At 42.4% G+C, this 117,768-nt stretch overlaps 10 protein-coding genes across 13 annotated transcripts; 6 read left to right on the plus strand and 4 right to left on the minus strand.

The window, feature by feature from the left end:
* Positions 1-14,039: 14,039 nt before the first annotated feature.
* Positions 14,040-22,526, minus strand: slc2a3b (solute carrier family 2 member 3b). The gene is made up of 12 exons (XM_085365516.1): positions 22,464-22,526; positions 21,942-22,010; positions 21,688-21,803; positions 18,774-18,878; positions 18,089-18,249; positions 17,742-17,982; positions 17,148-17,310; positions 16,773-16,960; positions 14,925-15,029; positions 14,728-14,829; positions 14,430-14,633; positions 14,040-14,318 (listed from the first exon to the last, which is right to left on the minus strand). Exons 3-12 carry the CDS (start codon positions 21,709-21,711, stop codon positions 14,067-14,069), a joined length of 1,545 nt encoding a protein of 514 aa, XP_085221642.1. The 5' UTR covers positions 21,712-21,803; positions 21,942-22,010; positions 22,464-22,526; the 3' UTR covers positions 14,040-14,066.
* Positions 22,527-39,428: 16,902 nt separating this feature from the next.
* On the minus strand, positions 39,429-42,432 carry cox6b2 (cytochrome c oxidase subunit 6B2). Its single transcript, XM_085365517.1, has 4 exons — positions 42,368-42,432; positions 41,789-41,958; positions 40,150-40,250; positions 39,429-39,779 (listed from the first exon to the last, which is right to left on the minus strand). The coding sequence occupies exons 2-4, from the start codon at positions 41,892-41,894 to the stop codon at positions 39,726-39,728; spliced, it is 261 nt and encodes an 86-aa protein (XP_085221643.1). The 5' UTR covers positions 41,895-41,958; positions 42,368-42,432; the 3' UTR covers positions 39,429-39,725.
* Positions 42,433-44,788: 2,356 nt separating this feature from the next.
* rasip1 (Ras interacting protein 1) lies at positions 44,789-53,039 on the plus strand. Of its 2 annotated transcripts, XM_085365519.1 has the most exons (16): positions 44,789-45,046; positions 45,720-45,841; positions 46,087-46,538; positions 46,712-46,972; positions 47,082-47,323; positions 47,403-47,567; positions 48,097-48,301; positions 48,548-48,846; positions 48,952-49,113; positions 50,037-50,077; positions 50,356-50,510; positions 50,662-50,774; positions 51,572-51,866; positions 52,074-52,237; positions 52,325-52,466; positions 52,569-53,039. In XM_085365519.1, exons 2-16 carry the CDS (start codon positions 45,720-45,722, stop codon positions 52,745-52,747), a joined length of 2,997 nt encoding a protein of 998 aa, XP_085221645.1. In that variant the 5' UTR covers positions 44,789-45,046; the 3' UTR covers positions 52,748-53,039. The 2 variants fall into 2 exon arrangements, with proteins under 2 accessions (XP_085221645.1, XP_085221646.1); XM_085365520.1 differs by lacking the exon at positions 44,789-45,046 and having other exon boundaries at positions 45,654-45,841.
* A 12,264-nt stretch (positions 53,040-65,303) lies between these two features.
* On the plus strand, positions 65,304-69,500 carry il11a (interleukin 11a). Of its 2 annotated transcripts, none has more exons than XM_085365522.1 (5): positions 65,304-65,310; positions 66,059-66,216; positions 68,840-68,935; positions 69,061-69,222; positions 69,321-69,500. In XM_085365522.1, exons 1-5 carry the CDS (start codon positions 65,304-65,306, stop codon positions 69,498-69,500), a joined length of 603 nt encoding a protein of 200 aa, XP_085221648.1. The 2 variants fall into 2 exon arrangements, with proteins under 2 accessions (XP_085221648.1, XP_085221647.1); XM_085365521.1 differs by lacking the exon at positions 65,304-65,310 and adding an exon at positions 65,691-65,811.
* A 1,791-nt stretch (positions 69,501-71,291) lies between these two features.
* On the plus strand, positions 71,292-81,224 carry znf628 (zinc finger protein 628). The gene is made up of 9 exons (XM_085365523.1): positions 71,292-71,407; positions 71,860-72,424; positions 74,977-75,049; positions 75,137-76,075; positions 76,688-76,858; positions 77,818-78,151; positions 78,300-78,454; positions 78,846-79,088; positions 79,193-81,224. Exons 2-9 carry the CDS (start codon positions 72,039-72,041, stop codon positions 81,188-81,190), a joined length of 4,299 nt encoding a protein of 1,432 aa, XP_085221649.1. The 5' UTR covers positions 71,292-71,407; positions 71,860-72,038; the 3' UTR covers positions 81,191-81,224.
* A 3,054-nt stretch (positions 81,225-84,278) lies between these two features.
* Positions 84,279-85,861, plus strand: nat14 (N-acetyltransferase 14 (GCN5-related, putative)). Its single transcript, XM_085365524.1, has 4 exons — positions 84,279-84,317; positions 84,753-84,920; positions 85,029-85,334; positions 85,418-85,861. The coding sequence occupies exons 2-4, from the start codon at positions 84,840-84,842 to the stop codon at positions 85,859-85,861; spliced, it is 831 nt and encodes a 276-aa protein (XP_085221650.1). The 5' UTR covers positions 84,279-84,317; positions 84,753-84,839.
* Positions 85,862-89,167: 3,306 nt separating this feature from the next.
* Positions 89,168-90,843, plus strand: aicda (activation-induced cytidine deaminase). The gene is made up of 5 exons (XM_085365525.1): positions 89,168-89,229; positions 89,867-90,032; positions 90,143-90,425; positions 90,567-90,679; positions 90,793-90,843. Exons 1-5 carry the CDS (start codon positions 89,168-89,170, stop codon positions 90,841-90,843), a joined length of 675 nt encoding a protein of 224 aa, XP_085221651.1.
* A 736-nt stretch (positions 90,844-91,579) lies between these two features.
* On the plus strand, positions 91,580-98,795 carry LOC146622924 (adaptin ear-binding coat-associated protein 1-like). The gene is made up of 7 exons (XM_085365526.1): positions 91,580-91,680; positions 92,606-92,706; positions 95,401-95,505; positions 95,975-96,056; positions 96,180-96,288; positions 96,488-96,635; positions 98,683-98,795. Exons 1-7 carry the CDS (start codon positions 91,580-91,582, stop codon positions 98,793-98,795), a joined length of 759 nt encoding a protein of 252 aa, XP_085221652.1.
* A 1,570-nt stretch (positions 98,796-100,365) lies between these two features.
* mfap5 (microfibril associated protein 5) lies at positions 100,366-105,136 on the minus strand. Of its 2 annotated transcripts, none has more exons than XM_085365527.1 (7): positions 105,093-105,136; positions 102,711-102,785; positions 102,567-102,599; positions 102,446-102,472; positions 102,278-102,365; positions 101,393-101,466; positions 100,366-100,893 (listed from the first exon to the last, which is right to left on the minus strand). In XM_085365527.1, exons 1-7 carry the CDS (start codon positions 105,100-105,102, stop codon positions 100,781-100,783), a joined length of 420 nt encoding a protein of 139 aa, XP_085221653.1. In that variant the 5' UTR covers positions 105,103-105,136; the 3' UTR covers positions 100,366-100,780. The 2 variants fall into 2 exon arrangements, with proteins under 2 accessions (XP_085221653.1, XP_085221654.1); XM_085365528.1 differs by lacking the exon at positions 105,093-105,136 and adding an exon at positions 103,725-103,807.
* Positions 105,137-108,274: 3,138 nt separating this feature from the next.
* On the minus strand, positions 108,275-112,805 carry sbk3 (SH3 domain binding kinase family, member 3). The gene is made up of 4 exons (XM_085365529.1): positions 112,566-112,805; positions 110,748-110,895; positions 110,149-110,351; positions 108,275-109,230 (listed from the first exon to the last, which is right to left on the minus strand). Exons 1-4 carry the CDS (start codon positions 112,569-112,571, stop codon positions 108,445-108,447), a joined length of 1,143 nt encoding a protein of 380 aa, XP_085221655.1. The 5' UTR covers positions 112,572-112,805; the 3' UTR covers positions 108,275-108,444.
* Between the last annotated feature and the right edge of the window lie 4,963 nt (positions 112,806-117,768).

The raw sequence follows: 117,768 nt of genomic DNA on the forward strand, positions 1-117,768 counted from the left end.
GCTTCCCACACAAAAACTGAAGCCCTTGAATTTTCCATTAGCATTCCAAAACCGTGGTGGCTGCCGCTCCTTCAGTCTGGCACAGTCTGCGCTCGGTGCTGTTCAAGAGCCACCGACTGAACGCGGGCCAAAGTTTGTCGTGTACGCAGAGGTACCAAAAACATCAGACTTCAGATTTGGATGCTTGCACAGATGGAGGTAATGGAGGAAAACGCTCAGTGCCTGATTGCATCAAGCACAACGCTAATCAACTAAAGGGCTGTAGACAGGTATACACACGAGACATTGTGGGAGGCCGGCGGCATTCGCCTCCGTTTACAAATAAATAATTCTTCTCATTGTCGTTATACAATTTTTATGTTTTTGCTTCCATTGCGTGTCACACAATAATTCACCAGAGAAAAGGGGCCTCTCTTTTTTCCTGCCTCTCTCGCTGACAACCAGACAAAGGGTGGCGGAAAAATATTATCTACATAATCAGCACTCGCACACGGGCATTTGAAAAGGTTCCCCGGTCCACCAAAACACCAATAGATACATTGTGTCTCTCTCCTTCTGCCAGTCAAACACAGAAGTACCCAGTGGCACCGTGAGCACACTCAATCCTGCCGCATGCCCCAATAAATAAAACAAATAATAAGAAAACTATATTATTTGTGGCTCATGACATGAATCGACCCCACCCCTACTGTTCTCTGACTGCTCTGTAAACAGATTTTTTCGGATTATAGTCACAGATGGACACCCCGCAAATCTGTGCTTCAAGCCTTCCTTTCCCTCCTCTCTTTTTCCCCCCTTTCCAAACCCCTCAGCCTGTCTATCCGTTTTCACCCACTGGCTGGTCTTTATGTCACTCTTAGTAAATTCACACATTTTTCCATGGAAGTGCTCCAGGATTTGGAGTGATATGAATTGTATCAAGAAGAGAATACAAATAGACTGTGACAGCTAAGGATTATATGCAGCCACAGGCATCAGAATAAACAGTTTTTAGTGCCGCGCACGTCTGGGAAGCTTGGCTAGTGGAATTTTGGAGGCAATTGGGATAAAATCAGCTAAAGGAAGAAAGCTAAACTCACCAAGCCAGGGATGCTTAAACCTCCGAATTTTGACAGTATCCACCAGTGAGACACCTTTCATGCTTTGTTTGACTCTAGCTGGAAACGGTGTACAATTCCAGCTGTGCGTGATGGCATGCAAACTCATTATTGATTAGTTTCTTGGCCCTGTGAAAAATAATCTTCAGTTTGTCAGATTGACTAACATGTTATATGTGACCTCATTAAGCACCATTTGATTTATATCAGATAAGCAACAGACACAAATGCTGCAAAAGTGTCATTCCAAATTCAATTAACCTTCTGCTTCAGGGCACAGTCATGCATAAATAACACGGAGCAAACTATTTTGACATTAATATTTATGCCTCTACTATTTAGTTTCTTGTCGCTGGGCCTTGGGGACAGAGGTCCTTACATCGCCTCCGCTCTTTCTTCCCGGGATAAACCTGTACATGAAGATTACATGGAGGAGCGTTCAAAGTGCTTCATGCATGTCTCGTTGCGTGACATTAGCATGTTGAATAATTCACCATGACATCCTAAGATTAGCATTGAAGTGGTGTGTTATGCACACCTTTCAAAGATTAGTTGGAGCTTGGGCACCGTGGCTCTGGTGCGCGTCTGTTTGTGTGTGCGTGAGACAACCATGAACAAAAGAGAGGGACATTTACTGGCAGGTCCACTTGGCAGTAAAAGCCCCTTTATTTAACTCTCAGACAGCCCACTCCATGTGCGCAGAGCACTACAGCATCTCCGTTATTGGTCCATCCGATGGCTGAGATGCTCGAAGTTTGTCCCTGACAGTTTGACGAAGTGCTGAGTCTGCAATCTGAGCCTGAGTGCTGCGTTAATGCACGCTGGCCTCTTACGTCCTCCTGTTCCACTCTGATTTTTTTTTACTCGCTCTGCTCGATAACTCTACCTCCATTTTGTCCCTTGTCCCTTGTATCCTCCTCCTCTTTGCATGTGGATATTATTCCTCCAAAATGTGACAGTAGGGTCTGTCAGATAAAGAGAAACACTCTTCTCCGTTACTGATGGCAGCTCTGCTGTTTGTGTGGAAAGTGGTTTGATACTCAGAGAGAGAAAAGGGGGAGACAATATAGTAGACAAAGCATCATTATGGAAGGAGAGGCTGGCGGGATTGTGTTTGCGCATATGAATGTGTTTCTTTTGCTCTTTCCCCCTCTCTTTCTGTCCACGGTGTGGGTGTAAATGCTCTTCTGCCTTGTTATAGAGGTGACCTGCATTAGTTCATGAATGTCCCCTCCGCCACTGGAGTGCTCACTTCAGCTGAGTGACACTCTCTGCTCTCTCCATCCATTTCTCTGAGTCCAACACTTTTCCTCTCTGTGCAGCCATGCGTACACCGACACTCTCCAGTGCTAAGTGTAGTGCCGTTGTTCATGTCACGCCTCTTCGACAGCAGATGTATGCTACTTTAACGCCAAATTTTGCAAGGCAGTGGAGCCCCTCCTGACTCACTCTGAAAAGAAATTTGCTGTAAATATTAATGCCTACTAGAGGGATCCGAGTGTAAATTATGCCTTAACACCAAAGTGAATGCACCAGCAGAGAAGACATAGTCAGCGAGCTCACAGGTAACAACACGTTACAGAAACACACTCATGCACACACACACACAAAAAAATTCCCACAGTGCCTGCAAGCGTTTTGAGCAGCGGTCAGCTTGTGTTTTGTCTTTTGTCCACTCATCCACCCATCTCCACCCTTTCTTGATACACTCCAGATGCTCCCTCCCACAGACAGTCAGTCAAGGACAAGGCCCTTACCAAACCCTCATTACAAACAACCACAGTGAGAGAGTGATACGCCAAGTCAGAAAGCGAGCAGGAGGAGGTTGGACGAAAGGAAGGAAGGGGATTAACATGTCTCCAGAAATAAGCATGTACATGTCAAAGGGAGTTATCTCAAAAAAACTGAATGAAAGCGCAGCTGCACCAAAGAGCACAAACAACCAGGTTAGATGATCAATCCCTACGTGCAGGCAGCAACAGGCACAGGTAGGAGGACACATCAAAACAACTGACTCTCTGTCTTGATTACAGCATGTTTGCTAAAGTAAAACTGGCAGACATGAAGATTTTAAAATTATAGTTTGACTTCTTGAGAGAAACAGTTATTTGCTTTCTGTCAATCTTGTTGCAATAAAAACCTGTTTTAGTTGTTCAGGCAAGCTCGCAGGCAGATTGAAATAACAGGCATTAGTGGGATGGTGGCAAGCAGCAACCACTGCAGTTGAAAAAATGAAGCCAGCACAAAGTGCCAAAAAGTGCAGCTCAAATGGCTGACTCCAAACGTGACTGAATCCTCACAGACGCCATGTTAAAATGTCCAAATAAACATGTTACAGGCTGGTGCAAAACACAACAGCTGGATGGACTTTTTTTTTTTTTTTCAAATTTTCCAGTTTAAAATGTATTTGCTTTTATTTTCTAGCAGTTATGCAGCCAATGTGTCACCTCAGCTAACTAAATTGGACTTTTGTTGTGTTTGTGCTGTTTGGGCCTTTTACATGTTTTTAGAACAATTATCTGACAGTTAAGAAGAAGTCTGTGCTCCAGTTTTGATGAGTGAAATCCTAATGTTTTATTTATTTAGCTCGCACTAATCAGGTATCTTTAAGGTATCCATACAGTCTATGGATGCACATTGCTAAGCTAGCTAGCTAGCGGTACTTGATAACTTAGCACTCTAAATATAGTCAGTTCTAGCTCCAAAAACCAAGATGGTGACGTTAATGGGTCTCTCAACATTCCTGGAAGAGATTCATAGTGTTTCACTTTGTTCTTCACACTGAAAGTGCCACAAAGAGCTGTAACAAATGAAAAAAAGTAAGCTTGGGAAAGAAGTTCAAACCCAGCTTACTTTCACACTTCTTCATAGCTGGCCAATCACAGTGTGAAGTGGGTGAGAATATTGTATTGTCAGTTTCAGAAAGTCACAGAAATGGTCCGACAAAGGCCTCCAAATCTGAAGGTGGTAAGGAATATATGACTAAATAAATTGGAAGTGAACTAAATTTAAATGTGGAGACTGACTCTTATGTCTGGTGTTAAATAGGAGACACAAACTGCCACTTAGCTTAGCTTAGCAATGAAGGTGGAAGGTGGGTAAAATCTGCGTGCCAGTTCTCAAAACCTAATAACAAAGGATTTGTTATGATCTAGCCTTTATTTTTGGCTAGATCTTTCAGGATTGATATACTGTGGGTCTGGCATGTTGTATTTCAAGGCCAGGGTAGCAGTTTCCTGTGTGTCTGTGTGGCACTAAGGCAAGCATCTGCAGGTTCTGATTTAATGTCTGCAGTGCAGACATGAGGGTGGCATCAATTTTATAACCTCAGTATTGTGACAAGAGCAGATAAAGGTATAACCTACTAAGTTAAAAGTATTTACTCTTTCTTTATGTCTGTATCTAATAATTTTATATTTTTTGTGTTTAATCTACGTTCACATTCACACCTGAGGTTGCCCATGGTAACCCCATGCAGCTCTTTGTGTTGTGGAAGAAGCTGGGGAGAATGTGCAAACTCCACGCAGCAAGCCTCCAATCTTGATTCAAACCCAGAACCTTGTTGCTGTGAGCTGACAGTGCTAACCACCACACCGCCATGCCACCCTGCATCTCACCCTGTAACAGCAGGGAAAGGCTCCAGCAGCCCTGAATTAGGTAAGCAGAAGGAAATGAATGGATGGATCTGTGCCATAGATATGTCATAATTGCAAAAAGTATTTGACATGCAGAAATATGACTAAACGTCATCCTCAACCAGCACACGATTAAACATGTTGCCAACTCCACTACCGAGGTATAACTCAGGTGTAACTTTCTCCTCTTCTTTGATCAAAGGACTTGATTTTAAAGTCAGGAGCAGATCAGAGATATTTCACTTTTGTCTGAGAATTTCAACGTTTTGGAAAGACAAAAACAATCGTGATACAAGTTTTTACTCATCCACCAGGTCAAAAGTGACGAATGCTAGGGGTATAGTTAGAGTTGAGCTTTGTTAAATAGGCAAATGTCACCTTTCAAATAAAGTTTCATATAATTATTTTGGCATAACAGCTTCAATTTTAAATAGTTTTCACTTAATCCAAATAAGTAAAAGTACTATAAAAAGTGGGGGACATTAACCCAACCTAAACCCTACCCCTCACCCAAACGCTAAATGTTTTGCTAGTGGCATGTTGGTTGTTAAAAGGATAATAATTCACTCGAGTGGAGTAATGTGTACAAAGACAAAAGCGTAAAAGTTTCTTCTAAACAGGCTTGACTCCTCCATTAATAGATATCCAGTTACCACCAAAAACAGAAGCCGCAAACATCATCTTCTCCACCCTCAACCCTCAACCCTCACCGCTGCCAGATGAAGGAATGCAAGAGATCAGTTTAATTCAAACCCACTGTGTCATTTCTCATTAGTGAAGCCTTCAACAGCCTAACTCAGCTCTCTGTCCGTTCGGTTGGTGCCAGCACCCAAACTGCCAGGCAACTGCTTTAATGTGAAATTCAAAACTAAAAACTGCATTCCAGTGTTACAGCAGCCCATGCCACGTGTTCATCTTTTAGTATTTTTTTATTTTTTTTGGCTCTAACTCGTTGCCTGTCCACACAGGCGTATTATCTGTGACGCTATCTGCCACGACATTGCCTGGCTCAAAGTGGAGAGTCTTGGCTGAACCTCTTATATCACAAATGGCAGATGTGTCATTCATTTTAATAAAAGTGGCCTAATGTCATTACAAAGCTCTCAGCATGCTGGAACTAAAAATAAAGCTGGGTCACAGTTAAGTGTTGTAGTGTCAATGATGGGTTGAGTTGAGTCCTCCACTTCCCACCAGCATGTGATTTCTTGGTTACTGCAGCCCCGTGCACATGCAGGATGGAAGGACGGGCGCAAGAAGCTGCTGAGGGCTTTTCGCGGCATCCGTTCTGCAGCACTCCCACTGTGACAAGCATGCCATTTATTTTCTTATCACACTTTCTCTAGTTGATCATGTCCTGAAAGAGTGGCTTATTACGCCTGGGATAGGGAGGGCACTCTGCCTAATTAATACCCAGTTAAAACCAGAGACAGCAGGAACGATGGCCCAGATGACCTTAGAGTGAGAATGTCAACATGGCTTTAAATTTATGCAGTCTGGTGTTTCAAGAAGGATTCATGTCCTTTATTTAATTTAAAGCAGCAGTAAAGCAGTATGTATAGAGTGGCTAGCTAAAAGGATCTTACTTGCAGAAAAATGGCCTCTTACATCATTACATCCATAATACTGATGCATCAGTCTGTAAGCAGCATTGTAATGATGTAGCTGTCACAGTATTTGAAAGCAGGACCAAAATGCAGGACCCAGGCAGACACCAAATGACAAAAATGGACCTTTATTTAGCTGGCAGTCCAACTCCCAAAAAATAAAAGTCCAAAATGAAAACAAACCGATATCCAAAAGGCCATCATAGGGAGCCAGGCAAGATTGACAGATGCTATGACAATGCTTCACAGTGTAATAAGGGAAGTGGAAATCAGAAATAGGTGCAGAGAATAATGACAGTCACAGGAACGAGGCAAAAGTCAAAGTCAAACAAAGGTGACAACAACTTCCAAAGTTAAACAGGTAAAAGCAAAAGAACCCAACAAAGTAAAGAGAGGTAAGAAAGCAGAATAGCATAAAGAAATCAAAACAGTGGCTGCCGGTGGAAACTGCGCTACTGTTGGCTGAAGGTAGAGAGGGATGAGAAGATGAAGTCAGAGAGGCAAGCCTGCGATGGTTCGGACATGTGCAGAGGAAAGATAGTGGATATACTGGACAAAGACAGAAGGAAAAGGACGATGGCTGTAGTGAAAGAGGACATGCAGAGGGTTGGTGTGACAGAGGAGGATGCTAGGGATAGGGTGAGATGAAAGGAGATGATGCACTGTGCCAACCCCTAAAGGGAGCAGCCGAAGAAAGAAAAAGAAGAAGAAGAAGGATAGCTAACTCAAAACGTAACCAACAGGGAGACAGTAGGTTTTTATACTTTTATAGTGCTGGTGTAGGTTAGTGGTAGATTCACAGCACATTTGAAGGGCGATGAAACAAAGTCTTTCTGTACAAATTAGTTTTTTGACATTGAAATGTTTCAGATGTGATATTTAAATGGTGCTATTTGGTAAAGTGGTAACAGCTGGCTGCTTTTTTTGTAAAAAGTTATGCAAAAATTTAGGGAGATATTTTATAACATCATAAGGGGTTTTTTTGTAAAATCTTTATGTGAAGCCCTGCAATAGACTGACAACCCGTCCACTCACCCTATGATGGTTGGGATAGGCTCCGCCCATCCTCACTCCCAACCCTGAGCCTACTTCGGTTTCTGAGTTTTTCCTTCTCAGTGTTGGGAAGTGCTTGCTCATAGGGCGTAGTCTGATTGCTGGTGTTTTCTCTGTAATATCTTCCTCTACCTCTTTACCTTACAATACGTATTAGATTTGGAGCTATAGAAATAAAATGGAATTGAATGGAATTAAGTGTAGGGAGTTAAAATATATTGCATTTTTTTCAGAAATGTAATTAAGTAGAATTATAGAAGAAACGTTTTATTTTACGTTGAGAGAAATGCATGAATTCATTAATCAATGTTGTCGTTAAAATAAAAAATCGATACATTTTTTGAGCAGCCTGTTGCCATCTGGTGATATTCAGAAGAGATTACCTTTTCAAGGCATGAAACAAGTTTAACTAACAGTGCAAGGTTAATTCCTGGAACTGCATAGTTCAGTGAGCATCGCTGCAACTCCGCTCGTCTATGACAGAAAGGGCCGGAGGGGCATCAGGTGTGTCTCCCGTTCAGGCCCTTCCTTGGGTGTGAGGTGTTAATCCAAAGTGAACACGCAATCCTCAACACAGATTCGTAAGGTTCAGAGGCTCCACATCAACAATGCATGTGGGCGAATGGAGCAACACTTACACATGGCTGCATTTGAGAGATGCAAATCAGTTGTCGCTCACTTGTGATTTGTCTTCATGAGAAGCGGCAAAGATTTAGGTTTTTTTTAACCTAGAGGAAACTATTGAAAAAAATGACACTTCCTCATATCTTGTGACATAAAAATAGACAATAATTCGGATTTTTGATGCAGATATAGTGTACTTGAAAAGCAGATGGCTCACATTTCACAATAGAAAGAACGACTTTAAAAATAGTTAACGTGCAGCTATATCCAGCCGGTCCAGACGTCATTTGCTGCGACGAAAGCTGAGGCAGATGCCAAACCGTCCATTCACGATGTAACTGGATGTTTCACTTCATGTGGATTTATAGGGACGCCCATGCTACTGGGTTAATACTATATTATGTCGAGCTCTGTTTCAATTACACAGAGTCAGTATGGGCTCGTTACACTGCCCGGCCTCTCTCCTCGCAGTCATTCTGTCTCATCTTAGTCCAAGCCATCTGTTACAAGCGCGGCTCGAATCCACGGCGTGAGGCTGACATATAAGTTACCACTGTAACAGACTATTACTGACACACACCTCGCAGTAAACTAAAGCCAAAGAAGAAGATGAGCGCGAACAGGTGCAGCTCTTTGCAACATAGAGACATATCCTTTGAAAGTAATTGCGTGCTGACTGCTGACACCCTCTCTAGTGCTGGGGACAGGGTGTAGGAGCGGGAGCTATGTATAGGCCAAATCTAAAGGCATGTATGCACCTATAGCCAAACACATATGGAGACGCACACACACACACACACACACACACACACACACACACACACACACACACACACACACACACACACACACACACACACACACACATATATGTATATATACACATGTATGTATATACACTTATATGTATATATACATATATGTGTGTGTGTGTGTGTGTGTGTGTGTGTGTGTGTGTGTGTGTGTGTGTGTGTGTGTGTGTGTGTGTTTGGCTATATATATATATATATATATACACACACACAAAGCCAGTTTGAGTCATCATGTTTTTGCAGGTTTCTCAAGTCAGCCCACTCTGATCTGACAGAACACTTCATAGATGGAGTCTCACTTAATTATCCATCTTTTTAGACTGTCTGTCACTCGCTCTCTTTCTCTTTCTCTCTCTCTCACACACACAAACAGTCACTCAGTCTTGCACTTTTTAAGGCATACATTCTTTCCATTTATGTAAGCAAAGCATTAAAAGTTACCAGGAGAGAACTGGAGAAACAGGAGAAACAGTGCAGAAGAAATTAAAAAAAAAAGGGGGGGGGGGGGGGGGGGCAATGATAAGAAGAAGAGGGGGCCTGCGGCTGTCACATCCATGAGATCATGTGTGACACGGGAGGGGGGTGGTAGGTCACCGAGTGCATAGCAAAGAGAAGGGGTTATGCGGCTTAATATTCATTTGTCTTCTGCCTTATTTCCATATCCTTTTGTTGCCGGATCTGGCCCTTCCGTGCCAACAAACTACTATCTGATGTGCTTCTACAGTGGTGCACACAAGCATCTGCATGCATATTCACGTGCACTGTTGCTTTGAGACACAACACAGAGCCCAGAAAACTAAGGGCTGTCTAAGCAGGGGTAAAGCTGGTAATTATTCCGGGGGTCCCAAGGTGCAGGTGGAGGACTCATAATCCAGGGTGGCTTGACTCGTAGCGTGGCAGACTAATGTGCCACAGTTTCACACATTGTCAAAGTCCCATTAATTCCCACAGAAGCTTGTTCTTAGAGAGCTATAACAGTTGCATACTAAGTGCCCATCCTTCACTTGTGGACTTGTTTCAGGAACGTGATGAGAGCGCTGTACAAACACGCCATCAAGCTTTATGACCACACACACACACATACACACATACACGCGCGTGCAGTCACAGGTTTGACGTGAATAAATGCAATCAAAAGTTTGGTTCTTACCTTCCTCAGCTGAGTTAGGCTGGAAAAACAGACAGAGAGACAGAAAGACACTCCACATCTCCACTACAGAATGACACTGACAGGGAGAGAGGGAGGGAGAGAGTATGAAAGAGAAAGAGGGAGATAGAGTGAGTGTGTGTGACAGAGCAAGAGGTGGGGGGGGTGGAGTGGGGGTGGAGTCTGTTTGCTCCCTTTATCTAAGAAAAAGAGAGAGAGAGGATGGGGGGTGGATGGATGAATGGATGAGGGAAGCAGAAAAATATTTACAGAGCAGCAGATACAATAAGTACGCTGCCAAGTGAGGAAGTAAACAAAACACCGTTGTCACAGAGACAGGAGGAGAGAACGAGTGAGAGGAGGAAAGTGGGAGAGAGGGTTTATTTTCTTATATGGGAGAAACAAAGACAGAGAGGAGAGCCGACAAGAGAGTGACAGAGAGCGAAGGGAGAGAATTAATAAACAAGTTTTTCTGGTCTTTAAAAAAGCTGTCTAGACACGACTAACGGCGTCCATTGCAACGCTGGCTGGCAGGCTGTGGCATCCCTCTCATGTCTGGACACTGTGCTAACCCGCATTTTTTCAAGCTGTGGCATGTGAGAGTGACCAACTTTTTATTTTTTTGCTGTTTTTCTTGATCTCACTCAGCTCAGCCTTTATGGAAAATGAATATCATTTAGACATGTTTTTTGGGACGCTCGCCATCCTTCATGTGGCTTCATGCTCTAACACCCCTCCACCACAACCACCACCCTACTCTCTCAGACACACTCCTCGCCTCATAGGACAGCTCATCCAGACAGTATGCAGACTCACACTCAGGCACACACACACACATCTGAGCAGCCCTTCTGGTCTGTGCACGCCACTAGCTGGCCAGCCTGCAGTACTGCAGCTTGTTGATGGGCTTTCATGCTCCAGTTCACTGCTGTGAGTAACTGCTGTGGACTCTTGCAGGGAGATGTGCTGTGTGGGTTTGACACAGTTAGATGGCACCATTCCCAGCCAGCTGGGGGGCCCCTTACCAAAGGCTGTGTGCTTCTTTGATGGGCTGAGGTACACAAGGTAAAGCCAAACAGGAAATGGAAGATTATATTGTATAGCTAAAGCGACCAATCAGACTGAAGCTTATCTTGTCCATCGTCAGAAAATTTTTGATATAAGCAAAAAAGGGAAAAGGGTAATTTCAGCTTTCATTCAGAGCAGGTAGCTTTACATCTTGGATTTAGCAGATTTTTATGCCAGATGGCCCTCTGACACAACAGCCAAGGGATTTGTGTGTCCTCATGGAATCAAACTGGGCACCTTTGTGCTTGTCAGACAAATATGTAAACATCTACAATTGACTTGTGTGCCCCACTAGGGGAGAAATTTCAATCTCAGTCTGGTTGTCCACATATAGGTGCTTAGAAATGAGATCACCCTTTTGGAGCACAGGTATGGGGTTTAGTCTGCCACACAGACCCGATTCAGTGTGACTCCGATCATTGTGAATAAATGATTAATCTGCTTAGAAATCATGGAAAACTGGAGTCGCTAACAGCTTTTAATGAATTCAGTGTGATGCAGGCACGTAAACAAATAGTGGGATGTAAAATATCTGTAGCCCACAGGTACTCAGCAGATTCTTCATCTGTCAAAGCATTATGGAAATTTGAGCCATGATCGCAGCTTAAACTGAAGACGGATAATGTATTACAAGACTAATGACGAAAACCTTTAATATCAACTTTCGCCTCAGTTTTGTCTGCGAGCAAATTCTAAATGAAGCATCGTAATCAGTGTCTTTTTGCTATTCTGAAAAGCGAGTCCCTTTGGATGTGACCTCACAAACACGAGATCAGTGATTTAAAAACAGATCACAGGAAGTTCCCTCTGCGTCTTCTGATTTGATTTTTGAGCTCGTAACAAAAATATCAACACAACACCCAAATGTATTATTTAAACCCGATTCATCAACAGCGGCGCTCGTGGCTTGTGTTGTAATACCGCGCCTCACAGCTCACTGAGGTTTTTCCACAGCGAAACGAGAAGGAAACGCTGCAGTGGAGAAGTGGTTGCCCGATGGATTACCACGGAGCGACAGTTAACATTAAACATTCATGATAACTAACTGGCTTTGACTTGTGGCCTTATAAACTCACAAAACTTATCATGTTCACGCTCATTAGTCAGGTGGCGCTTTTCCCTTGAAACATGTAAAACGTTTTCTTCTTGGTTTCTCTAAGCCAAGTGTCTCGCACGAAATGCAGAGCAGCAAAGGTCATCTCTAACTCTGACACACGCTCAACTTGGCTAAGTGTTTCTGTTTATTTACACAAACAAAAAAAGAGATAACAAAAGAGCAAAATATACATATTAAAAATGTGAAAACTGCAAAGCAACACAACTGCATCTGATACAGTGACACTAGGAGTGCAGAGTGCAAGAAAAATCAAGGTGGAAGTAACAGGTTTCACAGGACAGGTGAAAACCGCACACCTCTCGAGCACGTGCGACACATTTACATGTAATGGGCGCAAACAGTATGCGCAATCATTATTCAGTAGTCTGACTGCCAAAGTGCTAACATAACCCTGTTAAGCTCATCAGTTTGTGCACACCCAGAAGAAGATGCTGCTCTGCAAACACCGACACATCATGTGCTGCAGCAGCTGATCAGTGTGCAGTAACTGGAGCCTTTACAATATATTCACATCATTTCAAACAGTTATAAACAAATGCAAACAACGACTCTTCGGTTCTAAAATAAATACAATTCACGTAGTGTTTTTTTAATTCAACATCGTCAAGCGTGTGTAATGACCTGTTTTGACTGAGATGTGTGTTTAGTTATCAGTAGACCACAATGTGCTTCTACACATCCCTCAAATGAGGTAACAGTTTCACACTAGCAAATACTTTAAAACACTGCTTTAAAACTGTATTTTATTTTACGACCTACTTTGCAATAGCTGCTTCTCTCAAATGCTCTACAGATGTGGAAAGAGTTTCAAGTGCAGTGGTGGATAAATATCCTTTCTGTGCTGTAACAGTTGGGAGCTATAAACATACACAGTTGGCCACCTGAGTTTCTAAAATCCAATCTGAGCTGTAAACGCCAGCATTTTTTTTTTTCTCGTTCTACTTTGTACCCTGCAGTGAAATCTGCAAACTAAAGAGGTAAGCTTTTGTTTTTTTGAGAAGCCTTAAAGAGGCTTTGTTCAGGCTTGGCGGTGCTGGACTACGTCTCTCTCATCCTCATACAAATATTACATTTGATGCAGACGGCTCCGGCTTACAGAACTCGCCTTGTTTTGTTTCTTTCTCGGCACAAAAGCTGTCGCATCCAAACAGCGGACAAGCAGAGACATCCTCTGCTGTCAGGGTATGTGGTGCTACTGCTGGATGAGAGGAAGTCTTTGTTTTCTACATACATAAATATATTTATTCAAAATCTATATGGACCTGAAGTGGAGAGGAACTGCTGCTAAACCCCCCTCAGTGCTTTTTTTCTGCCTCAAGGCAGGCAACAAGGCATTTCAGAGAGGACAGCAAGTCAATCTTTTCTTTTTGGGGGGTCAAACAACCGAACTCCAAATCCGTCTTTTCAAGCTTGACCTCAATACATAAACCCCCAAATCCTGCAACCTTTTAACACTGTTGGTAGCTGAAGACCTCACACAGAACATATGCTGATCCTCTTATAAGGTAAAAAAGGATGGGAGCTGGCACCGGAAATGTCAACAAACCTTAAATACTGGTAATTCATTTAAGTGTAGACCGTGTTTAAAGCAGGATTAAAGAGGAATTCAGTCCATTAATTAAGCATTTCTAGCTGGGAGTGATCTTTAAAAACACTCTTTCATTTTTTTAAAAAGGCACTTTAAAAGCACACATATAAAATACCAAAACTTTTTTTTTTTGCATTAGTACACTGAAATGGCTTCTTCCAAACACACACCTTTCATTATTTCTGACTTATGCAATATAACTTAATATGTAAATATAAAATAGTATATATAATAATAGAACTTTTACACTAGCTATGTGCAAGGCCCATGTTTGTCTGCTTTGTTTTGCACCAAATCTTCCTTCGTATCTTCTACAGTTTTTCATTTTGCTTCTGAAGGAAGATTCACCATGGGAACTTTTTCTGTGGGGGACATCGGTGCAGGCTCTTTGTTTTCAACCACAACTGCCTCAGGCACCGGGGAGTGGGAGGGTTTTTCCACCCTGGCGGCGAATCCCTGTGCAATGTCGTCAAAGGTCCTCCCTTTTGTCTCAGGGACTCGTAGGTAGGTGAAGATGAAGAACAGGATGAGGAGGACCATGAAGATGATGAAGACGTAAGGGCCACAAATTTCCTGGGAAAATCAGAGGGATGTTTGTTATGAGACAAACTGGAAGACGACTATTATTTGTACATGTGTGTGAATGTGAACATTTTCTGCAGGGATGATAAATGTGAAAAATACCTCCAGTCTAGGGAAACCCAGCCCCACCAGGAAGTTGGCAGTCCAGTTTGAGAAACCAGAGACGGCCATGGCTGCAGGTCGGGGCCCCTGGGAGAAGAGCTCAGCCACGATGAACCAGGGGATGGGACCTGGACCCATCTCAAAACTGGCAACAAAGCCAAACACAGCCACAATTGCCAGATAACTTAGAGATGGGGTGGTCTTCTGCTCAGAGAAAGAAACAGAGAGCATGAGGAAAAGATGTAATGCAGCAGCAATAGGCTGGCTTCTCATTTTTATTTTACAATGACGAACTCACCACTAAGGACAGGGAGATGGTCATGATCAGGGCGCAGATGGCCATTCCAGCCAGTCCAATCAGGTGCAACGTCCTGCGTCCCGCCCGTTCAACCAGGAAGAGCTGGAGTTCAAAGAAACACAATTATCAACTGACATTCAACGTAATATTTAACCTGTACTAAATTAACGAAACCACCTGCGCACTCAGACACTTACAGAGACAACAGTAAACACTGTGTTGACGACTCCAGCGCCGATGGTGGCGTAGATGGGCTCAGATACACCAGCGTTACTAAAGATGCCTGTGGAGTAGTAAAAGACCTGAAAGAGGAAATGAAGGAAAAGTCAGTTAATATTGATTCTGATTAATAAAAAGTGCTCAGAACATGATTTGATTGCACATGCATCAGTTTGTTTTAGATTTTTGGCAGATCAAAAAAAAAAAAAACAGTTGAAGTTGATGCTGCAGATTTGGAGCAAGACTTGCATTTGAGTCTAGCAACATGAAAAGAAGTGAAACAATGTGAACACTTAATTAATACTATCATATTTAGGGTATTTTTCTTTTCCATCACAACAAGACTAACAGAAAGTTTTGTCAGTTTTTTTTAATCATATTGTAAGTTTTTGTAATTATGTGTTTATTTCCGGGTCGGGGATGAGTTCCTGCCCCAAGTGGAGGAGTTCAAGTATCTCGGGGTCTTTTTCGCGAGTGATGGGAGAAGGGAGCCGGAGATCGACAGACGGATTGGGGCTGCAGCTGCAGTAATGCAGATGCTGCACCGGTCTGTCGTGGTGAAGAGGGAGCTGAGTGTAAAAGCGAAGCTCTCAATTTACCGGTCGATCTACGTCCCTACCCTCACCTATGGCCACGAGCTGTGGGTAGTGACCGAAAGAACGAGATCGCGGATACAAGCGGCAGAAATGAGCTTCCTCCGAAGGGTGGCTGGCCTCTCCCTTACAGATAGGGTGAGAAGTTCGGCCATCTGGGAGGGGCTCAGAGTAGAGCCGCTGCTGCTCCACATCGAAAGGAGCCAGCTGAGGTGGTTCGGGCATCTGACAAGGATGCCCCCTGGGCGCCTCCTGGGTGAGGTGTTCCAGGCATGTCCCACCGGGAGGAGGCCCCGGAGCACACCCAGGACACGCTGGAGAGATTATATCTCTCGGCTGGCCTGGGAACGCCTTGGTGTTCCCCCGGATAAGCTGGAGGAGGTGGCTGGGGAGAGGGAGGTCTGGGCCTCTTTGCTTAGGCTGCTGCCCCCACGACCCAGCCTCAGATAAAACGGATGAAGATGGATGGATGGATGGATGGATATGTTTATTTACTCATACATTTCTGTTTATTTTCTATTACACTCAGTTTTTTCCTCTCTCTCTCTCTCTCTTTTTTTGCCTCATCACTAACCCCTGATATATTATCTGATTCTCTTGTAACAAAATTCTCCTTTATGCTCAGCAGCTACAGTCGTCACACAGTGGCTTTAATAGTTTCTTTCCTCCTGCTGAGGCTGGAAACAAGGTTGCTGAGAGCAGTGAAAGTGCAAGGATGCAAGGCAGAGTTGAGTGGAAATTCTCCACGTGTAGTCATTTGACTATAAAAAATCTGATAAATATACGTTTTGGAACGGTTGCACAAAAAACAATACACGTAGCAGCGTGTGAAACTGCACCAGCGTCTTTCTGGTGAGTGATATGGGTTATGTTGCAGCCTTTAGCTCCAGGCTCCTTCACAGTGATTGTCAGGTCAGACACAGCAGCTGCTAATGAATTTAGTCAGCCCGGTTACATGACCTTATTAACAAAATAGCTATTAAATACCACTGTGCTTATCTTCTTCCAATCAGCCTCAAATTATTCAACTCAATCTAACATTGCCTGAAGCCAAGAAGCACATCTTCTTACGTGCTTGTCAAAAACATTTGTGCAATTTCAATGAATGCTCCTTTAAGCATTCGTGGCTAACGTTAAACATTGCTTTTCTCACATTACACTTTCTCCCAGTTTGACATGTGCTAAATATATCCCTATCACGTCGCTGTATTATAGGATGTGACGTCTACTCACAGCGTTGATGCCAGACAGCTGCTGGGAGAGCTGCAGGATAATAGCGATAATGATTGGCTGGCGATAGTTTGGCGAGCGGAACAGTTCTAAGATGGTCACTTTCTTTTCCATGGCCATCTTCATCCCTTCTTCCTTCATCTCTTGAATGTCATCATCCACGTCTTCAGTGCCACGTAGACGCACCAGAGCTACAAAAAGTAAAACAGATCAAAGAAATAGGAGGAGGAGGTAAGTATAAGTAAGAAAAAAGCAGCTCGGAGCGTTATATAACAAAGTAAAGTTTCCCACATATCATTAAAAATCAGTCAGAGTCGGTCTCACTAACCCGACGTTGCCAACTTGGTTTGTAAGTATGCAAACTGACTTAAGACTGACCTTTTCTAGCCTCCTCCTCTTGTTTGAGAACAATGAAGAGGTAGCGAGGGCTTTCAGGGCAAAAGGGCAGCATGATTGTCTGCAGTACGGCAGGCAGGATAGTCAGAGCGAGCAGGAGAGGCCACAGAGTGTCTGAGCCCAGCAAAAACTCCAGACCAAAGATCTGAGGAACACACAGCAAAAATAATGAGGGAACGAGGTGCATAAAATTGACCCATTTGAGCCAATTTACTCCTTGTATATGAAATTCTTCTCTTTCAGCTGTGAGTACACAGACACACACACACACACACACACACACACACACACACACACACACACACACACACACACACACACACACACACACACACAGGTACGTGCAGAAAAGTGTGAGCTCTCCAGTGTTTTTAGCTACACTGCCTTTTATCAGAGCAGTGTCTGTTTCCTCTTTCATTATACACACCGTTACACACGGCTTATAAAACAGGATGTGTTTCGTTTATTTATGCTCATCTAAATTTCGGTACCTGTTGAGAGTAAATGTGACCTTCTATAAAAAGGAAAAGATTATTATGTCAGTTTGCATGTTTAGTGTTGAGCGTGTTTGTGTACCTGTGCCACCAGGATGCCAATAACTACACCCAGCTGGTGCAGCGTGCCGAAGGCTCCGCGGACAGCGGTGGGAGAGATCTCGCCCACGTACATGGGCGTCAGACCCGTGCATAGACCGCAGAACACACCGATGATGAACCGGCCAATTATGACCATCTCAAAAGATTGACTCAGAGTCGCCAGTCCCATCATACCGCCACCCAGTAGAGCCAGGATGTTGTTCATCAGCATGGACTTTCGCCTGGTAGTAAGACACAAAAACAGAAGTGAAATCAGAGTCTGTATCGCACTCTCAGTAGTAGATCGTTTGGTCGCACCACCACAGTGTTTATCTTTGATTTTCTCACCTGCCAAATTTGTTAACCACTGCTCCAACAGAGAAGGACCCGATCATGCCTCCCACGCTAAAGATGGCCACAGCAAAACTCCAGACCAGAGTAATTGTCTGTGACTGAAAAGGCTCCCCGTATCGGCTCTGAGACACATTAGAGAAAAATGTCCGCAGTTTCTGAAAAAACAAACAAAAAAAGGTTGGAGTGTTAAGATTATTATTATTTCATGAAACATCAGTAAAGTCTACCAGATGTAGTGGCACTTAGGGGGTGTTTTTAACTCTTCCACATGGGGGCAGTATAACTTTTACCATCCTCATGAGAGCATACAAATGAGAGCAGACATGTAGGTCAGGGGCATCCAACTCCAGGCCTCAAGGGCCGGTGTCCTGCAGGTTTTAGATATCACCCTGGGTCGACACACCTTAATTAAATGATAATCGTGTAACTAACGATACGATAACTAATCGTAAGGCTGGTGCTCCAGTCTGCATGCCAAGGTATTCTTGGGCAATCCCTAGTTGCTCACAATTTTTAACAAGAGTGTGAAAGTAGAAAGCACTTAGAAAAAAAGTGCTTGTATGAATGTGTGTGAATGGATGAATGTGACATGTTACATAAGGCACTACATAAGAACCAGTCCAGTTATCATTTTTGAAAACGTAGGAAAAACTGTGCATGAACTCAATCAATCACACACCTGCTCGGGTGCATTGATGACGCCGGTGTTGTAGCCAAATTGTAGGGAGCCGATGACTGCTGTTGAAACGCAGTAGAGAAGGTAAGGCGTCAATTTCTTCTTGGGCTGTTGAAAGAGGAGAAAACACAGAGTTATTATCTATCGCCACAATAAATTGCAGATGAAGCCTCTCTCCAATCAGTCCCTCAGTTTGAATGTCCTCTTCTGGGCTCTACAAAGCTTTCGTTGTTTACAGTCACACTGGTAATTACAAACAATGAGCCTTTCTCCATCTGTTCTCGCTTCTTGTTTTCGCATCGCTGCATTAGTAACTGTAGGCCCGCTGCAATGCAACAAAGCACCATGATTTGTGGCTCTGAGGTATTTCCCTGATAAGTAGCTAAAGACACCCTGAGAGACTAAGTCTGAATCCTCTTGGGAGTGTTTGCTCCTGCTTGTTTCAGAATTAAAATGGGCTTAGCACATACTAACAAGCTAATACACCTCACATTAATCCCTTACACTGGCACGGTTTGCTTGAGGAGTGACATTTCCAATATGTAAAGTCATTCTGCTAAGGAGAACTGAGGTTTAAATGACGCCAAACTTCAGTCATGCTGCGTGTGGGCAGCATAAAGAGAAAATGTGACTCTCGATCCAAGTTTTGGTTTGACTTTAAAACTAACCTAACGATTACATCCTTACAGATTGTTACATAACAATCTCTAAGAACTGTTGCAAAAGCTTTCCTTCATGTCTCCGATCTAATGAGCAAATGCTAATGTCCAAACAGGCTCATTAATGAAAGGAAATCCATGTTAATCAAGTTTAATCCATCTAGTTTTGAAATCTGCTGCTTATGCAACATTAACTCGACTAAGCAGCATCCGTGAAACATTCATCAGATGGATTAGGAGCCTGTTTTGTACAGTTTGTCAAGTCAAAAACAGACACTTTTAGAAACAGTCCTGCCAAGATAAGCACACAGACTTGTCCATTTATCATACATGATATTACTGTCTGGACAGATTAAACATCTTGAAAGTTTTTGAGAACAGAGTGCCTCAATATTAGCAACATTGACTTCTAAACAGCTGCTCACAGACTGCCTCAAACAAGCTGCCCGTTTTTGCATGTGGTTAAGCCTTCTTTCAAATGCTACATTTTTACAGGAAACCAAATGCCTGTACTATCACCAAAACAGGAAAATGCTGGTGCAATGTAGTTATCTTAAACTGCCACATGACAGTACTTTATAGCACTCATATCCAGTGTGCTGTAGTTATCAAAAATATCGCATGGCTCAGAATGAAACATGCATGCAAGAGGAACTGATGAACCAAATAAAGACAGAGGGCTGATAAGTGACAATATTTCACTGAGACTGAGGCTGCACGCTGCTCTGCTTCTCACTGAGATATCACCGCTTAAAACAAGCTGAATGTACAAGTGTTAGGGAATTAGCTATTTGTGACATTCAATAATGTGTGGGGTCTGTGCGGTTGCAGTCAGTCCTGCTTTTAATGAGGACATACGTTGGTGAACTAAAGACAATTTCACAATTCATGTTAGTTCTAATTCAAACTGAGACTTTTAGATGCGAGGGAAGAAAAGGTAAAAATGTTGGAAGTGACCTCATTTTTGAGAATAACAGTGACATTAGCACTGCGTGATCTGAAGAGCAAATGTGTGTCCGATTGTGGAGGAGATGGAGGCTGAGTGTAGCGGGTGCTCCTGGGTGCATGTGTAAACGTGTGTGTTACCTAAGATGTGACTTTAAAATCACCCTTAAAAAAATCCCCTCTTACTGGGGCGTGTCCAGCTGAGCGCGGAGCATTACAAATCTTACAACCATAACGCATCTGACTCTAGGTTGTATCGACTTGTCCCGAGGCATGCGGTTGTACAGTCATGCATTCACATGTTTGTTTATGCATGTGCCATTTGTAGGTTACTAGTAACATCAGCAGCCAAGCCCACAGTGTTGCTCAATATCTATTTTTCTTTAATGACTTTGGAGTAGAATTTGCATACCAGTCCAACTTTGGTTTGCAACTAAGGATTCAGCTAAAAGAAAAAAAGAAAGCATCAGTCTGCAGCTGCTTGAACTTCGCCTTCTGAACTCGACTCTCTTAAATTCTTGTCTTGCTGCTGACTGATCTTTCCTCTCACATTAATCATTTAGTAATAAAATATTAATAAGTACATGCAGTTAGACTAGATTGAAGCCTGTCTTAAAATAATAATAAAAATCGGAAAGCAGAATTCAGCTTCCACATTCATACTATCTTGCAATTGTCTGCCCTGTCCAAGATTATGTAAAGAAAAAAGTTAGGAAATAACCATGAAAATGAAGTAACTGCAAGAAACGTCTTACAAAAGAGAAACCGCAGCTATGCTTTGCAAAATGCTATGTTCAGAGGTAGCAGGGAAGCAGGTGCATTAAGCTCATTTATATGAGCAATAACACTAACTCCTCTGTGCTGCACGTATCAAAACATTGTGCCATTGTTATAAGAAGGTTGCAGTCGAACTGCTATACCCTCATCCCACCTCTCTCCAAGTCAGGACGCAATAAAAACAAGGAACTATGACATGCTCAAGTTCAGACTTGCCAGCCAACAGTCTCGACTCCCAATCACACTCTCTTACTCATGTCCTGAAGTGCTCAACTCTCATCCACCACTCCCTAACCCAACATGGAAAAATACAGAAAACCAGCAGGTCTATTGTATAAGGCTCACTCTGACTTGCCTCACATAAACTCATCCTTTGGTGGTTTTTTGTAGTGAAACTCAGCATCCGTTCCAGCGTAACGCATGTGGCTCATTGTCAAAAAGGTTCAAATTGATTTCTGATAATGAAAATGAATGCCAATGAAAACAATACCAGCGACACTTATACGAGAGCATAAGCGAAAGACTATGATGTTCACCTTGTCATCATCCAGATGCTGCATCCTGATCTCTTCTGTTTGATGTTCGCAGAAAGGACAGCGGGAGTCTTAATTCTTTATGCGCACACCTGTGTGCAAGCAGTCAGCAGGAAAACCTAAAAAAACAATAAGCAAAGCAAACACACACATTAACATATTTTGATCAAAATCCAGAATCAGACAATCTTTATGGATCTTGAGGTTTACAAAGAAAAGAAGCCTCTTATATATATTAAGAGCTATAAAGTACATACCCCTAATGGATTCTGTTAAGGGAGAGTCTATGCGCAGGCAGTTGAGACACTTCTCGGCACTGTGTGAATCTGTCAGTTGTGATGGAGAATGTGTTAGAGCAATGACAGTAAGTCCCTCCCTCTATTTCACTCTGTTCACCCTCCACATGTTCGCTCCCCAGTTTTAAAGTTATAAAGAGTGAAAAAACTGATATAACCTCATCTTTCCCAATTAAATTACTGCCCTGCCTTATTTCTTATCCATATTTTTTTTCTTATCCATATAAAGCACAAAATAACGCATCAGTGACGTCTACAGAGAACATTATAATAACCCATGTGATGCGATGGAGCCGGAGATGATGCTGAACTGATGCCCGGATTAAAGTTAAAAATGTTTACACCCAACAGGCTATTTTAACACTTTTATACGAGCAGTATCACTAAAGAATATAACAATGAAGTCCAAGCAAAGTAAATCTCTTTACAGAACTAAATCACATAAATGAATCAGCAAAGCAAGTTTTAAAATTAAAGTTTTACCGCTTTGTTGGGTTTGTGCCAGCCTCTGTGTATCCAGTTTATAATAAACCTCGTGTCTACACCTCTTATGTATCTTCAAAATTAAGTCCGCCTTCCTATCGGGGTGTGTTTTAAAGAAACCTAGACGCGCTTGGCGGCACGTTGCCCTGTCTTACTCATTGTTGACGAAAGCACACGATGCGTAGTTTCCGATCTGGGCCGATCACTTGTTAGGAAATCGCACAGCCGAGCTTCCGCTCAGCTGCAGAGAGAGAGACAAAGGGGTGGATGGGGTCTATGTGCTCCTGACCGCGTGCGGAGCGGAGTGATGGGCGAGCAAACGGTGAAAAGAGGCTCTGTGCTGGTTCGGTCGGCCGCCCACCGAAAACAAAAGGCAGTGTGCCCAGAACTCAGATACAAAGCCCGGTCATGCAGAAATCATGAGACCGGCTCAGTGGGTGGTTAACAACCCCCCCAATCCACCCGTAATTCTTCATCAGCTTTAATCTTGACAGTCCATCAAATCTCAGTCTGGAATTTAGCAAATTTTCTAGAAAACGTGAGAGCGAAAACGCATCCTGGTTTCTTTTGTTTTGATAATTTAGATTTGGTGTGTCTTAATTACATCACCAAGTGCTTCCAGTGCCCCTGGTATTGATTGGTTGTTTAGGATCAAAATACTTTAATGTACCTAAATTAAAAGGAACTGAATGATCACATCTAACTATCTGATCTTAACTAATTACATTACTTTAATATTTTTTTCCCCCTGGAGTCTGTCACAAGGTAAACAGAGAGAGACAGACAATTACTCACTCTCACATTCACACCTATGATCAATTTAGAATCATCAGTTAATCAAACCCTGCTAACTGCATGTCTCTGGACTTTGGGAGGAAGCCAAAGCTAAACCTTACATTTGTTGGTGTCACTGTACAATAACAACATAGTTCAGTAAAAGTTATATAACAACGCTAGTCTACTGTAGTTGTAAGACTGACATTGAGATTGAGCACGTAGAAATAAAATAGCACTAGTTGTGGAAGAGACACCAGAGGAGGTCGGTGCCACCCTATACCCCAATTATGGATACGCCACTGGTCCCTTTCTTTCTTTCTTTCTTTCTTTCTTTCTTTCTTTCTTTCTTAAGAACAAAAATTTCAATATATTATTACAAACAGTCCAAATCAAAGTCACCTCAAAGGTCAGTTTGAGGTGATGAGGTAGTTTTAGTGAAAGGTAAAATTTTATTGTGTTAGCTACCACCTGCAGTGATTTCTGATAATTACCAAAACAAACAAACAATGAAGTAAGTTTTAAACAATGTCTTCAAAGCTTTCTGACAGTCAGTTTATTTTAAGATTATGAACTCATGCCTGTGGTTCTTATGAAGCCGCCATTACGCACTGTTTAGGAATTGAGGAAATCCTGCATTGCATGAGAACACTATTATTCACACAGGCCAAACCCAAAAAAGGACTTAAACATGAGTTATGTTTTAACATTTTTTTTTCATTTGGAAAATACCTTAAAGCCAATAAGTTTAATGGGCATCAGTGTTTTGGATATCCCGTCCTCCTCCCGTCCTCCAACACTAAGCTGTGATATAGTTTTCTCGACTTTGACTTGTGGCGTCACTTCAGTTGTGACAGTGACTAAATGTCAAGGTTTTTCTTTTTCACGTGGGTGGCTTCTTCCCTTTTAGCCTACTGAGGAATCACAACTATTGATCTCGAAATAAGTAAATGCTAAAACAGGAAGTTAAAATGGCAACGTGCAGATATTCAGGTTCAAGCCTTTCAGTGCCTTAAGGGCTTGTAAAAATACTGTTTGTGCTTCTAAAACCACACCTGCCAGCATCTCTTCTTCTGCTGGTTCAATTAGTAAGGAAAAGCTGCAGCATCTTCTCTAGTAATTTAGTCTGAGTGAGCAAATTATAAAATATCTGAGCAACCAGATGAGTGATAGTGAAGAAGGAAATAAAGTCTCGCTCAGCCTGACTTGCTATCACAGATTTGAGAAGAGATACCGTTCATAATGCTAACTTACAATAATTTCCTGGAAATTTGTCTAATCCATCTTAAATCAACCCTTCGCGCTAACACTTTGTAAATGACCTCATTAATATTTTGTAAAGTGTTTTGTAAACTTATGAGTGGCTATTATATTGTTGGAGCTTGGACCCAGTGGATGCTTTTATTTTGAAAGTCACAGAGCGACAAGGTGCCGTAAATCAAGTGGTGTAAACCATATAGCAGAAGCGCGAGTTTTAATGCACAGAGAGTAGTGATGGGATTTCCGGCTCTTTCGGCTCCGAACCGGCTCTTCAGGTTGTTTTGTTGCTTTAATTAATTTATTATTAACAATAATATAAAATTATGCACAAAAGGAATTACTAATGTAAAAAAAAGTGGTTTTATTTATATATGTTTATATAAAAATATATGTGGTGGCCCCTAGAAACAAAGCACGTACAAATTCCAAAGCACATTTCTTGTCAGGGTCCTGGGTCCCCTGACCCAGCGTTTTTAGTTCTTTGTGATTTTTGTAATATTGTACTTTACTTTGAAGGTCCGTGTCTTATGTGAATGTGTTCAGTTTACCCTTCCTTGTCTCGTCAGTTCTGATTTCCTCCAGCTGTGCTCTCCTTCTGTGTCTCATTCCCCTCGTTACTTCCCAGTGTATTTAAACCCTGTGTTTCTCTGAGTCAGTGTCGTGTCGTCCCTCATGCTGTGTGGATCTCCCTGTGTCTCACTGTGAGTTTTAGTTTGTTGTTTCCCAGTTTAGTTTGTATGTTTTTTTTTTTCCTGCCAGCAAATAGAGCTGTGATTTTTGAGTTCATCCCCTGAGTCTGAGTCCTGCACTTTGAGTCCTCATCTCCTGCCTGCCACACAGCGTTTCATGACATTTCTAGCATTAACTGAACTTCCAAAACAGAGCTACCTAGATCATTTAAATTACACAATTGAAAGCATATGTGTATGGTTTGTGTATTTATACACAAGCACACATACATATATTCAAATAATTTTAAAAAATGTTACCTGTTACTACCACACACCAAATCCAGTCGTTGGTACTTCCTGGCTTGTGTAGCCACTAGGTAACAAAAACTCTGCGCCCTAGCATCCTGAAGCATTTCTGTTGTGTTTTGTACGTGTTTTGGAGTTTTTACATGTATTGGAGTTTGTACGTGCTTTGTCTCTAGGGGCCATCGTAAATATACTTTTATTTATTCACTCCACATAAAATGTAATAAATCATATATTACAAAAATCAAGTATTCACAGTTCAGCTTTTAACTATTTACATTTTCAGCTTTTTCCTTTTAAACAAATTTAAAGTGAAACAACACAAAACACTGCAAACCACAACACAATTAAATATAAATTATAATATGAAAACAAAAAGAAGATGCACATTCTCTGTCATATGGACCTGCATGAATAAACTTTCTGAATCCTTTATCATCTGCAACTGAAAATAGTTGTGGATGATTACTATACCTTTCTAATGTGACGTTGTTGTCCCTGGCTCGTTCTCTCTCTCTCTCCCTCCCGCTCTGTTCCTGTGCTACTGCGAGCTTAACTACTGCCCCTCCCCCTCTTCCCAGCGCAAAGCACAAGACTCGCATGCGGAGTGAAGCGGAAAAATATGAGGTGCCGTAAGGGACATTATTACTGAAACGCTCTCACACACACAACTGAAATTTTAGCTCTCACACACTACTGAAACGCTCTCACACACACAACTGAAACGCTCTCACACACACCACTGAAATTTTAGCTCTCACACACACTACTGAAATTTTAGCTCTCACACACACAACTGAAACGCTCTCACACACACTACTGAAATTTTAGCTCTCACACACACTACTGAAATTTTAGCTCTCACACACACAACTGAAACGCTCTCACACACACTACTGAAATTTTAGCTCTCACACACACAACTGAAACGCTCTCACACACACAACTGAAATTTTAGCTCTCACACACACCACTGAAACGCTCTCACACACACAACTGAAACGCTCTCACACACACTACTGAAATTTTAGCTCTCACACACACTACTGAAACGCTCTCACACACACTACTGAAATTTTAGCTCTCACACACACTACTGAAACGCTCTCACACACACTACTGAAACGCTCTCACACACACTACTGAAATTTTAGCTCTCACACACACAACTGAAACACTCTCACACACACAACTGAAACGCTCTCACACACACTACTGAAATGCTCTCACACACACTACTGAAATTTTAGCTCTCACACACACTACTGAAACGCTCTCACACACACTACTGAAATTTTAGCTCTCACACACACAACTGAAACGCTCTCACACACACAACTGAAATGCTCTCACACACACTACTGAAATTTTAGCTCTCACACACACTACTGAAACGCTCTCACACACACTACTGAAATTTTAGCACACACACAACTGAAACGCTCTCACACACACAACTGAAACGCTCTCACACACACAACTGAAACGCTCTCACACACACTACTGAAACGCTCTCACACACACAACTGAAACGCTCTCACACACACTACTGAAATTTTAGCTCTCACACACACCACTGAAATTTTAGCTCTCACACACACAACTGAAACGCTCTCACACACACTACTGAAATTTTAGCTCTCACACACACTACTGAAATTTTAGCTCTCACACACACTACTGAAATTTTAGCTCTCACACACACTACTGAAACGCTCTCACACACACTACTGAAACGCTCTCACACACACTACTGAAATTTTAGCTCTCACACACACAACTGAAACGCTCTCACACACACAACTGAAACGCTCTCACACACACTACTGAAACGCTCTCACACACACTACTGAAATGCTCTCACACACACTACTGAAATTTTAGCTCTCACACACACAACTGAAACGCTCTCACACACACTACTGAAATTTTAGCTCTCACACACACTACTGAAACGCTCTCACACACACTACTGAAATTTTAGCTCTCACACACACTACTGAAACGCTCTCACACACACTACTGAAATTTTAGCACACACACAACTGAAACGCTCTCACACACACTACTGAAACGCTCTCACACACACTACTGAAATTTTAGCACACACACAACTGAAACGCTCTCTCACACACTACTGAAACGCTCTCACACACACTACTGAAATTTTAGCACACACACTACTGAAATTTTAGCTCTCACACACACTACTGAAACGCTCTCACACACACTACTGAAATTTTAGCTCTCTCACACACTACTGAAATTTTAGCTCTCACACACACAACTGAAAAACCAAGACATTTCAGTTAAACAGGAAGGCGTTTCAGTTAAACAGGAAGGCATTTCAGTTTGTAACCGAGGACAAGGGATGAGTAAACGGGGCAAAGAAATAAATTGATCGTTTATTTATTACATGAGTTAGACATAATAATTCCCAGTCAATTCCAGACAGGACTTACAACACATCCTGCTGATATCCCAGCTGCACATGAGACTTACCACACAAACTGTGCGAAAATAACAATACTGCAACCCGTCACACCCCGCTTAGCGACACTGCAATCGTGGCACACACTGCAAACAATTCGGGTCTCAGCGCAGCTGGGAATCAGTGCTATGTATGGTGTTAGTTAGGGGTGGGTTTTTATAATCGATTCATCGATTAAAATCGATTCTGGCTTGGATAACGTGAAATCGATTCATTAAAATCCTGAATCGATTTTTTTAATATAAATTTATTTTGCCCGAAATGCCAGAATCTCTGGTGAAACCTCACAAAATTTCAACAACCACCAAACAGCTAAGACAGTAAATGAGAGCAGGTACACAACACACAGCGCAACCCGCGGATCAGAATCAGTGAGATGTCGCCTTTCTCACCCGACAGCACGGACACGGTCGGGGCTGAAAGCCGACAGCTCGCTGACTCTGATCTGTCGGCAGGTCCGCGCTTTGTTTTCACGCCGTTTTTGCAGCAATTCTAAAGCTGTTAGTTTTATCTCTCTCCAAACAATATTGACTGAACCAGCAGCAAAAGAAGATCCAAACTGCGCTTCACATAAACATCGTCATGAATTCCCTCACTGTTTTGCTTCCACCACGATAAAATCGCATGTCATGCACAGCCCCCTCTCTCTCTTTCTCTCTCTCTGTACTTCAAGAACAGTTTCCCGTCTAAAAATCAGTTTTCTGTATTATTCGCTTGCTTGTTAGGCACAAGTCTACTGTTGTTTACAGCGCAGTCGGCTGCTGTTTTTTTTTTTCTTTTCTTCATTTTACATACTTCCGAAAAGAAAACCTAATTTCTGCCGTTGAATACTGAACAAATTTAAACTTTTTAAAATTATGCAAAATGCAAAACGTTAGCCGTGTCTCTAATAAAACCGCTGTAATGTCAGAGGTAACGTTCATATGTTGATTAATGGTTTTCTTTCGTTTTTGATGTACTGCAGAATATTATAAAATCCCAGGCCAGGAAAACCACCTTCATGTTTTTATGTGTTTTATCTTCAGCTACTTTGACACAAAGGCATCTGCTGTGATGCTCACACCTTTGATAAAGTCTTGCGTGTGTCAGCTTCCTTTTTTTTAAATACAAAAATATATGAAAATGTACTGATCTGAATTATAATATTTCTGACTGTCAAAATTCCCCATAATCAAATCGAATTGAATTGAATCGAATCGTGGAACAAATCGATTCTGGACCTTAGTGAGACAGCTGCATTACTTAACAATATATTAGCCTCAGCATAAGTCAAAATTTAGAATAGCGGGAGACGTGCATTATCCTGGTTATTTTTTTGGCATATGTGCTTTTTGTCTTTTTTAGCAAAGAAAAAGATATCTTAAAATCATCAATAAAACCAGGGAGAGAAGGCTTAGCGTTCCTCCATTTAGCACAATGGATATGATATTTACTCAAAAGTATGATGATGTTAATAATGTCTGAGACATCCAATGCTAGATGATCCATATAAAAAAAATTATGATGTAATTCAAACAGTGGCACATCATTAATATTTAGGGAAATCCAATTTTTTAAGTTGCACCAAATACATTGTGTGATAGGGCATAGGAAAAAAAAGATGTTCTAGGGTTTCATTTTCATCAGTACAAAAAGAACACTGATCCACCTCAAAGCCAAATCTCTTTTTTTAGAAATTCTGCCACAGTATTAGTTTTGTTTAAAGTGTGTTTCTTTAACTTTAGGTAGAATAGGCTATTTCATAAATTTTTAGTATGCTTTATCCAGTGTATATGAAATAACTAAATTAGAACCATGCCATGTAACCATTCTGTTGTAACTATGAAATATTTTGTCTTTGAAGAAACTAGTAACAATTTTCTTATTGCATTTTTATCAAACAGCTGACATTGCCCTAGCAATAAATTTGGGAGCACTGATGAGAAATTATTGTATATCATAAAAATTTTAATCAAATGAAGCAGAGGCAGTAGGACCAGTTCACAAAATTTGTTATATTCTCTTTGAGAACAGTTTAGACAATATTTTTCTGAAAAGTCTGTGTAACTTAGAATGACACCGTTATCATCCAACAAATCTGTTATGAATATAATATTTTTGTTCAAATCAGTCACTCTTGAAAATTGATTTTTGATTAAGTGTTATTACCCTATTATTCCATAAGGTTGAATTATGGGGAGAAGTTGTGGGTAAATCTCATTTTCCCAAAAATGCAACGTCTGTTTTGGAAAGTTTGATATCTTTATGGGGATTTTATTTGCCGCAAAATCACATTTCAAAATAAAGTCTAATCCTGTATATTATTTTATTAAACAAGAATCATGGGATGTGGAGCTAAGTAGAGTCTGGCTGTGACAGACAAGATTTTAACCATTTAATTCTAAGGGTGCCAACCATAAATTCTAATTCTGGAGTTTTGATACCACCTTTATTGTATCCCTTCACAGGCTGAGATCTTTCTATGTAATGGGTTTTATTCCTCCAGAAAAATTCGAAAACATTTCTATTCATGGTTTTCATGGTATTTATCTTTTTTTTTTTTTTTTTTATATCGTTTACGTGGCGCAAAAAAGGTTGGGGACTGCTGTACTAGCAGGTTGCTGAGTAGACATCCTTGTAGTGTTTTGAAATATACCACTTTTTCCATCAGTTTCCTTGTCAGGAAACAACTTCCTGCTCAGCGGAAATGCCTCTGGTTTCAGTTGTGTGTGTGAGAGCATTTCAGTAGTGTGTGTGAGAGCGTTTCAGTAGTGTGTGTGAAAGCTAAAATTTCAGTAGTGTGTGTGAGAGCGTTTCAGTTGTGTGTGTGAGAGCTAAAATTTCAGTAGTGTGTGTGAGAGCGTTTCAGTTGTGTGTGTGAGAGCTAAAATTTCAGTAGTGTGTGTGAGAGCGTTTCAGTAGTGTGTGTGAGAGCGTTTCAGTAGTGTGTGTGAGAGCGTTTCAGTAATAATGTCCCTTACGGCACCTCATAGAAAAAAGTGCGAGAGAGTGAGAGAAAGAGGGAAAAAAAAAAACAAAAAACAAACAAACCACGGCTCGCAATAAGGAGGCGGCTCTAAGAGCCATTTCGTTCACGACCGACACATCACTAGTAGAGAGAAGGTGTGCTCTATGGTTAATGGACGGGAATTGGAAAAAGAACGGCTATTAAGGTGCAACACTGAGCAGTTTCTTAGCACCTGGTTGATGAGGGAACAAGGTTTGTAACAAAGTTTGTCCTGTGGATATGTACTTTGTTGTTTTACGGAGCATATAGCTGCTGACCGCTACTAAGGATAAAGGCTAAGTTTTCACCCACTAGAGGGTGCTAACATACCTCGTCATGTTTAGGCAGCGATGCAACGATTTCACTTACATGCAAAATTTGTTTCACTGTTATATGTTATTGTGGTATCGCAAGAAATTAGTAGGTTATATAAATATATGAGTATGCATAATAGTTATTATTCATAGATACCTACATCCTAAGTTCCTGTTATTCTTCTGAAAGAAACAGAATGAGTGTGTCGTTACAATGGTAATGCCAGGAGAGGCAGTATTAGTTCTGTGTTACATTAATGTGTAAGGAAGTGGAAGAAGAGTGTGTCCTGTAGGAGGCAGTAGAAAATGGATACTGATGTTCGGTACATGCCCTGAAAGAAAGGTTCAGTAAACCAGTGCAACGATACTTCATTGTAAGTCTCACTTATTGTATTTTTTATTTTTTGAAGATGCAACAGTTATGTAAAGTTAAAGATAATTACTTTGTGATTAATGAATAAGTCAAAAGGTTAAAGGTAACACACTGTTTGATTTACTAATAGTCTTTTAGTCTGTATGTTGTAGCTCTTACGGTGTGTTCACATACACGGCTGTTTAAGTTAATAAAAGGATTCTGAACCATCAATTTGCGAGACCATCTTTTCAACCGGGGATGCTAAACACTTAATGATTTACACCATCAGAACTCGCTGTTTGTCTATAGAAGGAAGTTAATTCCACCAAAATTGTGTTTGTGCTTCGTAGATATTGCCAACGGTTTAAAAACATTAACTTATGTTTTTGAATTTGTCTTCCATCAGAAAATTAGTTTCAGTTTTGTTCTGACAGTCTTGGTTTGTAATGCAGTTCATTTGAAAAGTAGAAGTTATGAAACAATTTCATTTCTTCCATTTTCTGTAGCAGCATGTTGAAAACAATAAAGGTAGCTTACAACACTTCTTGCAAAATGTGGTATCAGTTACTGTGTATAGTGTCGTAAGCAGGTGGCAAAATGTTTACTTGATCCTGAATTTGTAAGTTTGCTCACTTCCAAATTAATTACAGTCTAGATTTTTAAAACCCAGGACTGAGTAAAATAAGGATTTGAACTTTTTTTTTTTTTTTATAAGTGAGCAAACCTACACATTCAAAATCTGATGAATGTTTCCAGCACCTTGCTGAATCCATGAAAACAATGCTGAAAATAAGTAGCAACCAGGTGCTGATAATCATATGCATTTGGCTAACTGATCTAAAGCACTTTGAGGCAACAGTTGCTGTGATTTGGTGCTATATAAATTACATTTACAGTGGGGCAGTCAAACGTTTACTATAGGTCTTTACCAGGTTTGCACACACAGTAGCTGGTATTTTGGCCCATTCCTCCATGCAGATCTTCTCGAGAGCAGTGATGTTTTGGGGCTGTCGCCGAGCAACACGGACTTTCAACTCCCGCCACAGATTTTCTATGGGGTTGAGGTCTGGAGACTGGCTAGGCCACTCCAGGACTTTCAAATGCTTCTTACGGAGCCACTCCTTTGTTGCCCGGGCGGTGTGTTTTGGATCATTGTCATGTTGGAAGACCCAGCCTCGTTTCATCTTCAAAGTTCTCACTGATGGAAGGAGGTTTTGGCTCAAAATCTCACGATACATGGCCCCATTCATTCTGTCCTTAACACGGATCAGTCGTCCTGTCCCCTTGGCAGAAAAACAGCCCCATAGCATGATGTTTCCACCCCCATGCTTCACAGTAGGTATGGTGTTCTTGGGATGCAACTCAGTATTCTTCTTCCTCCAAACACGACGAGTTGAGTTTATACCAAAAAGCTCTACTTTGGTTTCATCTGACCACATGACATTCTCCCAATCCTCTGCTGTATCATCCATGTGCTCTCTGGCAAACTTCAGACGGGCCTGGACATGCACTGGCTTCAGCAGCGGAACACGTCTGGCACTGCGGGATTTGATTCCCTGCCGTTGTAGTGTGTTACTGATGGTGACCTTTGTTACTTTGGTCCCAGCTCTCTGCAGGTCATTCACCAGGTCCCCCCGTATGGTTCTGGGATCTTTGCTCACCGTTCTCATGATCATTTTGACCCCACGGGATGAGATCTTGCGTGGAGCCCCAGATCGAGGGAGATTATCAGTGGTCTTGTATGTCTTCCATTTTCTGATGATTGCTCCCACAGTTGATTTTTTCACACCAAGCTGCTTGCCTATTGTAGATTCACTCTTCCCAGTCTGGTGCAGGTCTACAATACTTTTCCTGGTGTCCTTCGAAAGCTCTTTGGTCTTGGCCATGGCGGAGTTTGGAGTCTGACTGTTTGAGGCTGTGGACAGGTGTCTTTTATACAGATGATGAGTTCAAACAGGTGCCATTCATACAGGTAACGAGTGGGGGACAGAAAAGCTTCTTACAGAAGACGTTACAGGTCTGTGAGAGCCAGAGATTTTCCTTGTTTGAGGTGACCAAATACTTATTTTCCACCCTAATTTATGAATAAATTCTTTACAAATCCTACCATGTGGATTCATGGATTTTTTTTTCACATTCTGTCTCTCACAGTTGAAGTGTACCTCTGGTGCAAATTACTGACCTCTGTCATCATTTTAAGTGGGGGAACTTGCACAATCGGTGGCTGACTAAATACTTTTTTGCCCCACTGTATTTGAATTAAAACTTAGCATTTTAAATGTTAAAGTTTATGACAGTACAGTCAGAAAAACTGAAAAACTACATCCTGGAGTAAGCCTCTTGTCTCTAAAAAGAACATGTTAGCACAACTTAGGTTTGCAAAGTTTCATCTGAATGTATTACAAGATCTCTGGAACAATATAAGATGAGATAAGATAACCTTTATTAGTCCCACACATGGGAAATTTGTTTTGTCACAGCAGGAAGTGGACAGTACAAAAGTTATGAAGCAAAAATTAGAATACAATAAGAATAAATACAGTACACAACTGTACAGAATAAAATAAAAATAAAATACTATATACAATAGAATAAAATATACAATAGGACAAAAATAGAATACAAATGCTGTATCCAACTGAGTAAAAATACAATGATGTCAGAAAAGAGTATTGCACTTACTGTTACTGCACATGTGTGGATGTGTGTGTTTGATCAGTTAAAGTCTTTGTTGTGGAGTCTGACAGCAGTGGGGAGGAAAGACCTGTGAAATCTCTCCGTCCCACACCGTGGGTGCCGCAGCCTGCCACTGAAGGAGCTGCTCAGTGCTGTCACAGTCTCCTGCATGGGGTGGGAGATGTTGTCCAACAGGGATGATAGCTTAGCCGCCATTCTCCTGCCACTCACCACCTCCACTGGGTCCAGAGGGCATCCTAGAACAGAGCTGGCCCTTTTAATCAGCCTGTTCAGTCTCTTCCTGTCCCCGGCAGAGATGCTGCCACCCCAGCAGACCACACCGTAAAAGATGGCTGAGGCCACCACAGAGTCATAGAAGATCTTCAGGAGTGGGCCCTCCACTCCAAACAACCTGAGTCTCTGCGGCAGGTACAGCCTGCTCTGCCCTTTCCTGTAGATATGCTTTGGACAGACAAGAACAAAGTGGAGATGTTTGACCACCATGCACAGCGCCAAACACGGCATAACCACACAAACACCTCATTCCACCTGCCAGTCATGATGGAGGCAGGTTACTGATTTGGAGGGTCACTGAGTAAACCATGAATTCCCCTGTATATCAAAATATTCTAGAGTCAAATGTGAGGCCATCTGTCTGACAACCAAAGCTTTACTTAAACTGTGTCATGCAACAGGACAATGATCCCAAGCATAGCAGAAAATCTAAGCAAGAGGGGCTGAAAAAGTAAAGAATCCAGATGTTGCAGTGGCCCAGTCAAAGTCCAGAACTCAAACGGTCTGAAATACTGTAGCAGGACGTTAAGAACGCTATGCATGAACAAATGCCTGCAAATGTCAATGAACTGAAGCAACACTGTAAAGAAGAGTAGGGCAACATTTCCCCCACAGTGACCCAACAGTCTAAAGTCATACAGAAACCATTTGCTTCTAAGGTGTTTCTACAAGTTACTGAAAGATGGGCGTAGTTTTCTCCATGCAGCTTCTGCATTTTGTCTAAGAATTTCTTAAATACATTATTATTTCCCCTGCTGAATTTACAATTTTCCTCACTTCCAAAGAAATATCAACCAGAATATTAACCATAAATAAATAATAAGTATTTGATCCACAAAGCAAAGCATGATTCAGTAATTGTGGGAGAAACCGTTGTTGCTGAGACATTTCTTGTAGTTGGTCACCAGGTTTACCCACATTTCAGGAGGGACTTTGGCCCACTTGTCTATAGAAACTCGTTTGATCATGTAGGTCTCTTGGCTGCTGCTTAGGAACTTGAAGCTTCAGCTCCCCCCACAGTGTTCCTCAGGATAGGGATACGGAAACGCCATTCCCATGACCTCAATGTGCTTCTTCTTCTGTAGTCACTCCTTGGTTGTCTTGACAGTATCTTTTTGACCATTGTCATGCTGGATGACCCATCCATGACCTATCTTCAGTATTCTGGCTGAGAGAAGTAGCTTTTCCTCCACATGTCCATTGGCCCCTCAATATGGTGAAGTCCTCCTGTACCCTTGGCAGAGAAACAGCCCCAAAAAATAATGTTTCCACCTCCGTGTTTGACTGTTGGGTGGTGTTCTTTGGGTCATATCATTTCTTTTCCTCCAAACACACTGAGTTGACTTAGTGCCAAAAAGCTCATTATATGTTTCATCTGACCACAACACTTTCCCCCCAGCCTTCTCTGAATTATTTAGACGTTCACCTTAGAACATAAGACTGGCCTTTAGATGTGCCTTTTTGAACAGGTGGACCTTGTGTGTGTGTACCTTAGATTTGATAAAATTCTTGAATACTTATCTAACACATCCTCTAATCCATACTGCCAGGAAAAACATTCAACGGGGGAAATAAATGTCAGAAAACATTGCTAGGGGTATTTTTTTTTAAGGTAAAGCATTGTGTCCTAAACAAGCGTATTGCACGAAAAGTGGTGTGTTATGGAAGAACATCATTTTGTATATAGTAGCTGGCAAGATTTAGACTCTTTACTCATGTGAAAGTTATTATCCTACTTAGGAGGTTTAATGGTGCAAATGCTTGGGAACAAAATACTTCAAAGTAGCTACATTAAAAAGAACGATTATGCATGATTATTAATTATTATCAATCATGGTGGTGATTTAGAGGGGCAGCTTGTGGTCACTGAGTTGTCCATGAATTCCTAAATATACCAAAGTATTAAAGAGTCAAATGTGAGGCCATCTGTCCGACAACTAAAGCTTCACCAAAACTGAGGTCGTGCAAAAGGACAATGAACCCAGTGAACTCATCCACAGCAACAAATCTACAAGATAATGGCTGAAAAGAAGAGAATCAATGACAAAGGCCAGACCTCAACCTGACTGAAATACTGTAGCAATATCTTAAGAGAACTAATGCCTCCAGACTTCAGTAAACTGAAGCAACACTATAAAGAAGAGTGGGGCAACATTTCCACACAGTGATCTAAGACTCTGATAAACTCATACAGAAACCAATTGCTGGTATTTCATGTGTTTTTCTGAGGTAGTATTTTCCTGATTTTAAGACCGGACAGATGATTATATTTATATCCTGATAAGTAAACCATTTGAATCCTTAACTAGTTAAGGAACCACGTATGCTGCAACACAGGAAAGGCCTTGCTTATTACAGAAAATTGTCAAACCACATTCTGCATTTATTCCAGTAGCATGGCTCCATACTAAAGATAACATTTCATATATCTCCCTTTGGGCATCAATGCTTTTAAGCTTTTTAGCTGTGGGTGAACATAGGTTATTAATGTTAAGATTGTGGGTCATGTGGGTTATGAAGTAATTTCTTTTACTGCAAAGATCTGACAGACTGTGGAGGGATAGTACACTAACTAGTGCAACACTGCCACCTCATGTTTCAGATTTGCTATTGATCCAAAAGAGCATTTTTTTTACTAACGATTGTAAACACTCCTACTTATTCATTTAGCTGATATTTATTGAGCAGAGGCTGTTACAAACTTATAAATAATTATAATAACAAGGTTTATGTTTCATACACTTTTTTCAGTCAACTCAAGTCAAGTCAATTTTGAGCAGATATCATGTTTAACTTTAGATGATTAAGCGTATATTTTCTACAAGCTTACGTCAGGATTGATAAAGTTCTCATTGTAACCTTCTTGATTAATTTATTGGGGTTTCAGTCACCCGTTCATTAAAACGTCTCGCACTTCCCTCTCAGGGGGAGTTCAGTTGGTGCACACCCACCTCTGATGAAATCCATTCCTGGTGTAACTTCCGCATGCTACACAGTTCAGTTTATGACATAAATTTGGGTGTAGCACCAGCTATGCACCAATACACCCCATACAGTCTCTTTCTACATCACTAGCCAATGACTCTTACATGCCTTTATTGTATCCTCTGGTCAGTTTTGATCTGGGCCAACTATAAGAGAAGGACCACATCCTCCATTCAACTCACTTCTATGTGAGGCGCACTTTGGAAGGGATACATTTTTTAAGTTCCAGGCTCTCCCTTTTTGAAATAAGACTAAAATGCCTTTATTTGCACAGCAAGGTTAAAAGAAACACATTTTGGCACACAGGTCTTCAACAGGGAATAAAACATGAGTCAATGAACAATGAATGTTTCCTGAATAGGTGGAATACCACTCAGAGAAGAGTTTATTTGATATCTAAAAACACTTATTTTGGAGTAAAATATCTATTATTACAGGATATGATGTTCAGTTTTGCCAAACACAAACAGACGTGGATTTAAAAATAAATAAAATTTTAAAAACTCGTGCAAACTTCAAAGTGTGTGTTCAAAGCAGTGGTATGAAACCTTTCATGTGGGATTTCAATGAGTTTCCGACACTCACTGAAATTGCGACTCAGATTTGAAGCAGGAACCTTCTTGTTATGAGGCAACAGAGCAATCCACTGAATCACAGTCCTGTCACAGATCTTGTGATCCTTGTCAAGTAACCCTCTGACCTCTGTTCCATGCATTATTTGCAGTGTATATGACCACACCTGTGCTGCTTTATTCTTACACTGTCTGGAACAATCCTTAAGAAAATGATAGGTTGATGTCTTCAAGGGAACCTGGACAAATTTAGTGGGAACACAACTGAAGACGGTGCCAAGTTACCCCTTGAACCTTTGTCCTATATTATCTATTGTATATCTCTATCTATCTATATACAGAGGTAGTACAAATTGGGATTCCCTAAAGCCACCATCCTCCTTGATCTGACTCATGCCAATGGATCTGAAGCATTCTGATTACATTTAGCACCTATACAGCAGTATATTTTCATATAATTTGGATCACATTAGGGAAAGTAATCAAATTCCAAGCCAGAGAATGACACTTCAGGTGTTTTTACTGTGGTTTGGTATAAAAACTGTTCCAAATTGACTAAAAAAAATAATGTAGGGTCCAATTATTTTAACTATTTTATACAGCGAGTGAGTGACAATAGTGCACCCTTGTGGTAAAAAGGGTGGTTTCAACAAAATCAGCCTCTGACCTCAGTGCTCCTGCCACTCCGTGGAAACAAAAAGAAAAGTTGATAAATAACAGTGGGTGCTACCATTCAGTCTACCAGGTCGAGGTTACCGAGATTTAAACTCCTCAGAGATCTGTAGTAGATGCACCTATGGTATCAATGTGAAAATCCTACATCCCAGCTTTCTTAAGTTATCACATTCAAATTTAGGTGTTCGCCCTGGGTGACAAGACCGCATCAGCATTTTGCTGAGGGTAACGAATATATCTGAGAGGATTAAATAAACTTAGTTACTCATGAAGGCCTTGCTGATACTAAATAACAGAACTGAAAACCTGCTACTGATATTCAAGTGAACTTTAAGACGAAAGCAGGCAGATATGTAACAAGGCCAATGTGAACAGAAGTTTTTGTCAGATAAAGCTTTAGAGCATTTTTGTTCATTAGTTATTGACTTCTGTGTTCACATTTTAGACATAATTACACTCTAAATGTAGTTGTAGGAGCGCACTCAATTTATTCAGCTTACTGATTTTAAATGCTGAGAAATAATAAAAGAATGAACTTTTTTGATAATAACACGATCGTTTTAAATTACAGATGGCAAAAAAAAAGAAAGAACTCACAATTGATTTGTGAAATTGATTTATTTGCTCTCTGGTGACTCACAAGTCAATCCAAGACAGCAGAATACTGAACAACTTCCTGAAATAAAGCTGCACTGGTATTTATTAAATCAACCACACTAAAGACCAGTTTATAACAGAGGCAGGAAACACATGTTTAAGCTTTAAAACTGTGCTTGTTGTGCGTGTTTTTAGTTTGTAAGACCAGTGCTAATAATGAAAGGGTAACAGTTGTAAAGACATTTGTAGGCAGATGAAAGAGGTTGCAAGTAATAGTCTTGCAGCCACCTGTCATGACGGGTTAGTTCAGATCTTTCCAGGGAAACTTCCGTTTTCTATCTGCTCATCCCATTTAGAAACCTGCAGGAGACATTAAAGAAAACATGAGGCTTAAGTGTAACTTACGCCTACCAGCAGCATTATTAGCCTTGGAAATGGTGATGAGACACAACAGTCTCACACAAGTTACATGTGATGTGGAAACTGTTTCAAAACATCAACTGCAAACAAGGTTTCCAGCTTTGACTGCAACACATGCAGCAGTGAGAACTTTGTGTCACAACGGTAAATGTGATGAAACGCAAAAGCCTAATGTGGTTAAAGAGCCCCAAACTCCTGTTTACTCCAGAACAGTCATTCAGAAGAAAAAAAACAAAAAAACAAAACACTGGAAGTACAGGGAAACAAACTGTGGCAGTCAGAGACATCTGCAGTTTCTTCTTAAACTTACCCAGCTCATAGGGCAGAGGCTCTTGTAAACCTTCTGGTACCACTCACATGGAGAAACTTCCTGGCCTTTGGCTGACAGAGCTTTGTTGCACCTGTGGAAGTCTGCAAGAACAAAAACGGTACAGGGTTTACTTAAATGATAAAAGTCTTCTTGAAGACAAATAGTACCGGCATGAAGCAAAACTAAGAGCTCATTGTGAAAACAGGTTAAAGCTTTTCTGTTTACATAAAACATCATTTTAAGCTGAACTGGTGTTTACATTGCTGAAGTACCTAATATGAACACTGAATGCTTGGAGGAGGGGAATATGTCTTTTTTGTCCTTCTCTTCAGGATTTGTTTGATATGTTTCAACTTCCTGAATAACAATACCTATTGTCTGTCCAGTGCAGCAGCTGCTGTTATTGCACTGATTTTTATCTATTTTTTTTTTATCTAACACATTTATCTGAAAAAAAGAGAACACAGAAAGATAACAGCCAGAAAACAATCAGGTTAGAATGTTAATATTAAGTAAAGTTTTGTTATGGTTTATTTACAAAAAGGTTTAAAGTCCACATCTGAGAGCGAGTGAACTTTTAAAGAATGTTTGGCGGTCTTGTCACCAAGTCAAGTATCTTTTACTCAACATACTCGCTCTTCATTAAAAAAAAAAAAAATCCTTTCAGGATTAATTTAAGTACTTAATCGCTAAGAAATTTGTTTTTACATATCAGTTAAAAAAACATAGCGATCCAAGTATAACATATAGCATATCATTATACTTGGATGGATTGTGTTACACAGTGAAGGCATAGTGATACTAGTGTAACATTGGGCTTTATAATGTATACTTTGTGAGACTCATATAGGGAAGTTTGAAAATTATGCATGAATTAAGAGTACCAATTCCAGTCATCAGTCTCTCCCCCTCCATTTATTTATATTTTGCTTCCAAGGAGTCAGACTTTGTCATTTTTAAAGTTGTCTTGAGTAACAGTTCTGCAGCCTTTCTGAAGACCTTTCAAAGTTTCTTTTGACATTGGCTGCTTTTCGCTCATTATTAGTCCAGTCCTTGTACATGAACATTTCCAGAGGAATATTTTTTTGGTTTCTTTGTTTAGCCAACGAACACTGACCTATAAAAGCATTAAAAAGGTCAAGGGAGGAACCAGTGTTGCATCCACACATAACAACAACTCAGCAAAGAACCAATTTCAGATTGCATTTTTGGCACTTTGTTACTAGCACCAGTCACTGATTCCCATTTTTAAAGTTACATCTAAGAACCAGACCTTTTAAATTTTCTACTATTTTCTACAGCAAATGACCAGTATCATGTCCTTGAGAAAGGAAACATCAAACAAAGACTTGACAGATGCACCTGGACCGACTGTCAACAAGGGACACATGGGGGGGGGGGGAGAAAAGCGTATCATTTTTTTAACCTTAAATACTGTATTTCCGTGTTTGTTTACATGTTCCAATGAACTGCTCACATTTCCCATTTCCATAGCACAAAGTGAAGAAATAAAAAGTGTTTTTGCACAGTACTAAAATTAGCCCCATACGCGCATGTGAAGTGCATGTCCTGTTGTGTTAAGACAGTTCTGGTCGGGTTAATGTATGATAATGTGTGATCACAGCACAGCAGTCCTCACCCAGGTAGTTTTGGAAGCAGTTTCTGGTCTGGTTGGTGTTTGGGAATCGGGCGTCAAACGGAGCCGTCTTGTAGTTCTTGATCTTATCTGACACGGCTTCGGCCATTTTTCTATCCTTCAGTCAGTGGGAGGTTTAAACGATGTTGAAACAGGGCACGGCCTAGGTTAGCCTGCAGGGGAAACAGGAATAAAAAGGTGTAAGACAAACGAGACATTTAACTAGTGTTAGCTATCACAGAGGGAACAACATTAGTTAACCGAGCTACTAGACGTTTACAGTCTTATTGTTACTAATTCAGATACACACAAATTACATGTTTTGAGTATATAAATCTATTGTCATAAGCACACAGGTCGGTATACAAATGAGCCCAGTCAACGTAATCACACAAAATAACTCAGGCAATAGGTTATCGCTAGCCGTTAGCTCAAAGCTAACGAGTTAATCTGTGTGTATACGGCCGTAATTAACACGCAGCACTTAAACCGTTTTAAACGACAAAAAAACGCTGGAAAGACACCTTTAAAGGTTCAAAAGGTTAGGATTAGAACAGCATACTACGAAGTTACGACGCTAACCTTGGGACGCTTCTTCAACGTGTCCTCTCTAGAAAAAATTGTCCTTCCTCTCCGACGCGCAAGGCACGCTGGGATATCGCCGTAATCAAATCCGTCCTGTTTATTTACGACAGCGTTTAATCTTTAACAGTCACATATTTGTATAATAATTGTATTTATGTTTTTTTCAGAGGTAAAAAGTTAACATACAGCGAAATAAGAAGAGTCAAGGGTCAAAGAAGAAGTTTATTATATATTTATTTATTTGCTTCCCCCCGTGTGACCTCCGGATTTGTTGCTGCTTGAGGGAAAGCGGTGGTTTTCATTCTGCGACATAATATTTCCAGATTTTGGATCAAAAGATGACCTCACCTTCTTGCCTTTAAGGCTGTTTGGTTCCAAGTCACTTAGACCTCAGATTAAATCAATGCCAGACCCCAGATATCCTTAAAAAAATCAGATACATTCCTGTGTTTCTGCTCTTAATTTGTACCCATATTTTGCTGCCCCCTCCCAGAGTTTCCGACACTGTGACATGATAAACAGAAGAAAATATGTAACCTATTAAGAGCAAATTTTTCAAAGCATAGCTTAACCCAGTATTATTATTTTATTTTATTTTTTTGGTGACATCTTCTTCTTTTAATGTTTTGGTTGCTCTTAGATATCTTGCATATATACCCACTAAATACTTATATGTTGCTAGGGTTGGGCTCCCTTTGATTCAACAAGGTGCTGGAAAAATTCCTCAGAGAGTCTGGTCCACATCGTGATGACAGCATCACACAGATCCTGCAGATTTGTCAGCTGCACGTAGGTGATGTGAATCTCCTGTTCCACCACATCACAAAGGTGCTCTATTTGAGATCTGGTGACTGTGGAGGGCATCTGAGTACACTTGAACTCATTGCCATGTTCAAGAAGCCAGTTTGAGATGATTTGACCTTTGTGATGATTTGACCAAGGTGTGTTATCCTGCTTGAAGCATCCATCAGAAGATGGGTAGACTGGCGTCTTAATAGGATAGACATGGACACGGCGTTTAAATGATGATCAGTTGGTACTAAAAGGTCTAACGTGTCCCAAGAAAACATCTGCCATATTGCAACAGCAGCAGCATGAACGATTGATACAAGGTGTTCTTTCATGTTGTTTACACCAAATTCTGATTTTACCATGAATGTCGGAGAAGAAATTGAGACTTATCAGACCAAACAATATTTTTCCAATCTTTTGTGTTCTAATTTTGTTGTAAACTGTAGCCTCAGTTTCCTGTTCTTATCTGACAGGAGTAGCACGTGTTGTGGTGATTTGTTGCTGTGGCTCTTCTGCTTCAAGGTTGACATGTTGTGCTTTCAGAGATGCTTTTCTGCATATCTTGGTTGAGAAAGGGGGTTATTTGAGTTACTAGTGCCTTCCTATCAGCTCAAAGCATTCTGGCCATTTTCTTTCGACCTCTGACAAGAAGGCAGCAAAGGATGTTCACCCAGAGAGCTACTGCTCACTGGATATTTTCTCTTTTTTTGGACCATTTTCTGTAAACCCTAGAGATGGTTGTGTGGGAAAATCCCAGCAAATCAACACCTTCTGAAATATTTAAAATCATTTAACACCCTTTTCACATTTTCTTCCTCATTCTGATGCTCAGTTTGAACATCAGCACCACATGCACTAACAAGCAGTTGGACAGGTGTGCCTAATGAAGTGACCGGTGAGCATAGGTAATACATACAGTACTCCTCTGTTTCGCAAACAATACGAAATTTTCATATCACTTCACTGGTAGTGACAATAACAGGAAATTTAACATTTAATCATAAGTAATATATTATTTTCTCTTTTAGTCATGGTAAGAACTTGGAAATGGTGGAGGAGTCTTTGTAATGGGACAAACTTTATTAGCCCTTTATGATGACTGTGACAGTTTCTCTTTCCATCAACATCTTCCTGTTGAAGACCAGGTCAAAGATCACAGGTGTCTCGCTCTAGCTTCCTGTCTCACTGTGTGCATTTCCTTCATCCTCTTTTCAGCAAAACTTCAAACTTCCTTGCATTTTGTTGAGCACTGTGATAGTCTTTCTCATCATAAATCACGTCACAGTACCTGGTTTAAATCAAAAATAGTCTTTTAAACCCATTAAGGCTTTTTCATATAATTTAGCTTTATTCTGTGACATTTTCATTTAACTCAGATGGGCAAAAAGATAGATATCGAGATTGTTTTGTGCAGAGTACAATACAGTATATTATATTCCCAACAGGGTGCCAAACACCCATGTGTGTGTTTGTGTGTGTAAATTTACCGTTCTCTCACTTCTACCAATCTCTGCCTCTCTTTCTCACTCAGTCAGGATATAGGTGTTGTCCAAAGCAAAGGAAGGAAATTCTGTCACTTAGAACAATGGGTTGGTTTCTCTATCTATAGACCCAGAGCGCCCGAGAGCCAGAGAGGGAGGTAGCAGCCACTTAGAGTAAAAAACTAATGTAAAGGGGCATTTTCTTTAACAGAAGAAAAAAGAATTATTAGAATTAAAGATACCTTTGTCCATTTTTAAGGAGCCGAGGCCTTTAGAAAATGGATTTTCATCCTGAGGAGAAGGACGAGCGCACATTTTTTAGGGTACTTTGAGCTGCGCATTGGCATTTTGGTGGCAAAGGATAATCAAAACACACTATAAAAAGGATTTGAAGTAACTGTGGGTAAGTTTGTTCAAAACCAAATAATTTGAGTAATTTCTTTCTTGTAGTATTTAGAATTCTGTGAAAATATCCCAACATGGTTTTCTAGGAGAGGAGGCCTTTCTGCCTAGAATACCAATAACAGATTTTAGGTGTGGACGCATGTCGAGAAATGGCGTGTCTGAGGGAACAACTTTAAAAAGGAACTCATTTTCAACATAGTACTAGCCTTTATCTCAAAATTCTAATCGTAGCTAAAAGAAAACATGTTATCCTAAATTGTGATGGTAGGTTAAATAGAAGTGTTACAGAGAATTGGACAGGCAGTGACCTTTGGAGTGGGTTTTTCCCTGTCACTGCGACAGCTGGACCTGAGTCCTACAAAACACACTTCCTGTTTGAGGATAGGAAAACACACTGGGATTTTCAGGGGCTGTAGGGAGGGCTAATGTCTTTTCATTTGTTTTTACCATGTTGACAACCTGCTGTAGGTATCCTGTTGATATTTTTGAAGGTTGACATCATTCTATTGTTATATTGTTTATATCCTGGCACTGGTGACACACAGCCTTTGGTATGGTGCAGAGAAATATTATTAAGGGAAACCTAATGTTTATATATCTTATAAAAAGATGAGTTATTAAGTTGATTTTAGAGAGAATTGCCCTTTAATATCTGAATTCTTCTCGGTCAGATGGAGGGATCTGGCAGTCCTCGATTCAGAAAACTCCATTTCCCAGTGGGTTTGTGGATCAACTCCCCCAGGAAACACTTTGCAAAGCTTGGTGGTCGTTGGCCCAGCGCGCTCTCTGTCAAGTTGGTCTAAACTTCTTTAATTCGCTTTTTTTAAATTAATCTTTAGTTTTGTTCCAACTTGTGTCCTGCATGTAGAATTAGTTTGTGTATTGATCTTATCTTATCTCACTTCCACTGTCATTTGTATTCATGTCTTCCATTTATTTTAGTCCTTGTTGTTTGTCAGTCATAACTCACAGCTGACTTGTCCCTTCCTTTCTGCTTCCTCTCTCCTCCATCTGTCTTCCCTCCTCTGTTGTTTCCAGGTCGACTACCAGCTCTGACGCAGCCTCTCTCCACGAGGCCCCCTCTGCTCCTTCCTCTTCCCTTTCTAACTCCACCCCCTCGCTGGCTTCCCCTACCCCATCCCCATCTCCTTCCCCGGCCTTCCTCAGGCCGCGGCCTGCTGCACCCCAGTCCCGTGCTAAGCGCCTTTCCCATCTCTTCTTACGGGGGCGTTCCAACAGTGACCGGGACCGGGCAGTGGGAGAGAAGGAGAGAGAAGTTTGGGCTCATTCGGCAGCCCCCTCCTCCCACCACTACTTGCCCCCTGCTTCTTCCTCTGCCCCAGGCCTGATCAAAATCTATGGAGATGCACTCTCCAGTGGAGCCAATTATCGCTCCCTGCTGGCCAACATACACTCCACAGCTAGGCAACTCATTGCCCAGGTCATCACTCGCTACACTGAAAGAGAGCGGGAGGAGACAGATGACGCAGGTATGAAAGGGAAATTTTGGCTCATTTGGACCTCTGCTGCGATCCATGACTAGGAATTGTTTGCTTAAAAATTTTTTACCAATTGGGAATGACTTTATATAAACATAAATAGCAGTGTTATGGAAAAATAATTACCCTCCCCCTCATTCCCCCTTTCCTCCATTACTTTCTAGTTCTCCAGAAACACAGCCCTGAAGACTTCCTATTGTGTGATGTCATTGGAAAGCCCATCCAGCAGCCAGATGGAGCTATCAAATGGGAGACAGAGTGCCGGAGAAGCGTTGCCCCGTGGGAATGTCCTTTGTTGTTAGTGGACATGTGGCGGCCTAAGGATGGATTTGAGCGGCGCTTTGAAATCCAAAGGAAGGAAGACTATGAGAGAGAAGAGTTAGAGAGGGAGAAGGAGCGTGAGAGGGAGGGAGAGAACTACCAAGGTACGTATGAGATGCAGCAGATAGGTACAGTGGCAAGAAAAGAAAAAATTGACCATTTATGCACAGCACAGGGCAAAGCTGATTGATACTTGGGTTGTCTGGGCAACAGGTGTGCGCTGGCGGCGGAGCAGGATGTCATCAGGTAGCGGAGCAGAGGAGGGCGAACGGGGTCACCGTGGAAGGAACACAGAGCTGAGGAGGAGCATCAGCGACATGAACCTCAGTCTGCGACGTCGCCAAGGCAATCACGTCAGCAACGACCCCCGCGGTTCTGGAAACCGGCCTAACAACAGCGCAGGGGTGCATGACAGGAAGAACATTGTGAGCATGATCAACCCACAGCCAGGAGAGGTAAAGAGAAGGCTGCAGTAAGTAGAAGCTGAACTGACCACACGTTCGGTCTTCTAACCATCATAAACCATTTCTGCAGATCAGGGCGTCGAAAGCTGAAGGGAAGGTTGGATGGACAAACCAGCCGGCAGAGGATGAGAAGGATTATTCCAGCTGTGACCTGGAAGTGATGTCACAAAGTCTGATCCTTCCACCTACAGACCGGCCTTACTTCCTGTTGCTGCAGGGTTACGATCAGAGCAAGGCAAGACATGCTGACAGATGGTATCGCCCATACAAATTCTCGCAAACAACACCCACGCACACGTACATCATGTAAACACATAAACACACATAAACAGCAACGTACTCGTTGACATGCGCTCTCATGTGCGCATTAGCAAAAGCGCAGGCATGGCTGTAGTGGAGTTGTGCACACGCGTGCACGCACCCTGTGCATTACATCATACCTGCATGTCTGTAATCGCCACATACCATCAGGGTTTCCATCCCTCTACACGCTTCTCCCATTCACCACCCAGCACAAAACAGCCTCTGAGCAGCACAATGCCAGAAAATGTATCCATCAAATGCACAAAACCCCCCTGTGTACATCACTTCATCTCACACAATGACCTCACACAGGTCTCCATTGTAACAAACTGTGACACACTTCATTCCTTATCGACTGCCTTCTGTTTGGCTTAACATCTGATAGAAGATTGATATAAACCATAACACTTAAAAGATAACAGACCTCCCTGACTCACTGATCCACTGTGTGTTTTGTGTAGGATTTTGTTTTGTACATCATGTCGGGACATATGCATGTGTTTGGAAGGAAACCCACAATAAGGGAGAGAGAGAAGGATAGAGAAAGAGAGAGGAAGGGGAAGAGGCCGCTGAAGGTGGACACATTCCTGTCTGCTCCTGACCTTTTGGCTAGACACTTACTAGTCCGGAGAGACTCCGCTGTTCCAGAGACACCCACTGGACAAGGTACACCGGCACAGATCATCGTTAGAATCTTGCTGCACTCTCTTGCAGAAAATACAAAACTAGAGAAGGTAGATTGTTCATCCAAAGTAGGACATCATTGTTCTCAATGTTATTCCTGTTAAAAGAGGATTCTTCCTCTCCATTTTTGTCAAATGCTAGTTCAGAGGGAATAATTTACCTTGACATGACTGTCATAAACTGGTGGGTAAATTTAAACTCAATAATATTTTGTGAATTTTATCCCAGCCCTGATGCGACCTTTCAGAGGAGGTGCAGTTACACACAATGGAGTGGCCCTTTACAGGGAGACGGTCCTAAAGCCGGGCGATGTGATTGGTCTGGGGAACCACTTTCTTTTCTTGTATCGTGACCCTCGTGTGACTCCGCCTCCACCGCTGGCACTGACCTTGCCATGGCAGACTGATGCCTCCACCACCTGCTGCCCTTCAGGGTTGGTGGACAGACAGGAAGCTCTGAGGCAGTACCTGGGCTCCACTGAGGCCGTGTTGAAATTCCATTCTCGTCACGCCGATTCCTTGTTACAGGTAAGAAGGGAAAATAGCAGACTTCTTATAGTCTGACTGTAGTTATCTAGTCGAAATAAACTTTTATTTATACATATATGTGTTGATCCTTTACTTTTCTCATAGGAGATCATCTCCAGAAATTCCTCTCCAGACTCTGGAGGCGGGCCTTTAGCTCCTGCTTATCTCCTGTCAATCATGATAGATCATGCCTCCAAACACCTGGACCCTGCTCTCCTACCACAGATATTGCTCAAGTCAGCCAATCTAATAAAAGAAATTGTGTGGGTAAGTAACACAAACAAACAAAAACAATAGCTTGATGTCATGTTTGGTATTGTTACTTGTTCACATCTTGTTTTTGCAATCCTCAATTTAGCATTTGCTGGTCATAAACCAAAGTATTGGACAAAATTAAAACTTTAAATGGCATTACATAAAAAGTCAGGAGATGGGTGTCAAAATATGTCACTAAAACACAACAATCTCAGCCTCCCAGTGAAAAGAAGGTGCGAGCTGATTCATGTTGGTGTATTCTTTTATATCTGTTGCCCACTGAAATAAATTACTTATTACTATTTCAAACCTACTTTGCGCACCTGAATTCAATTTATCGTTCCAGTCTTTCCATTTTCCGTCTTAGTGTCAATAAAACATTCAAAGGATCAGCAAATTCAGAAGGATTCATCCACTGGGGACCATGAGTCTCTAGACCAAAGCTCAAGGCCATCAATTCACCAGCTGTTAAGATAACTTGGACAAAATTAATGGACCAACTGGGAGACATTGCTTTCCAAAGGGTCATGCTGCTTGTGTAATTAAAAAAATACAACATATATAATCATATCTGTGACGTGTGAATTAATAATATGTTGGAGGAAGTCAGAGAGTGGCTCATCTATGGAACAAATGTTAAGTTTTTTATATTTAATGACAGTATGGTCGTGACCACACTTAAACAAGTCTGGCAGATAAACCTCAGGTAGGCAGATTGAGAATGCCACATTAAGTCAGACAGAAAAACCAGCAGACAGACATATGCCCTTCATTGTGGCCTACTGGCTTGTGAGCAGGAGTGAGGATGGGCTGATGTCACTTCCCTCCCGCTGGAAAATCTGCTCTAACTGTCCAGGCTGCAGGGCTAGACTCCACTCCCCCTCCTCCACCCCCACACTAAGTCTCGTCTCTTCTGTTTCCAACTATCTTTGCAGGATAACATTAAGGAATTTGGGGATAAGCATCCCACGCAAAAGTAAGAATATTTATGTTCTACGTAATGTTTCCTCTGTTTAGAGATTTCCAGCTGAGTGATTCATGATACATTTGTGCCTGTGCTGTTATGTCTTTGGTAAATTTTTGTGGTATGATGGAAGCATTGTCTCGAATATAGCTAGATAATAATAACTCAGTCTATTTTTACTTCAGTATGGAGCGTTTTGCTTTTAGTGCACAAACACAAACCTGACAGGGGAATCTTCACAATACTTGATAGCAAACATAACTTTGGAATTACTTAAATGTGTTGTCCAGTTCAACAGAGCAAGAAGGAGAGATAAGCACGCCAAACGTCCAGAAACTGTCATCTGACCTTCGACCTCTCATGTTCTGGATGTCAAATGCCACGGAGCTCCTCAACTTCTTCCAGGTTAAAGTAGAAGTGATGGAGAAAGAATGGGAGTTTGAAGGTGAGAATAACTGGAAAACAACAGAAGGGTGGGGGGGGGGACCTTTAGAAGATCAAACGTATAAGCTGGCACAGGAATTTGGCAAAGCTAAACAGAGAAATCAAAGCTGACACTGAGCCTGGAATTGATCATAATGATTGTTTCTTTGAAGCCCCTGGGGATCCAGTTTTGACAGCTGATATGGACACCTGCTCAGAAGCTCTGGCACAGCTGGATGATGTCATTATGCACACCTTCCAGCAGTGTGTGTATCACCTTACCAAGGTAAAGTGGAAAAAAAGCCAGATACAGCGGTCCACATACTCCGATGTGCTTTGGCTTCAAATCAACGTTACCATTTTATGTGTAATGTTGCATGCCCTTTTAAACTGTAACTCCGGATAGCCACTTCTATTTAACCTCACCGAGAGACAGCACAAATTACTTTCTTAAGACATAAAAACTGTTCCTTTCTGGAACAAGCTCACCACCACCCACAATTGATTTTAATTTTCTCCAGCTGCATGCAGCTCCTCCAGTCCCTTTGTGCATTGCATTCTGAGACCATACTTAGGATGTACTCATTTGTGAAATCATACTTTTTTGGCTTTGTGTGGAAAACCTGTATTGAATTGGAACATACTGACATGGAAATAGCAATACTAGAGGATAACATGTCCAGAAAGCCGATGCAAGCATGTTGATGGTGTAATTTTTAGCATGTTAGTCATCTTCACTAAGAGTCCCAGCATGATCCAATCTATGATTTAGCACAAAGTGAAAGTGAGTTTAACAGAAGTGTCATTAGTGTTGTATAGTTGTGCATTTGCTTATGAGCACAAGATTAAAAGCTTAACCTGATGATGGCGCTAGAGGAAAAGTCACTAAGGTCAGAGATCTGGACCTGTACAAACTATTGTGATAGCCATCACTTCAAGTGTTGCTACAAATCATCTTAACATCTTCTTCCACTTAATTCATTCCAGTTTATACTGTCCATTCAACATCCATCATTTCCGGATTTTTATAATATTTTTAATATAAAAATGAACTTACTTTTTTTTCTCTTTCTGTCCACAAAGACACTGTACTCCCTTCTTCCAGCCCTTCTGGACACCAACCCATTTTCCAGCGAGGAGAAGGAGAAAGAGAAGGATGGAGCTCAGGCTGCAGAGGGAGAAGAGAAAAGAGGAGGAGAAGAAGAGGTAGATGATGTGTCCACCTTGCCGCCCAAGGTTGCTGGACTTGTGGAAGTGTATCGCTGTTCCCTGATGCTGTCACGGGAGGCATGTCTTTCCCCACCGCTCACCTCGCAAACCTTCGGCTACCTCTTCTTCTTCACCAATACCTCCTTGCTCAATACTTTGCTGGAGAGAGGTGAGAAGGCACGGGGCAAAGAAATCCTGTGTGGTTAATTCAGCAATAAATACGGTATCACTTTGTAAAAACTGAAGCTAGAGATGATAAAAGTGACCTTTTGGATAAAAGGAAGACTCACTGCTTTACTCCTGATAAAACAAACAAAATTAGCTTTTTTCAAATGTTTTTTCTGTTTTCTCCAACATCCTCTCCCCCTCTTTTCAGACGGACTGTTTTCATGGTCCAGAGCAGTACAGATCCGAACAAACCTAGACCTGGTTCTGGACTGGCTACAGGGTGCAGGATTAGGAGACATCGCCTCAGAGTTTATGAAGAAACTGTCAGTCACAGTCAACTTCCTGTGTATTCCCAAGACTCGACTCATCCAGGTAACACAGCTGCATGTACAACATGCCCTTTGAGCCCTCTCCTAGAATGCCATCTAACATCTCCTCCATTAACTTCTTATCTCCAAGTCATCCTGGGCCAGTCTACAGGAAGAACATGCTTTGTTAAGTCCTTCTCAGTTGCACCACCTGCTCACCCATTACAAGCTGGGACCCAGCAGAGCTCCACCAGCATCCTGGGCCCCTCCGCCAGGCACTGAACTCAGTGGAGGTAATAAATCAAAAGGGCTTATGATTGAACATTTAATAACTATAATGAATAGTGGCATTATATGTCAAGTAAACTGTTTCTCAACCTTTTCTCATTTTTCAGACATCTTTGAGAGCTTTTTGGACCATCCTCCTCTTATCCTGCCAAATGAGACACCACGCCTTGACCTCTCCCAGCCAATCCCAAGCCCTGAGCTACAAAAAGAAGTTACACGTCTCCGCACCTTCTTGTGGGGACTCGACCAGGATGAGCTCCCAGCCAATCAGAGGACTCGGCTCTGAGGAAGCCCTTATATGTCTCTGTATTAATGTCTCATAGAAGTAAAAAAAAAAGGATATCACCAAAAACATCAAACTGGACACCAGAAAATAATGCAAACTGGACATGCTTTCTGTATTTTTATTGGCTGGTTGTTGGTTTTCCTCACACTTCATATCATCTCATTTATTCACTTAGATATTGTCTAGCTAAATAAATGTACTAGCTCTGTCATGCCTTTATAGGATTTGTTTGAAAGCAAGGAGCAAAACCCCATGTCTGTTAGGTAACATAGTGTTGTGCTTTACGTGGCTGTTTTCCTTGGCTTCCGTGTATGTTTTCAAACTACTTGTTTTTAATAAAATGCTGAATTCAAGCCTAAAAGACTTACAGTTTCCGCATGGTCTTTGACAAGCTTGTTTCCCACAGCGGGGCCCCTGGGGCTTGGCACACACCTTTGCTTCTACACCAAAGAAACATTCCACAAGGTGGCGATGCAGGACTCACTCCACTTGTAGGTTAACCGATGAGTCTGCAGGTAGAACTGCCTGACTAAGGAGGTGACCGTACAACTGCATTATCGACTGATCCAAAGCACATTCTCATTTCCTGTAATAATGGCATCATTTTACGCAGGGGTCATGACTCAGCGAGCAAATGAGACTGTGATCATCGCACACAAAGGTTACCTTTACCAAGGTGAGCTGTTGTAAAGGCCAAAGCTGGTTACTTAAAAGCAGGAGTGAGTTTTCACTCCTGGTGTGTAGGGTTTCCTTTTTCATTAATGTGGTGCGATCCCCCTGGGTCCCTGAAGAAAAAGTCCAGCTCATTAAGCACAAAACAGCAAGAGGTTCTCGTGAGTAGACAGCAGACAGGTGATATCATCATTGAGAGTGAGTAACTTGAAAGTGCGTCTGTTCCAGTTTGGCAATATCCAGTCAATTTAACTGCGGGGTCAGCCAAACGTCTTTAGAAAACAGTTCCCAACTTTCTTTATTTTGAGTATGAAGCTCTGTGACGTCTCAGAGAAAGTTATCACGCTCCTCCTTTGGCGTCCATCCAAATGGCTTCCTTTCTTCCGGTCAGCTTCTTAGATGAGTTCCTTTACGGTAAAAAGCCAAAGAATTTCCAAAAACACATCAGTCCCGTGGGAGACCCCTGCTTACATCATTACTGTTGCCACTGGTTCTGTTCCCCCGCTTTCTTACTGTGCCGACACTGAAAAACATGCCACTGAAATAGACCAGTTATAGATTATGAATCATGAGGAGAGGCCCCCTGTGGTTAAATTCATCAATTAGGTGATTGTAATCACTCTCATTTGAAATTCAATGTGGCGTATGAGTGAGAGTGAGACTGCGTTGTGTGCTAATTTAAACTTTCCAGTAATGCCATACAGATGTAGTTTGTAGCTTTATAATTAAACACAGATGGAAGACAGACTGGTATAGGTCCGTGCTCATTGTGTGATAATACAGTAGTCTGTGATACAATGCGGTGACCAGTGTCTGAGTACTATCACTAACAAGTGAGGTTTTGTAAGGATGTGACACACACAAGGTTTTCTGTGATCTCAATCACTAACAAACTGTGCATGTCAGCCCCACTTTCTCCCAGAATTGCGTAGTCACACAGAGACACACAACTCTTTTCTTTTTTTTTCTTTTTTTCTGTCTGACACACACACAAGGACTAAGTACACTTCTTTACCCAGGTGCACAGCCCCACACCTGTTGTTGCAGCTCTCTGTAATTAGCCCGACACAATTATCATTGGTGGATGGAGGGAGGGGGTGAAGACAATGGGGCAGTTATTCCGTCCCTATCATCTCTTTCTCTCTCCCTGCTGTCGAGTAATGAAAGATACTTCCCTTCTTCAAAGGGACGGAGTTTCCTACAAAACGGCTGAGTCAGAGGAGAAAAGGAGGGAAGGATGAAAAGAAAAGGAGAACAGTAGGGAGGCACGGGTGGTAACGCAATGCTGCTGGTGTGAGGCCCAGTGGACCACAGTGATTGTGCTCATTGTTGTACACACAGGAGTGAAAAAGCCTGTGGCTCTCACACTTAACGCTAACAGCTACAACATGGCACAGCGTCAGTATCTATTTACGATCTGGTAGCACTTTACCTGAGCCTTGCGTCATCCTAAAACCTACAGTATAAGAAGGTTTTTCAGGTCATATGTCAGGCAAAAAGGGCAGAAAATGCTGACTACTGGATCACTCATATAGGACAAAGAAATGAGACTTGTGAGGTTCAAGTGCAAACTAAAGGTAGTTGTAGCGTGAAGTCAGCTGAAAGTGGAATAATGTGCATGTCCCTGTCAGAGACAACAAAAAAGACAGACTGGGGGATGTAAGAATCTGTGTGGGGTTTGAGATAACTGAGGAGAAGGTCAGGGATGCTTGGAGGGACATCTGTGAGACGCAGACAGACGACAGGCTGAAGCTGAGGTTGGTGATGGGGAGACTGATGATGAACCAGACAGCAGAGCCTCAGTGGGGTGATTACAAGGCCAAGAGAAAAGCTCAAGGGACAGATTTGTTTTCTCCTAGTTACATCACCCAAACGTGAACTCCTCACATAAACACATAAACTTCTTCTTCTTTCTTTTTTTTGGTGCATGCATGCATGCACCTACACACAAATGCACACAGGCATAGGCCGTGATATAAAGGAACCCCTGTGAGGTCAGATCCACCGAGCTGAGGCTGTCCACTGTTAGTAGGACTAGCCAGGTAAGCCTCACAGTCTCTCTGGCAGCTACAACCACCACCACCAACCACTGTATCTTACCCTGCCCTGTCCTGCCCTGCCGCGGCCTTCTCTCCACTGGCGGCTGTCTGTCCTAGGCTGCTGCTGCTGGTTCTCTCAAGCAGCTTTTGCCTTCATGCACGTGCTGTTCAATTTGAGAGAGAGGTACAAATTTGGAATTGGTGGTGTTTTCCTCTTTACCAAAATGCCCTCATCTACCTCTTCCCTTCTCCTTTCTTCTTTCCTTCTGTTTTCCTGCTTCTCTCTCTCGCTTTCGTTCTTATTCAGTATGTTTCTCCCGGGCCAGGGGGCCTGTGGGCAGGGGCCTTATTCCACCAGCCTGGGGCTTCTGTCAGAGGCTTGTTCCATTTTGCGTCATGGTGTTGACTGAGCGGACCCCACACTTAACTCCCATAGAGCCATGGGGTTGGGCGGCAGGGCGGCCGGCGCGGGCTAACGCGGCCCCGTGTTCAGCGTGGTAATCTGATGGCCATGTTTATTTTATGTAGCGCTGCTTTGATGGAGCAGAAAAAGTCTTTGGGCTTTTTGTTTCAGCACTTTCACTGCCAGGTCAGAGGTGCTCGCCGTGGTTACGCTCAGGAAGAATAATATTTGCCCTTATATTCACTCCAAACAGGCTTTTTTCCATATTAGTGTCAGGGATACTCTCTGGGTTTCTGCCTTCCACTGATTCGGCACATTGGGGGTGAAGGGTGGCGGGGGGACCACACCTCAAAAGCATCGCTGCCTGGAGGATAATGAGGGTGTTCCACAGGTCGTCCCCAGGCCTGGTCTTATACCCCTGAGTGAACCCCCATCACACTCAGCTCAGGGCCTGAGAGACAGACCTGCAGCCACATATATGTATGTATATATATAAGTCCCAGGAGTGAAGGAAAACACACACATAAACACATGAAAACACTCTCCCTCCTGCTTGGTTGCCGCAGGCTCCACCTCAGCTGTCAGTCGTCCAAACTTCCCAGGGGTTCTTTTTAATGGAGTTAATGAGAAAAAGAAAAGAAAAACTCCTCCTTGTCTGCCTGAGCCTTTCACTGCTTCACCTCAAAACTCACACACCCACTTATCAGCCTTGTGTCAGCTGTTTCAGATGGGTCGAAAAGCCAGAGAACCGCACCGAGTCATTTTATGAGGTTTTGAACTAAACATACGAGAGAAAAGCATAACTGTCCACGTTCACTGGATCCAATCCCGACCCTGCACAACCACACCATAAAGTACAAATGGAGTCTCATGTATTGGCTCTCATCTCATCTCATCTTGGTCTTTACTTACTGTGTCTCCATTAAGCTTTACAATGTTGACCTGGTCTAGGAAAGTATTTTCTGACTGCCAATTTAAATGACCTGCTTTGTCAAGCAAGAATGCTTCTTACTTTGAAGATTAATTAATACATAGCTTTTGAAAGAGAAAGCCCAGATTGTGGCTGAGAATACTGTTTATCTGTCTCAATTTTGTTATTATATCTGGCCAAGGTCTATGCTATGATCATGATATTACAGGAATGAATCAATGTCATACAAGATAAGACACCCTTGGGAGTTTTTTAATGTTTCATTTCCTTCTAGGTTGTTATTTATGATCTGAATACAGAAAAGACTGGGTTTAGGCCAGATAGGAACAATAAGCAAACATGCAGAAGCACATATACAGGCACACACTAGCATGCATGAACAGAAACTAGATCCCCATCAACCATCTTCTACATCTCTTATCTTTCCATTGAGTTGAATAAAAAAAACATACACAGGAAGGACTGTTTACACTTCCTGCCCTGTTTCATATATCCCATTATCTCCTTTGTATTCTAACACATCTGACATGTTTTTGGCCTCCCGTGCATCTGTGAGGTATGTGCTTACTCACAAATGAAGGTGCTTCTGTTCTGATGTAATCCGGGGAAAATGGGGAAACAAGGAGGGGGGTACTACCCCGGTGGTAGGTAATCTAATCCCTCCAGTCGCAATTTGGCAACTCAAAACAATTACCGCCTGGCTGTTCAGAAAAACAGCAGCCAGACAAAAGGGGTGTAGGCTCGTTAGAAGAAGCTGATGTAAAGTCGCATTTAGTAGGTCACTACAGACGGGAGGCTAATCTGGATCAGGGTTTGGCAATGTTGCGTTCGCTGTTTAAACCATGTTTGAAAGCCTCTGCACATGCCACTGCGTGGGAGATGGCAAGAAAAAGTCAGGTGAGTGAGTCATACAGAGGCGGTGTCAGTCAAACCGAAGGGTTCACCAGCAAGAAATCGGTCTGTGAGGTGTGTGTCCTCTTCCCAGTCACAGTCACCCAATCAGGGCTGATTAAAGAGCTTTATCTTTCCTGTGACATGCCTCTATCTGAACGCCCTCTTCCTGCCCCACAGCCAGCTCTCGATCTCGTTCAGCACCCTTTCAATGAACGATAGAGTGATTTACGTCTTTGTAGTTGCTATCTTTATTCAGTCATTCTTTTCCATGGTACCACTTTGTTTTTTCAAATCCACCTCTTCCTCTGTTAATTTGCTCTTTTCCCTATTAGTGTCCCACCTATCTCGATCCAGTCATCCCAACCCCTCCTGTCCCTTTCTTGTCTCTTTATGTGTGTCATGGCCCCATCCTTTTCTTCATCCTCTCTCTCGGCCTCCTAATAAAGCCACTGCCTTTGTTCACAGTTTTAGAGTCATAGCCTAGACCTACGTCAGTCTAGATTTCCTTCTTCCGTCTTTTCCAATCCCACCTTTTATCGTCATTTATTATCCCAGATGAATGTCCTTGCCCCCGGTTGCTTTTGGGCATTTAGTCCAGTCTACTGCAGGGAATTTCCTACTTATCGTTCACTGGGCCATTCCTTGCATTCTTAGCATACTTCCTGGCACTGCTGGAGGTCCAGCCAGCCGCAAGGGTGTCAGCAATGCAAGGCAGGCGCTGATGCAAACTAACATCATTCGTACATCCAGGGGTTTGCTTTTGATGAGGATGGACAGTGTGATTGATGAACAGAAAGAGGATGAGGAGAAGGAGGTGACATAAAAAGAATGAAGCGGTGGGTAGTGGTGGTGGAGGGGGGCTGCTGTCAATGTGTGTGAACTCTGTGCCAAAAATAGAAAATTCTGGATAGCTTTCATTTCTAAGTCCTTGACTCAGAAAATGTTATTGAAAAAAAGGAGACATGCAAGGCATTTAAATGTCTCCCAAAAGAGCAGTTTATGGGTAATTGGAAACAGCAGGGGGGTCAAAGTGCACATAAACAGTCTGAATAATTATAGAGAGATTAGAATAACTTTCATGTCGTTCCTCTTAGTCATAGACCTCAATGAAACAAATGGTTCTCAAACTGCATCCTAAACTGAGCTTTTTATTTATTTATTTTTTTTGCATTCCCACGATGAACAAAGGTCAAGAAAATAAAACTCGAGAGACACCGGGGGCTGTGACAAGGATGTGCAGATGTGCAAGGAAAAGATGGCCGTCAAACTTGTCAGCTGGAGATAATGATAAGGGTGGTTAAGAAGAATGCACGCAAACACATTACTTCCATATCTTACTCTCACTATTCCAGAGATAAGATAGCATGTCCAAGAAGTATGGGGGATAGACAGTTCACATTTTAAATAAACATTTACAGTAAATGTTTTTGTTCCTTGGAGAATACACAAAAAAAGAAAAGAGAAGAAAAACAAACAGCAACACAACAACCGCTGAAATTTGAATCTAAGACGGACGACAGTGTATCTTCTGTGCTGTGTTTGCACTGCTTTTAGTCAAAGTCACTTCAAACCAAAGTTGACATTTCAGTGAACTTGAGGTCCACCTCCCCTCCCTGTGCGGTCAAAGCGCAGCCTACTGAATGTGGAGAGAAGTCTTTCTTGATTTCCAGACATTTTCAAATATACTCTCTAAACCAGTTGTCCTCGGCTCCCAATCCCTTTACGTACTCTGCTTCAAAACATAAACATTGACAACATGCGGATATGAAACTTCCTTTCCTGTGTTTGCTCTCATTTATGATGAAATTTACACACTCTCTATGGCTGACGCACAGGAAGTGTTCAGGAGAACGAGCTGCCCATGTGCTCTCTTATAAGTTGTGTTATCTGCTATCATTGTTGTGGGAGGTTGATTTACGATTGTCAGTGTGTAATGAGCGTTAATTTAATGAATGGCAAGTGATGAAGGGACCTGAAATGCGTCAGCATTCAGAGAAACAGCCGGACCTTGTCAGGTTAAAGGGGATAGTGGCCTATAAATAGTTTTAAATGCTGGTGTGAACAGACGTAAGCATATGTGTCAATGTGTATGTAGGTGTCCATCTGTCTGCAAAAGGGCATCCTCCCGCCTCCCCCAGTGTGACTAAGGTCATTTCACGTTGACAAAGTTGCTCTCTAGGGTAAACTGTGACGTCACGCAAGTCCTCTTGCTTTTGTCTGCTTGCGCCCCTCACTCTTTCCCCATCGTCTCAGCAACCTCTGCTGCCCCCCGCTCCCCCACCACCGCACATTCACTTACACCCTTCCCAGTTTCCCCTGTGTGTTTGTCAGCAGCTCTCAGCTTCGGTAGAATAACACGAGGACAGGCTGAATGTGTGACTGACGCAGACGCACTGCGCGCCGGTAAGTAGTGGTCAGCTTTGATTGAGTACACATCTCACATAGATGTAGTAACTCACCACAGAAGTGGTGCAATCCTGACAAAGAGACAGCGAATGCACAAGTAAGGTCTCTGGGGTAACTACTCTGCAAGCACCAAGGAATGCACCAAAAATAGGAGCTTCACTTTCACTCCCCTCTTTTTATTCCTTTACTTGAAAAAAACAAAACAAACAAACCTCTGCATGGAGTCAGCGGTGGAGTGATATGTCGGGCTGGTGAATAAAAATTTGCTCGAGCACTATTTCACGGATCTTTCTCTGCACTGTCATAGAAAACAGGGAGATCAGAGGTGAAGGGGAAGGTAGCGAGTGAGTGAAAGAGAAAGCGAGGGGGAGCTGAGGGGAAGCACTTTGAGGGGAGGAAGAGATGAGGAGAGAGCGGGACGCAGACAGGACACACCATGACAGGAGAGGAAAGAATGTTTAAGGCGACTGAGAATGAGAGTGAGAGGAGCGGGAGGGAGAACCGGAGGAGAAAGCGGGAGCTCTGAGACAGGCCTGGGCTCTCCAGTGTATTAACACCAGTCTGAGATGAAGGAAGCAAGCAGGGTAGATGGAAAGAGTGTTTGCACAGTAAAAAGTTCCTTGTGCGTGGGTTGCTTACTTCCTGCTGTACACCCCACCACCCCTCCCGCCCCTCGTCTTCTCCTTCTCATACTCCTTCTGTGACCTGTTCCTTCAGCTCGCGATTTCCTCACTGGCAGACGCATAAATGCTTGGAAGCAGTGAGAGAGAGCTGGGGAGGTGGTGAACGTGAGCAGGTGAGCAACACAGAGTCAGCGAGGGAGAGGGTTTCGGTTGAGTCTGCCCGCTACACATGCATGCACATACACACACATACACTGTGTTTTGTCACATACCATAGAGTTTGGTTTCCAAACAAAATGACCCTTGTAAAAGTGTGCTTAATAGAGAGTTGATTTAAACGTTCTGGCTCCCCGACTTTCTGCCAGGGAGAGACGTCTGCTTCATGCTCTCCCTTTCATCACTGCATCCTGCCCTTTTGCACGGCTCTGTGAACTAAGCCAGCGGAGGAAACCTGCCATAATGATGCTGGTTAATATGCTCCTTTAATGGGCGAATAAAAAAGGCAAAGCAGTAGATGCACAACAGCCATATCTGTCTTGAGTGGGCTGCTCAAATGGAAAAGGAAGAGAGCAATTGACACGCGTAATTTGTAAATCGCGTCTGCGGGGAGTTTTCTCAAATAAGAGCTTGCCAGTGGCACAGAGATGTGGGGACTTGAAAGAAGCCCCTTCTGTCTGATAGCTGTTTTTAAAAAAGCGCAAGAGCACATTAAAGCTGATCTTTGACATGGACAAAGAAAGTCAGAGACGTCACTTTATAGCCCAATGACTGCAGCCCCCTTTCTGTGTGTCACTATTTCTTCTTTCCCCCCAGAACTATTAGCACACTCACTCGCTCTCTGACGTAGGTTGAGGTACAGTAACAGGGGTTAAGCGGAGGAAAGAAGCGGGATGGAGCAGTGATAGTGATAGGTAGGATAGGATACCCCGCTGGAGTCCCCCAACTGGGAGCAAGCTGGAGAAAATGAATGAAGGACAGAATGGCGGAGGAAAGAGGAAGAAGACAGGAGGTTGAGGAGGTCACAGGGAAACTTGAAAGCGTACTGTTATAGGAGGATAAATATTAACAGTAATGGGTCGGACATTTGGTTTCCCCTTTGAACGTAATCTCCTGGTTTGTTTTTTCAGGCCCCGTTGGAATTCCCAAGAGGAAATGAGGGTGCAACATAAAAATGGTGAATTTATTACTACTTCTTCTCCCATAATCCCTTTTACCATCGAAGCAGAGTTGCGTCACGGCCAGCGTCTTCACTGTTTACTTATGACACTGAGGCAAGCAGAACATGAGACGTAACCCTAAAATCCACAAAGACTACTTTTTCACCCACCTGGACCTGGATATTGACCCACGGCAATAAACATTTATGGGAAAACCAACATTAACAGAATGGGCTGATTTGGTATTTGTTCTCATAATCAAAGTACAACCACAAAGCACACTAAAGTAAACATTGAACAAAAAAATCCCACATTACAAGATCTACTCTTCAAGCTTTTCCCTGTCAGTTTATTGCAGGATGTTACAAAAATACACACACTCCTGAATTTGATAGTTTTTTTTTTCTTTTTTAAATGACTAATGATTTGAGCAGCTGTGTGGATTAACAACGAAGCAAAATGTGAGAGAAGTGAGCGAGGCATTCGAGTGATTCGAAGAAAGCATAGAAGTGCGAGTACATGTCATGGCGCACAGCAAACCCAGTGTAAAGTACGGGCGAAGTGAGAGAAGCTTGTGTGAGTAAAGTTTGTCTGGCAGCGAGGCAGGCTGGCAGGCTCTGTCACAGGTTCCCCTTCCTCTCTGATGTCTTTGAGGTCGTAGTCTGAGTGTCTCACTCTGTTTCTCCTCCTGTGGTGGTTTACACAGATTGGTGATGTAATGGGTAGCATATGAAGGCCACACACAAACACACTCTCACGCACAGACGCGCACGCAAACGCTCATGCATGTTATACAGACACCGCACTTGTACCACCGCATACCCATAATTACACACATATACTGTATGCACACCCATTTACACAAACCCTGGATTCCCCCTTTTCCAACATGCGCCGCTCTGTGCTCGCTCTCACACACGAAAAGCAAACGTCTAAACAAAGATACAGAGCTTTTTCTTTTTTTTTTAAACTTTGCACACTGACATCGATGCACGTGTGCACACTCCCACGTGCACAAACGCACACAGACGCACTCCCTGTGTCATAGTGTGTGAGTGATCAGTGCTGGCGGATGGCCTAACAGTGCTTCAGAACCACCCAGGAGACCCCCATCATAAGAGGCAGCCCGGAGAGGGAATGAGGGAGAGTGACTAACTTCACTCTTTCTTTTCTTCTCTCCCCAGCTGTGTCTTCAAACGTCCCTTTGATGTGGGAAATTAAAAAGAGCGAGTGTGTCAATATCTCCCTACGTCCAACCGCACTCATCTATTTCTTCTGCTCCTTCCCCCTGCTCTCCTCCTTTCCCTGCTTTTTTTTTCTACTGTTGACCTGAGAAAACAGAGCATGACCCTTTTTCACCACAACAACTCCGCCACCCACTCGTTGCCACCGGGCCCTCATCATTTGGAGGGTGTTTGTTTGTCTGTGTAGGCCCACCGCTGGACTGGCAACTCTGTGTGTATATGTGCATGAGTGTGCAAGTGTGCGCATACAAAGCCCACCACTAATTATTTTCTAACCACACCATGAGTGTATGTCTGTGAATGAGGGTCTCCTAATCTCACACCCAGACTCAAAAACGCTTTCTTCCTTTTCCCCGCTCTCTCTCCCGTCTCTCCTTCCTTCTCTCGCGTTCTCCCTTTTTTCCTCCCTTTGTGTATGTCTGAGTGAGATTCCCTTGTGATTTACTTTACAGTGTGTGTACAGTATGATGCATTAGCTGTCCCAAATGTGATGACTGGAAACTCATTTTTGCCCTTTTGCAACAGTGGGCCACGCTTTACTGCACCTGACTGAGTGTTTCCAGGCTGCCCCGCTCTGTATGTGTGTGTGTGTGTGTGTGTGTGTGTGTGTGTGTGTGTGTGTGTGTGTGTGTGTGTGTGTGTGTGTGTGTGTGTGTGTGTGTGTGTGTGTTTGTACGAAAAAGAGACACAAACAAGTTGGAGTAGTGAGTCTGTGATGTTTCTGCATGCATCAGCATGTGAGTTTTGGTGCCAGAAAAAGACTGTTTTGGTTTATTAGAGCTGAATCCTCCTTTCTGTGACACATCCACATGCATCTGTCTCTATATGATGTTGACCCAAACACAAACACAAATAACCCACCACCGCCTCGACACTCCTGTGGCGTGTGTCCGCTCACTGTTTCTATGCAACACTTTGAGAGGCCCCTTCTGGTCTGGACAGCACCTCTCCTGCTCCTATCCGTAGTCTCTCACTCTTTCCTTCACCCTGGAGAGGGAGAGAAGAAGTGAAAAAAAGAGAGGGGGTGGGGGGGCAGTGGAAATAACAGGCTGCTGTCTCAAGAGGGGCTCTGAAAAAAATAGCAAGGGGTAAAAAAAAAAAGGAGGAAAAGAAATACAGGAGAAAAAGGTGTTTGCTAAAAGGTATTAGCCATAATACTGTACTGGGAATGTGACGTGTGTAGCCTAAACCACAAGCAGGAGCACAATTTCTGTGACATTTCCCCCTGAAGTATAACAGGAAAAAAAACACAAAAACACACCAGCACGCAAGAAAAAGATAGGACAGGTAAAACTAGAGTGTAGAGGCTCGAAAAGATACATGGTTACATAAGATATACTGATACACATGAAAACAATGGGCTTTTTAAAACATCTGCAGTGATAGAGAGTTAGGGGGGAAGAGATTTGGCGATGGAAAGATAGAAAGAGGTAGATGCAACTGATTGGGGCAGGTAGCGAGATGCGACGGAGGAAGTGCCGGAGATAGGGACAGGACAGGATAGGATAGGATAGAGAGAAAGTGATAGAGGGGGAAAAAAACAACGGAACATTTTTTTAAAGTTTCGCAAAGGGAGACAGGGCAGAAGGGAGGGGAGGAGGAAAGGGAGAGAGAGGGCGAGAGAGAGGGCGAGAGAGAGAGAGAGAGAGGAGGGAGAGGGAGAGAGAGCGTGTGTCTGCGTGTGTGTGTTTTTATGAATGAAGTGAGTCACTGCCGATGTGTCATAGGCCCGACGTCTTTATAAAGGAAGTTTTAAACAAGCCTAAACACTTCACTGCGCGCAAAAATTGGACTTACCACACTCGCATCCCTCTCTCTGCATTTCTGTAGCCTCTCTCTCTGTCTCTCTCCAAACTGCCAAAGTGCTTCTCTGCCTTCAGCACTCTATAAAGACTGCAGGGGCTCCTCTCAAACTTTACTGAAAAAAGAAAGTTTGACGATATTCGCTTTTTTTTTTTACCTTTAACTTTCTGACTTTGCCGTCTGAGTGCTCGCACTCATCACTCTGCGCTCTCTCATTCAGTGTGTCCTGACAACTTTCCTCCTCACTCTGACAGAAGAGTGAGCAAGAAGAAACCGGAGCACGTGACAGTTTCCGGAGTTCAATTTATTTATTAATTTTCTATTTATTTATTTATTTGCCTCCGTTTTTCTGCTGGTTTGCCTATCTCTTGGATCCGAACCAATATGAAATGTAAGTGATTATATGACTGTGGGTTAAAAAAAAATCTTATAAATGTTTCTCATTTTTAATCAGCTTTGTTCTAAAAAATTTTGTTAGTTTTTTGTTGTTGTTGTTAAAAAGTTGCTTCCCCCCCACTGTGCACAGGTTAAATTATTTAGAGATCAGAAAATCTAAGCAACTGCTTCTTTATTGCTCGACTGAAGATTTGGGCAACTTAATTCTGTTAAAGTTGCTCTGGGACGAAGAGCTCAGATGCTTCTGCAGTGTTATTTTGGCTGTGATTCTTGTGGTTCACCTGTAATTATCAAGCATTCATCATCTCAACACCACTGTGGTTCCCTTTTAATACTTAGTCTACCTTGTACTTGAACTTGAAAGGACAAGAATGAATGAGCTTACTGTTAGGAGAGTTGACTTGGCTTGACTTGGTCTATATAATTTATACCACCGGCTCACGTACCTATCGAGTTGCAGGTGTGACAATCAGCGGCATTCATTGCCTTGCTTGTGGTAAAGATGAAATGGAGCTATTCTGTGTCAAAGCCTGGCATTTAATGTTTTAATGATTTGCATTCAGCCTGTGAAAACATGACTCTGAAGCTCTTCAGGATTCTTCTTGCCAAGTCTGGAGCTATTGTTTATATCATGGTGCAATATCTTCCCCTAAAGCTGACAGCCGTGCCCCGAGGCCATTATCATTATGGCGAGATGACAGCGCCTCTCCACTAATTGCTTCCGTTTTGTTCTACCCCTGCAGTGCTGCTCGACTCCTCCTCATCTCTCCTCTTCTCGCTGCTATTGGCTCAGCTGCCCGTGTTCACGTCTGCCTCTCCGGTGCCACAGCGGCGACCCAGTGACTTGGATAAACTGTCCAATCAGACCAAAAATCTAATGAAACTCACCACAGAACTGCTGGTAAGTGATGAAGCTGTCCTCAAGACCATTAGGTTTACCAATCAGCCTCTGACATCGGGAGTGGAGGCTGCGAGGCCCTGACCACCCCGTGCTAATTGAATTGGAAGACGATGCTGGTCATTACACCACAGACTGATCTTTTACTAATTGGATTTGGGTGCTAATGTTAGCTTTCGGTTTAGGTAACCTCACACATTAAACTGCACCCACTTTGCATCACGCACTATTGTGCAAACGCATACCAGGTTTGCTCGGGGCTTTAGTCCACCTTAAGCTGCTTTCACGAGTCCATCTGCATGCTTACACGGGGCAACAAACGTCTCGGGGGGGATTTGACTCAGTGATCTCACTTTTAATCCACACGGGAGAGGCGGTCTGACTCAGCAGCATGCCGGTGTGCCTGGTCACCTCCCCTGGTGGCGGTTGCATTAAGACTTGGTGGCAAAGAAGGTGCCAGTGGAGGTGCAGTGAAATTAAATCTACCTCCATCCAGCTACAAAAACAGCCAAGCACGCCGTCTGTGAAATGACAGCAGCGTGTATCGCATGCTTGTTTACACAGAAACATGTTTATGGTCGGCGGTTGGTGAAGTGTTGAGCTTCTCTCCCCAATTAAATGCGACAAGTCTGGCCCGAAATCCTATTGCGATGACAGTCGAGTTAGTAGGGAAATCAGATTTGAGAACTTAGACAAGATTTGGATCCGACAGGTGATTGTGTATCAACACTGTGTTTTAACAGGTGAAAAGAAAACGGCATCATATCTCTGGATCTTTGGTTACACATGGCTGATATTGATTCTATTTTTGCATTATGCAAATCTTTAAACTCTTTTGTTCAGGAGATAAAATTAGAAATAGCCACATACTCTCTCTAGTCTTGTCCAGCAGTGTTGAGAAAGTGTTTGCGTGTGTGTTTGTGTTTGTGCTTTGAAATAATGTTATAGTCATTGTGTAGTAGCATCACAATCTGAAATCCAGATGTGAGCACACCAGGATTATCAAAGGGCATCCGAAACAGTGTTAGACAGTGTTCACTAACACTGGGGATTTATTTTTAATTCCCCCCCCCTTTTTGTGTGGAATTCCACTAAAAAGAGGACAAAGTTAGGAAAGATAAATAGAATGGGAATCCATGGAAAGTCCCTGCAAAAGAGCAATGAAACTGATGCTTTAAAGAGGGAGAAATGTGCGTATGTGTATAAACATAGTTCTATATGGGCCCAGGTTTTCCAGTGTGCCTGTGTATGAGTCTGTGCACACTTGCATACATACAAATGTGTATACGTGTGTGCATGCGTTTGTCTGTATGCATTTTTGTGGCCGTGTGTGTGTGCATTGAGGGCTCTGTAAATAGCCGTGGTAGTGTAGGTGCGGTGTTTAGTGTTTTGCTTTCGGTCGCCACAGCAAAGTGACTTGATAAAAATCAAAAAGATTTATCACATTCCAGTATTTGCATTCAGGAAGAAAAAGGTTGGATGCTAGGTTCTGTCGGGTGAGGTCATGGTCTGGGATGAAGAGAGCGAGAGAAACTGGGATAAGAGGCAGAATTAAAGGCTGAGAAAGATGGGGCAAAAACCACAAGAGATGAAGAGAGATCAGAGAAACAACTAGATGACAAGCCGGTGGTGTGTGTGTGTGTGTGTGTGTGTGTGTGTGTGTGTGTGTGTGTGTGTGTGTGTGTGTGTGTGTGTGTGTGTGTGTGTGTGCATGCACATGTGCACGTCATGTTGCATGTGCCTGTGCACCTGGTATGAGACACAGGGAGAGGCGAGGGACGGGGGAAGTAAGGGACAGCAGGGGAGAAAACGGCAGCGGAGACAAAACATTGGACCACAGACATAAGTGAGCTCTTATAAAGGGCTGATGGAGAGACAATACAGGACATTTATCTCCAAAAACATCAACAAAAACAAGTGGAAGCGAACAACAAGTAATGCAAGGGAAGCACAGAACAACAGGTTAAGGAAGCAATAAGCGCACTCAACTTGTTTATACAAAACATTTCTCAGCAATCATTATTCTAATGTTGTTATGTTCCTCTGCTGATTAGAAATGACGCATACCACTTCACTCATCTCTATTTGTCCCTATTCATTACTAAAATAGGCCTACGTCTTTAATACTAAATTGCACTACTGATGAGCTCAGCTGCCCTTCCAAAGCAGAATCCCATAAACCTGGCATTAGGTTGTTTATCCCCCTCTGCTGGTCAAAGTGGGCACTACACAGGCTGAGCTGGGCAGCGGCACTGCGTCATTCTTTCTTTTTATAGCTGTGACCCTGGAGTTTCCCCGCAGGCCTGTGTTGTCTGTCCCACTTGGAGCTTTCTTAGTCACTGCGTATGTTGTTATCCACACTCCCAGCAGAAAACATCCTGTGGGTTCAGCTCATTTTCTCTTATTGTTGACATTTGGGGAGGCTGAATGTGGGTGAACTCACACTGACCCGATCGACCACACTCCCCTCAGTGAGAGCTACTGTCTCTAAGTGCAGAAAACAGGCACCCAATCAAGATGCTAGACTAATACTTTCCTCATGCTGCCGTGACTTGTTTCAGGATGAGTAAAATTGCGCTGATGTAAATTGCTAAGGGGCTGCTCTGTGTCTTGTTTTCTCTTTCAGAAGGAGCATGCATTTGACTCAGAAGTGGAGCCCCACAGGTTCAAGTCTCTGCCAGAAATGAGCAACAGATCAGCCCATGACCTCAACAATCTTGAGGTAATGCTCTGATAATGTATTTGTGTGTGTGCATGTGGCGAGAAAGAGAGAGAGGGGGGGCGGGGAGCTGGCCTGTTTCGACACTCCCATGCTAAGTCTCTGAAGTATTTTTGCGTTGTTTCCAGCTGAAGCCCACGCTCTCACAGCTTCATTCCGACCTGAAGCTGTACGAGCACCACTTTGAGTGGCTCAACAGAGTGTCGAAGAAGCACCACCACCCTGCAGTGCCCAAGCTGGTGGAGATGATCAGAGAGATGAAATCTCTCATCACTCTGCTGCACCGTCAGGTGAGGAGCTGAGTTTGTCTGTTCGATTCTCAGCGCGTGCCACCGCCGCTGTGATTGAGCTTTCTAATCCGTGTGTTTGCCCGTCTTCTCCTCCACAGATGCTGAGAGTTGAAGCACCAAGGCTCAGTCCGGCGACCCCCTCCCTCCCCCCTCACCTCCCCTATCAGTTTGATGTCCTGCAGTCCACCAATGAGCTTCTTCAGCACTTCAAGCTCTTCTGTGACTGGGCGTACAGAGCCTTCCTCAGCCTTAAGCCCAAGGTCACTGCAGTCCAATGATGATACAGAAAGTAAAAGGGGGCTGCAGAGCCAGTGAGAATACATGGACTTCCGTCCCCATCAAAAGGGAAACAAGACCATGTCAGTGTGCACTGTAGTTGACAGCATCCCTAAAGAGGCCCAAATATCAACCTGTGTGTCAGCATGTGTGTTGAGGAATGTGTCTTTCCATCAGAGCCATTGAGGATGCACCACAATGCAGCCAGTTACAACCATCGATTCCAGCTCAAGTTCCAGTTTAACTCCAATGATTATGTCAAGAAACCGTCATGTCATGACTGTGTTATTTATGTATTTATTTATTTATTGAATGTTAGTTATTTATTTAATTTTTATTTATTTATCTTATTTCTGTACTAACGTGAACTCATTTGCCCACATTTCTGTAATCTTTCCCTTTCTCTTGTGTCTCACTGAACCCAAAAACAAAAACAAAAAACAAAAAACAAACACTGTAGCACTTCCTGAACTGATAGCTCTGATAATGACATTTGTATAAATCAGCTTAATTTACTTTTACATTTTTATTTTTCTTCAGATGATAATTCTTCCAGTAGATGTAGCATGCATTTGGGGCAGCCTAGGCCTTCACTATTCCTTATTTATAGGGCCCTTAAAGTATACGTTTCAAAAGCTCATAATGTCATCTCCAGCCATGGTAAAATATTCCACATGACACATTAATTTATCAATTCCTTATCAAATTCATTTTACTTTATTTCTTCCACGTTAGGATGGTATTTGAAGAAAAGCGAATCCTTTCTTTCGTACCACAGTCACATTTGTGTTTTCAGTGCCTGCTTCCCTTGTGTTCTGCACGTGGAGGCGTAGTTAACATTGTGGTAAAGTCATATGAATGTGCCCTGTTGCTAAGCACTGATGATTCTGATTAGATTCTTTGCACAAACTTGTCGGGATTGGCCCTTCCTAAGAGTGGGATGGCTGATTTTGAACCTGTGCTTTGGTGTAGAAAAGTTTGGGGATTTTTTTGTTTTTGTTTTTAGTTAAACACCCAAAGCCTTAAAATACTATGTATTGTGACACTATGTTCTGTACAGGTGTACATAAATGTACAAGAATGTAAATGTTGTATACAGTGCTTTTGTGTATTATGTCGTTTTCTACAACATACTGTAGATGACCAATTTTATCACTATAATTTTTATTCATTCCTATTCTAGTATTTGTTACAGTATTGACTATTTATTTAAGTAACTTGGTGGAACTATTTATTTTGTGCTGCAGTGGAGCAAGTCTCCTGTCCTTTTGTACTTTTATACAGTTTTTATTCTTATTCGCTATTATTATACCATCACGTTTAAATTATTGTTGTAACATCAAAATGCCTCTTACACACACTAATTGGCCTCAATGTGAAATATGTGCCTTGGTGAAATAAAAACTTCAGAATGTGCACACTGGTTTTTGTGTGTCTTTAAATATGCGTGGCCTACTACCACACCTGTAATATGAACTGTGTGACAGATGGACGTTTTTTGAGGGGGTGCACACTCAGAAACTACATTACCCAACAGTCTGTGCAGAAGAGTCGAGGCAAAAACTGATAAATGTTGAGCTCGAATGTGAAAAAAGCTTTTAGATTAATTTGGAGCATCTTGGAGTATGGATCCTTTACTAATAACTAGCTTACGCCAAATTTTGATTTTCTAAATGTTTTCTGGTAAGAACGTCAACCTGTCTGTTCAAGCCCCCAGCCAATGGGAGTAGCTCATCTATTGTACGTATCAGCCAATCGCTGCCGCTGTTCTTGAAAGGCGGCATTGGGTGGAGAACTGCTGTTAGTTTGTGCTGTGTTTATTGTTAAGGTTGTGTGGATTAGCACTGCAGCACCCAGTTTCTTTTCATATGATCAACAATATAGCTTTAAGATGAGTTAAGTACCCGCGGTGAGTACGGCCTCAGCCCGCATTCATGCACATTCATGGCGAGCAGTTAAAAGAAGCTGTTCCGCACTGATCCGGAGGCTTGGTTAGCTTTAAAAGCAGGCCACTAACTGTTTTTGTTAATTCGCCAAAGAATCTGTGTGTGTGTCTGCTTTAACTGCTGGATTGCAAGAGCTCGTCGGAAGACATTGGGACAGTTATGGAGTAGCTCGGTGTGTAACTTTGCTGTAGCCGCTGGTTTGTGGTGCTAACAAGCACCGCACTGCGGGGAAGGACAGAAACCGTGCGCCAGTGTGGAGATACAGCGCACACGGACTGACGGCCGGAGGAAAGACAGCGGGGAGGGAGGACCAGCTTCAGAGATGGGAGGGAGGGAGGGAAATTTAAAGGGAGCTTTGGTACCAACTGTTATAATGTTGTAATACTGTATTTATTTCCATCTCCTTTTATCTCAGACTTGCCCTCATTTCACTGCTTGGGATGACAGCTGGTGCTACAGTGGCCAGCAGGGAAGGAATTTATGAAGGCACAGAAGAAAAGATGAAAGAAAAACCATGATGCCGCACACAAACTGATCCCACCCACCCCTCTGCCTCTAAGGAAAACCATCATCTGCCACCAGGTTGATCTGGTAATGGCCAACTCAGTGGCCCTAGTCGTCCAAGCAGAGCTTTTGCCAGCTCAGTCCACCACGTCCCTCTCACCTTTCCCGTCTCTTCTTGGTTCGGGGGAGGATGGCGAGGATGAACGGGAGAGAGGGGAGCTGGTGGAGGGAGAAAAAGGGGGAGTAGAAGGTGGCGAGGAAGTGGTTCTGGACATGGTGTCATCGTCAGTGTCCGGGTCAGTCCCGCAGCCAGAGCAGACGGATCATCCCTTCCAGTGTCTGGACTGTGGCAAGAGCTTCAGGTGGTCATCCAGGCTGACCCACCACCTGCGGAGCCACAACAATGAAAGGCCCTACCGCTGCAACCTCTGTCCCAAGGCCTTCAAGGGCTCCTCTGCTCTGCTCTATCACCAACGGTACCCACACTAAAATTATATTAATATTGAGGATTCACATATTAGGAAGTTCATGACCAGTTCTGATGTCTAAAATAATGTTTTGCTGTAGCTTTCTTCCGGCTAAAGGGTTGTTTTTCCTTCTCACTGTCACCAAGTGCTATCTCATAGGCAGTCATCTGATTGTTGGGGTTTTCTCTATATTTTTGTAGAGCCTTTACCTTACAATATGAAGCACCTTAAAGCATCTGTTGTTGTGATTTGGTGCTACATAAATAAAATTGAATTGAACATTTTAGCTGTTAGCAGATACCAGTGATGTTTTCCAGTTTGTTTTCTTCTGTTAATAATTCCAGTCTTTGTACCAGGAGGAGTAAAAAAAACAAACCCAAAACTGTGTTTCATAAAAAGATCAGCATCTCCTTGCTCTTTATGCTATGTTTGAACATTTAGTCACCCCAAAAAACCACAAAAGGCAAATGTAAATGCATATATGTTGGTATGAGTCAACAAGGCTAATATCAGCCGATATCCGTATTTGGCTGTTATATCATTAAGTTTGATACTGTTACAGTTTTGTCTTTTAAGGCTAATACGGTTCTGCACTAACAAATTTAGTCATTTAACCTCCCTCACCTGCACATCTCAATGTGTCCTCATTAAATATGTTTGCCAAAGGTGGAGTCTGCTAAGCAAAAAAAAAAAAAAATCACCCTTTTTCTTCAATCAGCAGTCATATTATCAATAAACACTAGTGACCCGGTATTCTGACAAACCATCCTACTTTGGGAAAACGTCCTACCGTAAGTAGTTTATGCATATTTCTGCTGTCACAGAGTAATTCCAGCACAAATTTAAGTGGGTATGATGGTTTGCCACTTAACTTTGCCCATCAGAGTATGCCTGTAGCTCATAATTATAAAGCCAGGACGGTTTGCCACTTCATTTTACCCGTCAAAGTATGCTTGTAGGTAACATTCACAAAGATAGCATGGTTTGGCACTTCATTTTACCTGTTAAAGTATGCTTTTAGCTCATATTCACAAAGGTAGGATGGTTCGCCACTGAATTTTAGCTGTTAAAATATGCTTCTAGCTCAGATTAACAAAGGTAGGACGTTTTGCGACTAAATTTTAGCTGTTAAAGTATGCTTGTAGGTCACATTCACAAAGGTAGGACGGTTCGCCACTTAATTTCGTGTTGTGCGCATGCGCACAAACAACGAATAGGATGGTTTGTCAGGTAGGATGGATTCCCAGAACACCGGCTCATCCCATAACATTTCCTCCACCATGTTTTACAGATACTATACTTTTTCAACATGTTCAAAATAAAGATTCAATCAATCAATCAATCAATCAATAATGTGGTAAACCTCAGATCACAGCTTTTTCTCTTCTTCTCAGTGTCATCTAGGGTTGTTTTTTTTTTTCCCCAGAATGGTGAAGGCTCATTTAGATTTTTTTTTTTTTTTTTTTTTTTTAATCTAATGTGACCTCCTGAGTGTAATGAGGGGTTTGCACCCTGTTGTGAACGCTCTGTTCATAAAGGCATCCCATGATTGTGGACTTTGACAATGACACACCTCCTTGGTTGGATGTTGTGAAGTTGTTTTTGTAACCATGGAAATTCTGTCATCATGAACTTTAGCTGGCTTTGGATTTCTTTCAGGCTTTTTGGTGTTACTGAGTTGGCCAATGCATTCCTTCTTTTGAAGAATGAACAAAATTGTTGATTTGGCCACTCCCAAAGTTTATTTAATCCATCAGATTTATTTTATTCGTTTCGGTCTAATGATGGCCTCCTTCACTTCCATCGCCATCTCTTTGAACCTATTCTATTAGGATATCCAGTGAAAAGCTACGAAGTGCAAATTCAGCACTTGTGATCAACTCCAAATATTTTATCTGTTTAATTTATCACGAGTTAAAATCCACTGTGGAAGTGTACAGAGGCAAAAATACCAAATTATGTCGCTGTCCAAAAACCCTAATGGACTAACTCTATAACAGGGGATTCAAGAATTGTCTGCTACGTCTTTGTTTCAATCCTGATGGTGTTTTCATGTTCGCCATCTCATATCTAACTCGATGATGTACATTTCAAATACAGAAGACGTTCTGCAGTCAATTGGCTTCTACAGCTAAAATACAGATCCATTAATATTTTAATTCCTGCGATCAGGAATACAGGAATAGCATGTCATGTAAACAATATTTAATAAACCCAGTTTACTAGAACTGACCAGGAGATTAATCAGAAGCAGTGAGTGATTAGGGAATGAATGAGAAGAGGACTGAATATCAGCAGGAAGACATACAATCTAACCAGCACCTCCCAGCCTTCCTTTTTCACATCTTAAATCGGGCCACAGTCAGGTTGATGGAAAGTGTCAAAAAGGCAAATTTCAATGTAAAATAAAGAGCTAATTTCTGACATAAAACAAGATGTTATACTATACGATGCATAGCAAAAGAAATTACTTAGATATGGGTTTGATTGTATTTTGCACAAATAATGATGTCATATGATTAACCATGTTTTCCTCCTGAATAGTTACCTTTATTTTGCAGGTCACACTCAGGGGAGAAGCCTTATAAATGTCAGGACTGCGGCAAAGCCTTCAAACGCTCTTCTCTTCTCCAGGTGAGACGCCAAAAAAGGTTTTTTTTGTTTGTTTGTTTTTTTCAATGTTTACAAATGAGATATTTCACCATATCGGTTTCTGCCCAGGTCCACCAGAGTGTCCACACTGGAGTGCGTACCTTCTTGTGTCCCTACTGCCCCCTTACTTTTAAATGGAGTTCTCACTACCAGTATCACCTGCGCCAACACACAGGAGAATGCCCATACCCGTGTGACACTTGTCCGAAGGCCTTCAAGAACTCGAGCAGTCTGCGGAGACACAAGAATGTCCATCTCGGTCTCAAACCTTACACCTGCACAGTGTGTAACAAATCCTTCACGCAGTCCACCAACCTGAGGCAGCACATGAGGATACATACAGGCGAGAGGCCCTACATCTGCGGTGAGTGTGGACGAAGCTTTACTCATTCGTCAAACCTGGCCCTGCACAAGAACTCGCACTCCAACCTAAACGCAGGTGGGAAAGAGGGAAAGAGGGGCGAGGATGCAAGGAAGAGAAATGAGGTAGTGGAGGTGGTGGTGGGGGGAGAGGAAGTGACATCATCAATGTTGACAGACATGGTGGGATTTGTGAGCCAGGAAGGAACTGATGGAGTTGGGGTGGGGATGGAAGAAGTGTTCCTGTCAACCACTTCCTCTGGCCAGAATCCAGGCCTTCTCCCCCAGCTCACCCTCACTTCTTCTGGGGAGAACATGTGCACATCTAGAGCCATTGGGACAGAGGTTCACCTGAGTACAGACACCGGAGCCAGTGTGCTCTTGTACAGCTGTGGCAGCTGCAGCCACACTTTTGGCACACGGACAGACCTAGAGGAGCACCAGGCCATTCACATGGCTCCAGAGGAAGATGGGGTTGGTGGAGGGGCAGGGGTCGGCTCTGGGATGGAAGTTGGGGATGGGCTGGTGGGAGCTGGACACCTGCTTGCTGACTTTGAGGAGGTGGTGGAAACTACCACAGTGGCTGAAAGTGGACACACGACAGAGGTGCTCCTTGGATTGTCAGAGGGAGTAGATGGCAGCAATGCAGTAAGTGATGGGTTCAAACGGATAAATGCACATTGCATAAAAATATTTATCTCAAAAACTGCCAACATCACACATTTCTTTAAATGCTTTAAAATTTGTAGTTGTACAATTAAGCCCAATTTAGATCCTACAAATAGTAGAAACACATTCATAATAGTGGTAGAACCGATTTGAAATAGGGCGTTAGGCAGAAAAACTGTGATAACCATGAATTGTTGGTTGTGCACTTGAAACCGCTGTCAGTCAACTCATAGGCTGACACAGGTTTTTGCAACAAACTTTGCGATTGGCTCATCCTGTAACTGCTGCTGCAGCTTATGTGTCGTCTGAACATGATGTTGGTGTGTGAAGGCCACAAATGATCAACACCCAAACAAGCATTGTTAACATGAACCCAGTGGTATGCAAAATAAACTGGCGTGAATTCAAAAGGTTTTCCCTGTTAGATAGTGTAGCTTCTGTTTTTTATGTAATGTGGGGCAGAAGTATAAGTACTCTTAATTAAAATATACTTTGAATTGGAGCAAATAAAAGTCCCTATAAAGCCAATGAGTTCAGTTTGAGGACATATATTTTTGATATGTATTACTACTTCCTTTGGTTTGTCCTCAGAATGTCGGCACCACCCAGGCCCAGTTTGACCTGTTACAGAGCTTCACTGAGGTGACTCAGAGCTCTGAGACCGTTCAGCCAGAGGCCAGAACCACATGGGCAGGGCTGTCATGTGGCTACTGCAATAAGACCTTTAAGACGAGCGGAGGCCTCAATAGACATGTATCACTGGTGAGAACGACTGTTGCAACTGTTCTACTACTAACACTTTTGTACAGATTACAAAACCTACAGCAAGACTAACATTTATCCATCTTAAAGGTCCTTTTGTTAGTGTTAGTATAAGTGTGTCATATATCAAGAATGGGACTTTTATGGATTGTTTTATCATGCCCATGCTGTGTCTGTAGCTCTACATGAAATCTAACAGGCCTTTCCAAAAGAGCCCTCCAGCTCTCTATGAACTGTCGGTAACAAAAAAAGTCCAAATCGCACACATTTAAAACCACAATCCAACTCAGTACAGTGATGCAGTCATGCTGAAGTCACTATGTTAGATAAAACACAATGTTTTCCTGCAGTTGTGTTACCATTTCCAATAGTACATTAATTTTTAGCTAATTTTTCACTCGTTTGTGTTTGGGAATGCTAAGAAATAATCCAACTAATTTTAAGTGGCACTGTAGGTGATATAGGGAAAAAAATGCACCCCACTCCCAGTCCTTGTTTATTGGTCTGAAACTGGTCTTCGAGTTTCCATAAGTTCCGATTTCCTCCAAGAATGTTTTCTTTTCCTGCTGAGGGAACATTGCCACCAAAAATAAAAGTAGCGCATTGGAGTGCACGAAGACTCTTACATGGTCTTGCAGTAAGCAACAGGAAATTTTGTGTCATTTATTGCTTTTCTTGTGGCTGAGATGTTTTAGAGTCAGAGCTGGCAGTGCCAAAAAGGAAAAAAGTTGGATCGTTGGTGTAGGTGGGACTAAAGAGTTGTGGCATCACAACATTATGAAAGTCTTCATAGCTTGTGTTCAAGGCAGTTTCTGAGTGAACTGTGTGCATTGCTCTCTGGGTTCTGCATTTTCTATAATGTACTAATATTTATTTAGATCAGTGCTTTCTAATAAAAAAAACAACAACTATCAAATGAACTACCTCCTGTTTTCATTTTCTTTTTTTTTTCCCTCCAGATGCACTCTCTTTCATCACAGTCCCGTTCCCAGTTCAGCTGCTCTGCCTGCGACCGCTCTTTCCCTCTTCTCTCCTCGCTCCTCACGCACCAACACTCCCACACTCCCGAGCAGCGTCTCCTGGCTGAGGCAGAGGCCGAAATCGTGTGCCCTCCATCGCTTTCCTTGTCTCTCCCGCTTCCCTCTTCTCCGAGCCAGGCTGACAAGCAGCAGGAGGACCAGAGGGAGATTCATGTCGACATCATAGCCGTTGGAGAGGAACAAGAGGAGCAGCCAGCAAAACCAACCAAAGCCCACAAAAAGACGGGATCTAGCAAGAGCACTCCTGCTGGAGGTAAAGATAATTAGAAAGAAAGCAGATGAGGCATAAAACTGTGCTGATATTCAGTCTCTTTTTTTTTCTATTTTTTTAAAGAACTCCTTATTCTGCTGTTCTTTTTGTTGTTGTTATTTTTAAACTCGTGTCTCACATGTTCACACAGAAAGGCCATACCGCTGTTCAGAGTGTGGAAAAGCCTTCAAAGGTTCATCAGGGTTGAAATACCACATGAGGGATCACACTGGGGAAAGGCCCTACCGCTGCACGGAGTGTGGAAAGAGCTTCAAGAGATCATCACTGCTCTCTATCCATCAGCGGGTAAGGCTCACTCTTCTGTTCCACTCAAATAAATCAAATAAGGTTTTAATTACCAAAATAATTTTCTTGATGTGAGGTTTCTTGATTGTGGTCTGTGTGAAACTCTACATTCCACTTGATTAGGTATTTTAGCTCTCATGTAATTACCTCTGGAGATGAATGCAGTCTACATCAGACAAATGCAAACAGCAAAAGGAAAAAAAATATGGTGTAAGTTATTGGTCTCTCATGACTAAAGTCACTGTCACTCAGTGCTTCAGTTGTAACAAGCGTTCATATTTTGATGTTCCCTGTGATGACTTCCACTCTTTGTCAAGCTCAGTTCTAGATTCTTCTTTTGGTAGGACACTAAAAATTAACTCCCCCCTTTTTTAACATATATCTTACCTAGGTGCATACAGGTGTACGGGCATTTCAGTGCCCTCACTGCCCACTCACCTTCAAGTGGAGCTCCCACTACCAGTACCACTTGCGGCAGCACACAGGTGAGAGGCCATATGTGTGTAAAGAGTGCGGCAAGTCCTTCAAGAACACCAGCTGCCTGCGCAGACACAGTCAGATGCACTCTGGTCTGCGGCCTCATACGTGCTCCATCTGCTCCAAGTCCTTCTCCCAGACGTCAAATCTGAAACAGGTCAGTGCAGCTGCAGTGTCATGTTATAAAATGTTCAGTTTTATCAACTGATTTCATAACTTCTTTTCTTTTCTTTTTTTTGGTTACTATTTTTCTGAGAGCAGCATGAACGCACGCATTCAGGCGAGAGACCTTTTCAGTGCACCCACTGCAGTAAGAGTTTTACTCATTCCTCCAACCTTCAACTCCACCTTCGCACACACTCCTCACGCAAGGACTACAAATGCCCCTACTGCTCGAAGGAGTTTGTCATGCACTCCTACTTGCAGAGGCATATCCGCACCCACGGCACTGGCGTTTCCCTGCCATGCCCAGGTGGTGGAGGTAAAGACGGCGTGGCTGTGAAAGCCAGTGTTGGAGGAGTAACCACCACCACAACCCTGCTGAACCCCATCACCCTGGAAGCCTCAGGAAACAATGGCAGTCTGATTGTATCCCAACCAGCACTTAATATTCCCCCCAACACCTCCCAGAACTACTTCATGATACAGACAGCAAGCGGCCTGCAGCTCATTCCTCTGTCAACGCCTACGCCAGTCCAGCCACCACCTCCTCCGCCACCACCGCAACCGTCCCAGCCTCAAAACTTCCTCCTCTTGCAGTGCCCCTCCAACAACGGCAGCCAGTCCAGCCTGATTCTCCTCCCCACAGCAAACAACCCTCCACCAGCTCCAGAGCCTCAGTCCCTCCCCATGCTTCAGACTATCCAAGCATTCCAGCCTGTGCTTAACCAAAACCAGACTCAGATACCCCAGTTTCCATCTGTATCACAGCAACAACAAATCATAATTACTAACAACAGTAACAATGCACACACTCCAGTTGCCACACCAATGCACAACCTCTCAGCCAGCTCCCTACTTACGAAGCCGATACTGGGGAAGAGCACACGGACTGCACGAGGCAGACGGGGGCGCAAACCAAAAGCTACACTTCTGAAATCGGCCCCAACCCCAGTCAGTCACACTGCAGGCGGAGCTGCTGCAGTAACAAACTCTAATGTGACCAGTGGCACCCAGACTGTTACTGCTGCTAATACTACCACAAACTCATCTTCTCTACCCACAACATCTGACACCATTACCCCGACTCTGTCATCCCCTGCCACTGTAGCCCCCATAGCGGATACCTCAGGACCCTTGCCGACTGTTACCATGGTTACACCAGCCACCACAGTAGCTGCAGCATCAGATTCTGCTCCTGTCCCTGCAGAAAGGAAACCTCATTCCACTGTGGAGCAAATGAGGACTGGGGAAACTTTGTCAGGGAAAGAGTTTGTGTTGTGTTTTGATAATGAAGAACAGGCAAAGGAGGGGATGAATATCGGGGAGGCCGGGGAGTCATACGTGCTGCAGTTTGAAGGGAATTCATCTGGGGAGGCAATCGATGAAGGAATGGGTGGAGAGGGAAAGTCACTCGTGCTGCAGTTCAAGACAGATGTGCCAGGTGAAGAGGAAAAAGGGGTAGATAAGGGAGGGATGATGTCACTCCTGCAAGAATGGAGTGGAGAAAAGCAGGATGGGAGACAATCGGGAGGGGATGGCAGCCAGGGGGAGTCGTATGTCCTTCATTTCCACACTGACACACAGGATAGTGGTTCAACCAGTGCTACCTTCAGCCAAGGGCAGGACAACAGCCTGCAGCTTTCGTGCACATCTACCCAAGGCTTAGTACCCCTTAATGGGCAGGAGGTGGTGTTTGAGCTGGGGGGTGAGACCAAGCTGGAACAGGAAACTGAGGAAGGCATGCAGATGATAGCCCTGATAGAAGGTGAAGGAGGAATGATAGGAGAGGAGGGCCGAGGTTGCAGTACTGGAAGTGGCACAGTTACTGAGGGTGGAGGAGGAATGGAAAGTATCTTTCAGCTGGAAAGTGGAGATGAAATTGTAATAATTGAAGTCAGCACCAGCAGCTTAAGAGAAGGGGGAATGGAGAGAGAAGGGGACGGGGAGATCCCACAAAGTAGCGAGGTGAAATATGAAGGTGTAACAGCAGAGGCCAAGGAAAAGTCTACAAAGGAAGTGAACTCTGCAGTCAGCTCAGAGGAAGACGCACTGAATGGACCTAGCTCTAAACCTAAAGAGGTGCAGTTCTCTAACTGAGAACGGTGTGCATGTTAGAGACGAATAAAGCGTATGTATGAGTAAATGCCTCACTTTTTGTGGGCTGTTTGTTAGCACTTTATAGTCAGTTGAGTTCTCATGCAAGTGAGCGAGGACATGCAGTTAGATGAGTACTGTGTTGTAATGCCATGCCAAATGTTATACATTTAAATAGGCTGTACATGGACCTCAGAATATTCCTAAAGATTAGTTTAAATGATACTGTCGTTGGCAGTTTTATTAAGTAAATATGTTTTTTGTGAATAAATGTTGTATATTGCCTACTTTCTTCACAATGTTAATAGTAACTAATAATTAATAAATCTGTTAATACCTTTTGTCATTTGGATTTTTAATTATTTTTACTACTTGTAGGTAGGGTGTCCACATCCCAACAAACAAAATGTTGAACAAAGAGTGTGTTAATATTGTTTAGTTGTATTTCACCTGCTCTTTAGTTTCAGTTCAGGGATACATCCAGAGTTAAGCACGTCCATTTCTGAGGTACATACAAGCCACAAGGCAGGATGACTGGTCAGGTGTCAAATTCATTTCAGTTCATGGACTGCATGCCACCACTAAAGGCATAAAATTAATAAGAGCAACCCTTTTTTTTTAAAGTAATAGTAAAAGCCCACATCGCAGCACCACAAATAGCCTTTGATTATACACTCACACGACTATTTCTTAGATATACCTTGCAAGTACTGAGTTAGACCCTCTTTTGACTTCAGCACAGCCTTAAATCTTTGTGGCACAGATTCAACAAGGTGCTGGAAACATTCCTCAGAGATTTTGCATCACAAAAATGCATCACAGATAGCATCTGCAGATTCGTCGGATGCATGATGTAAACCTCCTGTTCCACCACAAAGGTGCTCTGTTGGATTGAGATCTGGTGACTGTTGGGGGCCATTTGAGTGCACTGAACTCACTGTCAGGGTCAGCAACAGTCCACATAAATGTGATGGGCAATCAACTTTGATGAGGGTCATTTGGCTCAAGTCACTTTGCTATTTCAAATTTTTGCTTTTAAAAATGATATGCTCCAGCTGCAGAAATGGGCAGTTGATTGTGAACACACAATATCCATATTTTCAAGTAGTGTCATGCTTTAACACTAGCACACGTTGATGAATGACCTGCTTATGGTGTTAGTGAGACATGAGAGTTACTTCCCAAAACATGACTTGCAATAAATCATCCGCTCATCCGCACCAGGATTGCTACACTAAACTACTTTGAACTGAATAATTATTCAAATTCAAATTTTATTTGTCACAACCATACACAGTATGACATGGGGGTGAAATCCTTGTAGCTGTACAATGCCCGACCATTAAATGACAGAAGAAAAGTTTTACAATATTTACAATTTACAGTTTACTACAAAATTTACAAATTAACTTAGGAATTTACAGGAAAGAATGTGCAAATAGCAGAAGAGATTATAAAGATTATAAATTATAGGATTATAGGAAATGTGTGGTTGTGCGTGTGGTGATGTGATGTGTGTGAGAGTCCAGTCTTATAGTGACGTGTGTGGGAGAGTCCAGTCCTACACCTGGTTCAGGGCCCGAATAGCCTGGGGGAAGAAGCTCCTCCTCATTCTCTCTGTTTTGGCCTTAAGGGAGCGGAAGCGCTTCCCAGACCTCAACAGTGAGAAGAGTCCATTGTTGGGATGGGAGAGGTCCATCATAATCTTCCTAGCTTTGGACTGGCACCGCTTGGTGTATTAAACTGAGGTTGCACTGTAATAACTTTTGGTCTTTAAGTTTTTTATCACAAAATAGTATGAATCAATGTAACTTATAGTTGGACTGTATCAGGAGAATTCAGCTGAGAGGGCAAAGTGACTTTACTGGGATTGGACTGGATCCGTGAGGCTCATCCATAACACTGATGAATAAAACAGTTTGATACGATTTGAGCTTTGTTGTATTTTCCCGCACAACAAAGATCGGTCTTTAGTAGATGGACATGGTCAACAATAATACTCAGGTAGATACTAACACTCTGTGTGAATGGGTGCAAATGGGTAAATGAGGCAAGCAGTTGTAAAATGCTTTGACTGCTTGGAGTTAATAAGAACCAGATCATTTACCATTTATTTGTTACTAAAGAACTAAGTATACAAACGAAATATACCCCACACCATTACACCACCACCTCCAGACTGAACTGTACATACAAGGCAGGAGGGTTCCACAAGATCATATTATTTACACCAACCTCTGCATACCATCTCATCTGAATGTTCCAGCAGAAATCAAGACTCACCGGACCACACAACTTTTTTCCAATCATCTATTGTCCGGTTTTGGTGAGTCTGTGTGAACTGTAGCCTCGGTTTCCTGTTCTTAACTAACAGGAGTGGCACCTGGTGTGGAATTCTGCTGCTGTATACCATCTGCTTCGAGGTTTGACTTGTTCATTCAGACATGCTGCATGCCTCAATCATGACAAGTGGTTTATTTGACTTTTGCCTTCCTGTCAGCTTCATGAGGTCTGATTATTCTTCTCTGATATCTGGCATCAACAGGGCATTTTCATTCAAGTGCCGCGCACGGGATATTTTCTCTTTTTCAAACCATTCTCTGTAAACCCTAAGTGCGTGCGAGAGAAAATCTCAGTAGATCAGCAGTTTTCCGAAATGCTTAAACCAGCCTGGCTGTAGTTTTGGCCATGCCTACAGACCTAAATGCATTGAGTTGGTGCCATGGGCTTGACTGGTTTAATACTTGCATTAAGAAGCAGTTAAACAGGTGTACCTAATAAAGTGGCATACAGCAGCGACTTTGCCACTGTAACTCCATCCAGACTGGAACTTGGTTGACGTCACAGCGGCCACCAGACGTACGCAGCGCTGTCACGTTGCTTTCGCTATTCACGTAACAGTTGCGCAGTGTAAGTTTTACGTACGCAAATGGCGTAGGCAGCCACATTGAAAGCGTATAACGGGCATAAAATAGAGTAAGCTTGTATTCATAATTCCCTTCTTTCTGCAAGAAAACATATGATGGTCATTCAGTGAAACGTACCAAACGTACACGGGCTAAAAACCAACAGAAACGCACAGAGCGCGTTTCCCACCTTTCAGCTTGATCTGAGGTACTCTGTGCAGAAGGTAAGCGAATCTGGGGGTTAAATGTGTCAGGAGACCGCAGCACTTCGTAATAACCATATAAGGATTAGAACCAGGTCTTTTCGCTTTCGAGTGTACCTTTGATGATCTCTGTTAAATGTAAAGACGAAAGCTTGATGTATGTGAATTATACAGTACTGAAAAACGGTGCTGCAGGCTGCAAATCCCCCATAATCTCCATCTGCCTTTGTTGCTTGGAGCCAGCGTGGGTGTGCTGTTACAATGCAACTACTGGCTCAGTGGAAGCGAAGTCTAGTCCATTTCATAGTTTTGAAATGTATTGACCTATTTTAACTACGTCACGTTTGTCATACTATGTGTTTAAAAAAACACTAACCAGTATCTTACTGTCCAACAAAATCATCCACAAGCGTTTCACCAGAATTACATCCTCCTATCCATCCACTCCTCTTCAAGGCTCCCTGTGCAGACGGTGTGGATGCTGAAGTTTGCAACGTAAGACAGCGTTGGAGCAGGCCAGCTGTTTGAGCAAAAAGCCTAAATATGGTGAGGCTGGAGCTTGACCAGGTGGTGATAAAGAGGATGAAGGAGGAGGACATCGAAATTGTGAAAGCCCTTATCAAGGTTTGTATTTAGACAATGCTTTGGGCTTCATCATGTTGGGTATTAAGTCAAATCCTTTTGAGGTTAGTGCCCTTTATTTTTTTAAAAAGTGCATGAATTTCTTTGCAGGAGGGCTGCGAGGGCACGGAAAATCGTCTCATCCTCCACATCCTCACTCGCCCACTCTGCCTTTTCATCCTGGCTGTGTTTTCCTCAATTCTGCGCTGCCTTGTCCACTCTTTCATCCTGGCCCTTGCTATACCTGTCTTCCTGTTAATTGTCTTTCTCAAAATCACCATGCCGCGGTCAACCGGGGTCCTGGGCAGCAGCCGGCCCTACTGGGACTATGTGGGTAGCAGCTACAGAGAGGCACAGGATGACACCCTGCAGAATCCCTACTGCCGGATCAGTGGCAAGACACCATTTACAAAAAAGGTTAGTCTGTTGACTTGCTTAAATTCACTTTTTTTGGAGCAGTTTTTATTTAAGACTAGTTGCTAAATATTACTTCTGTTCAGCCAAAGCGCCGAGCTGGATCCAAAGACAAGGACAAAGAGACGACAACAGAAAAGATCACTCCAGAGAGGGAGCAGGCAGCAGGGCAGGTCTGGCTGGCAGAGTGTGAGGGAGATATCCTGGGCTGCATCTTCCGGGAGGGCGAGACACGAGCGGGCATCAGCAGGATTTGCAGGCTGGTGACAGGCTCCTGGTACCGCAGGGAGGGCCTCGGTCGGCTGCTTGTCCAAAGCCTGGAGCAGAGAGAGAGGGAGACAGGGGCACACAGAGTGTATGCACACGTCCCCTACCCCTCAAAGTTGGGGGAAGCCTTCTTCAGGAAACTGGGTTATCGCCAGCTTGGGGTGGAAACTAGTGATGAAGATGATATGGAACTGAAACAAGAGAGTCCTGAGAGAGGCTTCCTGGGCTACCCCCTCACTAAAGTGTATTACAAAGACTTGTGATTGAGTTTTAATGGACACGTGCAGTTTAAAAGGTAAAGAAGTGCGTCTGATTTCTGCGGCAGCATGTTCAAGTATTTCATTTTTGTAATCTTTGTGTTATTTATTCGATTATTTATTGAGTGTGCTGCTATCCCGAGGATTCATTGTTTTGAGTTTATTTTTTATCATCTCGTCATTTTCATTTAGATGAAAAACGGATTCTTTATTTAATCATTCAAAGATTGCATGATCATGCCTCAGCTGTGCTGTTCTCTGAGCATTTGTAATAAAGTAATAACTACATTTCATATCTGTTAGCTGTGTTTGTGCAGTTCCTTTTCTTAAGCAAAATCAACACTGTAAAAGGTGCGTGTGTGTGCGCGCGTGTGTGTGTGAGTGTGTGAGACTGCACGCATTTCTTTGTGTGAAACCAAACAGATGTGTAGGAGGCTGTACAGTTACTGTATAGGAAGTATGTGCGGTTTCGTGAATATGCAGAATTTATCTACTTTTATCTCTGCACTCCCTGACTGCCGCTGCTCACCTTCGTAATAGCTTGTGGGTCGATGAGGCTGCAAAAACAGCACAACCTCAATAACGTTTTCTTCCACTTTTAGTTTTCTATGTTATATTTTAGGCGATGGTAAAGTTATCAATCGCAAAGAGAGTGCATACTTTAATGCTAGTGTTAATTGATAAAATATATAGTGCTTTAACAATGCGTTCTTGTTCAATTATACATTATATTTCCTTAATGAAGAGGAAATAAATCATTATTTTCCACTTTCATTCATTTTAATTTATACACTAGAAACTGTATTATCTTTTTTTAAAATTAGAAGCTATTGTGGGTCACAGCATCATAAATGCAAGGATTTTTTGTTTTTTTCCATTTAAATTTACGTTATCACTAAAATACTACAAGTAGATTCATTCTGCAGAAAGTAGCTATTAGCTGCATCCCCAAAATACTGAGTTATTACAAAGATTTAATCAAAATCAGTTATGCTTTCATTTGTATGGAGATTGTAGCACGCTATGTAAAAGTTATACATAGATATTATGACTTGAGCATGTGTGTGGTTTGCAGGTGAATGGCAGTTTATATGACTAAGTGGGGAAATGCACACAACCCCCCTGCTTGAGGCTAACCTTAATATGGTTAGCAGCCCTCACGCTTGCATTGCGAGTCTACCCCACTGCTAACCTCAGACGATGTCAGTATAGCATCAATCTGCCACACATAAACACCACAGGATGTTTGTGCAGTGTTAATGTGTGTGGGAAGGAGGCATATCACACCTGATGTGAAGGCAAATATAGGCCTATACTTTGCTGCTAAATCATGCAAGCCAAGCCATAGTGGAAAATCGCCGTCCTTTAATTAACTTAAATGACAAAGCTGAAACACCTAGTAACACAGCGGTGTTGTAGCATGCACGAGTAAGTGTGTGGTCAGGGCATTTTCGCCTTGTAAAAGCTGTAGTCTTTACTTGTGACACTTCTCGGTCATCATCAGGTTGTTTCCACGTGACTGCCAAACAGTAGACACCTGTAAGCTGGGCCTCTACCCGCCTGATCTGTAGCTATTATTGTTGTCAGGAAACAGATGTGAGTTCACACACTGGAAAGAAAGTCTGTTTGTGACTGTGGTCATATGCGTCTGCACGGTATGGCTGTGTGAGTGTGTATGTGTGTGTGTGCCTGTGCACGCATGAGCAGGGTGTGGGCGGGTGGGTTTCGGAAAGTATGACTTGGCATTTCTTACACCCGGTCCCCCCCATCCTCGACTACGGTTTAAATGCATGTCTGGCCATACGGTACTACTCCAGCACACACACACACACATTCATACAGTGCACAGGAGGGGTGGTAGTGCACGCATGAGTGTTCATGAGTGACTGTGAGATGACCTTGGTCAACTGTGGTCAAACCCAGAGAGGTGGTTGGGAAGTGGTTACATATAGTTTGGCATTTGATCAGCCTCTTGAAGTCCAGAAAAGACACATGCGCTCAAGATCAAATGTGCAGAGACATTAGGCTTAGTGCGCTGTCAGAGTAATGCAATATGATGTGAGGTTGTTCAGTGCATGTAGACACACACACACACACACACACATGAATCACTCTAAATTTGGGGGCACCACACAATCACAGGATAAATTAGATAAATTTGTTCCAGATGATGTATAACATATAGACTGTGTTAATGACATGCTCATACAGATGGCCAACACACACATGCTTGCACACATACACACACAGATGAGCGCCAAAAACAGCCACCCTGGGAAACGGTGAATTCCCCAAACCACAGAGTGCATGAGAGGGTGAGGGGAGTCATGGGAAAGCAGGATGCCTGCATGCAGTGCCACTGAGTGAGCAGACTGGGCCCAAGCTAAAACAGACTGAGCAAAAAAGAAGCAAAATAATACACATCCTGATTTGGCACCGAACCGATGACAGCATCTGAAGGTTCAAAGGCTTGTGAGTGCGATTTATCCACACGCTGTGGTCGGTCAGCTGGCCAGCCAGTCCGGCAGGCACGTAGGACGAGGTGGGTCGATTACAGGTCTGCTCCCATCCTGACACAGTTTGGGAAAACCCAGATGAAAATACAAAGTACGTGTTACGTCTGGGAACGCCTGTAACTCCACCAAATCTTGGGGCCCCTGAGGAAGTGGGGACCAGCTAGGTGGAAAAGACTGAATAGCACTGTAAATCAAGGTGAGACGGTATCTGGAAGCTTTTACTTGATGATATGGCAAAAACAAACAGTTGAGAGCCTGTGACTGCATGAGTCTTAAGTGTCTGGAAAGTTCCATCCAGTTGGCTCCATTTACTGACGTCTGTAAAAACTCCAAAGGTTACAAATCACGTCAAACGCTCCTCTCATGTGTGGTCACTCGGATTATTTTTTAAAATCTGCGTTGTGTAATCTCCCCCTCCAATAAAATTCCTTTATTGCCTTTCACCAAAAGAATGGTTTCACTTTAATCATTGTTTAAACAGATGTCAAATTCTTTAAATAAACATAAGAACCACGAAGCATTCAAAAAGAAAACATTTGGCCAGTGAGTAATCCAATTACAACTTTAATTGCTTAGCAGCAGCACGGTGTAATCCAGCCGTCTCTTCTGTATCACGCCTCCCCAAATTATCTTTGAAAAATCATTCTGTCCAACCAGATGCTGCCTTGTGTTGTATGCAGGATGTTTATGTTTAGAGGTATATCTTCTCAGTTCCCTCCCTTTAACCCCCCAACACACACACACACACATACACACACACAAACACACTTTCACTCTTTCTCATTTACCTTCCTTTATGCTACCCAAGCCCGACGAGTGGCAAAGCGCGTCTTTTGAAATGATTGCAAAGCTAGACAGGTGAGCAAAATGGATATATTATATTTATATGTTGCATTTATCGTTCCAAACAACAACTATTTGACCAAATTGTGCGTGCAAACTATTTAATTAAGAAAAAAAAGAACGCTTTTTTTATAGTTCTTTTACCACACTACGATACTTTTGATGCCATTATAAGATTTGTCATTGGAAATCTGTTTCAATAATTATGACCCTTTACTCGTGAGTTATATCAGGGTTTCAGTATTAACAAGTGATGAATAACTGTCCTGCTTTCACTAAAAGTCGTGAAACTGAGAGTGAGAAAAGGTTTGTGAGTGAACGTAAGCCGCTTTCTGACTGTCCATCACTTGTGTTTGGTTAACCACAGGTTTTGCATGCATTACTTGTGCTAACTTAAGAGATAAAACTTGTATTAATGAGCGACTCATCTAAGTAGTAATAAGAATTAGTCTCAGACCTTAGTGGTGTAAAATTATTAATTGTGCGAATGACTAGGGAAACTTTCTGACACCACAAAGCTGCCACACCTTTTGCACTGAAATGTTGACTGATAAATTCAACATAGCGTGCTTTTAAATTGTATCTTGTTTTTTTTTAATCTGTGCTGTGTCTACTGCAGTGTGCTCTTTAATGTTTTCTCCCTTTATTTCAGTATGCTTTTGCCCAGAAAAAAGTTCCTCTATCATTACAAGAATGTGCGCTGGGCAAGGGGCCGGCATGAAACATACCTCTGTTTTGTAGTAAAAAGACGAGTAGGGCCTGACTCCTTGTCCTTTGACTTTGGACACCTCCGCAATCGCAATGGCTGCCATGTAGAGGTAGGTAAAGTGGGAGAAGATATGAAAAGGGTCTGCTCAGTAGCAAGAGAGAAAACAGCAATTGAATGAAGGCTGTATAATGATTATTTTATTCTTATTTTTCTCTGCAGCTGCTGTTCCTGCGCCACCTTAGTACATTATGCCCTGGTCTATCTGGGTATGGATTTCATGGGGAGAGGAGGGTCAGCTACTCTATCACCTGGTTCTGCTCCTGGTCTCCCTGTGCAAACTGCTCTTCCAGACTGGCCCAGTTCCTCAAACAGACACCCAACCTTCGCCTCAGGATCTTTGTCTCTCGTCTTTACTTCTGTGACATGGAGGACAGTCGTGAAAGAGAGGGTCTCAGGCTGCTTAAAAAAGTCGGCGTGCACATCACAGTCATGAGTTACAAAGGTGGATGAATGAATTTATGCATATGTGGGCGATAAACAGAAAAAGTAGAGACATATTTGACTTTAGAGTTGTGCACTATTCCCTAAAATAGTCCTTTCCTGGATATCAGTAACAATTATTTATTTTGCTAATTGTTTTAAGACTTCTTCTACTGCTGGCAGACTTTTGTGGCTCAGCAAAGCAAATTTAAGGCCTGGGAAGATCTGCATCGAAACTCAGTACGTCTGGCCAGAAAACTCAACCGCATCCTCCAGGTATAACATGTAACACACAACATATTTTCCCTCAGGCAAGCAGGATGAGGCCAATCGAAATAATGATGTGTTCAGAATGATAATAATGTCCTGTTCTGCCTTTTCTCTTTCAGCCCTGTGACACAGAAGATTTAAGAGATGCCTTCAAGCTTCTTGGACTGTAAAACAAACCTGTGGCTGCCTCTGAAGTTAGCATTAAGTCTATTATTAAGTCTGATGAGAAAAAGATATGTTGGTGTTGGACCATCACTACAAGAGCTAAACTGAGAATTAGAAAAACTGAGAAAAAAATGCTTTCAAGTTGTGGCAAGGCTTGTAACATTGGGTAGCTGCTGCTTGCTGTATCTGTAGCGAAGTCAAATAAAGTACTTTACAATCAGATACTGGATTGTGTTATTGATTGCGAACGGTAATCATTATTAATGTTATAGTTTTATAGTACCAATTATTCTGGGCCGATAAGCTAACTACCGGTAGGTAGTAGCTACCATAACCCACAACTGTACTGGAATAGTTTTTAACCATAATCCACGTGGATTATGGTTAAAAACTATTCCAGTTTTTCACATTTAAACTGTACTCTGGCAATAAAGTCGAAAAACAAAGGTCGTAATCAAAGCAGCAAAGGCTTAATATCAAAATTTTTAAGTTAAACCGAAAACAATCCCATAATACAACCAAGAGCTATTAATCATTTGATTTGTTCCTTTTGATCTAGCGTAGAAAATGTGTGCGTAACACCCCTTTAATGTAGCAACGTGTCGGTAGCAATGGCGCAGAGGGACCCGCTTATGCGCAAATACACCGTCTATTACGGTCAAATAGCCGTTAACGCGGCGCGGACACACCACACCGTCACCATCACCGCCACCGGCGTACTCCGACTGAGTAAAAGTCAAGATGGCGACTGATGGTCAGTTCGAATATGAGTCGATCCTCTGTGTCAAACCTGAAGTCAACGTTTACCGAATCCCACCGAGAACATCTAACCGGGCTATCAGGTGAGGGATGGGGGAGGTTTCTGACCCAGCGCTCGCTTGCTGCTGCCTTTAGAAGCCATTGCCTCAGCGACCTGCCTACCAACCTACCCAGCTCATCCGCTAGTCACGAAGCCTCACGTAGCGGCGGCGGTAGTTTATGAGCAGGTTGTTTTTGGGTGTGTATTTACAAGGTCATAGGGTTGTACTGGGCCCTGTTAGCCCACTTAACAACGACTGTATCGGATCGGCTACATCCCTCTCGGTTTGTCTGTGTTCGTGCTTTCATCCTGTGACACATCAGGAGAGATCTGGCACTTAAAATCAGCTATCAGCTGAGAACAGCGTGCTACACGTCCTAATTTCGCTAGTTTGTCGTTTAAGTACAAACAGAAGAGCATCCCTGAGGCTGCAGAGAGGCTAGAGTCCTCCTCAAGGACGCTTGAACATTGTTTGATGTTGCTCCATGTCAAGGGGTTAAACATGGGATGTCCTGGCTCATAGCCAATGTGGTCACCTCAATCCATTGTTATGTCTTTACTGTGCAGATAATGCATATGTTATAAAGAGGTCGATATTGGTTTGTTTACCCCATTTTTCATTGGCTGGTCCTTCAGCATGACCTGCTGCAGCTGCTTCTGACTGGACATTACACCAACCAAACAGTAGCATGTGCCTCAGGTCCCATGAGCCACAGGATTGGTTAACCGCTGACCATATGTATTGTGAGTAAGGGTGATGATGTAATATTTCATCCCCATGTCTCAGTGAAATGTCTTAGTCACGTTTTGCACACGTAGAAAATGAGTGTGTCTGAGTATGACAAATCATAACAGTAACTTTCCTGTGTCTTGCTTATTCACCTCCTCTGTCAACATCAGTCTGAGTAAACTGTCAACAATTCACCTACATCACAACATCTACCTCTGTGTGTGTGTGTGTGTCTTAGGGCTGCTGATTGGAAGCTGGATGCTCCTGACTGGACGGGACGCATGCGTGTGACGGCCCGGGGCAAAGTAGCCTACGTGAAATTGGAAGACAAAGTCTCTGGTGAGAGACGAGCAGACAGGGCAGCGCCATTGTTTACCGGGCTGTCGCTGCTGTAAATCACTTCACTGTATAGTCTCCTGTTTGTCACCCTGCCCCTCTGTTACTCATCGATTCCAAGGTGACCCAGCCTGCAGCCGAGTGAGCAGTCTGGAGGCTGCATCAGTGCATTTTTTAGAAACTTAATGTCCTTGTTTTCTGTAAAATACACCTTTTGTTTTCCATTCACGTAACATGGCAACAATTACAAGTTCTGGTCTGATTCTTTAAATCCTAAAGAAAGGTGGTTTATTTACTACCTCCTTCAGCATAGGATACAAGTAATGTCCTGCAGAACAATCAGAATAACAAATAGGTGATGCAGATCGTGTAAATTTGAATTAACATAACCTGATGATATGTTTTGAACCTGGAATAGCAGCCTTTAAATGTGGACACAGAACTGCTGTGATAAAATCTTCATCATGAAGTAAATCATTTAGAAAATCAAGATTATTCAATTCAGTTTTATTTATCTAACTCTAAAACACAAGAACAAACACCTCAAGGTGCTTTATATTATAAGGTAAAGTACCTACAATAATGCAGTGTAAATCCCACCAATCAACTAACCCATTTTGAGCAAAGATTTGGTGACAGTGGGAAGGAAAAACTCCCTTTTAGCTGGAAGAAACCAGGCCCAGGTAGGAGCAGCCATCTGCTGCGACCAACTGGGGGTGATGGGGAGAAGACACAATGTGAAAGAGATTCATAGCTGTATTAAAATGACCAAAGTGAGTTTAAGGTTTACAGTAATTGAGCTTGAATACGTTATAGTACCATGCAAAAGTTGTTGTTGTTTTTTATGGACATTGACTACTTTTTGGTTCATTTTCGGTCCAGTCCCTGTACCTGACCATTTTCAGAGAAATGTTTTTTTTCTGTTTGTTTGTTAAGCTGCTTAACATTGACCTGTGACTCATTCAAGCATAAAAAAAGACACCTGACTCAAGTGACAAACCAGTGTTGTGTCTACACATAACACTTAGGAAAGAACCCAGTTTAATTTGTACCTTTAGGCACTTTGTCACAAAAACACATAATTTGTTCCCATGTCTTTAGTTAAATCTACAGTAAATGCCAAAAATAACACCGTTGGAGAGCACAAAATAGTATTTTTTGTACCAGCAAGGTGATTCCCAAAAATTTGGCCTATGTCAGCATGGTGTGTAGTGTATCCTTAAAAAATGAGTAAACTGGATGAGAGTAGAGGAAAAAAGAAAAAGTGGGAGGTGTAAGACACTGTCTAAAGCAGATGAACAGAAAGCCTTGTCCTTAAGAGGAAAAACTACAGCAAAGACCTGAAATTTGCAGTTCAAGTCATCAGTATGTACGGAGGAGGTACAACAGCCATCTCCAAAACGTGTAGAAGACTCTGCCATGGTTTGGGGCTGCATTTCAGCCAATGATGTTGGTGAACTTGTCCAAATCGATTGAATTATGAAAACAAAGAAGTACCATCAGATTTTGATAATATAAAGAAATTGTCATGGTTTGCTGTGTGGCAGGCAGGAGAAGGACCCAAGATGCAGACTCACAGACACGGGGATAAACTCAAAAAAACACAGCTTTATTGCTGGCCACGAGAAGTAATACAAAATAACCTAAAACTGGGAAAACTAAAGCATGAGCTGTACAAGGAACCGAACCACGGGGAGAATTACACACAACATGAGGGAGAACGCGACGCCGAACAGAGGGAGACTCAGACAGAAATACACAGAGGGTAAACGAGGAAAGTGGGCACACACGGGGAACACAGGTGACACTGATAATCATAACGAGACAGGGCGGGGTGAACTGAACATGACATGTACAGGCACAGAGGTTCAGACAGGAGGAGAGAGAGCACGGGGAAAACACAGACATAACGGGCTGGGGAAACATGAAACAACCACAAAGGGAGACGAGGGCTCATAAATACATAGAGGGCACACAGGGGGGAGAGAGAGCACGGGGAGAACTTAGACATAATGGGCAGGGGAAACATGGAATAAAACATAAGGAGAGACGAGGGCTCACAGATACACAGAGGGGCACACAGGGGGTAAAAGCCATGAAGGGAAAACACTTAGGGAACAACACAACAGGGCAACTCAGAAAACATGGCCTAAATAAGGAACGAAATACAAAAATACAAGGAACTAAGAATACTGGGCCCACATGGCCCAGGACCATGACAGAAATGATGAGGGATACTCAGGATGTTTGCATAGGACTGTATATCCGTTGTTGTATTGCTGCCTTTAAGATTATCATGAATTCATCTGACCTGAATCACATAAACCTTTATTAAAGTAAGTGAGGACATGATGACCAACTAATCTGAGTATGACTGGGATTTTTACTGACTTTATAGGCTATATATTCCTGTTTATTTAAAACCACCTGAAACATATTGCAACATACAAAGCTATAGGTGAGTATCTAAAATAAGCTTTTTGTAGTCCATCTTCAGGGCCCTGTAGTTTCAACACAGTCGACATCAATGATGTCATCGTCACATTGTTTAAGAGACTTTTGTGAGTGCAGTCAGATTCTCACCAGCTCCACACTTATTTAATTATTCTCCTTCACATCTGTCCTTTACCTCGTGGCATTTTCCATCAAACCTTCAGACTGTTTTGCCAAGCTGATAACGAACACATATCTTTTCAGGGGAGCTTTTTGCCCAAGCACCAGTGGACGAGTATCCTGGAGTTGCAATGGAAACAGTTAGCGACTCAAGCCGTTACTTTGTGCTGCGCATCATGGACGACAACGGTGGGTAAAACAATTATTGCTAAGCCATAAAATATTGAAAAAAAATGTGTTTGAACAGGATACAAGGACATTATCCGGATTGATGTGGGTTTTTTTTAAAAGTCTAATAAATTTAAATTAAAGAATGTTGGGTATTTTTTTAAAGCCTTTAAAATATTTTTTATAGAATCACATACTGTCTGTTTTAGAGATTACTGAACTGTGGAGTAGCTGTATCCATAATTTGTTTCGCAAAGACAAAACTTTATTACATAATTCAAATTTCGTTCAGTCCTGATTTTTATTTTAAAGGTCTTCATTTTTAAAGTAATGCAGGGACAGTGATCATTACAGAAGTTCTGTTTCTGTACAGCACATTTTCAGCCAGTTTGTGCTACGGTGTGCAGGTCATTCTGAGAAACCTGTGGGTTTATTTTGTTTGTTATTACTGCTGTAACTTGATTGTTGTCTTTGTGTTTTTTTCTCAAAGGCCGCACTGCATTCATAGGCATTGGGTTTGGAGACCGAAGCGATGCCTTCGACTTCAATGTTGCACTTCAGGACCACTTTAAGTATGAAGCTGCTCTGTGAACACAGCTCTAATCATGACTAATTGAGTTGTCAGTGTATTTTTTCCTTTAGTGTTTCCTAAGATACATTTTTGTATCACTGCTTTCCTCCCTTGCTTTCTACAGGTGGGTGAAACAGGAAACTGAATTTAGCAAGCAGGCTCAGGCTCCAGACTCCACTCCAAAGCTGGACCTGGGCTTCAAAGAAGGACAGACCATTACTCTGAACATTGGGGTATTATTTATTTTCATAGAGTTTCATAGTACTAGTGTGGTGTTCAGGCCTTTTTCAAAGCTGTACAAATATGTCTCTGTCAAGCTCAAATGCATTGCATCGCATATATTTACTGCTAGGTTTAAAAAAGCATCAATCATACTGGATATACCCTCATTCATGCACAGATTTTGTTTCCTTCCATCTATATCTTATCTAGCAATCGAAAAAGAAGGACAGGTCTCGTCCACAGAGTTCAGGCGGCTTTGGGCTCCTTCCGCCTCCCCCTGGGGGCAAACTGGCTCCACCCCCTTCTTCCAGATCAACAAATCATAACACACAACCATCAGCAGGAGGAAGTGACTCTGGTATGTAACAGTCCAACAACAACCCCATGTTTAATCTTCACCTCAATTTACAATGTTATGAGGTTAAGAAAAGATATAAAGGAGGTTTCAGAACTAGGGCTGCGGTATATCATATCGTCCAGTATGATACCGGAATAAATTTTTACATGATTTAAAAGCGTCGTATCGTGATATCAGCGATAGAGCGGCGCCATGTGTTTACATTCCCTAGCATGCACAATAAGAAAACAAGCCCAGGCATGTCTGACTGCGAGAGTCGCATGTCAGCTTCCGATGATGATTTAGTAAAAGAGGGAGCTACTTCACTGAACTCCAAACACAGCACAATGGAAGCAACAAACTTATTTCACCACTCGAGGCAAAAACAGATCGTTGAGTTCAAGAAGGCTGCAAAGGTGGAGATGCTAGCAGCTGGTGATGTGCAGCCCAAAAGTAAAACAAATGAGTCACATGAGTCGCTGGCTATACTCCATATGACAGGAGGAGCATATGTGGATGGAAATTACTGATGCGGTTACTCTGTAGAAAAGTAGGGCTTTAAGGAGCTGGTTAAAAGTTCTACTCAAGGTAGAACATCCCGGTTGAAATGAAATGCTGTTCACTTTCAGTTTTATAACATGACAAATCTGTGCACAGTCCTAAAGAGTTTCAAGTTGTGAATTTTTTTTAAACACCGCATAGGCTTCTTCATCGCTTACATTTGACTTAATGCTGTGTCACTACTACGCTCAAAATGATGCTTGCAATTCCACCAGGTGCAGCGCAGCAGCTCTGGTCTGCGATACTTAAAATAGCATCGGGTCAGTTTTTTTATAGAATGACTGTCAAGCTGCACAGAGCCAATAAGGAGGGCAGGAAGTCAGGTATAGAAATCTGGCCACTTTTCAAAATAATAGACCACATGCACAGTTTTCTGAAACTCTCCTGTTGTGATTTGAAGCCGTGCTAAAGGCAACAGAAAACCGCACTCGAGACACAGTCTCACAGACAAGCGGCAGGTGTATTTCAGGGGTTAATGTGAAGGTCGTGAATCTGTGCAGTTTGCTGGTTGAGCCCAGTTTTTAATTTATGTCAGAAGCAGTTTTTTTGATTTATAGTGCAAATGAAGGTGAACCTTATTACTCCATTAATGCTTCGAGTTTGGGCGCTGCTTTTTCATTTACAGTGGGGGATCTGACCTGCTTAAAGCAGAAGTCAAACTGAAAAAAAAATGCTTCCAGAAATGAATCAGAGTGTTGAAGATTAGTTCCTTGAGCTTGTCTGTTTCCATTGAAGCACAAGTCAGTCTTCATAGTTGATGTAGTGAGTACAGTGTTGCGCAGGTCTATTATCCAAAACTATGACACATATTTTTTTTAAATATCTTTCATTTAGAAAATAGTGTTTCCTGTAGCTTCTGTAGCATAGATGTTTACAGAGCTAAACTGTGTCATGGTTTTCTACACTCTTCTAGTGGTATCTAATCATGCGCGCGGTTTCGGTTTCGTGTATTAAGATTTGTAGATGCCTGTGTAAGATTTCCTCCGCCATCTGTATAGAGCAGAGGTGAATGTGTGTTTAAAGCACTGAAAAACATTCCAAAAGCTTGTCTATCTGAAATCATTGTCCTGTTAGTGGCGCGGTGTGTGTGGTTTGTCCAGAGTAAATGTGGGAAAAGACTCACTAGTTTTGAGTTTCAAGTGGAAATTTTCAATACTTTACCACCATTGTGTTTGGGTGGCGGCAGAAGTTTCAGAGGTCGAGATCTAGAAAGCTCAGTGCATAAAACTGAAACCGTGTGCATCACTGATACCACCAGGGTAAACTGGAAAATAGTGCGAATACCACTGTAAGTAAAAGTTGTAGGACAATATTTTTTTGTTATCTGGTGAAATTATATTTTTATCGATTGCTTAGAGCTGATGTATTATTTGAGAAATCCTTGTATTGACATTCAGATAACTTTTTTAATCCCTCAAAAAGACAATTTGTTTGCAGATTATAACATATGACGTGTATTAAAGTTTCAGATGTGCGTCTCTCTTTTTCTTTGATTTCAAACTGCCAGGGTGTTTGCTAGACCTGGACTCCAGTAACTCCAACTCTGTGGCTCCACCCAACCCCACCTCGACAGGCAGCTCTGACCTGTGGGGAGACTTTGATTCTGCATCCCCGAAGTGAGGAGAGAGTCCCCCTGTTTTTTTCTCCCTTTTCTCTGTAAATTTATGCAGCACTTTTTGCAACTTTCTTTTCCCGATTACGGGGTCCCGTATCTCTCCCTGCCAAGCAGGGTAAGCCCCTGTCGTAGTTTTATTTCTCTTGAATTCCTCCTACTTTGTTCTGACCTCACAGCACCGTCTTAATTACGCTTACAGCTACAGCTGCGGGCCAACTTGACATATTCAGCAGGCTCTGCATCCCCATCATTCACTCCATCTGCTTGGACTCTGTATTTGTCTAGATTCGCCCTGTAACAGTTTATTCCGCCAATTTTCCCGTTCTTACAGTGTTTTATTTGCTAATGATACACAATAGGAATATCAAGGGAGGCATAATCTTGTCATCAACATCTAATGATCTACTGAAATCTAATGAAATGTTCATGAATGACTTAAATGTACAGAGAATATTTATTTTAAATGTGTATATACATATATTGTAAGTGGTTTGTAATTATTGTTGTTGGTCTACGTCCTGTTTCTCCAAGTCTCCAGCAGCGGGACTGATTATATGCACTGACTGACGGTCGCATCTGTCTGTGTAGTTAGTAATTCATGAAATCCGCAGTGAACGCCATGATTGGCTCATGCTAGCTTCAGTTTATTGCAACGTTTACCGCATAAGGATTTTACTTGAAAGACTCCTGTTAAGTCGCAGCTGATTTACAGAGCGGCTGTGCTCTTTAGCACTCTCTGCTCGGCTCTTGCGGTTCTGCAGCTGTCAAACACATATTCCACCGGGGACGGGCCGCGGGAGCCGCGCGCATTGTTTTAACCATAAATCAGGACACTTGGAAGCAGGAATGCTGGATGGGAGAGGGTGTAAGCAAAAGAAGGAGAGGCATCAAGTGCTTTTATCTTTGCCTCAGGGGGGAAGCAGAGATGATTTAGTCCGTGTTATGTCATCTTCACTCAGCACAGCTGTTAAAGTTGTGACTGGTGAGTCATTTAGGTCACGGCCTCTCTCCTCGTCAGTGAATCGCTCTGTGTTTCTGTCTCCGTAAGTGTTTATGAGAAGGGCGATCGGGTCGTGCTCAAGCACAGCATGTTGTGCTGTACAGATGAGTTAAATGTGAACTCCAGTTCCATATCAAGGTGTTAAGCTATCAGCGGTATTGTGATGCAGACAAATGCAACGTGGAAATAAGATAGTCCGTGTTTGATGCAGTGTTTTGTTGTGATATTGTTGTGTACCCAGAGATGGATTATGTAAAAAATGATACCACACGCACATGTGTTGTAACAGATGTGCAGTGGAAAGTGGTGTGATAATGGATCAGAGAACAGAGTGTGTGTGAGTGTAAAGCCCCAAGGATGCTTGTCAGTGTTTGTTTATTGTCTAAATTATTTCTCCCAGATGTTACCTGTTATTCAAACCGTAAGTGTGTGTGCAAATGAATATGCAAAGAAAACTATAAAGAAAACACTTAATGGCCATAACTTTCTTTTGTGGTTGTTGTTTTTTTTTCTTCTTCTTTAAATTGAGTAGTAAAAAAATAAATAATCTCGTGAACAACTTCCATTATATTTTATTGGTTACAATAGTGCACATAATACTGAACGGTCAGTGTGTACCTTACAATCCACAACAGAGTGGGTCTTTGTTTTACTTTGTTTCTTATACGATTAAGTGACTCAGTGCTCCTATAGGCCCATTACTGCAGTACCTCAAATGGATCGTAAACCATTGGAAGACATGACCTGTGTCCAATACACACGGACGAAATGAAATACTCACACAGTAAAAGGACGAATACATAAACATATGTAGATATGACTCAGCACACGTGTGTGTGTGTGTGTGTGTGTGCTCGCGTGAAAGAAAAGGAAAGAGACCCTCAGGTGTGGCGCAGCGGATTTATGGTGTTTTTATTGGCTGTTTTCGATGACAACGCCCATGGGTCGCACCATCGTCACCCGGTGGTCACGGGCCCATTCTAGGCAAGATCAGGCTTTGTTTGCCCAGGTTTGGGGGTTGCCACGACGATTGCGACAACGTTTGCTATTGGATGACCTCTGGATACGTCTGGGCCACCCAGACAACTCTCTGCATAATTCAGCTGTAATGTAAAGAAAGGGGAAAAAAGGGTTATTTATTTGTATGCATATTTTCATGGACTGTAAGATCACTGTTCCTTTATACAGACAGGTGACAAATGAAAGGCGAAACCTGAGCCCTGCAGTGGAGGGATCCTGTGGCTCTGACCTGCTGTGGTGTGGTTCATACCTGCTGTCATTTTTATCATTCTTCATCTATTAAACAAAAGATCCAAGTTTAATTTTAATAAAATAAAAGTGAGCGTTACAGCATCAGCAAATATATTATTATTATTATTATTATTATTATTATTGGCGATTTATTTGGTTTTTACCCTCAAAATCAAGCTGATGAATGTACCAACTTGTTAAACTGCACTCTTTGGCATCATCAACTGAGGGAACAAATTATATTTTTTTGGTTATTTGTTTTAGAGAATCACTGCCAAGGAGCAATGAAGCTGCTCCAGTGTTGTCTTTTCCTTTAATTTGTCACCTGTGTATACATTAAGACTAATTCACCTTTCAGATACTCATCCTCACGGCACACTGTCCTCACACAGATCTCTTTGTTGATCACATAAACACGAGGGAGGCTGCGAGAGCACCGGGGTAAAACATGAACATTATGAGGATGGATATACTGATACAGGCTGACAGGGTAACTGTGTTCAGTAATGAAAGTCTTGTGAGCTCAATACTGTTACACAAATATTGTACTAATAATTAAGGACGCTATTTGTAGTACTTTATACTTCTAGCTGTGTCTGTTAACATATCATTTAAGTAGTCTTCAGTAGTAGTTTTCCAGGCTTCTTGAAGGACATTCAAAGCTCTTTACTACTTGTACTGATGCAAAGATGAAGCTGTCATTTTCAGGGAATACCTCTTTGGGAATCACCCTGTCGGTGCAAAAATACTATTTTATGCCCGTCAAACGATGTTATCTTTGGCATAGATTAAATTACAGAAATGGCAACAAATTATGTGTTTTCGTGACAGGCTGCTGGTAACAAAGTGACTAAAGATGCAATTTAAAGCTGCTTTGCTGAGCTGTCTGTTATGTTTAGACACAATAGTGGTTCATCCCTTGAGTCAGGTGCCTTTTTATGATTGAATGACTCATGGGTCGGCGTTAAGTGGCTTAACAACCAAAAAATAAAAGTCCTCTAAAAATGATCAGGTGCGAGGACTGGACTGAAAAATGTGTGAAAAAACAGCCAAAATGTCCAAAGAAAAGCCTGGAGAACTGTTGCTCAAGACCATTTCCTTGTTTTCTTTCACCACCTGTCGTTAAAACACTGAAGAAAAAGTAAGACCTTTACTGCTCAGTTTTTAAAAATAAGTAAGTCCTTTTTCTGGAAAAAAGACTAATTAAAAGTGTGTTGTAGAGGATTTGCAGATCACCTGTAGAGACAAAGACTACCAATACATCTCTTGATGGGCTTGTGAACTGAGTACATCCTGGTGCAAGGATACGTCTCCTCCCTACATTCTGCAGAGTGATAACAGCGGAGACACATGTCATGTTGATATTGTGTAAATCACAAAAGTCCTAAAAGTGGAGATACTCACCGGTTGGTATGGCGTTCCCAGGTGCTTCTAGAAGTGAGGAAAGAAAAGAAAAAGAATAAATGAGAAAAACTCAAAGAGTAGCAGACGTCTGTCATCATTATCAAAAGTAAAAGGGCTTTACCAGTTGGCTGAGTTTGGGCTATAACCGTGAGTGCTGTGGAACAGAAACCGCATGAGGGGAGAGGTTTGCAGCATAAAAGCAAACACACAGCGACTCAACCATAATTAAACAAGTTGATTTGTGTGTCCTGTTTGGTAACGTTACCCTGGAAACTGCAGAGGAGCAGGACCACTGGGAGGCTGCCCATTCCTTCAGCTTGTAAGGGGTGAACTTTACGAGCTGCAGGAAACCGAAGAGGAAAAGAGTCGGGATGATTTCACAGAGTGGAACTGCTCAATATCCTCACTATGATTTTTTTTTCTAATTCCTTAACTGTTTATGTTTCCTTTAATCCCGTTACATAAATGCTAACAACATTTCAGCTCAGGGTAATGTTTTCCTTAGAGTTTTGCATCAGCTGAAAACACAGATGTGTAGCACAGTGTCGCACAAGAGCCTCTGATGTCATTTTTCCTACATTTATTTATTCTAGTATTTATTGGACTCCTTGTAAACAGATAAGTGATGCTTGATTTCCTTCCTCCTCCCCCCCCCCCCCTTCCCTCTCTCATCTCCCGCCCTGCACCATTCCTCTCCTGATGTGTCACAGTAACTTTGGAGTCCAAGATGTGAGTTCTCGCAAAAGAATGTGTTTTTTGTGTGTGGCCTATTTGAGGACCCCTCCACCCCTCCTCTGTTACGCTCTCACATTCTTTCCCAGCTTTATTTTCAGAGAACATATCGCCGCTTTCCAACTGTACAATCATCGCCAGCCAATCTGAACTCGATGGTGGTTTTTTTTTTTCCACATCTTGTCCTTTCAGCAGCGATACATCCCAGAGTCACACATTTGCAATCACTCAGTTGAAAACACTGCATTTTTCTGCTTTAGCTGCTTGTTTGTCTCTGTTGGCTCGTTTGTGAGAGTTTTTTCACTCTTTATGTCTGCTGAACTTCGCATGCAATCAACCCTTCACTCGTCTACAAAGCCTTTTTGACTAAGTTAGTTAACTAGTCAGGCATTCTCCTCCTAACTTGTTTTTACATCTAATCAGAAGGATGTATCACCCAGTTAATGTCTTTGGCTGTGAGTTATCCTGAGTCTGCAGATGTTCTTCTGTGTAATTCCTACAGAATGTGTACAAATCAGGTGGAAAAAGAAACATAACTTGTACTCACAACTTTTGCTGTCGTCCACAACTGCTTTAGTTTTATGAATCTTTTGTCTTCTCTTCTTTTCCCCTCCTTCCCTCTCCTGCACCCTCCTTCTCCTCCTCTGCTTCCTCCTCCCTCTCCTCTTCCCCCTGTCCTCCTTCCCCTGGCAATTTTCATGCTTTTTGCTATTTTCATGTCTCGATTTGATAAAATCTTCTGCCTTTGTCGTCATATCTGATGGTTAGTATCCAATTATATTGTTGTGATAACACGCTATACTCACTTTACTTTGTAAAGGTAAACAGTCTACTGGACTGTATTATTCTCAAATCTAAAGGTGGGTCTTTATGACTGTTAGGATGCAGAGTAAGTTCAGGGGGCCTCCATGTGATGGATAAGAACTAAAGCTACCTGAACCTTTGCACAGTAGTGCATCTTTATATATTTTTACTTCCCCGTGTTTCACTGTTTCATCAGCATACATCAGCAGTTATCCTTCTCTGAATAAAGGTAGATTGAGCACAGGAGTTACAGACACGCTCAACAACTCATTTTCTTTGTATTTGCTTGAAAAAGCACACACAAAGATAAAAGAGATAGAAAAAGCTTTAATTTAATATTTCCTCTTGTATTCCTGTGACAAATGAGAAGGCTGTAAACATGAGCCATTTATTTCCTGGCATATGTTTGTAGTTATTTCACAAATTAACAGTCAAGAATGAGCTCCAAATCTGACTTTTGCAATACTTGGTACAGCCAGCAGATGGAGCAATGCACATAAGAAAGTGGTGCCTCCCATTAACAGACAATCGTCTTGACGCATGCTCAATCATTCAGGTAAGGATGCTCTCGTGGCCATTGATCAATGGTGAATGATCAATCATCGTGACAATTTGCATATTAATGATCATGATTATGATAAACAACATGAAGGCATGAATCCCTCCTGTCTTATATCAATGGTATTAATAGTGTTGGAAATATTTTCTTGGTACACTGTGGGTTCCTTAGTACCAAGCGCAAGCACAGCCTAACTGAGTGTTGTTGTTGTTGTTGTTGTTGTTGATCATCTCCATGCCTTTATGACCACATCACAGAATGTCACAAAGCTCAGATCATTTCAAACTGTCTTCATTGAGGCAGTTCTGCTTGCAAAAGGAGTTCCAACCCAATACTAGCAAGATGTAGAAAACAATTAACTTAATTAAAGTTATATGAGAAATGGATCATGTTATGACCTTTATTTAATTTATTGCCTGAAGTTAAAGGCGATCGACCTTGTCTGTATTTACAGATTACACAGGTAAGAATTAATCATGAATGCTCTCAAGAAAATAACAACATGTAGCTCCAAAGATGGTTTCTCATCCCCGATAAGCCCAAAGTACTTACACTCTGTCATCAGCTCACGCAGCTCGCTGTTTGTTCTCTTTCGAAACAAAGAGATGCATCACAATTGCTTGGAAGACCACAAGTTAGACAGGGAGTGGACATTTTTTATTACTGTATATAAACTTGTCATCTGTGGACTACAGTTCATTACATACCTAAGCTATCGTTCAGAGTTGTCTTATCCGTGTAGATGAAGGCCACTGTTCCAGACCCTTTGTCTCATTGTGTTGAAAGCTTTCTTTCATTGTGACCTTTATAGCAGCTTTGGTGAAACTTGACTCTTCTTTGGCTTCTACGAAGTTGACCAATATAAATATTGCTACGCATACTCTTGAAGCTACAAAGTCTTACTGGCTCTCACCATGTGGTGGGCCAAGTCAGCTCAATAGGGACACACTCATCATCTCCCTTGACATATTGGGGCTACACGGACTCCAGGTTGAGCCTGCGGGATGCCCCTAACAAGGTCGACAGGGTGAGGATGATGACAGCTTGACAGATAGAGGCAGTGTAAGCAAAAGAGACGAGGAGAGGAGCCAATAAGCACAATCAGTCCTGCGAACGTATCCAACTGCCCCTCGGTCTACACTTCTGTAGCAGGAGCTACAAAGTAAAGCTAAAATGAAGACAAAAAAGAGGATTAAAGGGGTCAGGTGCTGAGCAAGAAGGACCAGCAATGGTTAAGGCAAAACATGCCTGACTGTAAACACATGATAAAAACTCTAGTTGTTTATTAGTTGTATGGCATTGCATGAGGCATGCCGGCAATGCAATACATACCCTCTCTCCTCTCTTTCACCCCAACATGCTTCGCCTTCGCTCTTCGTCTCACTTACAGTCTCTGGATTTCAACCAGCTGATAGATTTTTGTTTTTTTCTAGTACTGCTGTGTTTCCTGTGCACGAAAACCAGCAGCGCAGCACACTTAAGCACTTCGTTTTCTAAACTAGATCCAGTGTGGCTCATTGATGCTTCTCGCTGTTCAAAACTGATAATCTCAGGTTCTCCCAGTCAGCCAGAATCACCTCTGCCAGTCCTGTTGTAAGATGCTGCCAGGTGGGAGAAAAAGTTGCAGTGGAAATATTAGGCCATGATGGGCAGAGGGTTTGGCTTCCAAGTTGGGGTACATTTCGTTCATTTGGCTATATGAACATTTAATTTGGTCAATTAATCTGGCTCTTATATCGCCGTGCATTTTTGCAGACCTCATTCTGGTGACAGGTGAAAACCTTCATCAGATATCTGTCTAAATATCTGTTACATAGTGTGGAGTTTTCAGGCTGGTTTTCTCTGTGCCCTCTGTCTCACCTTTGTAAAAAATGCACTTTTAAAAACACTAATGCATGTCCTCTCAGAGTCAGAAAGAAGGCAAACGCTGTATAATGTAAAGGATGAAAAATAAGCAGGTAGCTTGAAGGCAGCGAATGTGATGATGTAGACCTTTACAGAGTTTAAACTTTCCAGCTAAAGTGTGCTTCATGCAATATTGGTAACACGCAATCTCAATGGCGCTGACATCTAAATACTAGCTTCTTTGGTTTCTGGACGTGGGAGTGTGTCTTTCAACTTGACAAATGTTCAAAGGTCTGTCATGACATGTGACTTGGAAGTACATACGTGAGTTAAAATAAACTAAGCTGCATCTCCAGCTTGGTTCAGCAATTCAGCAGTAGTCCACATGTGTAGCTGTCCTTGTTTCTCCTGTTTTCATCATCCCCGCTATCTGTCCTTCTGAACCTCCAACAGATTTGCACCTCGATCAGCATCTTTGTGTTGGCACTCGATTGTCTCAGCAGTCTGCACCATGTGTTTCCATTTGTCAGGCTGAGGTCCTCTTTTAACGCCCAATCTGAGTGTCACATGAGCTTTGGTTCCCAGAAACCAGTAAATCCCAAACCACCATTGCTAAAGGAGATAACAAATGTTTTCACGTAAACATTTGGTATTGTGTGACACAGCTGATACGCGGCCGTGATCCGAGATTAAAAAAAGAAGTAAGTAGAGTGAGGGAATGACAGCCGTCAAGTGTGAAGAAAACAGATCTGACTGTAATTGCAAAGATGAAAGGGAAAGACCAGGTCCAAGTGGCACGGCAGAAGAAAGGGAAAAGTAATCTGCACAAGGGCCAGAGATAAAACGAGATGAGGGTAAATGGGCAAGATGGGTCAAAGTGTTCCATCAGATTGTGCTGCTACAGGCCTGTGGGCGCCAAGGCAGCCTGACTTTTGCGTTTGGAAGGCTGTGAAGTGCAGATAGTCAGAGGGAGGTGATGATTTGCATGGTTTGTAAATAGATGGCCCAGAAGTCTATTTATAAATCCATCTGGAGTGGTCCTTAGCAGGGGTTAGCGCAGGCCCCACCAGCATGCACACACTCACGCACAGCGCATTAGCAGCTCGCTACCAGCAGGGATCCAGTCCAAATGGTACATTTGCTCCACATTAAATAGTCCTTGCACCATTTAATATCTAGCAGGGTGAGGACTGCGTCGTGTTTTTTCTTACATACTACTGGACAGTTAACATCACAGCATGACTGAGTGACGGCAAATGTGAACAAAGGCGCCATCAGCAATTCCGTGAAATCCATTTCGGAGGGTTCTGTATGCAGGCTTGCAGGTGATCTTTCAACAAGTAATTATTCTCTCTGACAGATACAGGACAGCTCTCTCCTGAATCCATACTGAGGCCAACTAGCCACTTGCAGATTTCCCATGAGGTGTGTTTCATTGTCAGTACATCACCTACAGTGGGCATCACTGAGAACAGCATGAAGGGGTTATTTTAGCCCTAAAATCCTTTTCTCTCCTAGTATAGGTGCCATGCCTGTGATTTTCATCACTCCAGCACGAAAGAAGATCATGCTGGTATCGCTGTCAGACTGTATTGTTAGTCCAATTTTAGATGTGCTCCTGCTGTTCTGCTGCACCTGTTGCTTCAACACCACATCCAAGATGTCATAATTTCCATAGATGTGCTTGTCTACGTGCTGTATGCAATGCTGTCTAAACAGAATAAAGTCTAGGGTGCTTTGTAGTGTCTTCAAATGTAGCTTTTATCTGAACCATCATCATCTGCAAATCCTCTTTATTGTCAGCCTGACTTGCTACTTATATAACACATGCAACACCACTGATTTATTTTGCATAAACCAACATTCCAACACAAGTCTTTAATAGCATTATAATACAGCTTTTTGTTCAGACATCACACTTTTCTTGTATTATTTTCACACAAACACACATATTTACAAACGTTCACAAACAGAAATATGTACAATGAAGTTGCACTTTGAGTATTAAGGGTACTTATAAAAATATGAAAACGCTTAAACAGTTTCATAAAGACAAAGTTTATCTCTCCCCCCTTCCTTCCCTGAGAAGCTCTTCTTCTACCCCCCCTCTCTCCCTCATTTTTCTGGCTTCCTTCTCCGCCTCCTCTGCTTTCCTCTTCTCCTCTCTCTCTGTCTCCATCAGCCACGGCCCTCCCAGATAGCTCAGGATCTCCTCTGGAGTCCCTCTGTGTTTGGGCTCAGGGTGGAGTAGCTCCTTCAACAGAGTCATCACTAATGGGCTGAGGCCCTCAAACTGTGAAGGAGGAGGATTGTCTCTTTGTTTTCTCTCCATAATAATGTAATCATCAGCGTCCTCCTCACCCCTCCACTCGCCATCTCGCATTTTCTCGTCACGTTTGGCCTCACGGTCAAACCACTCCTTATATTTTCGGTAGCCACGATCATCGTGAGTGCTCTCCTCCCAGGGGAAGCAGCCAGTTAGCAGGCAGTAGACGAGCACACCAAGAGCCCAGCTGTCAATGCAGGGCTCTACTGATATCCAGATGTCTTCTACCTCTTCTTCAGTTCCTTCAGTCCGCCTTCTCTCCATCTCCTTCTCGGCCTCCTTGGCAGGTTCCACCTCAGGTGTGCAGAAAGGCGACTCGTACCAGACAGCTCGAACGGTGGTGCCGATGGCTCGGGCGAGGCCAAAGTCCCCGAGTTTGACCCAGCGACAGGAGCTGTCACAGAGGAAGATGTTCTCAGGTTTGATGTCACGGTGGACAAAGCCCAGAGAGTGGAGGTGTGTAACTGCACCGCTCAGCTGGGACATCACCCTCTGCACGCAGTCCTCATTCACCCCTGCCTGAAACAGACAGACAGTATGATTGAGTGGTGGCCCAATATCAGACAGTTATTATTATTTTTTATATAATATTTTATAAGACAATTAGGCCAAGTGGAGTCTGATAGGAGGACTGTGTTACTGGCACTAAGACAACAAAATCTTAACTGGTTGGTGACGCATTTGGAAATCCCTGTTTAACTTCATGTACTCTCTCTTCACTGAGTGAGAGCGGGCTGTTCTTATTCTTATCAGCGCTTCATTGTGTTATTGGCAGAGACACAAACAGGGAAGTAGGTGAGCTGGAAGCTGCTATCAAGCATGTCTTATGTTTAAACTTTTAGAAATGAGCGCTCAACAAGTACAAACTCCCAAAAGAGTAAAGGAAAATTTGTGGAATAATATGCCAATCTTCATGAATACAGTTAAACACTGTGCATGCTGCTGCACATCTTGTGATGTGATGCAGTTTGTGTGGCTGAGATGAATGTTAAGGTTTAGCTATAGACTCCTGCAGTGATTCATCACACCTGGTCACTGTTCACCTTCAGGGTTTTTGTTAAAGTATCGAATACTGCAGTGTTTTTTAGCTGATATGTCATAGTCTAAGAAGGAGAAGAAACTGAATTCAGGGTAGGTGATGTGAGTGAGGACTTGTAGTTATATTATACAATAATATTTGGAGACTACAGCAGGAACACTTAAACAACAATACTGTGATTCTATTGAAAGTAATAAACTGTGTAGGCTGTAATAGCTGTAATAGCTTTTTAGTTCTTTGGATAAAATGACTGGAATATTGGGATTCTGGGGTTTATGAAGCGAAAACATATCAGCTTGTATAACATTTGTATTAAGTTTTGCTGCTGTATATGTTTTCTGTTGTATTAGTAGGGCGTGCATATAGTTTCTTTCATGCCACACGTCAGCCAAACTGACCTCGGACACTATAACACTGTAGAGGTCACCGTATAGACCGGCTTGCTGGGCAAACACATAGTAGGATGGCGTGGAGAAGAAGATGCCCAGGGCTCGTGTCAGAGACGGATGGGTGCAGTAAGATAGGGACAGATTGTATTCACGCAGGAAAGAGGTGAGCGAGGTAGACTGACGAGGGAAGAACTTCAGAGCCATAGGAGTTCCTGATGAGAGTAAACCAAGATGAGATCTAATTAGCTTTAAAATTCCCTTATAAATAATCTCACCACCTGTGAGTGTTGTCCATCACCGACACTGTGAACAAATATAACTTCCCCTTTGGGGAGACCATATTTCACGTCTACACCCCAGTTGCAGCAACTTTATCCGAGAGAATGTAAGAAAGCTCTTCATTAGAGCAACAGAATAAAGAAGGATCTGTTCTCACGTTACTGCAGAGCTGACCCCACAAAAAACATGTGGTTTCTTTACTAGAAGGAAAACTGAGTCTGAGGTGCTCAGGGACACTTTTGCAAATACTTCAGATAGGCAGCGAGTTTAAAAAAAATGGAAAAATGTTTAGTTAAAGAAGCTCCCACTGAACTGAGTCTTGCACTAACCTCTCTTTCTGTGCACAGCCAGCATGACTTTCCCATAGGATCCTTCTCCCAGGAGCTTCACCATCCGAAAGTGTTCAGAAACTTTCAGATTGGGCATGGATTGCGCCGAGAGGAAACATAGCTCGTCGAGTTCCTGAGCTGCTGCAGCCTGGGAACATATGAAAGCACACACACATAAATCCAAATTGATGAAATAAGAGCCGCAGCTTGAGCAGCATGTGTTGATGTTATTGATAGATAACTTCAGAGAATGAAGTCTGAATCTGAGGGAGCACGTTCAGATGCGTTACCTGAACCTCGGGCATGACAAGACCTCGGGACTTCAAACCTCACACATCACATTAGCTGCAATAGTAAAAATCTTTTTTTTTTTTAAATTCTATGCAAGTTTATTGGCTTACTATTTAAGTTTAAGATGTTTGTGCCATCCCAGCAAACATTTGGCAGAAAATACTGGAACATGTTGGGGTATATAGACACTCCAGACATCAGGATGTCTTATCAGGATGATCAGAACATTTGGCAGCGTGATTTAGTGTTCATCCCTATTGTTATTCGTTGCTTCATGAAGTCTCACGCATGATGATTTACTTTGAAGTAGATCCGCCACCACATAGCCCATAACACCAGGACGGGTGTGAACAACTAAGACAAGAGCTTAACGCAAAAGATAAAGAGACTCCAGAAGGATAACATATTTTTATTCTTGACCTTCCACATGTTGTGTAACTGTGACGTCCCTGCAAACACCTAGTAGTATTTGCTGTGCTGGTACCAATCAATATTTCTGGTTTGAATTAATATAATAAGCCTGATTACTGTTACAGAAAAACATTTCCAATCACTTACAATCATTCCAAATGGTTGGAAAATTGATTAATTTCAGCTTTGAGTCATTTTTAAGGATACTGATAGACTTGATGTGCAGCCAATACTGGAAAAAAACAGGTTTTGACCAGCCTGCGAGCACGACGTTGTGCAGATGAGCTGTATTTTAAACAGACTAATGATGGCCCGTTTGAGGACTGATACTGCACAGATTAATGCTGCAGGTGCAACAACAGACTCTGCTCTGCAGCAACTAAAACATTTTATATCACAAGGAGGATCAAACATGACATTTCAGACAGCTTCCACATGCATGAAAGCAAAATGTTGAAATGTTTTTAAGCACATTTCCACGAGTTTAAGCCTCAGTGGGATTTCGTTCCAGGAGCGATATCTTCAACACGAGTTGAAGTTATCGCATTGTCAGATTCTTTTGGTGCTCCTCATTCCATGCATGCTTAAGTGAAAATGACTATCATTTATTTTATCTAGGTCACAGTTTAGCTGAGTGACTCCTACACATTAATCACACAGAAGCATCTAAGACACTGGTTGTATGCTGATACTTGCCATGTCCTAAGTCACTAAGGTGATTATTAATTAAAAGCTCTTTGGCACAAAGCAGTAAGTGTTATAATGTCTTAATGTAGCTCATCACTAACTAATTTGAAGTCCATTAGAAGTGTCACGCATCGGGAGTTGAAAACACCACTTAATGATACAGTCTGAAGCCAAAGAGAAATGCTGTAGTAAAAAGTCATCAGTGTATTCATGCAACGTCTGCATGCCATCCCATCAGCTAGAGGCAAATCATTAAGGCATTACAGAAAACCTGCAAACGGTCTGCATGTGCACGATATTACTGTTTTCTTGACAGTAGTTTTTCCTGCACTCACATGTTGACATTATGAGTTTGATTAAAGTCACAAATATGTATCTGAAAACTAAATGTAAAGGTTTGGATGGACAGGAATAATGTGCAATACTTACTGTCATTTTCTGCTCAGTTGGATGATCTCTACTCAGTTTTCTCTGCTCTTTTCAGCATCTAATCAAAGAGACTTTGAAAACTTGACAGGCTCCTGTTAGGGAGCTGCTGTTCAGGCTGAAGATCTACTGAATGTTTGCAGCTAGACTGATAATCAAAGTGGATATTTTTGCCTTGGCTCCCTTGTTCCATGCAGTAGCACAGCTGACTTTATAAAGGAGGCTTATAGATGTTTACTGGAGACCAGGATATTGGCTGTGTGTTTCTCCCCATGAGACACATGCTTAACTCCCTCCCTCTCTTTTCCTACTCTTGTGCCAAGACTCCTGCTCTCTCCGCCTCTGGCCTGTTATGCTGGCAAATACGCACGAACCAGCTACAAGGCATTTCAAACCTCCTACTCCCCGTGTGCCCCTCTCTACTGCACAGCACTGCTAATATCCCACCTCTTCCAATCTGTCAGTCAGCCTGACCACATTAACCCATCGCTCTCCTGCCTCCCCTCTCCTCAGCTGTCATTCACCTTGTACCCCCTCGTTTTCCTTCCATGTCTCTTTCTCACCCTCTCAGCCTGTCTGAGTCAGTGAAATCCACACACAGTATAGGATTCCTCTTTTAATCAACAGGTATGCTGGAATGATTGGAATAGGCCAACAAGCTGTATCCATGATCCCTGAATCTTACTGGGATTACAGCATATAGTTACAGAGCATTTTATTTTTAAATATTGATGTTCTCTCTTCCTTATCCTTGATATCTGCCACTTTCTGATGGAGGCATTTAAAATTGATCAAAATTAAAATCGACTAAAATATAATCATCACATCCATAAATGAAGGTTTTCATTGGTCATCATAATTCCTCTTCTTGTTACACAATGCTATCTGACTTACTCTCTTTTCAAGCACATATTAATCATCAGACTCATATTAAGAAGATCTGAGACCTTGCTTTAAAAGAAAAACATAAAACTTAATTCTGCACTTGATCTAAATGCCAGCTTTATTTCCTACTTAACACCAGCTGTAGGTCAGGCCTTTCCTCCAACCTCCCATAGCTTCAACACCCTCCTCCTCTTTCGGTCTGCTCAGATAGATTTCCCCTGGTACTACATACTACAGACATATTCTTGCCACTGGATTGTTGGCTGTGCATTATGTAACACAAACACTGGCTGCTATCACAACGGGCCAGTCCCTTCTCAGGTTACTAACACCACTGCTTGTGTTCAGCTGGTCATCACCGACGGGCTGCATGTTTGTGCATGTACCACAAGGCTCTTTGGCCTCTGCTGTGACAACCAACTTGCCCACTCCACCAACAAAACTCTTACTGCTCTCATTTTGATGCCAAGATGCATTCAGTTTCATTCACAAATACTGTGTGTAAGGCATGCATGTACAAAATGCAAACAGATTGCCCACTTTGTTGCTGATGATGTTTCACACAAACTTTCAGCTTTGCTTTACTGGCACATTACATAATATACAGTAGATAGATATATATACACAAAGTGGGCCCCATTTGTCCAGGTTCCATGTTCTTTGAGGGAATGTTCTGTGCTTATTATAACTCCTGCAGTGCTGGAGTTATGCTCTGGTTGGGATCTTTTCTGGCACGGGTTAGTCTTCTTGTCTCCCAGAGGAATGGGTGAGTACAAATTAGTACAAATAGTCCAGCGTCACCTTCATCCTGCAATAACACATTTCCATGCTAATGAAAGCAGTCTCTTTCAGGATGTCACTGCCCTTATCCACTGGGGTTTGATAAGTATGATAATGATGGTAATCACATCATCTTAACCAAATCATTTATGTCAGGCTTCAGAAACAGAAATAGTGCACAGTCACCTCACAACACAGCCTGACTTTCTTATATGCATTTTGAAATAAAAGAATCCTGTTACAACTTGGTATGTTTGTGTTTCCTTATTATTTTATTTTTTCATCTATGGGTACGACATTTTGTCCTTATTTCCTGTTTCACTGATAAAAGTTCATATTAAACATGGCTAAATGTTTCTACATGAGCCAAAGGTTGCACTAAAGGTTTGGGTTATGACATTTTTTTCTATTGCTGAATCTCTGTGATGTCACAGTGATGTCTTAATATGGGCACGGGACTGTTGTGGCAGCCAGACAAAATAAGGTTAGTTTAACGACAAGCTAAAGCTGCTTGTTTCAGGCAGCGGATGAAAATGAGGTGTTTCACCAAGATTGAGTATGCAAAACCATGCAAAGCGACTCTGATACAGTCTAAACAAAGAGGAAAAACCTCTCACCTCTGAGACAACTGGAGCAATATTTGATGGGTTTATCTCAGTAACACAGTCTTCTCACGACAAGAAGGTCCTGTGTTTGAGACTCCAGCCAACAGAGATGGGGTTTTTTTTTTTATCTGTTTGCATGTTCTCCCTCTGTGCGTTTCTCCCACAGTCCAAAGACCTGTTAGCAAGCATGCCAAGTTAACTGATGATGCTAAATTGGCCATAGATGTCAATGTGAGTGTGAATCGTTGTGTCTCTTTCTCTCTCTCTAACCTCGCTCTAGTTCATAATAAAATGAAAGTGCCTAAAAAATGAATCACTTCAGTTAGTCTTGAGTTGATGCAGTATCTTTTAGTCAGTTTGTCTTGTGGCAAAGTAATAGTCAGGTACTGAGCAGCCGATAAGCAATGTATTACAAGTACAGTTTTCAAAGAAACTGGTTTGCCATCTCCTCACTCATCGGCAAAACAGGAATGAATAAATAAATGGAAGCAACTGCATTTACTGAATAGCCAGGAGCTCAAAAGAGGCCAACAAAACAAACTTATACAGACTAATACAAAAGGCAATTTTAGCATGATGATAAATTATTAATTCAAGTGATTGTGACAAAAGGACCTGATACGTACACAATGTTGCAGGGTTGAGCCTACAAACAAATACCTACTCAGAAAAAAAACGTTTTTTTTTAGTAATAAATAAATAACTAGACATAAAATGAACAGAAACAGATCTGAGAGTTCATTTGTCAGACAAGAAACCACAGTGATGAATGTTATTTACATCCAGAAAGTGACAGCACAGACTTTCAAAAGAGCATCTCGTGAGAGCTTCGGTGTTAGTTTGTTTGATTCCTCCTCTTCAAAAGCCCCTCCTCAGGCTGAGTCCAGGTCTTTCTTTTAAAACAAAGTAACAATCCTCTCCTCTTGGGGGAGTGGGCACAGAGGAAATACTAAATAAAGTTTCAGTGTGACATAATAGTGGAACGACACCTGTCAGAATAATTTATACTTGTTATAATCGCCGGCATTTTGCTTGTCCTCATAAGATTAGTGTTTCCAAAGCAGAGTAACATTACATTACAGTCATATAGTTTGCTTGAGTCACGCTGCAATGTTTTCTTCAATCCCCTCCTCCCTGGAGAGAAGGGAAAGATAAAGGGATAAAGAGATGAAGGATTAAAGGGGAACTTGTAACACACATGCATGCCAGCTGTTGTTCTGATCCAAGAGGCTTGCGGGGTATTTTTCATGGTCCCAGGGAAGGCAACGCTGGTCTGGTGTCACACCAGATAGTTCGAGGATGCCTCTCTGTGGACGGTGAGGGTCATTGCAGTTTTGGGCAGAAATTGTTGCTGCACGTTAAATCTTAAGATTTACTCAATTTATGGTGTCACTTTTCATGTTTTCATTCATTAAGAAGTGAAATACTTCCTGCTCAAATATTTCTCAATATTTTTCACATCATCAGTGTGCTTATGGGTCTTCTCACTCTGACAAGAAGCTTCAGTTAAACACAACATCAAAATAGAGTCTTTGGAATTTTACTTAAATGATGCGCTGTTAAATAAATAAATAAATAATTTGTTCCTTTCCTGATTTTTTTTGTGCTTATTTTTTTTAATACACCATAAAATCAAATTCGTTTCCAGAACTTAAAAAAAAAAAGTAGTAAAGCTTACTTAAGATAACTAAGGCAGGACAACTTGTTCATTGTGGGTACACAGTACTAAAAATAACTTGAGTTTTCTTTTTTTTTCTTTTTTTTTTTTTTTTTGGCCTGTCCCGTTTGGCTCTTTTGCCATCAGAATTGTTGTCTAAAGGCAAAGGAAGATGCCCAACGGATTTACTTTACCAAACTGACCATCCCAGCCTTGCCGTAATGGTCCATTTGATTCACCTTTTATTGTTTATTTTATTTTCACTTACTGAATACGGGACAGACTTGACTGGGGGAAAGAAGGGGAGAAAGAAAGAGGGAAAGAGAAACAGCTGAGAAGAGGGACGGGGGAGAAGGGCAAAAGACAAAAACCAACAGAACGGGCAGAGAAAAAAAAGGGAAAAAAATGCATATATCAATCACCTGGATCACCTGCTGAGAAAGAAAAAAGAAAACAAGCAGAAGAGAACAAGAGTAATAGAATAAACAGCATCACAATGATATATGGGAATATGACAGTAAATACTAAATATTAAACATTATTGTGCAGCACATAAGATCAACAGAACACAGTGTGCTTTGAGGTAGGAGCCAAAAAGGGTGTAGTTTGTGGGTGTGATCACCCGTGTGTACACCTGTGAGCATGGACGCGCTTGTTTTTTTGGTTTTTTTTAAAAGGTTCCTTCATGTAATGATCTGCCTGAGGGTGTGGGGGGGCCACAGCCCGTCCTCCAGGGCATGAAGTAGGTATGGAGGAGATCAAAACTCCAGACATCCAGAGGCCCCCAGAACACAAGAGACCAAGGAAGACCAACAGAGGGGCAGCTGCGCCACTGTCCCAGAAAGAGCTGAGGAGAGTCCCAGATGAGGGCTCACTCAGCAGCCGCGGAGCAGAAGCCAGGGGGAGTTGCAGTGACGCGCCCGTGAGCTCCACCGGCAGCCAGCTGTGCCTGAGTGACCGAGCCCCAGGCCGAGAGGCCGGGGGCACCCCACCTCCGAAGTGGCCCGAGCGAGCCCCAGGCTCCAGGCCCCGATAAGCGGCCGCCAAGGAGTGAGCTGGTGTGTACCTGGACGCCCATCCCCGGACACAAAGAACCACCAACGCACCGATGTCTGAGGGAGTCCGCCACTGGCAGGGGAAGTGGTGGTAGGGGGAGATAGGCCTCCAAACCTTGGAGGGCCTGAGATGTCCCCAGAGAGGTGGCGCCTGACACCCAACCTGACATATAGACACAGAAATACAGGCACACACAGATACAAACATCCATTCCCACCCTCAT

This window comes from Diplotaxodon limnothrissa, linkage group LG11 (genome assembly GCF_057381915.1).
Source record: "Diplotaxodon limnothrissa isolate DT_005_m linkage group LG11, D_limnothrissa_male_GT1.1, whole genome shotgun sequence".
Taxonomy (NCBI): domain Eukaryota; kingdom Metazoa; phylum Chordata; class Actinopteri; order Cichliformes; family Cichlidae; genus Diplotaxodon; species Diplotaxodon limnothrissa.

Excerpts from the sequence above, each read along its gene's own strand:
- slc2a3b (XM_085365516.1), bottom strand. The coding sequence starts at position 21,711 with ATGCAGCATCTGGATGATGACAAG. Across the intron at positions 17,311-17,741 it reads TTGGCATCCTGGTGGCACAG|ATCTTTGGTCTGGAGTTTTT; the intron begins GTACACAAACAC and ends TGTGTTCCTCAG. Across the intron at positions 14,319-14,429 it reads TGGGTTTCCCTAGACTGGAG|GAAATTTGTGGCCCTTACGT; the intron begins GTATTTTTCACA and ends TGATTTTCCCAG.
- cox6b2 (XM_085365517.1), bottom strand. The coding sequence starts at position 41,894 with ATGGCCGAAGCCGTGTCAGATAAGATCAAGAACTACAAGACGGCTCCG. Across the intron at positions 40,251-41,788 it reads CTGCTTCCAAAACTACCTGG|ACTTCCACAGGTGCAACAAA; the intron begins GTGAGGACTGCT and ends TTGTTCTTGCAG. Across the intron at positions 39,780-40,149 it reads GCCTCTGCCCTATGAGCTGG|GTTTCTAAATGGGATGAGCA; the intron begins GTAAGTTTAAGA and ends TGTCTCCTGCAG.
- rasip1 (XM_085365519.1), top strand. The coding sequence starts at position 45,720 with ATGGAGGGATCTGGCAGTCCTCGATTCAGAAAACTCCATTTCCCAGTG. Across the intron at positions 46,539-46,711 it reads GGAGGAGACAGATGACGCAG|TTCTCCAGAAACACAGCCCT; the intron begins GTATGAAAGGGA and ends ATTACTTTCTAG. Across the intron at positions 47,324-47,402 it reads TCAACCCACAGCCAGGAGAG|ATCAGGGCGTCGAAAGCTGA; the intron begins GTAAAGAGAAGG and ends CCATTTCTGCAG.
- il11a (XM_085365521.1), top strand. The coding sequence starts at position 65,691 with ATGAGCTTACTGTTAGGAGAGTTGACTTGGCTTGACTTGGTCTATATA. Across the intron at positions 66,217-68,839 it reads AACTCACCACAGAACTGCTG|AAGGAGCATGCATTTGACTC; the intron begins GTAAGTGATGAA and ends TTTCTCTTTCAG. Across the intron at positions 68,936-69,060 it reads ATGACCTCAACAATCTTGAG|CTGAAGCCCACGCTCTCACA; the intron begins GTAATGCTCTGA and ends CGTTGTTTCCAG.
- znf628 (XM_085365523.1), top strand. The coding sequence starts at position 72,039 with ATGGCCAACTCAGTGGCCCTAGTCGTCCAAGCAGAGCTTTTGCCAGCT. Across the intron at positions 72,425-74,976 it reads GCTCTGCTCTATCACCAACG|GTCACACTCAGGGGAGAAGC; the intron begins GTACCCACACTA and ends TTTATTTTGCAG. Across the intron at positions 78,152-78,299 it reads CAAGAGCACTCCTGCTGGAG|AAAGGCCATACCGCTGTTCA; the intron begins GTAAAGATAATT and ends ATGTTCACACAG.
- nat14 (XM_085365524.1), top strand. The coding sequence starts at position 84,840 with ATGGTGAGGCTGGAGCTTGACCAGGTGGTGATAAAGAGGATGAAGGAG. Across the intron at positions 84,921-85,028 it reads TTGTGAAAGCCCTTATCAAG|GAGGGCTGCGAGGGCACGGA; the intron begins GTTTGTATTTAG and ends ATTTCTTTGCAG. Across the intron at positions 85,335-85,417 it reads AGACACCATTTACAAAAAAG|CCAAAGCGCCGAGCTGGATC; the intron begins GTTAGTCTGTTG and ends ACTTCTGTTCAG.
- aicda (XM_085365525.1), top strand. The coding sequence starts at position 89,168 with ATGCTACCCAAGCCCGACGAGTGGCAAAGCGCGTCTTTTGAAATGATT. Across the intron at positions 89,230-89,866 it reads ATGATTGCAAAGCTAGACAG|TATGCTTTTGCCCAGAAAAA; the intron begins GTGAGCAAAATG and ends CCTTTATTTCAG. Across the intron at positions 90,033-90,142 it reads GCAATGGCTGCCATGTAGAG|CTGCTGTTCCTGCGCCACCT; the intron begins GTAGGTAAAGTG and ends TTTTCTCTGCAG.
- LOC146622924 (XM_085365526.1), top strand. The coding sequence starts at position 91,580 with ATGGCGACTGATGGTCAGTTCGAATATGAGTCGATCCTCTGTGTCAAA. Across the intron at positions 91,681-92,605 it reads ACATCTAACCGGGCTATCAG|GGCTGCTGATTGGAAGCTGG; the intron begins GTGAGGGATGGG and ends TGTGTGTCTTAG. Across the intron at positions 96,057-96,179 it reads GCACTTCAGGACCACTTTAA|GTGGGTGAAACAGGAAACTG; the intron begins GTATGAAGCTGC and ends TGCTTTCTACAG.
- mfap5 (XM_085365527.1), bottom strand. Across the intron at positions 102,473-102,566 it reads AGCCCAAACTCAGCCAACTG|AAGCACCTGGGAACGCCATA; the intron begins GTAAAGCCCTTT and ends CCTCACTTCTAG. Across the intron at positions 102,366-102,445 it reads TGGGAACGCCATACCAACCG|AATGTAGGGAGGAGACGTAT; the intron begins GTGAGTATCTCC and ends ATCACTCTGCAG.
- sbk3 (XM_085365529.1), bottom strand. Across the intron at positions 110,352-110,747 it reads GGCTGTGCACAGAAAGAGAG|GAACTCCTATGGCTCTGAAG; the intron begins GTTAGTGCAAGA and ends TACTCTCATCAG. Across the intron at positions 109,231-110,148 it reads ACAGTGTTATAGTGTCCGAG|GCAGGGGTGAATGAGGACTG; the intron begins GTCAGTTTGGCT and ends TGTCTGTTTCAG.